Source organism: Cinclus cinclus, chromosome 4, assembly GCF_963662255.1.
Source record: "Cinclus cinclus chromosome 4, bCinCin1.1, whole genome shotgun sequence".
NCBI classification, from domain to species: domain Eukaryota; kingdom Metazoa; phylum Chordata; class Aves; order Passeriformes; family Cinclidae; genus Cinclus; species Cinclus cinclus.
This window is the reverse complement of record NC_085049.1, coordinates 20,864,998-21,009,176: the sequence shown is the minus strand read 5'-3', so window position 1 is coordinate 21,009,176 and position 144,179 is coordinate 20,864,998. Positions and strand designations below refer to the sequence as shown.

The 144,179-nt window shown below is 41.9% G+C and overlaps 1 protein-coding gene across 2 annotated transcripts; it reads left to right on the top strand.

The window, feature by feature from the left end:
* Positions 1 to 27,501: 27,501 nt before the first annotated feature.
* WNT7B (Wnt family member 7B) lies at positions 27,502 to 118,969 on the top strand. Of its 2 annotated transcripts, none has more exons than XM_062491781.1 (4): positions 27,502 to 27,572; positions 78,686 to 78,912; positions 105,755 to 106,026; positions 118,028 to 118,969. In XM_062491781.1, exons 1-4 carry the CDS (start codon positions 27,502 to 27,504, stop codon positions 118,505 to 118,507), a joined length of 1,050 nt encoding a protein of 349 aa, XP_062347765.1. In that variant the 3' UTR covers positions 118,508 to 118,969. The 2 variants fall into 2 exon arrangements, with proteins under 2 accessions (XP_062347765.1, XP_062347764.1); XM_062491780.1 differs by lacking the exon at positions 27,502 to 27,572 and adding an exon at positions 33,273 to 34,513.
* Positions 118,970 to 144,179: the final 25,210 nt, after the last annotated feature.

The window sequence follows — 144,179 nt, the reverse complement described above, 5'->3', positions numbered from 1 at the left end:
CTCTGTGTTTCCCCAGTGTTTTGATGTGAAGCTGTTTTTAGAGCTGCTTGCAAGTCTCTGAATCAGCAGCACAAGAGAATGAACTGTTTCAGTGATTAAAGGCAGACACCACTAAACACTTCCAGGACATAATTACAGAGCATTTTCACTCCCTCTGCTGCTATTGGCTTAAAGGAGTTTGAGTTTCTGCTGATAGTTATCCTCTAACAGCTGGGGCCACTTTTGACCCAAACACATGGACCTGATCTATGTGGTACCGCTGTGGTCCTCAGAGATATCTGGTTAAATATTCTTCAAGATCAGGCCCAAAGCATGAAGGAAAGGTTACTCAACTGTTGTGAAATGTACATGTACCATTGTAGAACATTTTTCTGTTTTCTCTACTTTTATCATTACTCTGTTGGTAGTATTTCTATTTATTTCCCCCTTCTGAAAAGACCACAGTTTAAAGCCTCTCCCCCAAAGATATATTTCCTTCCAAAGGTTTTATAGCTTGACATTTTTTGGCTTTTATTTCCCCTGCAGTGCACCTTTAAACATTTAAATATTTTTAGTCTGTGTGCATCTTACAAGGAGCCACAGGTATCTCCTGAGACAAGGAAGATGCAGAGACAACAAAAGTCTCCCTTCTCACCACAATGTATATGCACCCTCACCCTTCTTTTATTTTTTCCCTTTGTTAGTCATCATTTACTTCGTAATATGGATTTAAAATATCAGTCTGTCTTTCTTCAGATGAGGGCACATCTTATCACCAGTAAGTGTAAGCCTGAGCCACTGCACAAGATGCTATAACAGCACCAGCTATAAAGACAGTTCCACCCCTGAAAAGCTTACTATAAGACATCACAGTTGGACACAACACACCCAGAAAAAGAAAGAAAATGGAGATTTTTAATGGTACTTGGCAAAAAATCAGGTACATTTTCACTTGGACAATACACCCCTCTTAGGAGATCACTGGTAAGACCAGTGTGAATATATGAATGCTGCTCCATTGTACTTACCCAGCCAAGCTAAGGCTGGGGGAAAACAAACAACTATTCCATGGAAATTGTATTCCTGAGTGAGAAGACATGGTGTTCAGCAGGACATCACAGCAGTTTAGGATTCAGATTTGAACCCTGGAGCCCCCGTAGATCTGGAGAAGGCAGCCTCCCTGACCTTCCCAAAGGGTAGTATTTAGAGGGCTTTTTCTACAACTGTTCTCTCACTTAATCCTTTTTAAAGCCACTGCCAAGGAGGGAAGAAGTTCTAAAGACAAGAACTTAACAGTTCACCAGGATCCCACAGGTGTGGATTTGGCTCATCTGGAGAAGATTGTTTCCTCCTTCAGTCTCCCTCTTCCCTCTTCCTACACCTGCCTTGCCACATAGTCCCTCCATACTCTTGGAAAATTTAGATTTGAGCTTAGCTGTAACCAAACTCTACACTCACTGTAAGGCTCAGCTAAAGACCTCATGAGGAAATGCTGCTGCTGAGAAACATTTGGGCTTTGTTTTATGCAACCAATGAGTTAAAATTATTGTCAGAAATACCATAATGTATAAAAGCTGCAAACACCCAACTGTAGTGTCAGACTTCCAAGCTGTACAAATGTATTTGTCTCTCTTATTTGTAAAAGTTATTTGAACAGAAATGGCACATTGTAACAGCCTAACAAGAAGCAGTGTTTCTGATGACGTTTGAGACTTCTTTGCTCCACTGTATGGAAATATTTAAGACTTTAAAGATTTGTATTGCAAAATAGAATTTTAAATGGCTTAGTCCTATTCCCAGTAAAGTCAAAGAGGGGATTACTCTCTGCTTCAATGAAAGTGGCATAAGGGCCAAGATGCATTTTAACATGATTATTTTTTTCCTTTTTGTTCCAAGAGACAAGAAGTCTCTCCAAAGCACCTCCCTACTCCTTAACAAAGAAAGAAAACAGAAAGGAAAAAAAAAAAAAAGGAAAAATAATCAAGCAAGTCATCAAGCATCCATCACTGCCATAGCCAGACATGAACATCCATCGAGACCTGTGAATGTCAGGACTTCTACCACACACAGTATGTTGGGCACAGAGAAACACTGCGTATTTCCAAGTTTAGGATTGGAAAGTTTCTGTTGCCTTTTAAAATATTTTCTCACAATATCCAGCACACCGTCCCACTTGCTCATCTTATTCACGCACTTCAAAGCTAAAACTCAACATGGACAAGTAACTAATAAAGTCTGATCCTTTAAAAGAATTAGAGTTTGAGTAAAGTCAGAAACCTTGGATTAATTTTCCTTTTTTATGGCTGATAGATGCTCAATTAAATTATATAAATGAACAAACAGGCCCGTAATTTTTTAAACCCTTATTTTAATTTAAATAGCACAAGGACAAATGTTTATCTTCAACTGAGTTTTCCCACCAGCCTCCAGAATTACAATGCTTTTATTTGTTGGTTTTTATGTTTTATGCCCAGATTTTTTAAAATAATTTTTTGCATTTCTGTTGATACTTAGATGTGAATAGCAAAATCATATCTAGCTTCTCGATAAATATTTACAGGAAACATGGAAATTACATATCCCTAGAGTTTCTTCTTTCTTCTCCTTTTTTATTATTTCTCTTCCTTTTTAGTAATTTATTTAGAATTATAAGCTCTGTCGGAGACCTTATACCATGCATTTGTGGGACAGGACACCCTTCACTAGTCCAGGTTGCTCCAAGTCCTGTCCCACCTGGCTTTGAACACTTCCAGGGATGGGGCAGCCACAGCTTCTCTGGGCAAACTGTGCCAGGGCCTCACCTCACTGTTTCCCCTCTGGTGCCATGCTTTAGGTGTTCTGCTTGAGGAGCCTTAAGTGACCTCTTTAAGCTTAAACACAGCCAGACAAGTTTCACCCCATAAGTTTGTGAGAGACAACACGGTAACGTCATGCAAACGTGACCAGTGACTTAATTAGAATCAAATTAGCAGAGACAGAGCAAAGCTGTACATCTCCAGAGAGTCCCAGAGGACTGCTGCTGCGAGAGCTGGGAAAGGGTACTACAAGGACGCGGGAAAAAAAAAATCTTACAAACCCAAACCAGAACAAACTAACACGCATTTTATAGGGGGGGAAAAAAGAGCTAGAATCCAGTTGTATATTTTAAAAGGGAAAGGTTAGAAAAACATTCAGGGAGGGCGCCCTAAGAGTTAATTTCCAGCAGCACTTGAGGCAGCAAGGCCTGGGAAGACTCCTGGCGCCCTCTGCTGTGAGGCGGCAGCAGCAGTGGAAATTTCCTCTGGAAAACAGCTTTGTCCTAAAGTTCAGGCAGATAAAATGACTCTCTAGCGTCCCGATGGGAAGGGGGTTAATTTGACTCCCCAAGCGAAGCCCGCCTTGGGGTGCAGCTTAGTTTTGGGGTGGAAAGGAGGAAGGTTGCTTTGTATTTTTATTCTTATTATTTTTTCTTTTCCTTTTTTTTTCTTTTCCTTTTTTTTTTTTCCCTCCGGAGTCTCTAGCTGGACCGGCTGCAACATGAAGAAAGGAGTCTTGAAAGCCGGTGAATGAAAAGCTCGCAGGATCCTCGGAATAATGGTTGCAACATGACAAACATTTTTTAAAAACAACAAAACCTCCCAAATTATGCACGCCTGTTTCCCTCCCATCTGGAGTTTCCAAGGGAGGGATAGCCTAAACGAGAACGAAGGAGAAATGTCTTCTTCCAACATGGCTTAAATACTAAAAGGGAAAAGCCTTCGAACAAAAGAGAAAAACAAGCAAACAAACAACAAAACAGAAAAGGCATTCTTGACTTCAAGCACCTCTCCCTTAAAATTTAAGGATGCTCCCTAAACCCAAATCGACACCCCTCATCTAACTGGCAAAGAGTGAGGAGCGCTCTCTGCTAGCTACGAATTCACATTTTTAAACATATATTTTTGCGTTTTTACAATCATTAACAGCGATAATAGCTATTTGTGAGGAACAAATGCATAAAAGCCCACAAATGCAAAGGGGCCGACAGAGCAAACCGGTAAAGCAAACATCAGGGCTCTTCCTTTAGGTACCTGCTGACGAAATGTACTCCAGTTTTAACCCCTGAAATTAAAAGGGGGGTGGGGCGCGGTGTTTATGCTGATTGGAAACAAATACGCAGAGCTTTCCAGCTCATGTGTACCAGCAGTTTTTCCTTCACTCCTATTATCTTCCAGCAAATGTATCACCCAGCCCCTCCCAGGAGACGTGATTTTTGGCAGGATCCGCTTTTTGACGTGGGGTGGTCCCGCAGTCCGGCCGCGGTGGGATCTCGGCTGCAGGTCCGGCCCCGCGGGGTGTCCAGGTGGGAGATGGTCCCGCCTCGGGGATGGTAACGGGGATTTCAGCTGCCCTTGGACTGCGGCTCTTTCTCTCGGCATCCTCTCCATTTGGGCGCTGGGCTTCCCCCTAAGCTAAGGACAAATTTACCTTAAAAGCAAAACATAGGTTTGTTTTATTATTTTTTTTTTCTTAATTACTTTTTGTAAAAAATATTTTTGTTCGTTTGTTTTTGTGTGTTTATTTGGTGGGGATTTTTTCTTGTAAAAAGGAGGCTTTTTATGCAAGTGCTTTCACCTCCTGATCTGACAACGCTTGACAAAGTTTGGGGAACTTAGCGGCAAGACCCTGACGGCCACTCTTTGCGTAACAACCAAAACACACTTCCTTGGGATAAAAAAAGCTAAATTAAACACAATTTATTTAGTAAAACCAGCAGATTTCTGTTGTCGATGCCGGCGAGGTTCGGCACCTTTCTTGCATTGTAGGCATACACGCGTGTTGCTTTTCCACCCCAAGCTCCCCATCGAAGTGCTGTGAAAGAGAAAAGATACTAATAATTTTTTTTAATTAAAGGACCCGTTTTACAGACAGCGATACGTCAAAGCAAACTGTAGCTGAATTCTTGTAGGAAGGGTCGTGCGCGGGCGGATTTGTCCTATTAATAGGACACAGGAAGAGCCGGGAGAGCAAACGCCTGCCCTGAACACAGCGTGGGATGTTATTTGAGGTAATAGATTGAGAACATACACGAAATCTGTACTTTGTGGACGTTCAAACGCGTCGTTATTTCGCGTTAAATAACATTTTAGAAGACGCTACCCCGGCTTTTCTGCTGGAAGGATGCGGGTTTATTTAGAAGCACTTAAAATGGAGAGGAAAAAAAATTGTATCCAGACGACAGCTCCCTGTAGGAAGATAATCAACATTATAGACAGTAAACGTTCTACTATTAAGGGCTACTTTGCCGCAATTGGTTTTAAATCATAAACATATAAATACAGGAAATAATTCTGAGACCACATCGGAGTTTACTTGGAAATTACAGGAAAGTAACAGAGCATTCCCGAAACTGTCAGTACCTTTCAGGGAAGCCTGTTGATGACGAAGGACTAATAGTTGGTGGCCAAAAAAAAAAGTTTCTAAAGATCCCTTTCACTTAATTGTTACTTTTGTAGTTAAAATACCGGCTGACACTGTATTAAAGATGTCAGAAACACGATTACAGAAGTACAGAACATTTAAAACATGACCCTACCAGTTGAAGAATTAAGCATTTTAGGTAAAAAGACTGTGATAGCTATTGATTTTCAATAATTAGGAATTGATGAGCATTTTAAAGAATTCTTTTTACAACAGAGACTCACAAAACAAGATTTCAGTATTTTTGCTTGTATCGGCCTTCCTCTTCACAAGCAGTAAAAAATGTAGAGTTCAGGAGGTGCTGGATTTTTTAGCTGGTTGTATTTTATTTGATTATTTTATTTTATTTTTAGCTTTTATTGTTGTTTGTTTGGGTTTTTTTATTTTTCAGTATCCACGTTGTATCCATGCTTATTACATTAGTCCATTACTAAGACTTTCCAGAAAGAAAAAACAAACAAACAAAAACCAAACAAAAAAAAACACCAAAAAACACACAAACCCCCCACAAAACTGTGGAGGCAATGAGTAGGGCCTTGCTGTACATTTTTAAATAACGGAAAAACAAAATTTCTATTGACTTCGGGTGGAAGGGAACGAGGCCCTATGAGAATCACTACAGGAGCCAGGTGTATTTTTCTTTCTCTCCGCAGCCTTGAGGGACGAGGGGGACAATGCCGCACACCCGCCCCGGCGGCTGCACCATCCCGAGGCAGGGCTGCTCCGGCCCAAGTGTCACGGAGACGTTCCGGATCCCTCCCCACCGTCCAGGATCCCTTCCTTTGCAGAAGGAGGCACACGAGGATTTACAACACTGGGATATTTCAAAAGAAAATTAAACTGTTGTCTCCTGTCTCCTGGAGTAAGTCAGAGTGGAACAAAAGAAATATTAAGGTGTCGCACAAGTGGCAGGCGGCAGCTGCCCTGCTCCCCTGCTCGAGCGGCACCCATGACCGGTGCGGCAGCGGGAGCCAGAAACAGGGGCTTTGCAAATACTCCCTTCCAAAGCGCAGCGAAAAGGGATTGCACTGAATTATCAAGTACCCCGCAATATTCTGCTTCTATTCACGCTTCAAATAAAGTACGTTTCTAATAATCCATTAACTGCTTTAACGACCAGTGTTACTTATTCACCAGTGCTCCGTGGAAGTTATTATTCATTTGAAAATTCTTTGCGATTTCCAGTTGTTCTCCACATAACATGCATTACTCGAAAAATGCAAGAGGAAAACGCAGAGTTAATCCCTCATTTTGCAAGACGGACAGGCCACCGGGGCTCCTAGTTTCATTTTTAATACAAAGAAAAAATTATTTTCCTCCTTGCTAAGCACTCACTATTCCCGTGGATCTCCCTGGCAGGTTCTGGGTGCTGAAGCCTTAGGAGAAAACGGGCTACCTTTTGAGAAAGGCCTAACTATGGACTTAAGCAGCCTCACTTGAAAAGCCCACATTAACAAGCAATAAACCCTACGACTTCGTTTCAATCTCAAATTCACTGTACCACGCTCAAAGGACGACATAAACTACGTGAGCACTACGGAAACAGTGTGCGAAAGTTACAGCCAAATCGGGAATTAAAAAAAAAAAAAAAAAAAAAAAAAAGGGCTCTCGTAACCGAAAAATGCTTCTAGGAGATGTGACAGCCGCACTCTGGAGCAGGATCTGCAGACTCGTGCGTTCCCTGAGAAAGCACAGCCAGCACGCTCCGACCGCCGTCCCACGGACACCGCAGCGTTACACGGGCTGTAAACGCCGCTGCCCCGGCACCCACCCGCAGGGGATGCAGCACAAGGACGACCGCCTGAGAACCAAAACCGCCGGGGGAGAGAGCCGAGGGTGCCCCCGACTCCCACCGGTTGTTTTTATCCGCGTCCGGCCTTTCCAACCCATCAAATATTCGCTGCGAGGCGGGGCGATAGAAGAGAACCCTCAGAAGGCAGCCGGGGTCGCAGGAACATACAGAGCCCACCACGGGGAGCGAGGACCCCGCGGCACCCACAGGGACCCGGCCAGGGCTGTGGCGTCGGGCCCGCACGCTGCCCTCCCTGACCGTAAAATTAGCAACAGAAAGAGGTCATCACCTAAACCCAAAATATTGCGGAGATCTCAGTAAAGCAGAGAAATGAGATTAAAAAGCAAAAACACACTTCCAAATACCAGTTAAGGACAGGTGGGCAGCAGCACAGCACTGCTGGCTCCCGGAGACTGAGCTGATGCTCAGATTACCTTCCGCGATGCTCCAGCCACGGAGGGAAGGAACCTTCTTTTTTGTTGGTGGTTTCGTAGTTTGCTTAGTTTGTTTTTTGTTTATTTGATTGTTTCTCCCCACTGCAATGACTCTTCTTTTTTTTTTTTCCCCTGCAGAAAGCAACAACCCCGTCCCTGTGCACTAGGCCTTGCAGAATCTCCCAAAACAGTTTAATAAAAGGTAAACCCGGGACTGAGCTTTTCTGACTGGCATTTAGTTTTTATACATATAAAATATATTAAGTACATATTATATATTTATATGCACATATACAAATATATATCTAACCTCCCCCCCCCCCCCCCCCCCCGGCCTTTTTCAATATATCGGGAAAAAAATCAGACTCGAGGTAACGCGAAGTCAGTAACATGAGCAGCTTTTCTCCGGCTCTGTCTGACAGGCTTTGTCTCTATGTCTGCGTCAGACAGCGCTCAGTCTAAACCAACCGAATTAACCAGGACGATGCCCGGGTGATCCCAAACAGCGTGACAAACCGCAGTGCTAAATATGATCGTGCCAGTCTGAGCAGACACCTCGGGATTGTTTCACAGTGGTACATCCCCGGTTATCCCTCTGCTCCTGACTGCCGGCCGCGGTGCTGGCTGCGGGAGTTAAAATCCACCCTCGTATCCGGGCAAAGTTTAAATCCAGGATTCACTTTCCTCTTCACGAACAGTTAAAAATATTTAGATGTAGTAATAAACTCTCGTGTTAAAATCGTGACATGGTGGCAACTTTTTTTTTTAGTTATTTTAAAATAATAATATTTTAAAATAAGAAAATGTAGTGTTCGGGAGTAGTGATAAACTCACTACTTACACGGGTTACACGGGTGCAATAAAAGTATTTTTCAAGCAGTCGTTATGGGTTTCTTAAAAGGCTTTAGTATGATTTTAGCAACCTTGTCTTTGGAATACCCTTCGGGGGCTCCAAATGTTACGTGCTCAGTTACTCGGGAGGGAAGGGACAGACCGGGACGTAGCGGATGCCAGCATTTTGGGGAATTTTTGTTATATGCAAGGACAGGAGCCCCGGGGGCAGCAGGCGGTCCCTGCACTCCGCCCCACGCAGACAGCCTCGCCATTTTACAGCCACCGCTCCTGCGCGTTAAACGGGACAGCGGAGGACGGGGCGGGATTACATCCAAGGAGCGGCACAAAGCGCTAATCCGGGGCTGTGTAGGAGCCAAGGAACCCCCAGAGGGACATGTGAGACGGCAGAGCGCTGCGCCCACCGCGCCCCTTCAGCGCTGCTTCCAGAGAGCCCAAGATTTAAAAAAAACTGGTGATAACAAGGGAGGACAGCCGCGACCTCTTCCAGTTTGTTTCCAGGCACGGCCCTTCAAGCGAACACGCCTGTGTCCCCCGGCGAAGGGGCGGCCGAAACGGAGATGTCTGCACCGCCGGGTCCTGCCCCTCACGGCGGAGAAAGCTCTGCGCCTCGTCAGCCGTGGTCCCGATGCCCAGCACCCGACCGGCGGCCTCCCGGCCGTGCCAGCCCGCTCGGCCCATAGGGAAGGCTGCCTGCGGGGGAAGCCCAGAGAAAATGGAGGCAGGCGGGCTCGCAGCGCTGAGTGGCTGCATGGCGGCCGAGGGGCGGTGCGAGCTTTGTGCTGAGACGGGAGCGAGTGAGCTTCCCCCCGCCCGTCTGGGCTTTAGCGGGACAGGGCGGCGACACACGTCCCGACCCTTCCCGGGCTGCGGACGCGGCTCGGCCCCTCACGGCGGCCCTGGGGCCGTTCCAGAACGTTCCCTGCGCGCGGGCTCTGCCTGCCCGGCATGGCGGGCGGAGGGCGCCCCCTGCTGCCCTCACGCTGCGGTCACGGCCCTCAGGGACGCCGGCACTGTTAAACGCGTAAAATTTTAGTAATTGTGTGCGGAAACGTCATCTTTCAACGCTGGCTTGGCATCCTGCTGTATGTAACCCCCCCGCCCCACACCTGCTGAGTGTATAATTTGTGTCAGGATTACATCGAATCTTTAATTTGGCAGTGTAAATCACAAGTGCAGAGTTGGCAAGTTGAAATGGATGTTAGCTCAGCTGATCAGCGCAATACAGTTTCTTTTCCCGTGTTTCCCCCCCCCCCCCCCCCTTTAATAGTACGTGCCCATTTTATTAACGCTTCATGGTGTTTTATGGTTCCTCTAAATGGCCCTGGATATCAGATCGCAAATACTGAAAATGTAAATCCGGTTTGTCTAATCTGGAGTTTAAAATATTCTTGTGATGTCAGAAAGTGATGGCTTGTAAAATATTTTCATTTAATTAGGAAGTGCTAAGAGGGTTTCTGCAAGGAAAAAAAAAGGCAAGGAAGCTCAATTTGAATTATTTATGTGCTATGAACTATCATGATTGCTGTTGCAGCTTTTCAAGTACAAAAATGCAGGATTTGCTTGCCTTTCATTTTTAGAAACTAATTCTTTAATTATTCAGGCATGCAACTTACTGTGAACAGGGATTAATTATGCAGGTAATCAAGGTTTTATTCTACGTTTACTTTTAAAAAGTAAAGATGGGCTGTTACCATGTACAGTGATGCTGACATTGGGCTTGGGCACTGAAATACTCTTTAAAGGTATGATAATAGTTTGGTATTTCATGTAAAACAGGTAGGGATGAATTTGTGCCTTGCATAAGATGAGCAACACAATGCATGGCATAAATCTTGCTGTCCTGTGAGAGAGAATGTTCTCCTTCCTCAGGACCAAGTGCTCATCATCTCCTTTCTTCTCACAGAATCACAGAATATTCCAAGTTGGAAGGGACCCACAAGGATCACCGAGTCCAGCTCCTGGCCCTGCACAGATGCCCCAACAATCCCACCCTGTGCATCCCTGGGAACGTTGTCCAAACACTCCTGGAGTTCTGGCAGCTCTGGGGCTGTGACCATTCCCTGGGGAGCCTGGGCAGTGCCTGACACCCTCTGGGGGAAGAATCTTTATCCTGATATCCAGCCTGACCTTCCTGTGACACAGCTGCAGCCGTTCCCTTGGGGCCTGTCCCTGGTCCCAGAGAGCAGAGATTGGAGCTGTCCCTCCATTGCTCCTTGGGAAGAAGCTGCAGACTGTGGTGAGGTCTGACCTCAGTTTTCTCCAGCTAAAAATCAAGAACTCTTCCCCTCAGTGGTGTGTCCAAAAAAACATTTTGCAGAATGTGCCTTGAAGTGGGAAGGCCAGAGGTGTTTCAGATTGGAAAGAAGCGGTAGTAAGAGGAAAGGGGAAGATCCTTAATTCCACCATTTTGTCAAGATGACTGGCCTCTCTCAGGGGTGAGATATGGCGCTCTCAGGGGTCTGTCTCCTCCAGGAAGGTGCTGCATCCCTTACACAGCATCATGGCAGTTTAGTTCACCTGTGCTCAGAATCTGTCTTGGCATTGGCTATCTCAGTTTGGCTGCCAAAGCACACAAATCCAAGTGGCAGACTGTAAGATGGAGAAGCTCAACTTGTGTGCATAAATACTGCTCTGAATAATTTAAATAAATGATACTGTCAAAAATACCACAGAAGTACATCATCAGTGAGCACTGGTTGCATTTCTAAATGTTTTTGCAGCTGTAATCACACTTAGATGCTTCAATTAGCAATCCCTTATTTAAGGCTGATGGATATACTCATATACTTTCCAAATATACAAGTGGCATTGTATCTTCAGTATAACTGATTTCAGTGGGATTATAATCTGTTATGAAAAACCTTCTCCTGGCCCTTCAGACTCGTGTATTCCATTGTGAAGCTGAGCATAAGTCACTGAAGATAGTGAGGCTTACAGCAGGGAGCAGTGGAAGGGGGCCAGTGCCTGTTTCAAGGGTCTCTTACAAGTTGTCAATCACTTCAGTGCTTCTGGCTTTAAGGCATGTCAAGCTAGAAACCCAAGATTTGTGGATTAGCCTGCTTTGGATGCTGCTTAATTATGAGTCCCTTTCGATCAGTTATAGAAATAAAGCCTTACCCTACACAAGGCTTTTTTGGTGTTGGAGAAAGAGGGATGTTATATACCTCTGTCAAAAGAGCTGGATCTGTAGAAGTAAGGAGTAATATTATCTTACTCGTTGTCCAAGGAGAATTATCTCATTTGTTGTCCAAGGAGAAGAAAATAAGAGTTTTGTTAAAATGTCAGAGGAATATTTTTAAATGTTAGGACAAGAGTTAAAGGTCTGTGGAATGGGGCAGCCTGAGTCTTTTGGAGGCCTCATGACTGGTTTCATCTTCCTCCCTCCCCAGAGCTCCCATTCCATTGCAATTGTTCGAGGCACCTTCTGGGCAGCAGAGAGGAGTCCACACCATTAAAAAGGCTATTTTATTTCAGACTGACAGAAATGTGCTACAGTGTCTACTTCATGCACACACAACAACTAACAAAACCTTTTAGCTTCTTACTGCCAAAGTAGTTTCCTCAAGCATCTTCTAATAGCCACTCCTTAAAGCAGGAGAAAAAACCCCTCAAACACTATTCTCCACCAGCTACTCTGCTGGCAGATTAGCCAAAAGGAGAAATGGACCTCTTGCTTTCATTGAAGTTTTACTTTTTTGACTCACTGATGAGAGTGGTAGTTTAGAAACAGCAGTGTAGTGGCTCTGACAATGTCAGAAGGAAAAGATGGGGTAGGGGATGCTGATACAGCAGGGGAAAAGTCTGTGTGCTTGATGACCAGTTACATTCAGTTAGATGAATATCACAGTGCAATTAATTACATGGAGATTGATACAGAAGATGTTTATAGCAAATATAAATTTATTCCTTACAAATAGTGAATAGCCTTCTCAAAGAATGGAAATAGTAATGCTCATAGTTATCAGCATTGGCATTAGCACTGGCATAGTGGGATTTAGCCATCTTGAAGGCAGACATCCTGTTATGAACAAAACATAGATGTTCAAGCTCCTTCTTTGTTCTGAAGATAAACTCTCCAGTCTAAGAAAAAACTGCTTGGAAAAGGAACATGATTAAGATAAATCATGACTACAGAATGTGCACACTTGTATATTCTGATAATGTACTTATGGAAGAAAAACGGTGGGCAGAGAGAAAGAGACAAACTCACAAAATAATCTCATTCACCCCCTTTGTTCACATGATGAAACGTGAACATGGAGAAAAAGCCCATGCACACAAAGGACACAACCATCAGCACTTAGTAATGGGGTTATGAAGCTCAATTTACTTCCTTGTAACAGTAAGGTGTTGTATAATGTCCCCGCTTTCAGGGCAGTTTACAGGTGATTTACAGAATGTTCACCCTCGGGACATGCCAGCCATGGGGTTGGATGCTTCACTGTACTGACATGGATGTAGGCATCATGGTGCAAGCCCTCTGTAGGTACCATAGTGTTGGTAGGACTGCTGGAGAAACTTCCTGCCTAGGGACAGGAGTGGGTGGGGGGGATCAGACATCTCCTCCTTGCCCTTAGTTCAGTTTCTCAAAGCATTGTTTCTTCTGCCCCAGGAGTGGAAGCTGCTTCCAGCTTTGGGTGATGGAAGAAGAAAGGGCAAGGAGTTGATTCTCAAATGTATAGAGTGAACAACAACAGATGGAAAGGTAGGAGACTAATTAATTTTCCCTTTCCTTTCTGGATATCTCTCTGGATTTAATTATACTGGGATTTTATAGCTGTCAACTGATGGATGTGCAATCTACCAGTGCCTGCTGGCTAATCCACTTTGGGGCTATATTAGATTGGTTGAAAATGACTGGATTAGAATAATATTCTGCTGTAAGATATAACAATAATGGGAGAATGAGGAAGTTTATGGAAAAAGTATGTTTGGTGTCAATAGAAGAAACTGAGTGTCAATTTCTAAGAGGTAGATCTGAGTTTCGCTAACATTAGTGCAGCAACAGAGAGAGTTGGGCTTTGTTCATATTACATAAAACAACAAAAAAGACAGAAAAATGAGAAAAAGAAATAGGATATATGGTCTTGCGGTTTGATAGGAAACCAAAGACAGGATACTAATTGCATCTTGCAAACCCAGTTGCAGTACAAGTGTTAAAAACAATAACAATTGGAAGAAGAGAAATGGAAAGTTGTAGACCTGTCAAAAGAAGTACAAGTGAGCTCCTTTAAATGAGTCCTTCAGGTTTACATAGGTGAAGATATCTCTTAAGTAATGAGAATTCTTACTGTGTGTGAAGTTTTTATTTAATGATTCATGCTCAAACAACCCACCACCAAAACCCACAATGCTGCATAAACCTGAGTGTGTTTTGACACCGTGTTTCCAGTTCCTTGCTCTTACTTGTTAATAAAAGTTTACTCTTAAAGCACTGATTTGGAATTGATTGTTTTTATATATATATGGTTTTTTACTTTTTTGTGCTTGGTGCAAAAAACACACAGTGAGTCTTTTGGCAGAAGTGTGAAAATTGTTTCTGTACCAATGCTATGCTTTTATCATCCTGAATTGTTTCCTTCAAGATATGTCTACATGCCAGTATAAATATTATCTCGTTTGAATTAAATATGATGCATTTTCTCTAAGTGATTGGCAAATAAAAGTATTTTTTCATGCAAGCTGTTTGCAATCTGAGGAATAGAATAGAATAGAATATAGAATAGAATAGAATAGAATAGAATAGAATAGAATAGAATAGAATAGAATAGAATAGAATAGAATAGAATAGAATAGTTTTCAGTTGGAAAGGAGCCACAACAATCATCTGTTCTAACTACCTGGCCACTTCAGGGTTGGCCAGAAGTTAAAACATGTTATCATTGTCCAAATGCATCTTAAGGTCTGACTTTGATCACTGATCACCTCTTTAGGAAGGGTTTCCCAGTGTCTCTGGAAACTTCAGTGCTTTTAGAAACGATAGGTAAAATAATTTTTTTAGTATCTTAAGGGAGTAGAAGTAGCCACAGAAATCAGTCTCGTTGTTCTTCCAAAATCTCCCTGAACAAACCAAGAGTGATTCAGGGAGTATCAGAAGATCTCATAGAAATACATATGGTGTCTTTAACAAGGTAACCCTGATCTCCTGTCTGGTTTCTCCCCCTGGGAGGAAGTAGTAACTTTCCCCTGTTTCATCCATATTACTAATTAAACAGATAACTTATGGAGGACCTCTTAGGTGAGAATATCAACAGCTAAATTGCCCGTAATGAGCAACAACTGATGCAGTCACTAGCATTCACAGATGCTTTCTGTCGAAATGCCTTCATTACAAATTGTGCTAAAGTGACCAATACCTTGCCCTTTATGTAGAAAAGTGTTAATAATTTTCTCAGTAATAACATCAAAACATCGATGTTGCTTTTTACAAGCCATGAATACAGAGGTCTAGGTCACAAACCTAGGGTTTGGCATTTCCCATTTGGCAAAACTATCTCAAATTCATGTCAAATTCAGCATCCTCAGGCTTCCTGAAGTCATGACAAACCACAGAAACAATGACAAGCTGAAGTAATCTGTGACAAAGAATCAAAAGGCAGAAGGCACCCACTTGCCTGTTGTTTGATTTCTATGGTGGTATTATTTTACTGCACTATCAACAGTATGACTTGATAGACTAACAGTATAATACACTTATTATAATTATTATAATATTATAATACACTGAGCTGGAGCTGAAATGTATTGGTCTGTCAGCATCTAAAAGGAAGACCATCAGAAAAGCCAGTCTGAAGGAGAGGTAGCATTCTAATTTCAAAAAGGGAGCTCTAGCCACTGAAATTGTAAAAGAAACAGCATCTTGTGGATTCTAGAAATACTACATGCTCTGTCAGATTACACTCTTGAAACCAGATTTCATTTTTGTTTTTCAAAATATAGTTGCTAATTTGCAACAAATTCTTAGAAATAGCAAAGAAATGCTGCATTTTTAATACAGTGATTAATTTTATCAAAGTGCTTGATTTTGTTTGGTTCCAGGATCTTTCTTTCTTTTATTCCTATTTAAGTTAACTCCTGTTTCCTTCAGTCCTCTTCTCTTCCCTCTATTTGCTGATTCTCTTCTGCACACCATTTTTCTCTTATATCACTGTTCTTCAATTTCTACCTTCCATTTTCTGTTCTCTTACAGACTCTGTTTTTTGGTCAATATATAAGTAGAAATTATAGTCACCCTTAAAGCCCTCTAAATATTTATTGTCCTAAATCAGATTCTTCCAAAACATGTGCTACATATCGAAAACAGATTGCTCTGTGTTATGACAGAAAGAAAAGTAAGATTTTTTTTTAACAGGGCAAACTTTACAAGAGCTGACACAGTACAGCTCTAAAAAAGACAGACAAGTTTTGATTTTCATATTACAAATGAAAAGTTCTCATACAGCAATATGGTAATTGGGAGGAAACTTCTAGGAAATTGCTTTTCTTTCTTCTTAATTGCAAAAAGTGAGGGAACATCTACAGCTGTCAGCCAAAAGAGGGGTTTTCCTCCCTACGTTTATGCCTCATGATTGTGGAAGATGCTGTCCATGGGCCATTGTCTTCAGAATCAACCCAAGTTATGACTTTTTAAAAGAAGAAAAAATGTAGTGAAAAGATATGATTAAAAAAATGTTTAGCCAAGAGACTGTGTTTCATCAAGGCAATAAATAGGTTCTCTCTTTATGGCTCAGGGAGGCTCAGTAGACAATTTGTAACAATCAGCTGGAGTTTGAAGGGTCCTAAATAGCAAAGGGCAAAAGACTTTATTAGCTCTGGCATGCACAAGAAGAAGCCCAGAATGATTCTGTGAATAAAGCTTTTGATCACTTTAGAGGGAATAATTAACTCAGTATGAAATAATTTATTCAATATAAATTTCCCCTGCATCCAGAGACCCCATGGACACAATGTGAAGTGGTAAGGATCATTCCCAAGAGTGATACTGGGTGTTGGAGCTTTGCTCTGGATTTGAAAGGATGTTGGGGACTACACTGAGTAATCAGAAATTCTATGTTCAATTATGTGAAGATTACAAAACTAGGCTCCAATTTGCTAACCCTTCTAGGTACTTGTAGCAAAAAGTCATTGTCTGCACTCAAAGAATGAAATAATTTAATTAATACCCTGGGGTGAAACATGTTCATCCTACAGGAAGCATTTGTACTTCCTCAAAGATTTTTCAGTTCTTCACTTTTCTGAAAGCACAGGTAGGGGTGTGAAGGTACAAGCACAGTGGCACTTATTCATAGTTCCCCCCCTTCTTTTAAAAAAGCAGAAAGATAAATTGATTCTAAAAACCACAGAGAACTAAAGGCTTGCTATGGCAAAGCCATGGCTGAAGACACTAAATAAGTGGTCTCTGCTCTGTGTTTTTGTTCTGCTCTCGGGGTGGTAGGTAGGGCAAGAGCCAGAACCTGCCAGCCCAGTGTCTTACAGGATTGGTTTGGGGTGTTTCCTTAAATGACTGTCCCATTCTGGCACCTTTCAGGGAGGTACTGAGCTGGGGGAGAGGCTGACACTACGGTGGCCACACGATTTCAGACAAACATAGGATTGTAGAATAGTTTGGAATGCAAGGGACCTTTAAAGGCAACAGATACCAAGCCCCAGAGCAGGAGTGCAGGTCTCGTGCCAGAAAGGCTTAATGGGGAATCTTCTGCCCTTTTGAGCCCTTGCTCAGAAAGCTTGTGCTTGGTTTGGAAATAAATTTTTAGATTATTTTTATAATGCACGTAAGGCATGTTAGGGCTGCATCCAGACAATCTGTGGAGAGCTTTCAGCTCCAAAGGAGGTGATGAAAGAGTAGAGGCTGTCAACACCATGTAAGATTTAAACCCTGTTCTCTGCAGATATCTTGTACTGAGTTTAAGCAGACACTGGAGTCGAGCAAAGAGTTAAATCTGTTAAGTGAAGTATGCACTTTTAAGCATCTCATAAATTGCTTGTAATGGCACAAAATACCGCAGGGTGCATGTGAGCACCCCCACATGAGACTGAATTGCAGCCAGATAAAATATCCTGCAGCTTTTGCTGATAATCCTGATGAAAGAGAGGCTTATTGTAATAGAAAGAAAATGTGGGAAAGATCTGTAGATAAGTGTCCATTCTAAGTCAGTGACATGGGGGCGGACATGATGCAAATGACATTATTTGATAAATCATTGAAAGCTGTTAAGGGAAGAGTGGCAAACCTTTTTAGATAATTTCAAAAGTCTGGCTATTACATATATATATCCGGTTCTACTTTGTCATAGAGCTGCAGCATGACAACACAGCTATCCTGATACTCAGAGGCAATGCTTAAAATATCTGTGTAAAAGAAGCAAATGTTCTGGAAAACAGATGGAGGATGAATGAAGAGTAAACTTCATTGGACACATCCTTATAAAAACTACACACTGGGGATCATCTTTACCTGAACACCTCTTTAATGGGGCATTTATTTTAGATTGAAGACCCTAAAAATATTTCTAACTCCTAAGAAGTAGCCTAATGAATGGACATTTATTTCAGTACTTACTTTACTGTAGCTGTAAATAAATTGCAGACTCTCCTAGGTAGGAGCAGTAGATGGTTTTAAATGATGGCTGGTAGCAAGCTAAACAAACCAATGCTCGGGTTTAAGTTGGCAACATTAATATCATCAATCCTGTGCTTTCAAAAATAATGTCTTGACTCTTCCTCCCCCGCTTCCATTATTAGATTTACTTTAAAAATCAGGATAATTTTAAATATTGCAATTCTAGATATGCTTGTTTTTCTTAGAAGGCCGTAGTTTCTGTGAGCAGGGGGAAAAAAATCACATTTAGGAGTTTTTCTTGGCATTTCACATGTATGGAACAAAATAATCCAGAGGTTCTTGTTTGTCATTTAAAAACGTCAAGAATTGGAAGGCATGTGATTAGCTTTTGAAATCTAGAAATAATGTACTGTCAAATGTATATAAGTACAGATCATCAGAGTAATTTTTAAAAACAACCATGCACAAAATTGAGAGATGATATTTTTATTCCAAACAGGAGGGCTCATATTCACACAGATTTATCTCAAAATAGTAAGCAGTGTACAATAAAACAGATTAATAATTTCAATATGAATAAAGCCTGTAAAGTCATGTATTTTTATGAAGAGATGGTTATCAAGTCTGTTAATGACTTATTCTTAGGAGAAAAATGAATGTTTAAAGGCTCAATTACAAGATAACGAATATGACCTAAACATAGGTCTGCTATTACAGTTTCTTACTGGTTGCTGAAATAAGTTGGTTATTTTCTTGATATGAGAGGGGAAAAAACATACTCTTAAATCTGTACTATTTGCCTTTTAGAATGTTTCCCTGACAGGAGACTGCACCAGGTAGCAGGACACAAATAGGCACTTTGACTCTAGACCTGAGATTTCTGGCAAGTGTAGTCTAGAAATCAGAAAGAAAGAATAAAAAAAAAGGTTTTTTTTCCCTTTTCTAGATGGTTATTTGTAGTTTGTGAAATGACAAGGTTTCTGGTTTTGCAGTTAATGAAGCTACAATTTTGTATTTGCAGTTACTGAAAATGCAAGATTTTTGTGTGTTTGCACACAAAATGCAGTGATGCTGTTCTGGTCTGGGGGCACTCCCAGAGGCATGTATTTTTTCTGATGACAGAAATGCATTTAAGCATTTATCTGTGAGATTATGAGCAATACCTTCAAAAGCAGTAAGATGAATTGCTAAAGGAGATTAATATGATTAAGCTGTACCACCCGTGATGTATTTACAAATTAAGAAAGGGGAAAACTCATCCATGTTGTGGTCAAGCCAGTGGGAAGAGAGTAATGTTCACACTGCTCAAATTAGAAACAAGTAAATTTTCCCTCAGTACGTGGCAGTGGAGCCAGAACATGGACGGATGGAGATGAGGCAGGGTAAGTGGAAACCTCATGATGCCTTAGAGCTCCAAATGTTGATGTCTGGCTCGACTGGAAGAGAGAAACATTGTCACATTCTATTTGCCAATCAATGCTTTCCCCCCCTGAATTTCTCTTGCTTATTCTTACTAAGGCACCCTGTCTTCTTACAATGAAAAGTACATCTCTGGAGGGTTACCTGAGGAAGGAATCCAAAGGACCCTGCAACTCTAGACTCACAATCTCTCTGCATACAATAGGGATAAAACAAATATCTAGTAAGGTGATAGCTGCAGTGGTGAAAAACCTACAGCAGGGCCTGGTAGGCTTTTTTCTTTGGCAATTAAAGGGTAGGAAGGTTTCTGTCATAATTCTGCTAAGAATCAATCTTCCCTTGGTAGAAGCATTGATAGAAGAATGTCATGCCCCCTATCTACAAGCTCATCCCCAAATTTGGCACTGTGGCCACTTTGGCCTTGCACTGGGATGCTGCCCTAGTGACAAACACTCTATGGGTCTCACTGTATCTGAACCAAGGGGAATATTTTGCTCACCTCAATGAGATTTCAAGGTTTCTCCCTGTGATGCAAACTGTAATTCCTAGTTGTGTTTGAAATCTACAGTGGTGCAATTTCACTGGGACAGAACATCAGGCCGAACACAGAACAGGTAGAGCTTTAGTCTTCTCAGGCTGAGTATCAATGCTTATTGCTTTGCAACTCAGAAACTAAAAAGCATTTTGCACGAGATGGAATAAGGTTACAATAGAGAAGAACAGTTAGGAAGAAAAAACTGCTTAACAATGTGCAGCTTCCTTTGTAATATTTACAAAAATTGCAGTGCTCAATAGGCAGGCATAACAAAATTAGTGTATCACATAAAATTGTTCAGTCCCTTAGCTTTTGAGAGATTATTTTAATGGTTTAAGTGTAATCTTAACCCACCATGGTACTCATCTTTCAAAACCATAGTTAACTAAAAATGTGTTTGCCCATCTAGACCTATCTGAGAATGAAAAAAGAAAATAGGAATGAGTATGTAAATCACAGCAAAAATTACTTCTGACTCCTGATTTTTCCTTTTGTTGCATCATATGTAGCTGTAGGGCCTAAAGACTTGATGATTATAGATTAAATTACTAGTCTAAAATTATTTAAAATTTATTCCAATATAAATCTTGCTAAACTCTGTTGATCATGATAGCTTGAGACTCGTCTCCCGTGTTTCTTCCGACAAAACTCAATATTTAATTTGCACTCATTTGGTATAAGGCTTCTTTAGTAGGGCTACCTTAGGCAACTCATGGACTTGGGTTCAGATGATGTCTCAGTGTATTATCTGAAGCATGGATAAAAGCTGTTCATGAAACTTCAGAATCTACAGCCTCAAACATTAAGTCTCTGAATTGTTGCACTGATTAGAAATGTGCAAAGGCTCCTTTCTTTAGACATTTGCTTCATGGGGAAGGGGGAGAATGCTTGTCTCTGCAAGATAGGATCAAAGGGCTTGCTTAATGAAATACAATCTAGAAAAAACTGCTCTGAGTGTTCCTCTAAAATCCTGGATGCAAACTCCATCTACTCTGGTCAAACTAGATGCTTTCTGAAACAATTTCAGGAGTCGGGAAGCATCTCACCATGCTTTATGAAGGTGAAAGGAATTTTCACAGCACAGTGGTTGAAAAGCAGAGTAACAGAATCATAGGCCTTATGTCTAAAAGGAACCTGGATGTTTGTAGGCTGTGGTAGTATCCTGTACTACTAAATTTCTCTGGATGATTTTTAACCTAATCTTAAATCTTGGCAATATTTGCCATTAAACTAATTTTGTCTAAATGCTGCTCAAGTCCATTTATCATGACAAAATTCCTTGCCTTGCTGTCTTTGCAACATGTTTTTGTACATTTGAAGACTATTACACTCTCCCTGCTCAGTTTGTGTTTCTGTAAAATAACATAACCCTTCTTCATGGGTCATGTATTCTATTGTTGTAGTGGATCATCTTCCTGTTGTTCACCTCTGGGTCATCTCTAGCTGATCTGTGTGTACTTACTGAAGTTCACTGCCCAGAAGACAATTTTGTATGTGAGTCTGAACTTCCTGCTGCTGCAGAATAACAGAATGTTACATTCATTCCCAAACAACATGCCTGTTTATTCATAGTATTTCTCTTTTTTTGCAACCATATGATATTGCTGACTCACATTTCTTTTTAACTGCGCAACTTTCTTCTGCAGAGAATTTTTCAAATTAATGCAGTCAATAAAGTAAGAAGTTAGTTCATGAAGAACAGAAAAAAGAATCTAAAATCATATTAAGTCCTGTGCAACAAAACTGTAAAGCTTCAGTTATCAAGGGAGGAATTTGTGAGAAAGTCTGTAAATTCCACTTCATGCTGCTATAAAGATATGTGTACTGTACCTCTGCTTGAACAGTGACTCTCAGCTTGGATGAGACAAGTAAACATAAATTTTCAAACCAGCATTTAGGTGTAAGTATGAAACATCTGTAGCAACTGAGCACGGTTAACTGTGTTACTTAATCTAATTGGGTGTCTGCTGAAGTGATGGAGGCTTAACAGGCTTGGGAGTTACAGGAAGACTGATAGTTTGAGAAAGTAGAACATATTCCAGGTAATGAGATGTAAAAGAGAGGAAGGAAAAAGAGGGAGAGAAACAGGGAAGGAACCGAGATGAAAGCCAAAGATGAAAAGGTGATCAAAGATGTGGCCAAATGCTTCTTTTGCATTGTGCCAAGTGAGAGAAGAACTAAGAGAGCAGTGGGCAGGTCAGTTACTATGTAAGAACAGATTCAAACCTTGAATATGGGGCAGGCTTTATTGCCATTAAGTCGTGCTGTGCAAAACACCATTCCAGATGCACATGCCAAAAATATAATGTCTTACCAGATGAGTTTGGTACCCTTCTGCTGAATCAAAGCTCAAGGACCAGACGATTGAGAACAACTGGATGATTAAGAACACATCTCAGCATCAGAGGGTCAGTGAAGGACATCCAGAATATGAAAAAACTTTGGCATCAGAGAGTGGGTTTGGTGGTCTCTCAGAAGGAAGGAACATCTTAGACCTAGGAAGCAGGTGAGTAAATGAAATAGTGTGATTTAAGGAAAGCCTCCATGTACAAATGCATGGTAACACATGTACAAAATGTTAAAGACTAGTATTATATGCATATACTTAACGTACATTTGTTAAGAATGTGTCTAAGTTGTGTGTAAGATCCTGATCAGATGCAAGATACCTATGTTTGTATGCTTACTTTAATTTTTCTTTTATTTCTTTTCCTCTCTTTCTTTTTTAACCCCATATGCTCTGGGTGTTTCCCCTAAGGAATATTCTTGTGCAAGTGTTTTTGTAGTGGTATATGGGGCCTTCATCTACAGCTGCGTGGAGCAACAGTGCCAATCCCAGGCTGGTTGGGATAAATGCAGCTGGGTTTGCCTTGTGGTTAAGCCTTTGGTGCTTAAAACAAGCACACACAGAATCACAGAATATGCTGAGCTGGAAGGGGACCACGAGGCTCATTGAAGTCCAGCTCCTGGTCCAGTGGTTGAGCTGAGCAGTACAGATAGAAAAGAAAAGCACATAGAGTGGCCCATAACAGGGTAATTATCTCTGTTGTCTGCATTCCCTAGAAATGTTGCTGGATTTACTCTGATTTTGAGCACTATTCTTGAAAAAATGCTAGGAAAGATGATGTGAGCTGTGACAACAATTCCTTTCCCTTTTGGTCCTGCTTGCTCATACTTCCATTTACAGAGCTGTACAGGCTGCAAACTGTTTCGATACTGTGGGGATTGATGATCCTCCTGCTTGGGCAGAGTTCCCTATTCATGAAACCCTATAAGCCCCAGGTCAGACAAACAGCACTGTGTCTCTTGTGATGCATCCTGGAAAAAAAGGGACCCATGCCTGGGCCAGTGACTCTCATTCCCGTCCTCTTCATATTTTAAAGAGATGCATACCTAAGATGCCCCTGAGTACCTGCACCCATTCATTGTCTCCTGTTGACTAAGCTTTCAGATTCACAGACTGACCTCTGACTTCTGAAGGCCACTGGGACTCTCCTCCCTAGGTGAAGGAAAAGGCACTCCAGTTGGAGTGGGGATAAATGTATTTGTGATGGATTGGGAAACTGAAGCTCAATAGGGACTTGAAATATTTTACCACAGGAGCCACTTTATCAAAAGGCTATGAGGAGTGGGAGGGTTGTGGGGACCAGCGGCAGTGGGTGTAGATGACCTTTCCTTTGGCAGGTTTTGGAAGCATGAATGTTGAGCTTTGTCAGCAGAAGGTCAGTGGGTGGAGAAAGTGAATTACTGAATTTTTCATTTACTATATCTCCTGCTATGTCAGTTGTTTTGGATGAGTAATAAATAAGAATTGTATGCTAGAAGAGCATTCAGGAAATGGTTTCAACCCCCATCTACCAATGCTTTTGTATTTAGGAGTATTATCTTGTGTCCAGAAAGTCTTTTAGCATTATTAAGGTGGTATTTGTTTAAAGTAATTCAATGGGCTTTATATATTTGGCACATAATCAGGTGAATCTCTGAATACTAATGCAAGAAATAAACATTTTAATATTCTACAGAGAATTTTCTTAAATCACAGAATTATTAAACTTCATTAAATCTTATTCTCAGCCTGTTTTTAGGATAGTTAATCTTATATGTGAAGGTAAGAAGATATATAATTTTTCCCCGGTCCAGGATCTTCAAATCAATTAGCTGAAGATAACAGTGGAGTAAGGGTTAAAAATACAGGAATTTTTGCCTTCTAAACGATGCTACAATCTAGTCTAGTTTCTGTTGTTGAAACTTCTTGGGTTTGCAATGAAGAATACTCACTAGTTTGCAGAAGCAAGTGCAGTCACTGAGGAGACGGAGACAATGTGAGTTGTATTCCCACTTCCATGGGGTTTGTGAGAAAACAGGCACGAGGGGTCTGTAGAGGAGACCTGTAACAACAAATGGTTGTGATGCGGAGCACCTCGCTCCTCCTAATCTCCCTGGCCGGTGAATGCCGAGCTCCTGCGCACGGCCTGACAGGCGGGGGAGGCAGCCTGCCCTTCCACGCCGGTTCCGGACACAGGGAGGTGGCCGGCCCCATAGGTAGCCTCCTATAGCCAGCGGCCGCGGGGCTGTCAGCCTGCGCGTCCCGGCAGCGCCGGTGCTCCTAAGCGCATCCCAGCCCGACAGGACGGGGCCGCGCGCCGAGCTCCGCAGCAGCCCGCCCGGCGGCGACACAGAGCCGCGGGGTGGCGCTGTGACCCCGCGGGACCGGCGGGGACTGAGCCTCCTCCGCGGGGCCGGGACGCATCCCCGGGACAGCGCTGGGGACAGATCGCCCGGAATCATCCCCGGGACAGCGCTGGGGACAGATCGCCGGGGATCATGCCCGAGGCAGCGCTGGGGACAGATCGCCGGGGATCATGCCCGGGTCAGATCCCCGGGGCACATCCTCGGGGCAGTGATCCGGGGCACATCTCCGAGGTACATCCCCAGGGCACATCCCCGCGGCGCCCGCCCTCGGTATCGCCCGGCCCTGCCCTCCGCCTCGTCCCGCCCCGGCCGCAGGGAAGATCTTTGCGTATCCCTCTCCTCCCGCTACCGCATCCCCGCGACTCTAGTGACGGACACATGACACTTCGTTTCCAAGAAGTTTCAAAAACCGGGAAAAAGATTCGCAGGTGGCAGGTGGTGGTGGGGCTGCATATCGTGAATGACCTTTTGGTGTTGGTCGAAGAGTTTGGGAGGCAGTTGTGGGTAAAGTTAGGAGGCTGTTGGAGACGTGGTTCTGCAAAAGGGAAACAGAATCAAAGAGTCACAGAATATTCTGATCTGGAAAGGCCCCACAAGGATCCTCAAAGTCCAACTGGCAGACCTGCACAGGACAGCCCCAAGAATCGCACCATATGACTGGGATTCCTGTGGTTCTGTGAAACACGGCCTCATCTTACAAAAAATTGCCTAAAAATAATGGGGATGAAGAACAAAAGCCCCTTATGTTGGGTCAGGAAAAAAAAGTAATAAATTATATTTAGACACAAGGAAATGAGTGTGAAGGGAAGATTCGGCATTTTTAAGGACAAATTGTCTGTAGTTGAGTATTGATGACAGTGTAGCCGAGTGGACTGGAGGAGAGCTGGCCGCCTCTGAGAGCCAGAGTGATGATTATTAAAGAATAAAACTGAGGAATACGGGGGGAAAAGAGCCAAACCGATCCGCAGCAGAGGAATCGGAGCTGGCGGTGGAGTGGGAAGTGTCGGCCGCCTTCATCGCTACTGGGGGATGCGCTCTGAACCCCCCTTCCCCAGCATGACCCTTCTCTGTCCTGCTTCGCTTCTCCTTCCCGTCACAGGGTCCCCTTCCCGTCACTGGCTTGGAGTGTCTGCATGATGCCTGGAGAGGACCCTGTTCTGTGGGCTGGGTGGGTGATGGCAAGGTGCGGGCAGCCTTTTACTGTGGGAGTCTAAAGATGACCGACGATTTCACACTGCACCTCTTCAACCACGGCAGCCTGGCTGGCTTTAAAAAATCCTTTGTTTTCTCCGTCAGGATAGATACTTTACGATGAAGTTCTGTGTTCAGCGTCTTTTGCTTGTCACTGCCTGCTTTCCTTTCAGCCTTTCCTGATGTGTGTTTAGCCGATTCTCTCTGAGAGATGCCTAAAGCCATCTGTGCTGACTGTTGCTACACGTATATGAATGTATGTGTAGGAGAGGGCAGAGGTGCACGAGTTTTTCCGTATCTGTGTAACTCCCTACAGCCCACAGACTTGTATCGGAGTGCTATTTAAGCGTGCATATGCATGCAGATCTGTGCCTCTGGACAGGCACACATTGTGTGGTAGGCTGGAATAGATAATTCCACAAATGCAGGAATAAACGGAGCAGCTCAGAAATCAGTGAGAAAGAAAAACAGAAAAAAAAAACCAGAAAGAAAGAAAAGAAAAAATAATAAAAAACAAACAAACAAACAAACAAAAACAGAAGAAAAAGGAAGCCTTGCTTCACTGTTAGTGTCTGAATACAAAGTGAGGTTTTGTCCCACCAATTAATCTCTCTAGGATCAACAAACTGAATATCCTAAGGTAGTATTAAAAGCCAAGTGTATCTGTTTCTCAAAGAAGGAGACGTATTTTCTTACTACGGAAAATGATGCCAAATTTGGTCTCAGGCATTTGTGTCCAGCACGGTCATACGGCCGAAGAAGTAGTCTGGACACACGTTGCCTTTTAAGATACGGAGCTGCCAGCAAATGGGGATTAACGCCTGCCTCTGTTTAGAAAGAAAGAAAAGGGGGGGGGGAGGGGAGGAAAAGAACAGAAAAGAAAATAGAAAAGTGTAACAGTGTAACAGTTTCTTTTGCGAAGTCCGTACATTGCAAATTCAGCCGCGTTACCATACTAGAGGAAATGAAAAAATGTTTCGGTTTGGGAGGACGAGTCCTTTATTTCCCTTATTGGATACGTTTCATGTGTTTTCCCCAACACTCCGGGTTAAAGACATGCCTTTTGAAACACAAACACACGCACAGCTCGCACACGCACACACAGATAAGATATGTATTAGATCCTGACACATGCGGGGTGGAGGGAAGAGAGAGAGAGAGAGAGAGAGAGAGAGAGAGAGAGAGAGAGAGAGAGAGAAAGAGAAAGAGAGATCCTCCTACCTGGAGCCATAGATTGCAAGATACGTAGTGTTACCTGGGGAAGTCAGAACAAGTAAAAACAGATTGAACTTCAGGGCTCTATGAGGCAGTTGATCAAGATCAGTGCTTGCTCATTCTCTCCCTCAGACTATCTGTCTTGGGGTTTTGTTTTACTGTTTTGAGCAGCCCTTTCCGTTTTTTTCTGGTCCCCTTTAGCTTTAATATCGGAGCCGGTTTCGGTCACCATGGCTCTGGGAAGAGCTGCCTGTCTGCGCGGAGTTGACTTTTTACAGCTCGGCCGGCTTTGCTTCTGGGTAGCTTCAGCAATGCTCTTGACTGGGATTTAATCGACACGATCACTTCGGCTTTTTGTGCAATTTTTATGGCTCAGTCCATTTTCTAGATCATGCACAGAAACTTTCGGAAGTGGATTTTCTACGTGTTTCTATGCTTTGGAGTCATCTATGTCAAATTAGGGTAAGTCCTTCTGCACGACAAATATCCTTGGCTTTTGGGTCACGTTAGTGCGGAATTGGGAACAAAATACTGCGGAGGAAAAAAAAAAAGAAAAAAAAAAGGTAAATAAAATATGTGATTATTTCTGTCTCCGTCCCGGAGTGTCCAAGCGCCGGCAGCCCCCCGAAGCACGGCCGTGGGTCTCCCCCGGTCCCGGGCCATGCCCGGCGGCGGGGCGGTCAGCCCGCCCCGAGCCTGCAGGGAGCCGGTCGTGGGTGATGACGGATTCTTTTATTTTGTACTGCTTAAGCGAACTTAAATATTATCTCTGGCTTACAGTACCCTCAGAGGAAAAAAAAAAAGAAAACAAAAAAAGAAAACAAAAAAAGAAAAGGCAGCCTGACAGAGTTAACACAGGCGCTGCTGCTGGGACAATAGAGCAGAGCTGAGGTATTAGGCGAAAGGGGCGGGAGGAGGGGAATCCCTACTCTGAACCTGCGCTCAGGGATTTGGTTTATGCAGGCCTAGACACAATTTGCGTTTCTATCCATCACACGGACGTGTTGAAATTAACTTGACAACTGGTCCGGCTACCTCTGCTCTGGTGCTCCCGGGAAGCCAAGCGGGCTCCAGCGAAGGGACCGGCCCGCGGCCCTGGAGGGTGCGGCGGGGGGTCACGGGGAGCCCGCTGTTTGCTCCTCGGTGTTTGATCACCGCAATCGAGAGCACGCGGTTATTTTGGTTGCCAAGTTTCGCCCTCTTTCCCTCTGCCTCTCCCCCCAGTGCCTGTATGCCCTTATTAATATTGCTCGTCGCAGTAGGCTGACTTGAGTTGAATTTCCACATTCCTGAGCCCCAGCCGAGTCCTTACCTGTCGAGCTACAAACTCTTTAAAGATCCTGTCTTTGCATAGCTGCGGGATTTTTTTTTTATGATCAAGAATACATAAGGTGAGTTGCAATCCAAAAATGCTCACTTCCCACATTGAAATCAATACGTGGAAGAGGACGGGGAAGTCAAAGGGCAGCTCTCAAAGGCAGGAGAACAGGCACAGCTCCCCAAAGCGACGGGCAGGCTGGAGCCCGGCCGGGGCAGCGGAGAGGGAGAGCGACGAGGATCGAGGAGCGCCTGGGCTCGTCCCGGCCCTGCCCGCCGGGCTCCGCCGCCGCGGGCGCTGCTCTGCGCACGGTGCCCCGAACAGCCCCGTCCCCGCTGCCAGCAGCCCGGGCAGCGGCGGGAGGAGGCGGCGAGGGAGGGAGGGAATCCGCAAGTGGGAGCGCACCAGAGCCAAGGAATAAGGTTAAACAGCGAGGGGAAGGAATTAAACTGGGCTCCTCGGGAATGAGAAAGGGAGCGGCGGGCTCTGTATGCCACATCAGGAGCTCCCGCAGCTGCGGGCGGCAAAGGCAGAGCTGTCCCATTCACAGGGTGCCGGCGAGACCCGCGGGCTGCTTCCCGGAGGGTTCCCAGAGGATTGCTCGGCGGGCACCAGCTGGATCGCATCCCTTTGTGTTTGCTTATTTAGGTATTTCTGGCACGGCTCTCGGCCCGCCCCTGAAGCCGCAGGTGCCGCCGCGGTAGCCGGCGGAGCTCGGCACTGCCCCGTAGGCGACCCGCGGGGGATGCGCAGATGAGGAAGGGGTACGAAAGACACCCTCGGCGCTGCCCTCTGCCCTGTCCCGGTGGGGAGCCCGTGTCCGTCCCTGCCCTGGCTGAGCCACGTGCCCGGGGATAGCTCCAAATCCTGCCTGCTGGAGACAGGTCCTTTCAGGGCTCTAACTTCTGTGGGGCCGAGAACCTGCGCCGCCCTTTGTCGTAGCCGGAGTCGGCAGCGATGGGCTCTGTCCCCCTCTAGGCTTGGATCACCAGGAGTTTAGATGCGTAGTGAATTTGTTGAGGCTGTGTATCCATAAATGAAGCGATGGCAGGGTACCCTATCGACTTCAATGTTGTGAGGACTTTGTACAGCACGCCCCTCACAGAGAGGTAGGCGAGCTCAAAGAAAACGCCTTGCAAAATAAGGGCAATGGTACAGATATTGCTTTCGCTGCGGTGGAAAGGGACAGAGGATTTGGGCGCATGTTGCAGTCTGGAAGGCAGATCTCCCTTCGAAATTGATTTTGGCTATTTTAGAAAGGAATTCATAGCAAAAAATCACAAGAATGCTGTTGGACTGAGCCTGGAAGTGAAACTGAGCAGACATCAGGAACAGTAAAAGCCTTTGCGGAAACCCTATCAGATCCATCACCATGCCTGCAAGGCGATGAGGATACTTCACTTTCTCTGAACAATAGGAGAGAAATTTGCTCTGAGATCCAGGGCTACTTCTAGGCTAGGCATGTGGGATGCAATTATTTCCTCTTTCATCAGCCACTGGAACTACCATTTTGTTGAAACCATATCCTTTGGGTGTAATGATGCCTTTTCTGGTGAGCTCTTTGCTTTGAAAAGGGGGAGGTGAAGGTGGATAAAATGTCTTCCAGGGCATTCGGGTGATTTTCAGCGGGAAGGAGAGAGCCGTCGTGTCAGCCACGGCAAGGAGGGGAGTCTTGGCAGGTGTTTTTGTGGGGTTTTTTGTTTGTTTGTTTTGTTTTTTTTCCTTGCTGCTGAGCACGTCTTCGTGTCTTAATACAACGGGCTAAAAGCTGCACTTTCGGTGGCAAACATGACACCGAAGGGAGAGAAAATAACGCAATACATAAGCTGTTGGACGGGCGGGGGTGTTGCATGGGGTGTCATGGCAGTGTCCCATAAAGAAACCACTATCTCCTACATTTAGGAGAAGGGAGCAGGGTCCCACTCAGGCAGTCCTTCCTCTCGGGGATCTTCCATTGTTCCCGTTTCTATTTCCGGTCTCCCAGTTTGCTGGAGAAACACGGGTGGGTTGAAGCATACCTTAATATTTCTATCGATGACGTTTCCAGGCACTGAATCATAAAGCACCTGCAGCCCTGCTGACAGGTTCACATCAAATATTGACCTCAGGAAGGACTGAAACAGAAATATTTCCTGCCGAGATCACAGAGCATTCGGATACTGTTTAATTAATAAATAAGTCAGAAATTACAGTTCACAGCAGTACTACAGATGCAAATCACAGCGGAAGCTCTGCGTATGAGTGATGTGTCTTTCAGAAAGATGAAGTCGCGGGCAATATCCAGAGCAGAGATTTGGGGGCAAACCCTACCCTTTTCCTCTTTATTCTGGAGGAAAAGAAGGGTGACAGCCGGGCAGCTCCAAAGGGAGCGGGAAGACCCCCTTTTCCCTCGGGGAGAAGGTCACTATGATGTTAGAGGGATGGGGGCGGCGGGAGCTGGCGCTGCCCACGGGAGCAACGAAAGATGTCAGCCCCTTTGGGGGGCAGCAGGGACGCTTCTTTCGTGCCCATTCGAGCTGAGAGCGCAAAGGGCTACGGACGTCGGGGACTCCGGCCCATTCTGGGAAGGCCGGAGCACTCCCCGCCCTCTCGGGATTCCCAGGGATGCTGTGACGGGGAACGTGAGAGCCGGTGTCACTCGCCTCCCCTGCGGCAAAGTTCGCCTTGGCTTTGCGGCGTTTGCGGTAAAGGCCAACGAAATCCTTCCCCCCTCGCCGTCCCCGGGGCTGTCCGGCCGCGGGGAGCCCGCCCGGGTCGGTCCTGTCCCTCCGGTCCTCGGCAGGCAGCGGCCGGAGCTCAGCCTCGAGGGAGGGCAGCACGTGGAGCGCCGGGAGCTGCGGCGAGGCCCCGAGAGGAGACCGGCGCGATTCCCGCCGGGAGAGCCGGGAGGTGCGGCCGCGGCCCGGGGCTGCCTGGCGCCGTCCTGCCAGCGGGACCGTACGCTCCCCGGCCTCTCCACGGGCACTTGCCGTTGTGCTGCCGCAATCGCCTTCCCTGCTCTCCCATCGCCCGGACATCTCTCATTCCGAGACTCACTGTTGCCTTCTTTTCCCCGGCACCTGACTTGCAGCTCGTGAGATACAAGAAATGCACGGTTCCGCCCAGAAAAGACCCGGTGTGCTGCCCGCCTGGCTCACCTTCCCGGCTTCCGACGTGCCCTAATGGCCGACGTGCGAACTCTCCCCAGACTTGGGGTAAAAAAGGAACGGCGGCTGGGAATAGATAGATATTAGGGAAAAAAAAAATAAAGGCCAATAGTTTATTAGTGCCTGCCCGACTATAGTGTCGGCAACTATTTAAGTGTAATTCTGCCTCATTTTGTCCAAAATACAGCTGTTTGTGGAAAAAGGAGAGACAGATGCTGAAGTGTGCGTATTAGAAGTTACCGACAATGCCTCTCTTCCACTGTGACATTTTATTGAAGGTAATGTTTTCATCTTCAGTGAACAAAAATTAGTGTGGTTCTCTCTGCCCTGGCTGACATACGTATAGAAACCATTTGGATGGAATTCACAAGGTTATACTCATCATTGTCGTAATAATCGTCATCCTCCTCATCGTCATCATTCATCATCAATAATTTTTCGACGTAATAACCGGCCCGTGGTTTTAAAATAAAAATTAACTTCCCGAAAAGAAGCTGCCCGGTCTTTATACGACTTGTCTTCCCCTACACAACAAATCTGTGGATAAAGTCAGTTTCGACCAGAAAATTGCAGGAATTGGTAAACCGTCTTCATTTCAGGTGGAGTGGGTCAAACTTTGCCAGCACAAGTCCGAAGTTTTCCAGTGCCAGCTTTTACTTTGCATTTTTACAGTTTACTCTGCCCCTCCTTCTTCCCCCCCCCCCCCCCCCCCCCCCCCACGCCCCAGGCACATCTTTAAAAACAGACGCACATTTAAAATACCTATCCGAAGCGGAACAAATGCTAGAAATAAAACATTCAAAGTGTCTACTCGTTCTCCTGGTTTCACGTTCAGCAGAATTGCCCAAACAACATGTCTAGTAGGGGAAAGGGCACTGCAGGAGATATAAATCTCTAACTCTTTCGCTATATATAGACTTTCATGCACGCTTACAGAAGTATAAATACGTCGACTTTAGAATCTTAAATAATTATCAATAAGACGGTGCTGGGATGCAAATAATCGTTGAAAGGCTTAAGCTTCCGTCTCTTGTTAATCGAGATCAGCGTTTCTCGAAGGGACATTGACTGCCCTAACATCTGTGCTGAACTTGCAGATTAAAGTGGTTAAAGCAACCAAGCCCCGAGAAGATTTTTATCGCATATTGAGTGGTATACAACGCTTTTGCACCAGCTCTGCAATTCCCGTCCGATCTGAAGGAATATTTCGTTGTGTCGCTGAGACAGCTGCACCCATGTTCTGGGACTGGTTAACTGGAGGAGGTGTTACCAAGGTGTTTGGTAGAGCTCTTAGCCAAGACATCTTCTTCAGTCATTAGGCAATAAGCCTGAGACAAACATTTACAGACCGAGGGCACTTCGAAGCCTGGTTCTTGCTCATTTCAGCTGCATTTCGGTTTAAGTGTCTTCGGTGGCCGTTTCTTTTTCGGGGTTCGTTTTCAACCCCCAGCCTCGGTGTCCGCAGGGCACGTACTTCACCATCGCTCTCAGCACTTCCGAAATAAAGGACAGACGCCCAACAAAGCAGAGGAAGAGGGACTGTCTCCTGCTCGCCGGAGGGCTGCTCGGGTTGAAGGGCTCCCTCCCGCCGGAGCGGGAAGGGTAGAGCATCTCTTTGCCGCGAGGCGCGGCGGTGTCAAGGGACAGGAGTAGCTCGGCTCAGGGGGAAGGCGGGGGAGAGGCAGCTAACCTGCCGGGAAACGTCTCTTTGGAATTGCATCTTCTCGGAAAAGAGAGAAGGAGAGGGAAGAACAGAGAAGAAAGCTCTTCCTACGGAGGTGGCGAGAGGTGTGGAGAGCCGGGAGCCACCGGCAGCGGCTCCCCGCTCGCTCCCTACAGTGGCTGTTCCACACTAGTTCTTTCCCTTCCCTGCTCTCACGCGAAACCCAGTCTCGCCAGGAAGCTACGAGTGTGCATGTCTTTATTTCTCACTCAGTAAGGCTATGACTACATATATGTTCCTTTTTTTTCTTGACGTTGCTCCTGAAATCGAAGCCTAGTTTTTAATATCGGGGGCACAACAACAGCCAAACCCCCGTCGAGGCTGGAGGGAGGGCGGAACCCCTCGGTGGAACCGGGACAGCTGGCCACAATAAAGCAGTTTACCGAGAATGGAGCTGGGAGCTGCCAGCTCGTCCAGTCTCTCCCAGGGCGAGCTAAGGAGACGCAGACGTAGGGAGCTCTCAGCCCGCCGAGCACTGGGGGGGAGAGTTAAAAATGCCCCACTGAGCGCGAAAGGAGCACTTGTACGAGAGGAGAGGTGTACGGCGAGGGCTCAGCCAGGGAGCACGGATTCATTGCACCCCGAGCTAAATCAGTGTCTTTCCGTTGTCATTCTCTCCCAAAAAAAAAAAAAAAAAAAAAAAAAAAAAAAAAAAAAAAAAAAAGGAGAGAAAAAAAGTAGGCGGATTGCAGTGACTGACTGCCCAATGGCAGCCCCGGGTCTCAGGAGAGTTACAGAGAGAGAGGGAGAGAGAGAGAGAGAGAGAGAGGCACTTTCTGCCATCCAAATCCCTTAAACCATCCTCATTCCAACACGAGAACCCACTGTAACAACTTCCAACCACTGAGACATGACAGGCAGGAGTCCAGAGGCAGCAGCAGCAGCAGCAGCGAGAGCAGCAGCAGCAGCAGCACACACTCTGCACAGGGAGCAGCATTAGCACCAGGGGAATACTACACACAACAATACAAACAAACAAACAAACAGACAAAGCCCCCCCAAGCCCAAGGGACTGGATTCCAACTCAGACTCAAGCCACAGCAGACACCAAAAAGGGTGGGGAATTACGACCAGGGGGGGCCAGAAAGGAATAACCAAGGAAGCGAACTCAAGAGTGTAAACGGGATTCAGCCATGATCCTTTTTTCATCTCGCAGTGTGTTACTCTCAGTGTATTACCCTCAGATTTTCCTCATCCTTACCAGTGGGAGTTACCTGTAAGTGATCCAGATTTTTTTTTTTTTCCAAATACTGTTTGCAATACCCCCGCTAGCAGCTACCTAGGGGCAATGCGCAGAGCGAGCAGAGGGAGCCGGGAGAAGCCAGCACGGGCGGCAGCTCCGTGCGGTGCGTGGTGGTGAGGATGGTGGTGGCGGTGGCGGTGGCGGCGGAGGAGATGCTGTGCTGGTGGCGGTGCTGGCGCTGCTGGTCGGACCCCGCCGGGGGAAGGGACGCACCGCCAGGTAACTCCCGGGGCTGCCCCGCCGGCGAGGCCGGGGCCCGGCGTGCCCGCAGCGGGGGCGGCGCACCTGGGAGGGCGGCGGGGCAACGGGACGCGGAGCGGCCGGCGTCTCCCCTGGGGACTCCGACCCCGACTCCTCCTCCTGCCAAACCGGAGATGGGCATCGCTTCTCGCCCGTCGGGGGAAGGCTGTGTTTGTGCGGAGATCCCGGGGAGCCGGCGGCGAGAGCCCAGCCCGGGCCGCCCGCCGAGCCCCCGCCGCCGAGGCGCTCGCCGGCCGGCTGCTTTCGCTCCGGAGGGATCTCCCGTCCCGCAGTTAGAGCTGGCTCCAGGACCTTTCCTTGTGAGGAAGGGGGTGGAGGTAGGGGTGGGGGAAATGAGAGTCGGTGGGTGGGACTGCGAGGAATTTCGGTCTCTTTTTTTAATATCTATATCTGTATCTATCGTTGCGGTGGATAAGAAGCGGCTGGGCTAGTCCGTGAGGGCTGCGGAGTGTCCGCCGTCGTTCTCCTGCAGGTCCCACGGCAGGTCTCTGTGCCCGCCGGCCGCCGCGTTAGGGTGGCGGGGGTGGTGGGCAGGGGTCCCCGCGCCTGCCGGAGAGGAGCCGAGCCCGTCCAGGACTGCAGCCGGAGTCCGGAGGGGCTGCCGGGGCACTGTCAAAGGCTTCTGTTCTCCTGCACTCCGGAGAGATTTGACCGCGCCGCGGGGCAGCCGTGCAGAGAGGAGGGCACTGGGGCGGCAGGTACCCGGTGGAGGGAGCCGCTTTAAAATCGGGGAGACCTCTCTCTCCCTTGAGCATCCCCCCAGCCCCAGGGCAAGAGTCTCCGTGCCGGAACGCGGGGTTCGGGCCCAGGGGAGCCCTGGGGTGGTTCGGAGCCTGTCCAGGCTGTCCGGGATGCGGCAGAGGGCTTCACCCCTGTCGGTGATGGGGAACCCCGCTTTGGCACCCCCGGCCCCGCATTTATCTCGGCTGCCGGGGCCGGACGGTTTTCCCTACTCTCCCACCCCCAAGCCGGCCTCAGTTCTTTGTGCCCGGACGGGTGCGAATATGAGGTCCTATCCCTGAACTGTATGTGGATTTATAAATATTTGTGTTTTTTTTCTCTGTATGCGCTCACAGGATCACATGCACATAAACAAGCACGTGTGCGTGTGTTCCTCTGTGTGTGTGTCCGTCTATTTTCTGTGGGCTATGGAAAAAGCATGTCCCACTGCTATGGGAGAAAAGTGGGAATAAACACACCCATAAAAAGAAACTAAAAGCCTATTTCTACATTCTTAATTCTTAATGAAATACACATGTCTTGGCCACCGATTTTTTAGAAGCGCTTAGTTTTATGGAATCATGTTAGATTAATTCAGCCAGAGCTGCTGTTTCTTGTTCACAGGAGGGATATGTCTGCTGCATAGGTGACCGATAGCTTGTAAAAAAGCTTGCCGTGCTATCTTTGGTTGGTTGGGGTTTTTTGGTAGGTTTTTTTTTTTTTTTTTGTACAGGAGGAAGGAGTTGTAATAAATAAATAAATACACCCTTTTAATATAAGCGTAGCCATATTTTTCTCAAAACCGTAGGAAATTACTATCCTACAAAGTTTTCCTTCTATAAATAGTTCAAATCTTAAAACAAAAGTTTGCAACCGCACACCAGATGCTGGGATGCTGGCGGTTTCCCTTGCTGTGTGACATAATTACAAGGTCCGAAAGCAAAAGCTATAGAAGTATAATAATAATACTAAGGCGACTGCTGAGGGGAAATACATGGGAAGCAATGCCTGCTTTATTTAAAACCAACTGCTTGGGGATCTTTCGAGCGCTGCCTCGCGACAATGAAAAGTTGTGGTGGATAAATAATGCTCTCTCGCCTTTCCCTGGGCCGTCCCCATTTCATCCCCTCCGCGGCAGGTCACTCGGAGCTGGACCCGCGGAGCCGGAGCCGAGGTTGCTATTGCAGCCCAGCAGAGCAGAAGCGAAAGGGATCAGGAGGTGAAACCCAACAAAGCAGAGCCCCAAAGCGACGCGCACCTCCCTCCATCCATCACTCCGGAGGGACGGAGCCGGCTGCTTTCCCGGGGAGAAAGCAGCGCGCACGGGGCCGCCGGGGACAGGCTGCCCCGAAGCCGACCCCCGCGCTTCTCCTCCGTGCCATCCCCGGCCCCAGCCCCCGGCCACACTTGCTCCATCTCCGCTGTATCCCTCCCATCCCTCCCAGAGAGCGGGAGAGCCGGGCGGGCTGCGGTGCTTCGCCTCACTGTCCGTAGGAAGTGAAAAGAAAGAGGAGCTATTTCAGTGCTTAATGGAGAGTAGCCTACTGAATTTGTGGTGTTTGTCTGGTGGGTAAATATACTTCTCTGGCTTACTGATGGTAGCTTTTGAAGATTAAAACATAGTAGAGCCTGTTGGAGCATTATCTGCTCGTGTCTGTTTCTGCTACCCCCACTCTCCAGAGGTGAGGATGCTTCCCAAGCTGCTATTTAGTGACCTCTCAGGGACTGCAAGTAACGTTAATTTTCCCCGAGATCTCTAACATCTTTTGACTATGAGAACGGCTCCTTGGCTTCTTCATTCTGCATTGCTGCTCCTTCAGGGATAGAGGGGGCGAGTTTCAGCGGGCAAGCAAATGGAGTGTGGGGTGTCCGTACTCAGTCTCTCTCGGTGGGGGAATGCAGGCCGGGGGAGATGGGATGCTTCCCTGTTATTCTGCGAGAAAACCTGTCAAGCAAAAATCCCGTCGTGATGAAATGGGGTTTTCAGAATGGGAAAAGCAATGGTGAAAAAATAGGCACCCCATCTCAGCATTTTTTTGTGCAATAGCTCAGAAGAAAGTTATAGTCAACTACATCCAAAATTAATTTTAAAATGGACTCCTTTATAAAATTGATTTCTATATTGTAACTGTGCTATCTGATAAAGTGTGCTTGCCTGGTAACCTTTGGCCTGCTGAGGCACTGTGAAGGTTTTTACAACCAGAAGAAATTAGTGTCTGACTCTGAAAAAGAAAAGTGACTTTGGCTCCAATAGCTGATGCATTTTAATGCTGGACATATTTTTGGTAATCCAATTATTTAAAATATAAAGCTGCCATTAAATAATATCACTGTAATTAGCATAAATGTCTAAACACCTCCGGGGATTATGCAGAACCCTGGCACTGTTTCTGGCAGTGCATGTGGGAGTGTGCATGTGTCTGTATACATACCCATCTTTAGCTGCTTCTAAAGAAGATGGTGCTTGTTGGTTTTCCATTTGTGCACCCCTTTCATTGTTCATCTTATTTAGGGCTGGATGCATTCACCAGCAACATGAGAGTTGGTTCTGAAGAAGTTTATTTGGGGGATTATCTGCTGGCACATAGATACAATTACTTCAGTTATTTGCTTTAAAGTGATTTGGAATAACTCTTAGAAGTATGTGTGTGTATGTAGTAATAGCATCCAAGTCTTCAAAGCAGATATATTTTCTAACACCATAACACAGAAAATGATTTATATTGGTGAGTAGATATCATTCCTTGGTTAGGAAATGTAGAGAAGAAAAATCCTCTGCATGTTTTGCATTGGGTCTGCTGGTGCTTCCACATCCTTACAATTCTGTATTCTTAACAGCAGGGCTTCTCAACACTTGGAAGCAGATTAGAAGGAATACAGATTGTTCATATGCGTACAGGAAAGTGGTCATGCCTAATCTCTAACAGATTAGGACTGCTGTAGAGAGTCCCTGGAGTTTGCCTCCTAGTCTGTCAGTTCTTGAGGGAGCTGCAGAGGCAGAGAACAACCCAGCTGCTCTATGAGGCAGAGCCTTAAAGGGGATAGTGGGCACAGGTTCACTAGCAATGCCAACCAGCCTGACTAATGCTCCTGCTTTAGCTGGTGCAATCAGAGTTACACAGGCTGGCCCACTCTTCCCATCCTGGTTAGATCAGGGCAGGATCAACCTCTGTGGTTAAACTGGCTGTTACAGAAATGGGATTGTTTCTGGTTCAGTCACTGAGCTGGAGTGTAAATCCATCATTTCCCTGCTTTTGCACCTTGTTCATTTTATAACTGAGACTTTAGGGCATGCTTGCTCTCTCAGCCTCTAGTTATGCAGTGTACAAGTGCCCAAGGAGAGCTCTGTTGAGATCCTAAGATTCTTCTTTTACGTAGTAGTGTAATAATGATTCTCTATAAGAGGATTTGTAATTTGTTCTTTCCACTTTACCATCCCTCAAAGATGTGTTTGCTTATAGACAGAACAGTTGAATCTTCAAAGAGTATCAAGTATTTTCAGGCTCATCTAAAGCTAATGCTTTTTCTTAGCAGAAAAGAGAAAGATAAAGATTATTTTTATGCTGGACTGCCATAAGCTTGGCTTACCTCTCTGTCACGGGGTATTTCCATCTATTGAAGCAGCTACAACAAGATGGGAGAATGATTGTGATATGACTTCTTGGTAGCTCTAGAAAGCAAAGTCCAGCATTGCACTGTGAGACCCAGAATAAAATTCCCTGTCTAAAATCAGAGAACTCTGGTAAATCTGTGACTGGCCACTCCTCTCCCTGCCAATATCTAGATCAAGCATTCGAGTCCTAAATAGCCTTGAATCCAAATGCATTTGGATGAAGGTAACTGTCTCAATCCTTTATTATAGGATTATAATATGATAATATTATAATTATAAGGAAGGGTGGCAGCCTCCAGAATGTATGCAGGATGACAGCACAGAATTATTACATATATTGTATAACTAACACAAAATAAAAATGGGTATAAAGCAATATGAAATATTCAGATGATTAGGTAAGGATGAATGCAGATTTCTTTGCATATTAAACACCCATCAAGGCTAATCCCTAAGAAAAGAGGTTTTTAAAGAAGGTATTAAAGAGCTAAACAAAATGACCTGCAATCAGTCAGACTGACAAGCACCTTTTCTGCAATGGGAAAAACACCATGTGTACCTGAAATGTGGCATGCTGAGGGTAGAATGGTGTCATAGGCTTTGTCAGTGCAAGGGACTGTGTAATTGGGGCTGAAAGGCAGTCAGAGAGCCTCCTGACCCCAAAATACAGTTTAACCCTCTAGTCCTCCCAAGTTACGCCAAGCAATGAAAACCTAGGACCAGCTGTAGATCAAAGGAGTTCTACAGATGTGCTGACACTATGAGTTACAGAACTGGTTAATGTTGCAAGCTCAATTTCTTCAGCCCACAACTTTTGCACATTGTTTTACCCTCCGTGGACTCTCACCAGTGCCTTTCATGGCTGTTGGCAAAGCATGTCTACCTGTTAATTACCTGACAGATGAATTTTTGCAATGCAGGTTCACCTGTCTGTTTGGTTCTTCTCATCATTTTTGCTCTTCCCCCCTTGATGCTCCACTGCCCTTTTGTAGAGCATCTCTCCAACCCGCCCTAGGTATGTAACTTGCACAGTGTTACAGTAAAACTCTTCATGGTAGGGTTCTATGAAAACCAGACAGGCCTCTCTCTGTGAGAACCATGACTGAAATGCAAAATCTCCATGACTTTTTTGCTCTGGAATTGTGTCATGAACATGTGAATACCCCGTCAATGAACTGAAGAAACTTGTCACCAAGAGCTTCAGGTTTGCAAGCCTAGAATTATGTAGGAGGATAAGAAAGTCCAGGAGTGTAGGCACAGGAGTACTCTGGAAGAAAAGCCAAGGAAAGCATGTTTCTAGAGAATGTCTTTCAGTCTTCTAAGGATTGTTAGAACCCTCTCCTCTTTTGCTGTCCCTTCAATCTTTCCCCAAATGTAGAAAGATACATTTTCTCTCCATTGTGGAGAGCTGCATAGGACTTGCTGTTAACTTCTTGCCAAGAACAATTTCTATGCATTTGCATTTGCTAAGTAGCATTGCAAATTCTGCACTAGCAAGAATGGAAAGAAATTCCAGATACAGAGACTTAAATCAGTAGATCTTTCTGTCTGTATGCATTTCTATGACTTTTCCCTTCCATTACTGCCAAAATGCTTTTAGGACAAATGTTTAGATAACATGCTGAGCTGTTTTTTTATATGTTTTCCTCTTGGGCTGTCTTTCTAAAAGTCAGTTATCTGGATGGAGCTGAAAATTCACTGCCTTGTTCAGTCCTAATAGAGCATGGGCAGTTTTTCTGAAGTTAAGACAGTTAAGGCCAAATAGTTGTTCTCATCATAAAAACACCTTTCTTCCACTAAGATCTGATAGTAAGATGATTATCACCTACTAATTATTTTTTAGCAAATAATACCTTCTCTAGAAAATCTCAAGGCAGAGTAAATCAGAGAATTAGTGTATCTTTCTTCTCTGGAAATAATTTTAATAGCATACACAGTTTCTACCCGTATTGCTGTTACGGTTTTGAACATTTATTTTTGTTTCAGCCTTTCAGATTTTTCTTTAAAAAATGATAAGCTTCGTGTTTGTGCAAAAATTCTACTTAATCATCATGGTGACAGTCTTTGTTCCAGCTCTATGTCCAATGTCAGATTTTACCCTGAGCCCATAATAAGGAGAAAAAAGACATCCAGTGGTATAGGAAGTGTGCGAGTGAGGACAGAAGTGAGGGTCAGGTGTTTGATAGGTGGCAGAAGAATTTTCTCCGTGTAGTGGCACCAAGTCCACTGGTCCCTGTCTGTCCAAAATGTTTTATCTGATTGAGAGCTACACTGTTACTAAGCAGTGGCACCACTTTCAAAGCTGATGTAATTCTGTGGACTTTACTAGCAGATTTGTGATGCAAAAAGTAATGCTGGTGAGTTGTGTCTCCACCAGCACATACTTGGAATGCACAACAAAGGCATTCAAAACAATTTCCTTCTGGGTGGCAATCACTGTGTAGCATTTTGGAAACGCTTACATTTTGTCTTTTAAGCACAAAGGGCCTAAGGCTTCTCTCCTCTGAGGCCATATCCACAGCTCAGCAAACTAAAAAAACAGGAGTAAGTCTGCTGCAGCCAATGGAGTGACTCCAGTGCAATCAAGAAGAGTACCAATCAGAAATTCATCACCAGCCTTGTTCTTACAGTATCTGTTTGAATGCAGCCTTGACATAGGCTGCTATTTTATGCAATTTATAGGGAATCTGGCCATAGTTCACAAGAACATACAGTGAAGACAATATTAATTGGAGGCAATGCCAGACAAACCGCAAAATCAGTTCCATGGGCCACTGAAAGAATCATGGCCCTTGGAATCAGCAAGACCAGACATAAATCCAAAACCTTATTTAATTTTTTGAGGGGAGAAACATATCAAAAGCCTTGCAGCATTTGCTGTTGTGTGTGAGGTACTGCAGAGCAGCCCAAAGCTGGAAGCAAGCATAAGCCAGGAAGATATAAACCACTGCCTGCATGCAAGCAGGGCCTGGGAAATGTTTTGAGTTGTGTCTAATTTAAAATTTTGAAGTGCTGCAATACTGGGATGGGATATCATATGCACCTTCCTAGTCTGGTTAAAGTGAGACATAATTATCAAATATGTCTACTATTTAATAATAATTTCTTTCATTCATGGATTTTAAGTGAATTAATCCTATCAGTATTCAAGTAAATTGGGTAAGGATCATTTCCCTTACTCTTGGGGTGGAATGCAGCAGTTGCTGTGCAGCACCCAACAGAGCTGTATGGACATGCAGGAGCAGCACCAGTCCTGACATTCCTGGCAGTAAGGAAGGAAAGCATCTTAAAAAGCCCAAGCACATCTCTAATTGATCTGGACCATGGCCAGGGCCAGTCCCTCTAAAGATTGCACTTTTCCATGGTGGGTTTCACTCTGTGATGAGGATGGGAACGATCTGAGATTGGGTCGATATCTGAGATGCTGAATAGCAGTATTGTGACTTCTACCTGCCTCAGTTTCCCACAGCTTTAATAGGGCAATAACAGCCCTGGCAAGGCTTGAAGGCAGGGGAGGCGCAGGAGAGCAAGAGCTGCCACAGCACTTTGGAAAGAGAAAGTGCAGTGTCATTATTTTCAGTGACTCTCTTTCTGCCCATAAGCAATTGTGTCTCATCTGAAACATGGCATCACCATCGCCCTGTTCGTCACCGTGCCCAGCATGGCCCTGTGGAGAGGTCAGGGGAAAGGGCTGCTCCCAAAATCATGAACATCATTTCTGACAGTACCTTCTCCTTGTGTGGGAGCCAGACAGCCACTGTGGGCAGTGTGGAACAAGTCTTGGCCTTGGAGAGCTCTTGGCCTCAGGGTACGAGGTGGCCACTGGCGTGCTGGGCAGCAGGCAAGACATAGTTAAGGGAGAGCTGAGGGGAATGGCCACATCTCTCATGACTTCTTTGGCTGCTTGCCAGGGAGCCATGTGACTCCTTGGTCAAAAGAGTCCTCTCAACCATGAGACACTATTTTTCCCCCTCTGGATGTACCTTTTATTTTCTGATGTTAAAAGAAAACAAAACGTACCCACAAAACTTTCCGCATTAAAGTTATATTGTAGTCCGATGACTCAGGGTGAGAAATTCAAGGGGAGTGAAAAGGAAGGGAAACATTCCTGAATCAGGTCTGTTGTACTGAGCCTTAAAGAAGAGGATGATTTTGCTGGATGGAGAACAGCTATGCTGCAGCACAGTGAGCAAGAAGCAAAGGATGTGATTTAAATCCCTTCCCTGCTGCTATGGACTACTGCTAAATTTCTCAGGGTAGCTTCAAACCCAGTCGACATTGACGCTATTGAGAGAGCTGAGTGTGGAAGCGCAAATAAATATGGCCTCATCTGATTTTACAGTATATTCCTTTTTCTCCACTCCCATGGCCTAAAGGGTACATCAACTAGCTGTACAGATTTTGATTAGCTTTTTTTTTCATTGGCACTGCCCACAATAATTAGATTGGCACATCCCTAGTAGACTCCCTGGAGTCTTTTGTTCCTCTGCTTACTCTGTCTCTGGGGAGCTCTGCCCAGGGTAGATGCTTCTGAGGGGAGGGATGGGGTCAGGTTATTGTTGTTAATGTCACTCTGGTTATGTTGTAAAAGATGTATCAAAGAGGAAGTTCTTTGCACTGTGACCTAAAGGTCATCAGACTCTGGATTAGGCTAATCTCTAAAAAATTGTTCCCCAGACAGATCCTTTCGACCGAGAGTAACTTACCTCTAGGCACAGATCTTTGTCATGTGTTTCATGATCTCCATTGTTCCAGAGGAGCTCCACAGCTGAGGCAGAGGTTTGTTCTGTCTTCTCTTGCTGGGCCACAATCCACTAATAGTTGTGTTGAGTTTAGGCTTCACACCTTGAACTAAGGATGAAAGAGAACAGGGGAGATGAGAAGGACTTTAATGCAGAGGTGATGTGAGGCATAGCCTCACCCAGACACATGTTGTTGACTTTGAAGTCAGTATGCTGTATTCATGGTCAGAGCACTTTGGAAGTCATAAATTCTGCATCTCATTGTGACTTTGTCCTCTGTTTGGAGAAAAGGGCAAAGCATTTTGAAAACTGCCAGCCAAGAAGTTTTGCAGGCTTGCCCATCTCTTTCGGAAGCTTGTAGGCTGCACTAAGTGATGGAGAGTGGCAAATTCAGGGATGTTAATTAAACAGTAACACAAAATGCAAACTGTGCCAAGGGTGTGGAGGTACAGGATAGGATTCAGAAACAGCAGCTTGCTCCTTCCTCTGTAACCCCCAAATGCAGACATGCTTCTGAGCAGAGCCAAGGTATCCTCTTGGTGTAAATAGTCACTTTTAAGGAATGCACTTAAAACAAACACGTGTGCCTGGCCCTGTATGCTCCTCTCCTCTCCCCACCCCAGTTATGCACTGTGCCAAAGCCAGTTCCTCAGCAACAAGAATTGGCAGGTGGCACCTGATGAGATAATTGTGCCTCTGGGACATTAGGAGTCATGAGGTGCAGCCAGGTGCTCCTGATCCATCCACGGGTGTGATTTTCTGTTGTAACCACACCCTCAAGTGTTGTTTTACTGAAATTAGGAAATTTGTTCAGTTTGGGTCAAGTACTTCTATTAGGGTGTTCTTCACACCTAACATATATTGGTATGGGAGAAATGCGTGGAGGTCCAGGGCCAGGAGATGCACTAGGCTGAGGGGTGTTCCTCCAGCTAACAGGGTAGAGATCCTACTTCTCACCATCTTGATCACAATTTATTTCCAAATCTAGACCTTCCCTTCATGAAGACCCACTAATCTGAGCATTGATTCAGGAGGAAATATTGAAATGGCTCCCTTGGACAAGATGGTCCTTTTGTGCGTAACAGATGAAGAACCTTTTAAGAGTTTGCCACTTTTGCTTCCTGGGATTTCCATTTTGCAAGATCTTTTGAATCTCAAATATGTGAGGGCCACACAGCAGCACAAATCAAATGACAGTTCCTTTTTGTATTTTGAAGATGCCTTGCTGTCCCAGGCTGGCTTGCCTTGCTGTCTTACCCCTGGTGAAGAAGCTAGAGATTGAATCAGTCACACCTTCTAATTAATAACTTGGTGTAGCAAAGTGCAACATAAATGAAGTGCCCTGGCTATCAGGGAGGTGAATAGAAAAGTGAGGCCTCCAGTGAATTGCAGAGTTTGTTCTCTGTGTCTTTCCTTGGGCAGAACTGTCATTGCTTGCCATGTTTGCTGCAGTGCTGTAGGAGGCAAGAAATGAGACAGTTGAGAAGTGGCTTGAAGTGCTGCCAAGTCTTGCTTCAACTTTGGGGAAGTCTTTCCTGACAGTGCACAGGAAAGTTCTTCCAGCATTGTCTGCTTGACCTACAAGCGGGGGAGGATGGCTCTGTGCCTTCATGCAGGGAAGCACATGCAAGGCTTGGGCTATTTGCCCTTCTTACAGCCACCTAGGTACTGCCTAAAGTTGAAGTTTAAACTTTGTTCCATCCAAACATCACCTGAATAACATCAAGATTTAGCTCACAGTATTTTGTTAGAAGAGTGCTGTTTTTTGCAAAGAGAGGCTGGTGCATTTTACCTCTCCAAAACTGAAAACCTCTTTCAGCACTAACCGAAGTCCTTCTTATCTTTGTTATGGCCAGATAGGATTTTTTTAGGTGTATCAGATCTTTTTCTACATGACAGTTGCCATTGTATACCTAATTAGAAAACAGCTTTAGCTTTCTGACAATAGTTGGCACAGATTATGTGCACTCTAAGACATCTTGTGAGATGATTAAAGTGTTGACTGAAAACACAGCAGAGCAAAAGGAATGTTTCTCAAAGTAGAGCCACTTTACAGGTAGGTTGTGTGCGTTTGGTCAAATGCAGCCCAGGCATAACTACCTTGACTTGGATGAATTCCCCAGAAATTGGCACCTTATTTTTTGAGAAAAAAATCCTGAAATTCTTTCAGTTTCTGGCTTATTTTTAAATTAAACAGATGTATATGAATAAACTGCTTGTGAAGGGTGCCTGAATCACAGCCCTGAACAATGAATTCCTCTTCTTACCCACAAAACCAGCACAGCACAAGCAGAGGGTGTGTGAGCTTCTCCACTCCACCCCATCCTCATGTCTCATCCATGACCTAGAGGGGCAACCTCTAGCTAGGCATAAGCGGGTGGCTCAGTCTCTGTACTTATTTAATCCTTGGCCAACCTGCCAAGGCTGCCAAAGAGGGTGCCAATTGTGGTGGTGGTTTCTGTGATGTGGATAGTCATCCACTGGGAACTGGATTAAGACCATCAACTCATTTCAAATACTCTAGGCCACAAAGCTTCTGCCAACCAGTAACAATTTTTTTGGTCACTACTGACTTGGGTCATGTTTGGATCAGCGATGAAAGGCTCCATATCCCAATACCAAGCCCCTGAGCCATACAGTTTCCCGAAATAATTTTTTTAAAGAAGGAAAATGGTATTTTTGTCCTAGATTCTACTTTGATCTGCTGATTTTTAATGTCCTTATTGGCACTTTAAGAGACATAATTTTCATTACTTGCTGTAGAGGGCTCAGATGGTGGGAAGAAGTTTGGAAGATGGCAGGTGGCAGACCCATGTGGTGTGACCCAAAATAAGCTCTCTGAGACAGTGGTTACATACCCTGGCACCCCAGTTTACATTATATTTTGACCTGAAATTGATTTTACACCTTGAAATTTATCTCAGGAGAAAAACTGCTGTTAAAATTGAAGATCAGATCCTCTATTGCTCTTGTTCTTTCAGAGATACCTAGTTCTGCATCAGATCTGGTAGCATTTCCAGCAGCAGCTTACGTTGTCAGTGGCTCCTGTTGAGCACACCACAAATCTCTGTGCATGCCCACTAACACCCCGAGTTGTTGGGAGGTGATTTGTTTCTCAGAGATAGAGACTAAATCTTTTTGTTCGAATCACATGTCCCAGCAGAGCACGGAGTTTCAGCTTAACCCCCAAACCATAAGTTCTCTTCAGCACACTTGAGAGTGGAGTTAGGACCAGCTGAAGTGGTTTTGTTGGCAATGAATGATATTGCTTCCTGGGGCTGTAGCTCTCACTCAGAAGAGATATAGCCCCAGAGAACACTGAAGGTGAGCAGCACATTTTCAGCATGCCAAATGAAAGATTCTGGCCTTTCTCAGGTGATATATAACCATGCAGTGTTGCCACCATCTCTCCCTTGAGCTGATGCAATTCCTAAAGGGTAACTGGTTTTGTTTTTCTGGGGGTAATTTACATTGAATCTAGCATGAAGGCACTACTTTGATTGCTTTAGTTCCTTGAAACAGTGAGTCACCTGTCTCTTTCTTCCCTATTACACATGGACGTGATGTGTGCTGGGATAACAAAGGAGTGACTGTTAAGATAGTAGAGAATTCTGAACAAATCCATTGCAGCTATGGATTCAGAAGCAATAAATAGAAGAAAAAATGATGGTATTTATTGATGGTAATGTGAGGCTGTGGTAGAACCTGCTTTCTCATACACAGGTGAAGTGTCAGAGGCATCTTACTACTGGTTTGTTAGTCTTGGACCGTAAAACATACATTCTGGTTTTCCTTTTATTTTGTTAAACAGAAAGGGAAAAGATTTTATTTTATGTATCCATCTGCTGTGAAAAGATATCCCTGTTAAGAGAAATAGAGGAAGATAGAATAGGGTAGAAATTGTGCTTAAAATATTATATGTAGCCATATAGATATGCATAGAAATAACATTTTTTTTATTTTAAATAAGTGTGTCTCTTCTCTTTTAGAAGTTTCTCTGCTCATTCAGAGCCCTTTATATGTAATTTTTCTTTCCAGAGTAGAAGCTTTGCTTTCAGTAACAGCTGAGGCTTAAGTTCATGGAGAGCTGGAAGTATGCAGGCTTTGGAGAGTTTGTAGTTACATCATGTATTTAAACAGATCATGTCACACACATAGAAAACACAGGATATACGCAGTGCCCAGCACCCTCCTATGTTCCCTGAGTATAAAGGGATTCCAAGACATACTTAACTCTTTCCTGAACCAAGCTCTAAATTTGAGTGGCATCTCCCATTTTTGCTTTTTCCCTTCCAAACCCATGAAAAGTGAACTGAAAATATACCTTGTCAGAGAAGTCTCCGTTTGGAACACATGAGTTTATGTAATTAAGTCAGATTTTCCTGTCAGCATGTTGGCTGTGTGTGGATACCAAGCTTACCATCCATAGGAGTCTTGAGATGAGGGATGGTGAGCAGTGATGGTGGCATGGGAGGGACAGCCAGGGAAGGGCCTACATGTTACCCAGGGAGAAGGGAATGGAGAGAAGGATGGGGTGGAAAAACCCATCTGGAAGGAGACTAACAAGTGAAAGGAAGAAAGTAAGAAGTCCAGGAAACCTGGAAAAGATGGATCTGGAGAATGAAACAGGCTTTAGGATAGCTGGCAGAGAGGGGGCCAGTTCTTGGGAGGTTCAGCATTTAGCCAAATCATTGCTCAACCTGTTCTGTTGCTCCAAACCATGACCCTATCAGCTGGTCTGAAATTTAATCATCTGACAGCAACTTTTTTGCCCCTCAGCATGAGGATCACGTCTTGGAGAGGTGAATATCCTGGAACCAGAATGAAAGTAGGGCATTAGGAAGTATGATCAGGAGGTGTGAGCAGGGTTGCTCAGAAAACCAAGCTCAGCCCAGAGACACCTGCTGTACTCCTGTGGCTTGTTTGTCCCCAGACAGGATGCGACTGACCATTGCTGGCCAGGGAGAGAGACAGCATAGGACAGAGTGCAGGTCACAGCTGGCTAGTTTCAGTTAGCAGAGCATGATCCCCTTTTGAGGGGAGTACAGGAGAGGGAATGTAAAAGAGATAATAGACAAAGCACAGTTTACATCTATAAGAGAATTTGGTCTTGGAAGAAGATTTTCTGCATGGCTACTCCACATAAACTGTGCTCAGCTCTACAGGTGCAGGATTTTGGGGTCTCTGATGAGGCTCTTGAATTGTCCTAAGGACAGTTTTGCATTTTAACATTCAAGAAACATAAGGCCTTACATCAATGCACTTTTAAACTTAGAGATTCAGAAATACTCTAATACTGATGGTAGAAAGAGGTGTGGAATAGGGGCTGTCTTTACAGGTTAGAATTTGTGGGCATGGGGTAAAAATACTGTTTGGTCTGAGAGTCCACAGCTGCAGTGTGTACTGGGAATACATAATATTGCAAATCTTTGGTGTGACACTGGTGTGTGAGGCTGAACTCACACAGTCACTGCTGAGGGGATGCTCAGCTTTGCCTTCCTCTAGAGTATGAATTCATTTCAAAAGCCAGCTTTCAGGGAGTACAGCATTGTTTGTGTGCAGCCAAACCATAAGGGATTTTTTTCCCAAATTAAATTCAGCTCTTTCCTTGCCATGTTTAGAACTATTTTCAATATTTCAGCTGACTGGGATCCAGTTTTAAATATATATATATAGGAGTCTTTGCTTGGCACAGAATAGAGACATTGGTTTTTATAGCATCCATGCACTACAAGGGTCTAGTTTATTACTTTGTAAAGTGTTTTTGGGATATATCTTTTTTATATAAAACTAAGTTCAGTACAATTCATATTTCACATCTCTCTTCTCTGTTGTTTTCTTCATGGATGCAAATATATATATAAAATGTTTATAAGGTATAGAAAGACTGCAGAGAAGGTCTGACTGAGTGGTTTTGGGATATTCTTTCTAGCTTTTCTTAGAGTCCTCTTTTCAAAGTTACACACCATTTATTTGAAATTGGTTCCTCATCCATACATGTACGGTTTTGGTGTGTGCCCAAGCCTGATCCTCAGAGTTTCTCTCAGCAGTTTTCACCAAGGACATATATGTATAGACCTGAGACCAGGCAAATGTTAGCATAAGCTGGCTGCTGTATCTCACCCTTTCTGGTAACTCCAATTAAAGTCCTTGAGATGAAGATTGGTATCTGAAGTAAGCTATCTAATCAAGGCTTATCTCAGTATAGCTATGCCATTTCAGTCTTGCCATACAGTTGGAGAGCTGTATTTTCTTCCCCTCCCCCTTCCCTCTACTATTCTTTCAAAAATAAAATTATCAAGGAAGGAGATGACTGATAGAGAAACACATGAAACTCAAAGGAGGCTCAGAAACCACCTATGATTCCCATTGGTGTATTCTTCTATTTGGAATAAACCTCAAGTCACTCACTTTCCCGAAGATGTGAACCCCAAAATACACTTCCTGGGGACCAGGAAACACCTGGGAAATACCTGGAGAGAGACTTGCTCCCATGTTTAGCAACACATGCAGGCACACATGTGCAGTTGTCCAGACAGAAAAGTAAATGCTGGCTCCAGTGCTTCCAAGTTGAGAACACATATCTGGGCAGGCATAGGTTATTATAACTCTGGACAGCAAACCACAAAGGCATTCAAAGAATCACCACCACAACATTTTACAGAATATTATTACAACTGTCACTAGGAGTTCTCTCAGAAATCTGGAAATTGCAAAGGACAAAAATTTAACCACTGAAAAACAGGGAATTCTCAAAAATTGTCTGGCAGTATGCTGGCATGTTTGACCAGACAGAAAAGTGTCTGTTTTTTGCTGCTAATGATCTTGGAGAGTAAAGAGGGAAAGTGATGTCAGACTGATACATGGGTACCCCTGAATAATACTCATGTGCCCTCTTCCTTTAAGATCCTAATGCATTCTCATTAGTGTTTTCTTGTCTGCCTGCTTTCCTCCTCTATATTACACCACCTCTGAAGCTGGACTAACTCCAAGGTCTAACTTTAATACAGTTCAAAATCTCACATCTCATTAGAGCTGAGACTTTGCAAATAGATTTGAGTTTTAAGAAGGAGAAAGCAAATGGAGCTGTTCTCACGCAACCTGCCACAAGATTGTATTTAAATTATATCTGGTTGGGCATGACCTCTTGTCTGTTAAAAGCCTTATTTTGTGTGTTTGTATATTCTGATATGATGCATGGCATTTTGTGTTGCTTCCAATTTTAATTTTACAATATGAATCCTTTCCTCTTGTTTCCTTAATGCAAGAGGCTATCAGAAGAGAAGTAGGGGTTGGGACACAAGGATCTGAAAGGTGACACCTTTTAAATGTGGGAAGTTTCCATAGGAAAGGGTTTTGGTAGTTTGAGTGCTTGGGATATCTTTTAGACAGGAATTGGAGCAGGGCTGTATGCAAAGGTTCAGTGCTTGGATTCCTTCCTTAAGTCCCACATCAGCAATGGCTCTGAGGAATCTTCTCCACGCTGCATCCTTTCTAGATGCTACTTCAACTCAAAGTGATCCATGAGCACATTGCCTAAAAGCTTTTGGTTCCATTACTAGTAGTGCAATGATTAAGCACACTAATTACCATTTCTGCCAGATTCCAGGAAAAGATTTGTGGCATGAAATAGCCAGCTCATGTTTCTCTTGGAGTTAAGGTTTTAGGCTTCTTGCAGATGGAGGGGAGCAGTCAACTGCAGTAGCTTGTGTGTTGAAGGGTTAATAAACTCATTTTGGAAGCGCCAGTGATCAGAATGGGGCTGCAGCTCCAGCAGAGAGTGAGGACACGTTCATGTAGCTGGCCCTGGTTCTGTCTGTGGGAGAGCCTGCCAGTGTGTGTGCAAAGTGCTGCTGGAGATGTGTAGCTCCTGGGAGCAAAGCCTTGCTGCATCTGTCATCGTGTGTTCCAGGGCTGGCTTTCTTGGAGCCCCACACATGGCACAAGGAGACCCTGTGGGTGCTCCTGTTTGGAGCTGGAATGGGACTGCCACACTCACAGTAATTCTGTACCTGCCTTCTAATTCTTCTGTGATGCTTTGTACAGAAAAAGGTTTATTCTGGAAATACCTGAGAGTTATGAAACATTTTTACTGCTGGTCATGCTCACCTCCCTCCAAAGCCAGGTGTCTCTAATACTGACAGTTCAGGTTGTCTGTAGCACAGTACTGGCACTGTGGAGATGTGAAAGTGTCCAGCTGTGCAAAATCCTTTTGGCTGGCACTGCTCTGATGACTTGTCTTTTAGTGAAGATCTGGAAATTGAAGTTCAGCTTAAGTTTGACAAGGCAAGAGGACATCGGCTTTAGCTGTGCCAGGGGAGGTTCCAGTTGGAAACTGGGAAGAATTTCTTCATGGAAAGGTTTGTAGACATTGGCTGCCTAGGGGAGGTAGTGGAGTCCCCATCCCTGGAGGTGTCCAAGGAACACCTTGGTTGATAGGGTAGGAATTGGTCACAGGCTGGACTTGATCTTGGAAGTCTTTTACGACCTTAATGGTTCTATGATCATATCCTCCCACTTTATCCCATCCAGCTCTAGGTGGGATGGCATAAACAACCATTTTGTTGTCTAGTGTAGTTATCTGCAACCAGGAGAAAACGCAATTGTATTTTTGTAAGTGTAGAAAGCCTCAAACTATAGACCAAAGGGTGAATGAGAATATGTCAGACCAGGGGAGCTTTTTAGGCAACCTGAGGCCATAAGCTATGTAAAATTGTGTATTGCCACAGAGTCATATGATCCTGTAAGGCCTAGAAGTGGACAGAAGACAATTCCTTGCTCCTCAGGGGTGCAGCATGCCCTTTTCCAGCCAAAATTACTTAGGAGGTATTACCTTTGAAGCCTGTTGGTCATCCAAGGCTGGCTATTGTGTCTGACGTAGGAAATACTGATTCTTGGGGGAAATGTTTTTATGTATGTGCGGGTGGTTTTATAACTGCTGCTTAGGTTTGGGGCTTCAGAAGTGGCTCCAGGGAGCCTGGATTAATGGGTACAAGAGGTGCAGGGTAAGTACCGTAGGAGGATTTCCACAGCTTAGCAGATGATATCACCACAATGTAAGTGATATCAGTGTCTTGCTGAACAAAGCAATCTGCTGTACTGGGTTCCCGTCTAGGGTAATTTCTGGCATTTTGTGGCTGAATTTCACCAAAATGCTCAAGTCTGGGAGTATCCCCCTGGCTCTGTTTTGAATTCAGTGGGACCATATAAGTGTTTAAAACTTTCCACACACAATTTAGAGTGTGTCAAAAGCCCATGCCTGGTGTGCTCCACAGGGCCATCACCAAGACGCTGAGTACCATCAGCAGCCACCAGTGACGTCCATGCTTCAGTCACAGCCTGCTCCCCTGGGTGGGTGCTTGCTTCATCAGACTCTTTTCAGTTACATTTTTTTCCTGACCAGAGATGTTTTGTTTGTCCCTTTCCCCTTTGCTTACAGTTTGTGTTTCTCTTTTTAAGAGCTGCCTTTAGCACAGGAGCTCAGACCTCCAGGGAATCTGCCTGCAATCAGCAAAATTGGAAGTGGCAAATCTGCATATGGAATGTGCTGAATGTGTAATGTCATGTACTGTCCAAAGGAGATACGAGCTCTTCAGGAAATCAGACTGGAAATATGGCTTTCAACTCTCTGGAAAATTTGGCTGCTGGACTGACTTCCTTTTAATTATCTGCCTCTGAAGCCATTCCTAGCACAGCTAAAAGCTTAGTGAAGGTAGTCACCTTCTCTGAAGGCCTGAAGAACATTAATTCCCTTGCGTGTCCATGCTATTGCCAGTACACTCAGCCGAAGATGCACACATTCCCTGGCTACAGCTATAGCCTGGATCCCATCCCAGTGCCTCTTTCCACAGAGGTGCCCCCAGGGCTGCCTCACCACCCAATCCATACTCCAAGATGTGGTGTGACCCTTTATTCCTGGTCTTCTCCATCTCTGCCCTAGGGGTGGTCACACCAGCATTGTCCTTTCCCATTTATTGCTGTTGTAACATTTGGTATTTATTTATTTTAAGATGGGCTCTAAAGCTGCCCAAATTTCTATCTTCTAGACTCAGTCATTAGCACCCACGGGGTCCTCATCCACTGCCCATCCCCTGGTGTAGCAGGGAAGGAAAGGGGAAAACATGCACTGGCAGGGTCCTGCATAAGTCAGGAGCACTAAGGCAACAATCACGAGCACAGATACTAATCCTGGCTTCCTAATATACTAATTTCCAGTGAGAACAGTAATTTCTTTGAAGTCCCCAGAGGCTTGTAGACTTAAATGGACTTTGGCTCAGGTTGCCTTTTTTTGGTACAATAATTTGCTTTAATGATGTGAGTCAAATTACTTCAGTTCCCTTCCGGTTTGAGATGCAGCTGATTGAAGGGGAGAGTGTGGAGTTGCAGTAGGAGGGAGGAAGAAGGAATAGTCTCCTTTGAAAGCAGATAAATGTTACCGCTTCTTCTAATTACATAAAAATGAAAACCTAAGCCATAAATTGGAGTGCAAGTTGGAGATTACTTGACACTGATTCAAATGCAGAATGCTGGATGGAGCAGATAGAGAGGAGCTTAGCATTGGAAAAGGCACTTATCTTCAGTTGTGAAACCCCTGTGTGTATGAGAAGTCATCCCCAGCCTGGCAAAGGAAGATTAGTGCACACCCGTCAGGATTAAAAGGCATGGACACAAGAGACTGTAACACCAGACCCACATGGCCCCTGATATATGGGAAACTGGCACCTCAATCTGGCCATAGGTCAGGCCCCTTTATCATGAAACATTTGAATCCCACCTGTCTGTCATGTACTGATGAACATGTAAAGGAATCCTTTTGCTATGAGAACTGAATTTCCAGTCCAATTAACCCAGCAGAAAGACTCCTGGTGTTTTCAATGAGCTTTAGATCAAGCCCAGGAGTGGCTGATAGCACACACTGCACATTCCTGCATGGCCTAGAAGGACAGCAGATATTGCTGCTGATGTTTGGCAGCTCCTGTTAAAGCCAAAGCACACCAGAATGGCTCCTCAGAGACGACTTGCTACGGAGTGACAGAAAATTGGCCTCGGTGTAAAAATCCAGGGTTGCGGAATGCATTATCTGTGTGTCAGATTTTTACTTTGAAAAATTCAGTATGCAGAAACCACAATTGCTCTATGATAAGAGAGAGGTAAACAAAGAGAAGAACAAAAGGAGCTGTGAAAGGCAGTGGTGTGTTGCAATCTATTTGAATGTTTATCTGCAGCAACATGCAGAGGTGGTTCATACAGCCAAATTTAGGCATTGAGGAAGATTCTCAAGTTAGGAGTCCAGTCTCCCTGGGTGCCTCCTGTAGTTAATGGAGAGACAGGCAGGTCCATGGGGTAATTCAATGACCTCTGTTCTGGATCATCCTGGGAGATGTCTGACTCTTTTCTTGATGGTAGAGGGAACCTGATGCATCTGGTTGCTTCCTTCAGTGACATCTGCTGGCACTGTGAATGGACAGAAAACAGGACCCAGAGAACAAATCTACCAAAACTCAGGATGTTCTATGACTCTGTGAAAAATCCATTTTTAATTCCCATTAAAATTAATTAGACCTAGCCTGGTTGCCTCAATGATGAGCTGGAAGAGAATTAGGAGCAAATGAGATGTTAAAGCAGCAGAGGACCAAACTGTGCTCTGTGGCAGTGATCTACCACATACAAGGAACCCAAGCAGTGTTGGGGGAAATACAGCAATGGCAGTCTTTGTGCTGCATGGATTTGTGGGTTGCTAAATTGGAGCTGTAACAGCAGCTTGTAAATCGAAATAGATTTGAGGTGCTGCACCAGCGGCATCTTTCTTTAGGCTGCTGGACTGAGGAGTGTGGCAACATGGACAGATGGCTATAATTCTTTGAAAGTGGGATAGTGTATCATTCTGAGTTGGAAGGAATGGACAAGGACTGTTGAGTCCAGCCTTTGGCGCCCAACAATCCCACCCTGTGCATCCCTGGGAGCATTGTTCATACACTCCTGGAGCTCTGGCAGCCTCGGGGCGGTGACCATTCCCTGGGGAGCCTGGGCAGTGTCCGACAGCCTCTGGGGGAAGAACCTTTCCCTCATATCCAGTCTAAACCTCCCCTGACACAGCTTCCACTTACACCAACCCAGTCCTGTTCCTGAGGCAAAACAGCTTCTCCAGCTTTGTTTCGGTTTATCAATATACAAATGAGAAGGAAGCAGAGCAAAGGTGTTTTCTCAAACAGGGTAGGGGTTCAGCAGCTCTTTGAGCAGAGGAAACATAATCTCTAAAGCTGCCAGTGTGTGCTTGGGACTTCCAGGCAGTGAGGGTGAGTCACAGGGTGGGACAGAGAGAGAGAAAGAGAAGGGAGCTCAGATCTTCGAAGGTAGAGAGTGTGGGTGGAAGGCAATTACCATGAAAGAGCAAAGGGCTGCTGTGTGAGTCAATCGAACCCTATAGATGCTAATAGTTATCATAAATACCGAAGAGGTTTTAGCAACCACAATTTTCAGAAAGTAATAAAGGAAAACTGTTTCCTGTGGTTAGAAGGACCAGACAAGACGATGGGAATGGAGGAAGAGGAGATATCAGAACTGTGAACGCAAGGAAAGGAGCATTGTGGAGGATGACATAATGGAATACGGATTAGCAGCAATTATGTGGCATGGGCAACAAGACTGGATGATTAGCTTTTCCAGAAAGATGTTGCGCTGTTTTTCCCAGTAATCTCTTATTAAATGGGTGCTAGAATGCATGAACAATACAAGAAAACCCCTTCTTATTCCAGTGGCTTTTCTTTCCATAACTCAGTAAGTTTTGCCCAGAAAACATTGAAGGACACTATTTTTTTTTTCTAGCGCTGCTTCATTTCAGTGTTATGTGTCTTGCTTGCTTTGGTTTTCAGGGACTACCTCACTAAATGTGAGGCAGTCTGCAGAAATAGTTTTTAACTCTTGAAATTTCTTTTTGGGAGTTCAGTCAGTGCAGAGATCACTGTTTACTGCTTTTACTTGCAACATTGTCCCTTACAAAGGCCTGCACTGTGGGGTGCAATAGACTATCAGTGATTCATTTATCTTCTTTCTTTAGAAAATGCACTGAGAGGTGAATAAGCGTTATAACAATCTTTTCACTCAGCTTTTAGATGTCAATAACAAAACAGACATTGTGAAATATAAAAGATAGAAGTGCATCTTTGAAGCTAAGTGGTTGTAGGCTTTCTTCTAGGGTCTGTGTCTGGGCATGGGCTGTGCAGGGGGAGCAGAAGGGTCCTCTGAGTCAAATATTTGAGTGTTGCTCTATGAAATTTTTTTTGTTTTTAAGTGAATAGTAGCTATTCCCTGTATTGGGTTGCTTGATTCAGGTTCCCAGAATGTGACTTGCTGAAATGGGGAATGATCCCAGCTGCAGAAGAAATCAGAAGGATCAGACAAATAAAATGTTTTGAAGGCTGACGTCCTAAGATTTGTCAAATTCAACTCCTTGGACCAGTGAATTCTCCAGAACTAAATCTTGCTGAATTTCTGAGGTGGGAGGAATCATGTCTCCTGTCCTCAAAGGGGTATGATGAGATAATTTTTCTGTCATTCTCTCACACGTTGTATTGATCATCACTATACAAAAGGCAAGGTCAAGCTCAGAATCTTTCAATAAAATAGAGTTTTAAATGCTTACAAAGCCTGGGTATGCACAGTGAACAAGGAGGAAGCAAGACAATACAGTTCCCCATCAAGAGAGTGCATCCACCCTATGCACCAAGTGGATGAGAGGGTCCTGTGGAAAAAAAAAGTTGTGTTGCTGTAGAACTGCAGGCCGCATTCCTGTGCATGCACAGGAGACAGGTGAATTCAAGTTTCGCTGTCAGTCCTTGTCCTGGCATTTTCTGACTTGCAAGTGCTTGACCTCATGACCTGAAAATGTTAGTGTAGAGTTGCTTTCTATCGCCTAATATTATGTATGCTTAGAGAGATTTGAATTGAAAGACTGGCAGAATGAACTAGGACATAAAACCCTGATGTAAACTTTTTTTTTTTTTTCATTTTAAGGAATAGTTTTTTTCATACTTTATTTTCTGAGATTTTATCTGTGATGTACTGTAATATATTGGCTCACTCACTTTTAAATTACCAAGTTAATTGAAACCTGTTAAATCCTAGAGTTTAACAGTTTGGCATTTTAGGGCCATTGCTCAAATTCATCCATCATATTTCTCTAATGACTTTGGTATTTGGCTTATTGCACCCCTTTCATTTTGGAAGGCTAATCCTGCTAGTCCTACTTGCAGTGAAGAGATACCTTGACATGGCATATTACACTGGACTCCTTTGTATCAACAATTCAGTACACAAAGAGACATATCTAGATGCTTTTGCAGGGAACAAAAAAAAATATATAAAGAAAAAAAAGAAAAAAAAAACTACTTTGCGTATTGCCAAAGAAATACAAGCATTCACAGGGCAAAGGAAAACTTTGCTACATGGGTGATGGAAAACCGCTAAGTGATAATTTCAGTAAGTTTGCTAAAGGTTGGACCCTGCTTACAAGCTCTTGATTAAATCCATCCTAGCTCCTAAACTCTTGATCTAATTAAAACAAAGTGTATTTTTAGATAAAGACGTTAGAACACTCTGTAATTTCTATGGCTGATTGTGCTCCGCAAGAGCAGGGGAGGAAGGCGAATGGCTGGGTGTGTATGAGCATAGGTACGTGTGTACGTGTGTGCCAGTATCTGAAACAAGGTGGAGCTGAGTCTTAGTTGAAAGAAGAAAATCAGCCTCAGCAATTTTTGGATTTGCTTTGAATTTTTTAAAAGAAGGAAAGCCTTGTAAAAGGTACAGCCTGCAAAAGCAGCTTGGCTGTGTTTCCTGGGGTAAATGAAAAAAAAGGTAGTAGATAGTGGAAGCAGGATATTGAGGCATGTATCTGGATAGAAGAGTGGTTGACCAAAGTCCATTGAACAGAGATCTCCCAGTTTCACAATGAGCAGCCCAAATTCTCTCTAGAGCAGTATTAGCTGGGGGACATCACCACACCACAGCTGCTGGGTGGCTGAGGAGAAAATAGATGTTGTGGCTTCACAGCAGCTCTCCCATGGGGCCCACCAGGCCACTTCTGTAACCAGTAGCAATTAACACCCTTATTTCCAGTGGTAGCTCCATGGCCATGATGCAGGCCTGGAAAGGTGAGAGTTTGAACTCTGAGAGGCCCCTGGGCTGTGGCTGAACTTGTAGAGTAAGCACTGTAGTATCTTTTGAACACACAAAGAGAGCAGGTAGTTGAGCAGAACCTAAGATAGGGAAAGAGATGGGTTAAACCTGCTCTCTAACTAACTTGGGGAAAAGCAGTGAGATTGGTTAGTGAAGAAAGAGAAAGCATCTGTATCTAAAGATGCCACTGTCAGAATCATAGGGCAGAACTGAATTTCATATTGCAGATGTTTCAGTTTTCTTTTTGGCTGTCATTTCTTTTCTGTGACAAATATGTGTGTCTGAATCAATGACTGGAGGCAGATAACAGAAAAAATTTTATTTTTATGTTTGAATTGGAATTACTAGAGCAATCTGCTGTGGGAAGTAATGGGCTGTTCGTCTTGGAAAGTGCTAATGAAAAATCAAAATCCATTCCAGCATGTGCTTTAAAGCTGTTTTTCTCAGATGAGTAATTTGTGACCTCTTCAGGCATCAAAAGAGGATTTGGGTGATCCTACAAACTGTTACATGGCATTGTGCAGCCCCTTGGTTCCTGAGAGAGAGGCAGTGCAGATATGGGTGTCCTGTAGTTGCACCAGCCAAGGCACATGGTTTCAGTGTGCTGTAGGAGCTCAGCTCCTTCAGACCTGTGGAATGTGCAGCAGGCAAAGACAGTGGAGCAGAGAAGAGGTGTGTTATTGCCAAGTGCAGAGTCAGCACTTAAAAAGTCACAAAACTTGAACTGGATTTATAATTGGTACATCTATGTTAAGAATCCAAGATTTAATATATTCAGGATGTCCTTCTCATTCTTGGTGGGAGATAGTTGATCCACAAACTAGCATTAGTATCCTAGGCATGTAACTAACATGCTAGTTAGTGTGTGTCTGTTTAACGTGGCTGAATTTGAAAATTGTCCTTAAGATGGTACTCCTGAGCAACCTGAAGGAGATTTTTAAGATCTGCTGTGCCTACACTCATGTACTTTCTCTGGGGCTGGAAAGCACTGACATGTTTGGCAAGAGTGAGGGGGATGGTTTGTTTTAGAATTACTACTTTGGCAACAACACTAGCTCAGCTAGGAAAAATCTGTGGGCAGCTGGAGAGGCAAGACCAGATTCCAACCCAACATCTTTCTTCTGTACAAATGAATAATAGCAGCTACAGCAAAAAATTATAATTTAAAGGAGTTTGAAAAGGATAGTTTGGATGGCAGAGGGAAGCACTAAAACTTATGGTACTCTGATTTTTAATGCCTCTCCTTTTTGCTGTCAGCCTGCTTGTTCCCGGTGGTACCTATGTGAGAGTCAGTTGATATATATCTTCCAATTAATTTTCAAATAAATTAATGCCTAGCACTCAGTCTGTAGCATGGAAAAGATGGCAAGTATGGGCAAGTCAGTGTCCTGGCTCTCACTCTGTCTAGGAAGGTAGGACTGCAAAGAAGCAGAGAAGCAGCACAAGACAAGGAGGTGGCTCACTCAAACCAACACAGCAAATCAGAGCCAAGAGTAGGACCAGATGTGGTTATTTGATCCAGTACTGGAGCCACTGGAGAAGTGGTTCTCCACTTCTCATCTGTGGATCTTCTGGAAGAATAGGTGAATAGTGAAAACAAGTTTAGGCTGCTCTTCAGGACCAGGAGACTCAATATCCTACACCTACTGGATGCATCCTTCCCACAACCTGCCTTAGCTTGTAAACATGAGAAGTGAGCTGATGTTCTAGGTGTGAACAGAGCAGTGCAAGATGTGAGTCAGGTTGCCTGATTTTCTATGAGTCTGTGACTCCAGAGGACAATCTCAGATTTTCATTTCAAATCCTAACCTATGGGATGAACTGGCCTATCATTCCCATGATTCGACATTATAGTCCTAAGGTCTTTCATTTAGAAAGACAACAGGAATGTAAATGTTGTTAAACATTGCCCTCAGTCTGTGTCATGGAGACTTCCCATGGCATTTGGAAGCTGTAAGCTTCTGAATGTGGGAGATATTGGTGCAGACAACTAAAACCAGCAAAATGGAATCTCCTGCCCAGCAACTGCTTGGGTTTGATCCTGTAAAGATGTACATCTGCTGGAAACTATAACTAACAATTTTCTACAAGCTCCTGTGTGGGTTTTCAATCCCTTCCTTTTATATTGTGCTATAATGCTTGGAATTGTCTCCAAAAAGGAATGGGTGATTCTTTAAGTTTCAGTAATCACCAAGGAGCTGAGCAAGAGGTTGGTTGACAAAGATGTTGCATGTGGAAGATGTCACTTAAGTTAAGATGGTAGGGAGCCAATTAAGATAATTTTCATTAGCTTTTTCATAAAAATTCATTAAAACTTTTGCAAACCAGAGGATGTTTTGGATTAACTGCCACATTCAAATTCAAAACAAACAGCTTTTTGCATAGTTCTGTGCTCAGCATTCACATCTTAGAGTCACACTTCTCATCTATTTCTATTGCTGGAAATTTTAGTCTGATTTTTTAAAGACTCTAGGCTTTCCTGTATTTCACACCAGGTAGGTTTGTAAATTATTTCATTTGCCTTTACAGTATCTCACCATGCTCATGTTTGGATGTTTTGGATCCCACCATCAGCTGATGCCAGTTAAGAAGAAATGATGGAAACTAACACATTGTAGCAAGGATAATAGTAGAGTTTCTGCAGCACCACTTAATTCCTTGATAAAGTTGATGTACAAAAGCTGCTGGAGTCCGGCTTTGATTCCTGGCTTCAGCAACTCACAAGATCTTCTCAGGAACCTATTTCTTCATGTTTTCTTTTTAGTCAGAATCAGGTTACAATTTGGCAGCTTTCTACACAACTTTCCTTATAACTATATCCAGGCCAGGACAGCTGTAAGCTTGCAAGTCAACAGCTTGCAATCAAACCCAAGGATCTCAGCCACTAGAAACACAGTCTGTCAATAAGACAAAAATAAAAGCTACCCACCAGTTTACTATGCTTCAGTGTCAGGGATATTTAATTCTGCCCCTTCTAGCTTGAAGTAATAGCAGTTTGAAAGTTATTAGCTTACTTCTGTGTGAATTCACCAAATTTAGTGAAGCGTGGGGAATATGGGTGGAATTTTGGTCTTTTATGCAGAATTTTAAACTCATGAATATGCAAAGAATTGGTGGCCAGTGAGATAAGTTATTATAGCCAAATATATTACAACTTTTTATTTTTACGTTTTTGATTCAGATCAAACCAGTAGTTTGGAATGATGTGAGTTTGGGTAGCCTTGGAATAATTTCCAGAACCCAGAACACCACAGCTGTTATTTGTTATTGCCTCATTGATGGTCTCTATGTAGAATTCAAGGATTTACTGGTTGTAGAACAGGAACTCTCACTTCCTCAGAGAAGATTTTTCCAGTTCAGCGGTGAATATGGCAGTCATTGCATGTGGGTAGGGAAATAAGGGAAGGAGAATATCAGTTTCTAGAAACTTACCGAAAGAAATGTGCCAGAATTTTTCTTCTCTCTTTTCATTCTTGCATAAAAAAGAATACACTTGCTATATCTTGTAAAAGCTGAGCAAGAACCTTTTTATAACTGGAAAAAAACCCATCAGGCAAACACTGAATTATCACTTTTTTTAAAATGTTGGCTATGCAGAGTTTTATTTTTCTCTGCAAGCCCTGTATTTGTCACACTGAGTCATCTGAGGTCAAGCAGCTCAATCCTCTCTGCCATAGCGCCCATCTTTTCTGGGATCAGTCTTGGCATGCTGGCATTGTACAGCTGTTGGCATTCCCAGGCCCAGCTTGGCTTGGATGCCCCTGGCACTGCAGTCAGTGGTGCCTGGCATGGACCAGCAGCTGCTTCAGACCACACCGCGTCACCTTCTCCCTTCTTGTGCAGAGCTTCTCCTGGTGTTGTCACAGGTGGGGCCACATCATGGACATAGTGACACTGACAGTGGGGAGCAGAAGGTTCACTCTGTGAGACTTCTTTCTCCCAGTACTTCCAGTTTTCTCTGGTCTGTCCTGTTTTATTCCTGGAATTCATTACCATTTCAGCCTTGCTGCAGACTTCAGTCAGTAAAAGTGACTTTAGTTGGCTGCAGTGTGTTAGGACCTTATACCGCAAGGTATTTGATCTCTCTTTTGGGTTTACATTTTTCTTCTGAGTGATTTTTTTGGCATGGGAAACACTTTTATTCATGATTAACTTTTCTTTGTGTTAGAGTTTCGTGCAGTGATGTTGTTTGGACATACATGATGATACACTGCTGAATATTTGGCAGAACTGAGAATAATCTCTTCACCTAGAACTGGCTGTCAATGTTTGTTTTTCACTGAAAGACAAACAAATTGAAATAGCACAGTGGTGGTTTTGAGCTAAATAACCAGACTGGATGGGGAACTTATCATGACAGTTATGATTCAAAAATAGTCCACAGTACAAAAATCATTATAAGGTCAAGTTTCCCATTTGAAATCTCTAGATCTGTGAATCACATTTTCATCTATTAGTAAAACAAGGAGGATCATCTCTTCTGTGCAGTGTGGATTCATTCATTACCATTTCTAGAAACTCCTGAACAAGCCTATTTCATAAGTCTGGCTCTTTTGAAACCCAAAATTCTTTTTTGGTAGCTTATGGCCAAAATCTATCCTGGCATCACTTAACTTCTCCAGCCAGAGAGAACTCTAAGAATCAGATAAAATGTTACATCTTTTCTTTTTGAGTTAAACCCACATTCACCTATACTTTGTATGCATTTCATACAGATAAGTCATAAATATACAACATTTATGTCCCCAAATGAGTCCCAAAACAGTTGCACGCCTCTGACATGTGCTCAAATTTTATATTTATGGGATTGTCCTCTTGAGCCACAGAGTTAAATATTGTGTCTGAACTTTTAGGCTGAATCATTTGAATCTGAACTGGAAAACATCAACCCTTTACTTAAGCTGTTTTAGTTAAGTAGTCAGCAGGTTTAGTACCCCCCACCCCCCCCCCAAAAAAAAAAACAACACAACAAAAAACTAGGATGGTTTTTGCAGAGAAAAAAAATGCAGAAAAACTGTTTAAGCAGAAAGAACAGAAAAATACAACATCTAGTTAATACTTATAGGGATTCTACACAGGAAAGTTTAATTATCTGATTTTCCATCAGTTATTTGATTCCAAAAATGCCAGAGGATTTTTAACACCACAAGAGATCAAGCCCTCTGTTTCATCTGTGGGAGGCAACAACAAACTGTAGGGCATGTGTCATTGTCTATCACAATCTACATTGTGAATTAGGCATTTGGTATCTCCAGAGGAACTGAATTTTGGGTTAGCATGAAATCTCATTGTTTTGTTCTACAACAAAGACACTGATTTTTGTTAGCTTTTGGGAGTTGCTTTGTGATGTTTGGATTGTATTATCAGGATCATGCACCATATGTGTTAGTTATCAGATCCTTCACAAAGTTATAGTTTTCCCAACACCAAACAAAAAGCCCCAAAGGGGCGATTTTCTTACTCTGATCTTTCTGTAAGACAGAAGGAATGCTGTGGATTTTTTTTCCTTTCTGGTGACACAAAATTTTGAAACATAACAAATAAGATGCTTAGGAGAGTTCTAAAGCATACTTTAAGACATGGCGTTAAGGTATTATTTATAATTCTTTTTTTCCTGAAAGCATGCAAAACATTCTCTTAGTTAAAGTAACTGAACAAATACATACGTTGTATGTGCATTAGTGCAACTAGCTTTTCCTTTAAAACAAAGATTTTTAGCATTCTGTATTTTTTAGAACACACCAGAAGACAGAATAAGAGCACTCAGCTTGGAAAACACTGGCCAGCCCAGGAAGCGCCTTGAGAAGATGGATTTTGAACAGCATGAACTGTGATTTTTTTTCCCTGTCTGTGGGGTGGGCTTCCCCACACAGAAAGGCAGTTTGTGTCTCATGGTCAAATTTTCAAAATAAGCGAGAATTCTATTGACCCTCCAAATGGGTGGCCAACTCATCACAAAGAATTGTCTGTCAACTGAGTAGATTTGTGAGAGGGGTGAGTGGTCCTACTTACGGACTGAACCCATGACCTCCTAATCCTATCTCATGTGTAGTGCCTGCCAGACTGTTCAATGGTCATTAGACCTGGGTGAACAATTTGGACAAAAAAAAATTGAGCCATTCTGGGGATTAAAGATCCAAAGAAACCAAAACCCAGCTCTCTAAGTTACTCTGGTCTTTCAGCTTCCACTCAGTTTTATTTTATAGTAATGTCTTTCCCATGCTGCATTTTTTTACTGCCATGGCAGTAAACTTTCATCCTGGATCATATAGGCTATGCTAGGAAAACTTGAGGATATGGCACAAATGTTTTATGTGTGAGATAGAGAAATTGGAGTTTAATAATTCATGTCAATGGCATAATGCAATGGTAATCCAATAAAATCAGGCACTTTGATTTTTACTAGGGATGAAATGCTCAGAAGTTGGATGAAAAAAATATAAACATTGGCTTAATTTTAGAAGTGTTACTGGATAGAAACTTTTATATCATACTCTATAGCGAATCCATGAATTACAGAAAATTCAGAAGCATTGAATGATTTGAACTGTAAATCTTAACTCCTAGGGTCCCTTGACTGTACAGACTGGCCTAGAAATCAAATAAACTGTGACAGTATTTAAGCTGGCAACTGAAAGACACTTTTTCACCAATACATGTAGTTCCTTAAAAGAAAAACTTCTCTAGCTTTGTTTGGAGACACAAGAGAATGACTTAGTAAGGCTGGAAGTGATGCCACCTCATCCTCTTAGTTCACAGATCTCCAGTTGGAGCAATTCTCATTCTCCTGAGCAGTTGCTCTGATTCTCAGAAGTACAATGAAATCAAAACACATCAAGCCTTCTTTAGCTACTGTTTATTGGGAAAACTGGTTCCTATGTCGTAATTCCATTCAATTCTGCACCAAAACCTGGGGTAGATTTATTCAGGCTGTGTATCAGTCAGAGGCACTATATGCAATATTTTTAAGACTCTTAAAATGGGTGCTTTTAAACCACAACCTTTGTGTATTTTAGGTACTTAGTGAAGATGTTTTTACTAGACCTGTCTCAGACAGTAAAACCTCTAATGTAAATATTAAGTTCAATCTAAGCAAATTGTTTTTCTACACTTTTAACCATACTTCCCCTCCATCTGTCCCATGTTCTTGAAGTCAGATGCTGCAAGTCAAAGGAGTGCTCATAACTGGACACTAATTTCTGAGCTGTTACTGTTCTACGAATGAGGGGGTGAGACACAAGGAGTCAAAATACTTTTGGGTCTGTTTTCATAGCTGCAATGCAGTCCATGCAGGAACTGAAGAAGTCAGAAGCAATGGTAATTCACTGAAGAATGAGGACTAAAGAGCCGCTTTAGGTCTCAGGTCTATTTTACTAAGTGGAGCTGAAGACATGGAATGGAAAAATCAGTTATCTTGTTTTTGTATCCCTGAGAGGAGAAGAGAGGAATGTAATTCCAGTCATGATGTGTAGTTTATCTTCTTGTGCAGAAGAGCTTGGACCAGTGGAAGAGAACATTGAAAAGGGGGATAGAAATGATCAGAGATCTCATGCATGACAGGAAAATTTGAATAAGGGCTGTTTTGCTTTGCAGAAGATTTATAAACAGCGTAAAGGATAGTGCAAGGTCTCTGGGGACAAAATATTCTGTTCTCATTGGGTATTAGAGATTTAATTGCAGAAATTTCATAGAATCATAGAATAGAAACATTGGAATATTCTGAGTTGGAAGGGACCCACAGGGATCATCATGTCCAACTCCTGTCCCTGCACAGAAGAACCTCAAGAACCTTACCCTGTGTCTGAGAGTTCAAATGCTCTTTGAGTTCTGTCAGCCTTGGAGCCATGACCATTCCCTAGGGAGCCTGTTCAGTGCCCAACCACCCTTTTAGGGAAAATTAAGGTTGGATGATTTATAAGTGGTATGAACTGCCTGTCAGGAATGGGAAAGGTGTAGCTGATCCTGCTCAGCAAAGGTGGATGGACTGCTGTCTCCTCAAAGTCACTTACTGTCCAGTTTGCTCCCTTCTCTGGATCCTGTGCCATCCCAGCACCACTTGGACAGATGTGCTCACTTCTTTGCTTTCTCACCAAGCTCTCTTGGGGCAATGTAGCTCAGTCTCCAGCATTCATGGCCTCGTACTCTCTCAACAGGAACCTTTCCACGTGAGCGCACACAGCTGCACACACAGCTGCCAGTCTGACATGCCTTGGCATGTGCTTTCAGATCCCTTGGTGCAGGAGTTCTTCTGCAGTGCCTAAAGACATGCGTGCTTTTGGCCTAACACCATGTACAAAGGCATATCACATCACTGGGGGAACTGAGGGGGCAGGCTGCAGACTCCACATCATAGAGAATGTCCATGACTGTCCTTGCCTATGACCACAACCCTTTGAAAACAAACCCACCTTCTTAGTATGCCATAGTGCTTAAAAGATATTTAAGTCCTAGAGTTTTATGAAACTTATTTATGATAATTTCTCAGCTTCCTAATAGTCTGTGATACTGCTGTTAGCTTAAGGTTTTCTTCTATGGAACAGATGAATGTAATTCAGACAGAAAACCAGCACTTCTCTTTCTGTTTTACCTAAGTGTAAAAAGTTAAAAAGATCAGTGGCAAAAGAATGGTAGCATCAGCAAGAAAAATAAGAGTAATTATTTGTTAGTGGTGAAAGGAGATTTCTGTGAGAGTGGGGGACTGACTGAAGGTGAAGACTAGACTGTGACTCAGATGTAGCTGTTAAGCCTGGCTTAATCTGCTCTGCATGCTCACTGGCTGACACTGTGTGTGCCACCTGCTGCCTATAGTGCCTATAGATTGCATACAACTCACTTGGGTAGAGCTGTTTTAGCACCATCTCTGCAAGCTCAGCTAAAAATCTCAAACAATCCTTATCACTTATTTCTTTAAATCTCTTTATTCTTTGGATTGCATGGCCATAAAGGGATTTTTTCAAATTATTAGATTCAGAAAGAGAACCGGAGGAAAAAGAAATTCAAGATGCCCATAGTCCGCAGGATCTTCAGTTTGAAGGCAAAGAAGCAGTTAAATTGGGGTCAATATGCCACCTAACAAAAAGGCAGGTAAATGCCTGTGTGTGTATGATTGACAGTGTGTGCAGGATCTTTTGAGAGAGGATTTTAGAAGAAGAAGTGTTCCATCCAGCTGCTTTCACAAGCTTAGAGTGATTTGCAAAACACCAAGGACACACCCAGCACGGGCCACTGGGATAATAACACAGATGCACGATTTTTATGGCTGCATACCAAATTTAGAAACTCCCTCTAGAAAAACAACTCAAAATGACTTTTGCTAATCCTTCTGAACACCTGGAATAGACTCAACAAGCCAGGGAACTAGAAAAGTTACTGTGTGATTTACCAGGACTCTTACATCACTCTGAATTAAAATTTTGAAATAAGTAGCTGAAAGAAACCTTAGACATTCATAGACACCCTGTTTGGTGTCACATTATTTTGTGCCAGTGTTGACAGTTCAGATTATAAAACAGAGAGTTTTTGTTCACAGAAAGCCCACATGCTGCATACAATAATGTTTTAAATGCTTGGAAATCTGCATAGGGAATATGCTTTTTTATTTCGCAGTTTCTGAGGGGTTCCCCACTTTTTTTCCACACTTGAGACTTTATCAGGCTGCAGCTATTTTATAGTAATACCCAACTTTTAAGTACAGATTTGAAAGTCTGACCAGATGGGTGATCAAACCCTATTTCCATGTCTAACCAACATGTATAATATCAAGTAGACAAACTGTCTCATAACTTCAGTAGGATAATTCATGTAAGGAGCTAACCATAAAGTATCTATCTGATGCATCAGAATTTCTCTTAGTGTGATCACCAATAGCTAGTGGGAGTTCTGCTGTGTGCAGGGAATGCAGGCTTGCTCCATGGAAGTGCCAAGCAGTTTTGCTTACAGCTGATGTGGTGGTACAAGAAAGGCTGCAAATAATTTTCTCATCAGGGAACAGACTCAGAAAATGAGACATGAAATTAGTTAACACATTAAAAGACTATTTAAAAAAAATATTTCCAAGTGCCATTTGCTATTTGCTTAAAAATATGTTGCATTTTTAAAAATTTTTATTTTCAATAACTATTAATTAGAAGTATGTAAAACCTAGCAAAAGTAGCATTTCTGCACTCTGCATTTCTTAGGCAACTTCCTTAGTGTAACACCTCTACCTTCTTAATTTATTTTGGGATCTGGTGTTTAGCATGAAGTCTTTCTACTGCGACATATTCTGGTACATTTACTTAGACTGACTTGCAGCTAAACAACAAATTTTCCATGGAATTAAATAGAGCTACATGACCAAGAAAACACCAAGTGTGTCAGCCATTCATCTAGCACCTTGAAATCTGTGATAGATCTCTTGTATTTATTAAGGTGGTCCTAAAAGCATTTTCCTTCCTAAATCAAGGCTTTGCAAGAGCTTAGCTGAGCTATACAGGCTGAAAGGGACTTTCAGGGCACTTTTGTCTGAAGTTGCAGCCAGCCCAGGGAGGTCATTTAATGTTGCCTGTCCAGCCCTAGCACAACCTCCTGGTTGCCAAACCTGTCCTTGGAGCAGAACGTGCACCTAGGCAATCAGCCTGTGGCAATCTGAGAGACCTGCTCCAGTGGAAGTTGAGGCCCTGGCACAGGTTGTCCAGAGGAGCTGTGGCTGCCCCATCCCTGGAAGTGTCCAAGGCTAGGTTGGATGGGGCTCTGAGCAACCTGGGATAGTGGAAGGTGTCCCTGCCCATGACAGGGGGTGGGACAGGATGGGCTTTAAGGTCCTTTCCAACCCAAACCATTCCATGATTCTGAGGAGCAGAGCAGCGCCTGTTTCTTTCTGAGGTGATGTGGAAGGCACATCCTCCCTCCTGTCCTTGGTGCTGGAGATGGAGAGTAGTTGTACACTGAACCCATGTCTCAGACAGAGGTGCGTCGGCACCACCCCCCAGCCTCATGCAGACACACCACCCATATCTGCTGGGATATTCCAGCTCTCCTGTGAAGGAATAAACTCTGAAATGAAGTACTAAAGAAATTTTTAAAACCCCCCAGTTTTCTCCATTCTTACCTGTTCATGCCAAACCTGGAGAAGTCCACAGTTTCAGCTTCTGAGACTTTGTGTTTCTTTTCCAGTTTTTCCCACATCTTGAGAACAATGCAAGTGTATTCACTATGAATGAGTGTCCCCCAACTACTGTAGTTTGACATAAATGTGAAAGTGGGTAAGTGAGGAGGAAAAACATGAGGGCTCAAGGCTTCACAACCAAACTGGGACTATATCAAGGCACCAGTGATCTCCCTGGTCCCACCTGGGTGGTGCCAAGGATGCACCCAGTCCTCACACCTCACACTCACTTCCTTGCCTGCTGCACACCAGGGCAGGAGGATCTGCCCTACTGATGGTCTGTCATCCCAAAGCTTCAACAGTTGTATAAAAACATCAAAATAACTAGTTCTGTTCCTTGTCCCCCCTGACAATGGTCTTGCCTGAAGTGAGGTATTTAGAGCAGATGAGAACACACACTGCTGCTGGTCTGAGCAATGGTCCGATTCCAGATGTAGGAGCCAGTAAATAAACCTGGCAGCAGCAAGCCTATGGGTTTTTTGCTTTAATTTTGTTTTTGCATGTTACTTAATTCCATATCCTGATTTTTATGGCTTTAGGAAAGATTTACCACTATGAAAATGGTGGTGAGGGAAGGAATAAAAGAAATAAATCGTGGCTTATCATAGTGGGGTATTCAGTGGATAAAAATTCAGTGTCACTGACAAAGAGTATTTTTTTTCTCCTCTACTGCTAATTCAAGACCAGTAAGTCTTGTTTTGTAGTCATATATTTGTGCAAAAATAGCAGCCTTCAGTGGTCATTTTGTCTGAAGTGCACATTATGGGAAGTGTCAATGTGGCCTCTCCACCTTAATAATAAAAGAATGTCTGAGACAACATTGCATGGCTTTTCAGGTGTACGTCAGAGCTGCATACAGACTTTGATGCTCATGAATAACAGACACTGCAATGGAGTATCAACATTTTAACACAAAAGACTAAATTCTCCAACATAATGGCTCACCAGTAGATTTTCAGAATTTTTTTCATTGGTTGCTCAGATTCTGACCAACAAAAATGAGTTCCTACCTGAACCATGACAGCAGTAAAGCCAGCTGACTTTATTTAGAGAGGGGTCTTCCTTTCCTGTAGGCCCATTGTTACATGCTTTCCTCTTTCAGTTTTTGTATCATATTCATGAAAGCCCTGTGCATGCAAAGCTAAGAATTTAAGATTTTTCATAAATGTTTAATGAAAAACATCATGAAGCATATATTTTAAGGTAGATTCCAGTAACAGTTCACCTTAAAGATTGTAAAGCCACAATGCATACCTGGCATTTTAGAATGAGCTAATCAGCAGACAGCTGCTTCTGTGCAGGATGCCTGTGGTAGGACTGTGACAGGCTTTCATCAGATCTCACAAATTAAGCAGGGTATGATCTTGATAAATCTTGGACTTTGCCTGAAAAATACCTGTTTCTTTCTTCCTCTTATCTGTTCCCTAAACAGAACAGACTGCTAAACTTTTGTCAGAGCCAAAATATCCACTTCACTTAAGTTTAATTAAGACTTGGAATTGATAAAAGTTGGAAAATGCTCATATCTATATAGATCTGCCGTATGTGAATGGAGAACCATTATTCGTTCTTATTGACTGTATGAAAAAGATGACAAAACCATGGATTTCACATATAGAGTGTGAAATTTTAATTTTTTCTATTATACTGAACTGTTTCTGCATAGACACAGAAAATCAGGGAGTTATCTCTTCCAGCCACTTTGGTATCAAAGTTGCATTCCATGCCAGGAGAACTGCAATATCCCACTCGGGGTATTCTGCCAGGTAACTTGGCTTTCCACAGTGGTGGGTTGCTGCTCAGCAAACAGCTCTGTGCCTCCCTGTCTTGATACCACTGTGGCTCTTTCTAGTGGTAAAGGGAACCAGAAATGGGGTGGAAGGCAAACTATAGTGCTAGACATCAACACTAGGTGTGAGTGCTTCAGGGGCATCTTGGCATTGAGGAATGGACTCAGTTGTTACTGAAGGTGGAAGCTGCTTGGTACTCTGCAAGGTAAGGCATGTTCATGTTTGCAGAACTGGACTGGTGAGTCCTGCTAATGGCTTTTACAGAGACAAAAAGCCCCCAAAAAACCTGTGCAAAAAAGAAAAAGTATTTCAGTTTGATTTCTAAGTCTCATAAAGTTCTGTTTGTAAAAGGAATAAAATAATTTTGTATCAAATTTATATAAATTTTAAATCTATAGTTTTTCATTAGGCCTATTTGGATAAGTTCAATTACACCATGTATGTCACCACCTTCATCACTGACAAGACCAAAGCAGGAGTATTTCATCCTTCAATGAATTTCCCAGGAGAATGCTAGTATTACTTCCTTCCTGCAGCTTTCCAACACTGGCCTATCAGTTTTCTCTGGTTCTGCAAACCAAACAATTCTTGAAACACAAATTCCTTTGGAATAGTTATTTGCCATGCTTCAGCTATTTTAACACTCGATTTTATTTTTATAAATTTTTGTATCCCAGGATGTGTTTTCCAGTATATAACAAGATGTCCTAGAATAAAGTGATTTGAGACAAGAAAGAAAATCCTCATTATGCAGTAGTTTGCTGTGAAAATTCTGGAGGGCAGTAAATGTCCAATGAAAATGGAAATGTAAATTTGCTAGTATGGCCTTTACAATGGGACACATGAGGCCTGTGAGGCATTTCTGTTCTCCATGAGCCTTTGTTTGGTGTAAAAAAGTTGAATACAGGTAAACTACAGATGTAACAGTCTTTAAGATATCTTGCTGTTACATATCGTGTATTGCCTCACTGGAAGATTATTAAAAATTATTGCAGTGGACCAGTCATACAACAAATAAGATATGTGTCAAAATCAGATTTCTCTTGCTCAGCGAATGGTAGGGATTTGCAGGAGGGTGTTGTTGGTTGCTGGTGCCAGTCTGTGAATGGCATCCCAGGCAATATCTCCTCTCCTTCTGCTGAAGCCTAATGATTCAATCCTGGCTTCATAGCAACCATCCCAGCTGGCAGGTAGGGGAGGGTGTGATCCAAGGCCTTGCTGGCCATGCCCCCACTCCTCTCTCAAGCAGGCATTTAGCCCGAGGCATGCTCTGCCCTTGTGTGAGTCATCCTTCAGCTCACCTATCCCACCACTTCCTTCCTGACCATGCCTGCAAGCACACCGCATAGGATATCAGGCACTTTTTTGGGTGAGGTCCTCTGCTTCTCATTTGGTGGGAATGAACAGGTTGCCGTGTGCAGCCCCAAGGTGCAGAGCCCCAGCAGAGGGGAGCCACCACAGGCTGTACCATGCAGCCTTATTGGACTTCTGCTTCAATAACACGTGTGCCGAACAACGATTTCCCAAAGCCAGGGTGGAAAACAAAACTGAAAGCCTAAACATATGCAGATGGCATTCAGAGCCCAGGACACTCTTGCCAATTTCTGCAACTGATACGCACTCAAAATATTTACTTAGGAATTCTTAATTAAGTCAACCATTTGGTAGTGGTGTACTGTTTCAGATGTGTCGCAGTGTCACCACAAAATACCTCGGTGGTTTTTGCTAACAAAGAACCCACTATGTAGATTTTTTGTCAGAGATGTGGGACAAGTTTTCAGTACAGTATGCCAAAAAGCTGCACAACTCCCCTGCTGTTAATGGGGTTCGTGTGGCTAAGTCCCTTCATTCCTGCTGGGAACAGACCCCCTGCCCAACAGCAGTTTCAGGTGAATATTAAGAAGCAGAGCTGGGGTGGGATCACAGTGACCCAATGGTTGCCTATCCAAGGGCTTGCAGTAAGGCTGGCTTGGTGGGAAGTGCACACTATGCTGTTGTGTAGCCAGGAATGCAAGTGAGGGAGCAGAAGAGGTTCTTGAAGCCAGTCCTGGGCTCCAATAAAATGTAATTTGCTGAGGGAGCGCAGATTTGCAGAGAATTTATAAAGCAATTTTTAGTTTTTTTTTTTAGCCAAAAAGTTAAAATCTACTTGATTAAGTGCTTTATCTGTATGAAACATGTTGCTGGTTTAATCCCTTATTTTACATCTTTTGACATATATTTGTCAGAATGGTACATTAAGCTCCTTGGAGAAATCTCTGTACATATCTGTGCCTGTGCAGGAGCTTGGGGACAACTCCAAAGACTGGTTAGTTACTGTTCTTAATCTATAAGTAGACAGTTTTGTTTCATAATTTTATCAAAATTCAGATTCTTTTAACAAGAATAAAATTTAGGGGTTTTTTTTCTTCTTGTGTGCTTGTACAGCTGTCCATTACTAGGATTTAATCTATATATTTTCCACTTGTGCAAAGACTCTGTAAATGTGCAGTTCATATGATGACCTTCTTATATGTAAAATTAAGCAGAAGCTGCAAGGACATGATAACATTTGAAATCAATGAAATAACTCAAGCTCAAGTTAAATGAATGATTGCTTTTGCAAATATAAAATGGTGATTCAAGTAACCAGGAATGAAGAGTACATTTCTCTTCCAACAAGCAGTTCTTAAAACTCAAGTGGCCTTAGTGTTTAACTTCTGAGGTATTTTACTTTTATATCTTCCTTAGAATATCTAATATTTTTCATTTCACTTCATAAAGAAGGAAGCTGGAGTTGCTTGGGTCCTACAGAGGAGATACAACTATAACAGGAAATACATTTGGAGGGAGAAGTTTCTCTTTTTGTGACAGGATTCATCTGTCTTTGCATAAGTAAGCAAGCATTATTTCAGAAAATAAGCTGAAACTTGTCTCCCACTGGCATGAATTTCTGCTTGCTGTGACACAGTCCTAGTTATTTTTTCAAAGGATAAAAACCCTGATGTTTCAGAATTCTTATGCAGAAACCAAGCCTCCCAAAATCTTGTTCATCAGGTTTAATTTGATGGAAGTTTGAACAGCAAGGTCCAATCCAAGCCCAGATCTGAGGGGTTTTTTTTTTGTTTGTTTGAGTGTGTTTTGGTTGGTTTGTTTGTTGTTGTTGGTTTTTCTGAGTTTTTCCTGTGGGTTTTTTTTTGGTTGTTGTTTTTTGGGATTTGTTTTTTTTTTTTTTTTTTTTTTAATTTGGGCATAACCCTTTATAGATATTGCTCAATTTCAGTGCTGCTGTTTCGCTTGGATTAATGGCATAAGCATGAAGAAATGTGAAAGCTCTCCATATGCCAGCCACTAACGCCAATTCCTTAGGAAATGTGCCATTATTCCACTAACTCTGTTTATCTGGATAAGCCATGTGGATGATGTCTAACTGGATAGTCCAGGTGATGACCCAGCAGAACACCAAGCCGTGTGGAGACTGTCCCATGACTGGGACCTGACAATTGCAGGATGGCTGCAATTACTGTAAACTGCATCAGAAATCTTAAGAAAATGCCACATTCAGGAGTTTCTGGTGATAAGAATCAAGGCAATTTTCACCACAAAGAAAGATTAGATGAAAAAAGATGACAAATGTGGTATGGAGGATCTGCCTCTTGCCAGCTATAGAGTGAAACTATCTTCATCTTTGAAAAAAAAATAATGTAGCCTTCAACCTGCCAAGGGGCAGGAGCACAGCACAACCCTCCTGAATGTGTGATGGATGCATAAACTGAGAACCACAAGAAATAGAGGAGAGGAAGCATGAAATGCTGTTGGGTGCATTTCTTTAATAAAAACAAAATTTTCCAAAACCTCAGTTTCATGATTCAGCACTTCTTTTGGCACTGTAACAATTTAAAAGTAGGCTAAACAAGTCTGAGGGAATATGCTGGTAAGTCCAGGCCAGAGAGGGGAAAGTTTCTGGAAGTAATAACAGAAAAACTAAGACCCCTTCCACCCCCAATAATTGCAGTTTAATTGCTATAATACTCTTCACAAGCACACAATAATTACGACACCCTCCCAATACCTTCTGAAGCAGATATGATCATGCTTCTTTTCTGGATGATAAACCGACCCACTGTATTAAAATACTTTGACCAAGGCCTTTGCTCCAAAAACGATGGGAGACCAAAGAATATACTCTTTAACCTAATTATGAGACAGCAGTGACGTGTATGAAGGAAGCAACTTAACTGAAAATTATACGTTTAGATGCTGTGGCCAATTCTTGCTTTCCTTTGTGTTGAAAGTTGTAAGGTTTTGCTGCTCAACTAGAGAATAGTTAGTGGAAACTGTGGAAGACCACCAGTTTTAACAAAAATTATGTCAGGAAGTTATTACATGGTTTTTATAGTTTTTTAATTTTTAAAAAATTGTTTATATAACATACAAACAACTTTTAGATGTAATTTTTGCTAGTAAGTTGGTGGCATAGCCTCAGAAACTTGATGACCATCAAGCAGCTACAAGATCAGAACTGTGTGTCTTGTGCATATGCCAAATATCAAATAGAACTTTTAATTCCTTGTGCATGTCTCTTTCTTAGGAGTCAACCTCAGATTTCCCCAGGGTTAGATTTTCCTGGAAGGGTCAGTGTTTGAAGAAGCAGTGGAAATGGGTTACCAGGTGGGAAGGTCTTGTGGGATGCTTGGGCACATGGTCTGTCCCAGGGAACTGGGCAAAGCCAGATGGAGGGGATGGGGTAAGAATGGGGCACAGCATTTTAGAATCTTCAAAGAGTGTATGTTTCTGAATTTGATGCATCATCTATTAAGGAAAAATGCTTTCCTTTGTGTTTCACTGCAATATTTTCAGAATGTCCATCCTACTTTTTGTGGAAAGTGGATGAAGTCAGAGAGAGAAAAGCTCCATGACCTTCCAAAAAATATAACACTTTTACTTTCAATATTGAAAAGTGTTGGATTTAAAAAAAAAAAAAATTAAGTAATGGTACTTTCCTCCATGATTTTTCATTAACTTTTGAAGCCATAGCATAAAGGTCATAAGCCACTGTGAAGAGAATCTTATCCCTATATGAAACATAATGCTTTTTAAAGATTATCGCATCGCCTCAAAAGTTTTAATTTAAAGACATCACTGTTTATTTTTTTTTTAAATTTTAAAGTGGAGAAATACTTTTTGCCAGACAAAAACAACCCTTAGTTCAAAACCTGCGTGAATCTCAGGGACTCTCTCGTTCCAGTTGATGCTCCAACTTCGTTGCTCAGCACCCAGAGGAACACAAATTAAAGCTGCAGGTCTGAGCACTCCTGCTCCAACACTGAGAGGGTCAGATTGAAACTACCTTTTGTTCTTACTTCTCTTTAATAGGCAGAACAACAGGGCATGCACGCTCTGTGATACCTTATCTCTATATATCCATAACCCCCCTCTGCCACCATAAATAAAAACCCACAAGTGGTGAATTTTTCATGGATTGTTAACTTCAGAAAAGATGCAAAAAATACCCATTAAAGGTAGAGTGGATCATCATGGAACCTCCATTCCACAGGAATAGCAGTATTTAATTTTGTCCAGTGAAGAGTCCTCAATTTCACCCTCCTTGCTCTGTCTTTATTGTATCGTATTGAAATGGCAAAATTAACCACTCTGATATCATTGAAATGTGACACTTATGTAATTTTGCAGTTACCTCGTGATGAAGTTGGCAAATTCTTATATAATTCTTTGATTTTGTTTAGTAAACATTTTCCCAAGGAAGCATTTCCAGAATTTTTTAACACTGAGATGAAAGGCTTAGGCTGTTGTTCAAGGTGGGAAGTAGGATCTCGGGGCAGTCAGTCTGCTTGTCCAGAGCCATCTGGAGCATCTCTACACAGGCCTGGCAGGTACTCAGTAGATGTGATCAGAGGAATCACTGAAAGTATACTCATGTTGTCCTATTCTTTTCATAATATTGCCATTTAAAATGTAGGCTGTAAAGATGTTGAAAAATGAGCCTATGAAGATGTTGGAAAGTGAGCTGAAAAATGAAAAATAAATGTGCTCAAGTGAAAACTTATGACAAGTGCAAGTTATATGCAAACTTCCTTATGAATTCTGAAAATATATTTGGAGAACAAGAACTGCAAATATTTCTAGTCTAGATGGCATATATTAAGGATAACTCCTATGTGCTCCATGATGTTTGCCAGATCTAAAAGCACAGTTATGCTGGTGAACTTCATTAATCATTCAATACCCTGAGCATAATAGTGGGCAAGAGTGTTGGTAGTGTCAAGTCATTTTCTAAATTGTGCTTAACAGTTTCAAATGAGAGGTAGATGTACTGGCTGCAGTAACTGAAACACTAAGTCTGAACTTGCATTCAAAGTAGACATGAGTTTCAGAGATTTGTGGATGGTCACTTTTCATTATTTTTTTGATTTTGAGTAAGTCTTTCTTTCCACATCTCACAAGCTGATGTCTCTGTGTAGGACTGGAAACAAAAGTGCCAAAATTCACTTTCTTTGCTTTTCCTGGCACAAATCAGATCAGGAATTACTGCAAAATTTCCAGGCTGCTATACCAGACCAGAGGCATGGTGCCAAGTCAACATAATTACAGGAACTCAACCTCCAACCCTTCCCCTTTTGCACAGCGCCTTGCCAACCACATAGCAGCACCTGCTCACCTCAGTTTGGTTATAACGTGTCTTTCTGCTTTTTTCTTCAGAGCTTTGTCATCCGTGGTGGCTTTAGGAGCTAATATAATCTGCAACAAAATCCCAGGCCTGGCCCCTCGGCAGCGAGCGATCTGCCAGAGCCGCCCTGATGCCATCATTGTGATCGGGGAAGGGGCACAAATGGGAATCAATGAATGCCAGTACCAGTTTCGGTACGGGAGGTGGAACTGCTCTGCGCTGGGAGAGAAAACAGTCTTTGGACAAGAGCTTCGAGTAGGTAAGGGTGTCTCTACTACGGTGCTGTAGGGATCTGTTTGGGATGGTTTTCTTTTACCTTTCTTGCTAAGGTCCTGAAAAGGTTTATAACCCTCAAGAGTTCAACAGCAATGCTTCCAGAACAACTGCGTGTTTCCACTCACTGAAAAGTAACTGGCACAAGACATTAAATCTCTAGTGATCTGTAGATGAAGTCACTCATGTCTGTGCAACTTCAGACCCAGCAATGGCCTCAGTGCCTGCACAGCCATCCAAAGTCATAACCCATGAAAAGAGTGTTTCCAGCTGTTGTCTTGTTAAAGGTTGTCATGATAACTGTGGTGAATATTTTGGCCAATCAAAAGTGAACCGAAAGCAGCTCAGAAAAATCCTTCTACAGACATCCCAGAACATTAAGTAATGGGACAGTCCCAAATAATTGATGGAAGTACCGTGCATACAACAGTGGCCTTCCAATATGTGGCAATGATACATTTTGGTGTTGCTATCATGCTGCAAAGAAAATACTGCTAGTGATTTGAGGCAGGAAACCTATTCAAAGAAAATAATATATGGCCTTGACCTGACAAGCTGTTAGCTGGGAGAAGTTAAATCAATACCTTTTCATTTGCCCTATGTCTGATATTATTTCACAGGGGAGATTATGTAAATTTTTTTCCAGCTCTGAGGTTACTGTTTTTCTCATCACCCAGCTGGGTATCCTTAGCTTATTCCTGACCTTTTCTCTCTCCCGCAAGGGCTGCCTACTCTCCTGTCTGCTGCTCTGGGTTGGGATAACATGTTGTACTGTGTAGCTTTCTCAAGGGCATTCAAAGGGATACCATCTAGCTTGTCAGTGGGGTTGTGGCCTATTCTTCTTTGTGTCCCATTTTTCTTTGGGTGTTACCTCTTGGATTCAGTGGATCGGGTGAACCTTGTACTTCCAACACATCTGAGTGTGATCAGACATAAGATCTTATTAAAACTGTATGAAAAAAAGGCATAACATTTAATTACATCTGTGCAAAGAGGTGTTAACTCATATTGTGCTTCGGTTGTTAGTGGTGGTGAAGGCTTCAGGTTTTTTTTTCTGACACCCTTGTGAAATGAATGCCAAAAACTGAGGTCAACAAGGGAAACAAATACTTTTTGAAAGAACATCCAAATCTGAGACTCTGGCTGAGGTTGGGGCGCTTTAAGGACACAGTGGTTCAGCTGTAAAGTGTTGTAAGGGACTAAATCCATTGGCATTGGTCAGGTGACTGACATTTGCAGAGTGTTTGTCATATTCTGTGAGCTTTACGTTAAATTCTCAAGGCATCATATTCAGGAATTAACCTAGCTTTTTACTTCTACCTTCAAATTTAAATGAACCAGAAAAAAGTCTAGTCACTTGTCTTGACTGTTGGAAGCATGGTCTGGCCCTCCCTGGTTGGTATTATGTTTGTTTGCTTTCAGTTGATAACCAGAATTATGTTGCTGACAGAAAATACATATCTGCCAAGAATTCCGTGCTTCTTCATGCTCTGTTTTCATCTGCCAAAGCTTGCAGGCATGCTCTGCCCTTAGATAAGTGAGTAGTCTTACCTTCTGTGAGATCCCTTTTGTCCTGTGAAGGGCCACTCAGGAGGGTTGTACCAGAGTTAGTTTCATCACAAAGCTTTCCAGTGAAAAGGCTTTCACCACTTCTGCTCTCCTCTTCAAGGTGAGAATCTTGTGCTGCCTCACTATCTTCACCACTGTGCTTGTGGGTAACAATCCTCTTCACCAGAGACTCCTTTCATGCTCCAAAACTTTGCAAGTGAGTGCTGTTCTAATGTCTAAAGAGGACAAGTGGCAGTTGTGCTTTCATTCTCAAATGTTTCTATGCAAAGTAAGAGCTACAAGGAACATAAATTGTCATTAGGATGGACCAGCTATCAGGCTTGTCAGACTATGCAAAATCGGAAAAAAACAGGGTTTTCTTGAGCCACTGTTCAAGCCATTTTTGCCAAAATATTAACCAGATTCTTGACCTCTTCGCTGAACCTGGGTGGTTTCTTGCAAGGCTGAAATGACTGATGTGGAATTTGGTGGGCTCTTTTACGGGTTAACCCAAACACAGATCAAACTTGGCTGTTGCAGCTGAGCTCTGCTTTGACATTTGTTGGGTGTGAAACCACACAGACTCTAACAGTTGCAGGAGGTTTACATGACCCCTTCCAGCTGAGCCAGATGACTTCCATGCAGGTCTATAAAGGATCCCATGGCCCATGAGTCTTTATTTTTTTTATTACTGGAGGAGCACCCAGAGATGATGGGGTCAGAACCTAGGAAAAGGCCAGGATTAAGGAAATAGTGTTATTACACTAGCAAGGAGAAAAAAAGGTAAAAAATTGACAAAGATTTAAAAACCCAACTACTTACAAATACAGGATACTTCTAAGCATAAATATTCATATGCGTAACAAAACACACCCCTGTCTGACACGGAAACATTATACCAGCCATTTGGTTCTGCCTGAACACACTGAATAAAGGACAAGAGCTAAAAAAAAAAAAAAGACAGGCTTGTTTTTCACTTCACCCCAAAGGAGAGCTTTGCCCTAGAACCCCTTGGGGAAATGAACACTGAAGGTGAGTTATCCACATCTCAGGGTGGGGAGGGAAAGTAAGCAGTGATAACTTGTTGATCATTCTCTTGCTTCATGGGGAGGAGAAGACCTGCTTTTTATCCATTGACAGACTCTACCACTACTAACAAGTACAGATTTATGATTATTCTAACTTGTATTTTGATGCAACACTGCCCCTTGAAAATTCAAAGCAAACACTCAGACTCACCCAGACTCACTCTCCAACAGATGTGCATCTGTTGCTACCAATCACCTCTCATGTGCCTTTATGTTCTAACTATGCATGTCTTCCACCCACCATCAAGCCAGAAGACATGACACTAGGACATTTGTCCCCCTTTGTGATTTCTGGGGATACTACAGTACCAGGAGAAGTCCTCAGTTTATTAGCTAAGCTCTAAGATGGATCAGTAAGGAGTTATTTATTCAAAGAGGTACTTCAGTGAATGAGGGCTGCATAATACAGTATATGGAATCTGTATTAAAAACAAATGAAATAGTCCAGAGGATGAAATAACAATTGTAGAAATGATAGGACATTTGTGGTGGTGTGAAAGATTTATAGCAGCCAGAGATAAAAGTGACAGAGAAATGTAAATTACTAGCATGAACAAGGGCTGTAGCATGGGATGAATTAGCCAAGCATTGTGTGTGCATAGCTTATTTTGATATATTTATAGCTGGGAACTCTTCCATAGTCATGCCATCCCCAAAGAAGGTCAGTCCTGCACTAACTTCACTCATGCTGTCCTTGTACATACTTGTATTTGTCACCTTCCTGCACTTATCCCTAGTTTTCACGCCAGCTTTTCACACAATCTTCTGTATCCTCTACTCATTCTTTTGCTTTAAAATTCTTTAAAGATTGCCCCTTAAACAAATGGGCTCAAAAACTAAAAATTAAAAATTTTAAAACGAATTAAAAATAATTATATATCAAATGTTATTACTGGTAATCACTGTTGAAAGATAATTGCCCTTTCTTACATTTTGAAAGCAAGGACCCTAATCTGGATGAGTAAAGCCTCTTGTCTTATCAGGTGATTGACCTAGCTCCAGCACTAGGTCTCTATTCCCCCAAATGATGGGGAGAGCAATTTGTCACTTACACACCTCTAAAAGCTGCAAATTATTAATAGCATTGAAAGCAAAGAAGTCCACCCCAAAAAAGTAAGCAGTGAAGGCTCTGTAGTATGAAGTCTGAATCAATAACCGAAATGAAACCTACAGTTGTTCTTTGACAGTGGGTTATTCTGGCTAATTATCTGTGCATTGACCTTTTTCACTGGAATCCTTTAAACTGAAGTGCTTAGGAACAGGCAGCTCTTAGCAGTGCTAAATCAAGGGCAAAACTGAGCTGTTTTGGTGTTTTGAAAAATATATCTATTGAGATATCCAAAGTGATCTGTACCTGTCTACTTTCTCAGACTCATGATGTGGAAAATGATCACGATTTAGCAATATTTGGTGCAGTGATTTGGCAAATCATTGAACTGGACACCTGAAGGGAAATATTAACAAGTAGGCCAAACCCAAGGGAGTTCTGAAGTTAGGCTTTTTTTTTACATGTCTTGCCCTTTGTTTTGATCTGTAGTTTTCTGATGCATTGAAAGGATGCATCTGATGGGAAGTTACAGCTCTGCTTTTGAAGGGGAGGTTTAGGAGAGGAACATCTTAAGAAGTTTCCTGTCTCCTCCCATTCGCTCAACTTTTGATCCACACCCCAGGCAGAAAGGGGGAGGGATAGGAGAAAAACCCTACAGTTTTAGAGACAAATGAAATCTGTACATGGATTTTATTAACTCCCAGGTGAAGAAGACTTTTGGCAAACACAATCAGAACGTAAACTTCAATGTCACAGCTCTCTACAAGCATGTACTTGTACATATGCACACATAAACGGGAGAGAGGGTGGATAATTCCAAACGGAAGACTGGGAACACTTCTGAAGGAGAGATACTCATAATTACAGTGGTTCTTGCTGTTTGTACTGGAAACAGGTAACATTGTCAGTCCACTCAATCCCATGTTTCAACTGCAGATCTGAAAACAACATGGGAATTGGACATGAAAGGTCTAAGTGATGGTGTCACGGGGAAATGGTTGGCATCTTATCATACATGCTGAGGGGTGTCAGCCAGTAAATTATTCTTGGTTCAGGCCATATATAGGCTTAATTAAATTTGGATTCCACATATGAATCCAGTAATTTTTATTCTGGGCTATGATGATGGTTTAACCGAGATACCAAATGTTCATAAAAACTTCCTACCAAAAATGGGAGGAGTAGAGAGGCTCATTATTCTCCAAAAATGGATATTTGGGTTCAAGCAGATGGATTAATCTAGCACAGTAGTGTCTAGTGTGGTATGAGTTGGCCAGCTTGGAAAGCTTGGCTTTCAGTGTGAGCAGAAAACTTCCAATACATGAAGACAGGCGGCATTCTTAGGAATGCTTTACAACCATAGTTGTGCTTTAATGCTATCAGCAAGTCAATAAAGGGAACCATAAATGAATCCAGACAGTTTGCTAAAGTAAGTACATTTCTAGCACATTTTTGCCTTTGTTTTCTCCTGCCATTTCTTTCTCTGCCACTTTATGTTCTCATTTTCAGTTTTTCAAAATCACTTTATGTTGTTTGTTATATGTTTGTTAAGGCTTAGTAATATTCATATATCAGGTTGACTGTGTATTTATTATTCTAACATCTGTGTATTTATTATGGGAAAATCTATCTTTACGAACTTGCACTATATCCAATAAAAACAATATGGGGGAAAAAAGGAATTGTACAGCTGGAAACAATTTGAAGGGGGAAAATGACTTGGAATTAGATTATTTTAAATATGATACAGAGCAGGGTACACACTTCACTGACAGAAAGGCAGTAATTATCTTTGTCATAGCAGTAGGTGCTATGATTGGTTTAGGCATTTGTCAGCTATGGGGAACCTCAATTGCACAGTGGCTTTTGGACCTGATGTGGAAAAATTTCGGGTTTTTTTTGTTGTCATATAGCATGGGCCCAGACAACAATGTCCTTTGGGCATTCAAGCAACTGAGCAGAAATAAATTTGTTTTCAGTAGTTTGAACAGGATTTCTCTGTTGGTGCTAGGATATAGTAAAATGCCTTCCAGAATGAGGGGTGGCTTCTCAGGGCAGGGATTTCTCTGTTGGTGCTAGGATATAGTAAAATGCCTTCCAGAATGAGGGGTGGCTTCTCAGGGCAGGGCATCATCTTTCAGCTCCTAGTACAGTGGGCTGTCTTGGATTCCAGGAGAGAGGTGCACAGGATGCATTCAATCAGCTGCAATCTGTACTAAGGATGTGTGCAGCTCCAGAAGATGATGTAGGACTAATACAAACTGTGTCTTTATTGCTCATGTAGCCAACTTGGAGTGACTGGTGATGTCCATTTCCCAAGATGCCATGTGGAGTCATTGCATTTGCATGTTTGATTTAGTTAAAATATGAATACCACGGCAAATTTAATGATCTGTGGCTTAAGCAAGCATAACTCTTAATAGAAGCACAGTGCTACATAACAAGATGTATATTTCTTGGTTATTTGGAGAGGGAGCATTTTCTCATTATTAGCATGAATGAAAGAAAAATAAATAACAAGACATACATGGTGAACCTCTACCCCTGGCAGCTAGGTAAATGGCTGGCAGGTAGAGGCAGGCAGTAAAGAGGTAGAACCCCAAAATCTGTGGACTTCCTCTGCATGCTTATTTTGCAGGGAAGATTTACCACCCTGCAAACAGTCATTGCAAAGTCTTCTCTTAAAATGTCTCAAACAGCACCTTTATTTTCACAACTAGCATGTTGTTTCTGAAAGGAGAAACTGAAATATCTTTAACCTTGAGAACGTCCAATCTATTTGTTCTCACTTATTAGCCATATATTAGTGCAGAAGGATTCTGGTGTGTCAGTGGCTATCCCACCAATTGCCTTACAGAGGTAGAAAGGCCATGCTGGAGCAAAGCTGAGCTGTTCCCCCCAAAGTCCTGCATGCTGGTCTGACTACAGGCAGTGAGAAAAGTCCTCTAAGGCAGGCTGCCTTAGCAGAACAGTTTCCTCAGTGCACTTCATCTCAGCTGAAACCTAAACACTGGGGAAAAGGTGTGATAATGAAGCAATTACAAGGCAAAGTATGTGAGAGGGCGTTTCAGTTTGCATTATCATCTTTGGGGCAAATTGAGGAGTTGATTCAAACGGTTCACACTTTCTTACTGTAGGAGGGTGGATAAGCTTTTTGCTATCACAAGTAACAAAGTAAGACAGTAACCCAAACCAGAATAAGAAAATAAACCATCCCAGCTGGCGGTAACCGCGGTTGTGAAGGAGCAGTAAAAAAATAATCGAGCCACTAAGGTGCTAAGAATTTGTATTTTTTTAACTGAGAAGTCAGGCTATTGTGGGAGTGGTAGGTTCAGAATCTTAGTGTCTGACAATTGAATGTTTTGAGAAAAAGAAAAATATATTTTTATTGTAAGAAAGTACTGTTGTTCTAAAGAAATGTCCTATTTTGACAGGATGGAGGATTCCCATCTTGATGAATCAATTCAAACATTTGTGGGTGATAATTTCTCTGTGTTTTAAAAATTTCCTAGATGTCAGAACCTCAAAATTATTCAGAGAGACCTTAGAAATATTTTCAAAATGCATTCACAGATCATAGAGGAAAAGACAAACATAAATGGACAGTATCATTTGTAAATTATGAGTTGACCAAAATAAATTTTGTTTTATTTTACTAGAGAAACTGTCAGTTTGGTACATTAATTTTACAGTCTTTATTTCTTTGTCTCCCTACGAAAGAAATAAAAGCATATATAGTCTGCAGCATATAAAAATTTCCAGCCATGAAGAGAGAGATTTTTATATATCCCAATTTATCTTCTCCACTTCCTTGTCTTTTCGTAAGGTTTTGCAGTTTAGTTCAAGTATAGATCAGTTGTGTTTTCTCTTCCCTCAAGGGTCATGTGTGTGAAGAATAGTATAAATTCTCTCAAATTAAAATGTTCTCGTTGCCATTTAAATATTTACCTATTTGGCAGCAAAGTTTCTTTAAAAGGCAGATATCCTTATTCCAAACACAGGACTAATATAATACAAGTACTTGGTGAACTGTGTGTGGCTTGCAGCTGGATGAGGAATGGTGGTTATGGAACTGAAAGAACTCTGGAATTTCCATTTTAAGGAAAGGGCTTCTGTTTCACTCCATTTCATATAAAAGTGAAGATTTTCTTGGAACAGGTGCTTTTCTGTAAACGTTTTCAAATTTAAATACACTGACATACTTGACTGTGGGCAATTCCATTTTTGTTGTCAGAACTCTTAATTTTAAATTTGTTCCATGCACTGATGTAAATTAATGCCAGGAGCTGTAACATGGGAGATGTGTGTTTCTGGATCTCCTGAACTCTGCTCTCACATGCTTCCATGGGTATTCTGGGATGTAAGAGAATTGCATGGCTTGGTAGGAAACATCATATAGCAGAACACACTGTCTTCCTGTGACCCTAAACCTCAGATCTCCTGAAAAACCCATGGACTGACATGGGGATGGGCTTTAATACTTCATTCAAACTATGGTTTAAAACTAAATGGACCTTTCTTATTGTGTGGAATGCTCCATTCTTTTATGGTAAAGAAGCATATTTTGGAGGGGAGGGGTGGGTACTCATAAGTTTTGGCATTTGATCATCCTACTTGTGTACTTAGGTGCAGTGGGAAGGGAACAGGAACATATGATGGGCCCTTGGGTCTGTGATGATAATTTCCTGCTCAGCATTGCACAGAACAAAAGCCCTCCTTTTACTCCTTTAGCTTTGTCTGTAGCTATTGAGGGTAACATTTCCCATATTATTTTTCTAGTTTCCCTTGGGATGAGTCAGTCAGAGGTCCTGTGGAAATGATAGTATGCAAATTCTAGCCTATGGTTTAGTTGAATACTGTACCAAAATTTGGACACAGGGCTAACTTTGCATAGCAGCTTTAAGCTTGGTATTTCCTTACTTCCAAGTGCATCCAAAGAAGATTAATGTTCATTTAGTGTCATTTTTTTCACATCACTTTTTAATAAAATTGCTGAGTACAAATGTTCCATAGCACGTTGACTCATTCATTACTTCAGCATCCCAGTCCTATTGGTCAATGACTTAAAACATAATGCATGCTTAAACCAGGAAGATAAATGACATTAAAAGTCAAATAAAGTGGGGCTGGGCTTGATCCAAAAGAACAGGGGCCAAGTTCTTGTCCTGTTGCTGACAGTAGAAATTTTGCCATTGGTTTCACCAGAACCACTAAAAAGTCTCCTGGCTTTTGGTTATGAGCAGAAGTTGAAAGCGAAGCTGAATTTCATAGAGGGACTCAGCTAAAACCCAGTTAGTTAAATGGCAATCAACCATACAACGTTTGACTTTTTAAGTACAGAACAACTTTGCAAACAGGCAGGTGCTGCCAAACCTTGCCACTGCAGGGGAAGTTCTTTATGGAGGGTGACAGGGAGTGCAGGACAGCACCTGCTGGTATGTGATCCCGTAATAACTTGGGGTTCTAATCATCTTAGAGATTCCCTGAGCTTTACTACTGTGGTTAAGTATGTTGTCAAAATCTCTTCCCTAGAATTAGAGATGATAGGTTTGGTCATCTAGTCCAACCTCTACATCAAGCAGGACAAGCTAAACATAACATTAGACTTCAGAGTTACATGTGTAGCAGCATCCCTCCCTTTCCTCCTCTCTTCTTAGGGATAGGTTCTGTTTGGTAAACGATCTGTTTCTAAATTGAAAAGCTTGAAATACAGAGAGAGGCATGTACGAGCATTACAGAAAACACAGCATTTGTTATCTGCACATTTTGGTTTGCAAACAAATATTTTAGCATTCAGGATTAGATCACTGATCCATGCAGTTTGCCATCATGCCTCCAGTCACGAGCAATTTCTTATCCTAAAAAAGTGGCTGGTGCATTGCAAAATATTACATCTGACAAATACCTCATTTTCTAATTGACAAAATTTCCTTCGTGTGTATCATGCCTGACCTTTTAGCATTGGATTAAATTGTGCATGACTGCAGTTTATTTCTTACTGACGTTCATACTGGGAAGTATAATATTATTGTTACTGATAGAAGAGGAAAATTTAAAAAAATAAATAAAGCAAGCAAGCAAGAGGACTCTATAATCTATTATTTGGAGGCTTGAAAAACTGAATCTAGCACTGTAGTTCTAAGGTAGTCATTCTCTGAGGCTTCAAACTGGCCACTGACTCCAGCCATGCTTTTTTTACCCAACACGTGCTTAACTTTAAACCCTTCATTGAAAGTGCTATTAAAGAGGCTTTGAAAGTGTTTCATTTTAAAGGCAGAACCAAGAGGTTTACAGAATACAGAAGACATAGTGAAGGCCAGCATGCAAGATCAAGCTGACAATGGGTCCTTCTGCCCATCCCAGATCCACTTGGAGTGGACCTAGGAGAGTACTGTTAACCACAAGTATAATTTGTTGCTATCTATAATTCTCTTTCCACTGCAGATGTTCAAACTCTGATTCTGGGATTGTGTGAGAAGGATGATTCGCAAGACCTAGCAGGTGTCAGGGCTTGAGCTGCTCAGGTGTCTTTTTGGCTTGCTCTCACCCCAGACAGCTCACTGGTGCGCTGGGAGAAGGCTCTGTGTCTCTAGACAGAAGGTCAGCAGACAACCACAGCACTGTGGTAGACTTCACAGCTTTATTCAGGTTGCTAAAATGAAAAAGGTTACTCACGTTTATGACTTATTTTTTTACTTGTTCACTCATTTCTTCACCAAAATGTGGAAACCTTTTCTGTCTGGTTCAGCCTCCAGACATCTTGTTCAGAAGAGACCTCCACTGTAAGTCCCATCAGACATGGTCAATGCAACCTAGTACTTCCTGAGGGGAATGGCACAAGAGGTAAAAGTGGTTTCTCTTTGCTGCTGAATTAAACCGTTTCAGACAACGAAGGCAGAAAAATAAGGAGCCCCTTCCTCACTTCTTTCCTTTGGCCCAATTTCATATCACACAACTCCAGGCATTTGCTTGAGATGTCTGAGACAGAAATCTAGTCAGGCTGTATTCCTTGTATCATCAAAGAGCAGGGAGAAATGCTTCCAGAGGGGGATTTGGATCTTAATTTGACTACACAATGGTCCCTGTTGCTATCCCAGGAGCTTAGACTCTCTTAACACCTAATTTCTTTTTGTGTTTGAAATATTTCCATCTCTATGTGTGCAATTTCTCAGGGGAGCATTTTCTCCTGTCATAGTCATACCTGCTTGTCCCACACAGCAGACATGGAAACTTGATCCCTATTTAAAGTCCTACTGATTCTTAATACTCAATCACCAGTAGTACCTGCAAAATTGTCTTAACTAAGGACTTTTAGACAGATAGTGGCAAAACCCAAAAATAAATGCTTCAACCACAAGCGTAGCTCCACCGCGACTCTTTGGAAATTTAAGGAGTGGGAGTCCGAAATTACCACCAGATGGTGCACCTATTTAGCAAGTGACAGAGACATGTTCCACAAAAAATGGAAGCCACAGCCTCCAGCAACCCACTAAGTAGCTTCCCCTGCTCTTTATTCTCAGTTGTGATAGAAATTGAATGTGTTTGAAACATGGACCTGCTGGTCATGCTATCCTGTTACATTTAATATGGAGTATGTTTTCAATCTTTGTGATGGAAGCCTTTCAACTCTCTGCCTAGGGATGTAAGGAAGTGGGAAAGAGTGAAGCAGGCCTATAAATGCAAGTGAAGGGAGAGAGAAACAAAAGGGATGGGCCAAAGGCAGGAAAAATTGGTAATGGTGAAGGGCAATGACAGGACCCAAAATCAGGAGTGGTCAGCACAGAGCACGGTGTATTGCTGTTTTAAGTTGAGGCAGTTCTGAATATCGATGGTGGGTACCTGCCAGTGCATTTCTGAAGGACAATCTTGATGTCTATAGTTTGGAAACTTGCTAATGCCAATATCTCAAGCAGAATCAGACAGGGTATTTCATTAAGTGCATAGCAAAGGTGGTGAACTTTCCTAAACAGTCAGGTGGGTTTTGTTCTCAGACTGCTTCTCATTCCTAAGCATTTGGGTCCTCCATACTCAGAGAAGGATTAGCACAAATTGACAAGCATATGTTTTCTGCCATATTTGTCACAATGACAAAGGATCGTGTGGTTCTTTCAACTAGATTTTCTGGACACCAATACACTATCATGTGTAGCACATGGGCAGGTATCTATTTCTATTCTACTCCTTGCTTTCAGGAAAATTCTAAACTAATAACTAGATTCCTGGCAATCCTATTTCATGAACATCACAAAACTTATGCAGAAGAAAATATTGTGTCTCATTCCTTTGCTTGGGTGGGTCTTTTGCCACTTTCTATTGTTATGGTGTGTTTAAAATTATTACACAAATAAAATTTAGTATATTACTAAGAATGATTAATTAGAAATATTGTTCTTTTAGTTACAACTTCACCAGTGAAAATGAACAGAAAATTTCCTGAGTGAAAATATTTGAGTATTCTTTATCTTGAGAAGTATTCGTGCAGAATGGATAAAATATTTTTTATTCTCTTTGTGTAAGCTGAGAGGAAGGCATCACATTGAGAAGCTCAATGCCATTCCCTTCCCATCCTTTTTCACATGCCTGTGTCTCCTAGTTCAATGTAAAAACAATCATTTTACAGTGAAAACATGGACCAAGAGATAATGGACTTGTTCTCTGCTCCCAGATGTGCCTTTACTTGTGACCTTCTGCAAGTCACTTCATACCTCGCTCTCTGGAGACTAAAGATGACTAATTTCAGTGAGGAATTGAAGTGACTGGGGACTAACCTCCACTTTAACAATAGGGATGTATCCTCACACAAAACTGGTTGCTGTTAAAGTCTTCTTAATCAAAGAGGAAAGAAAAGGAAAATAAATAAATACCATGGAGGAATTTGGTTTTCTAAACAGTGAGTCCAGGCCTGAAAAAAAAATAAAAGTTAAAAGTCTCAGTAGAAGTGGTCTAGTAGGATTATTATCTTAGTTTCCAGAAGAAGGAAGTTTGAAAACCTTAGGTAATTGTCCACTCAAATTTCACAAAAACAAAATACTAAACTGATGTTCAGTACTTACACGTAACATAAAAGAGACAGAATAAAGCCCACAGGGAGGGTAAATTATGGTTACTTATTGTATGTGTGCTGTGATTCTTTGAGCAAATCTTCCTGTCCTGTTCCCTCTTTTTCTAGCTACTGGTACACTGTGACATCCTGACACCAGAGATGGGGCAGTAACACTTCTTCCCTCTTTCCCTCTCTCCTTGCTGTCTCTCATTTTCTTTCACTTCAGCAGTTTAGTAATGCTGAAACCTAGTTCCCTTCCCTTTTGTTTGCTTTTCCCTTGTCCGCTGATCAACCATGTTGATTATTACACTGTAGTATTAACTACAGTACAAACAGAATCTCTGAGCAGGAGATTTAGCTGGGTTTTCCGTGCCCTCTTATGCAACCAAAGGTTCTGCAGCACCCCCTTCTTGTTTGTGTTCAGGAATTAGTGAAAATACCCCACATACTGCTGCCATAATGCGGCATAAGCTTCACTCAGAGAAGGCAAGACACTGTTTTTGTGAGAGCCTGGATTACTGTGCTAGAAGGGATGGGCATGGAAAGTTTGAAAGGTGGCAGCCTACCCTCAGAGCTGAGTGGCAGGAAGATTGCTGATGGGATTTTACACATCGTCAAAGCATTTCCATGAACACTGTCTTCATCTTGAAGTTGGATTCAAAGTGTCTGCATGGAATATCTCATACAGCAGCATGTGCATGCTGTCAGTTTGTGTTAAACAGAAGAACATGACATCATGTGATAGACAAAAACACTACTTGGTACCATATAGCCTGATCCAAAACTTTTCACGTGAAACATTTGTTTTGTTTTGGTTTTAAGACATTTGCCTTTCTAACTGGCCTGTTTTAATTAGAGCTCAACCTGAACCACAAACGATAGATTTGAACTTTCCCAGAGTTCAGCGGTGTTCAGATCTGGCTTTTGGTTTGGCCCATCACAAAGACAGGGGTCAGCTCCAAAGTTCAGATGTGGAAATGAGCTGCTGGAAAGTGGGGGGCTGGAAAGATTATTTAGTGAGTCCCATATCTCGCTTTAATGGGGGATTTGTAGTAGAGACACTTGCTAGTGGCTTTTGGAAGCAGTTTTACGTAAGCAGCATCTTGAATACTGATATTAATACCAATCTGTCTATTGAAATACTCATGTACAGGAGAAAGGGCCTTGTTCCTCCTTTCCTGCTCATAAAGCCTGGATCGTGGTGTGAAGCTGGATTACCTTAAAAACCTAGAATTTTTTTCTTCTTGTCTTTCTTTAAAACTCATCATTCCTTTCTAGGGTATAGTGCTTTAAAAAAATTGATCATGGGCTAGACATTTGGTCTTTTAATTCATACAAAATTTAGGTCTTTTCAGTAGATAACTTGCAGGGTTTTTATGGCATCTGCCATTTGTCAATCTCTTGCAGGTTTGGACCACCATTTTAGGGTGAGTTCTCTCAGTCCATGGCAAGACACAAGCTTAACACTACACAAATAATTGACAGCAACCACTTGCCTACTAGATCAGATAACCTGACCCAGTGGGGTTAGCTGAACAGGCTCAGATTAAACACTGATTCAGTATCTGTCATGAGTCCTGACAATATTCAGATAGCCCTTTTTTGTTTATGTGAATCTTGTCACTTCCCAACTCTTGTCAGGATCAGAAACTCCAGCGCTGGAAAAAAAAAAAAAAAATCGACTTTGCTCTTGTGATGCTTCCAAACTCATTTTGCAAACCAGAGAGGTTTGGATCAGAATCTAAACTTTGTGTATTTATCCAAACTTCTCTGAGCTCTTTACTCTTTTAAATCTCTTACATATGTGTGATTGGTGCTGTGTCTTATTCCCTGGGGTTACAAATATGACTACCAGGCAAGGACCCTTTAAACACTAAGAAGAGTGGACATCATTACTTGACCCTGTCTCTCCTTCCAGCAAGATGTACAGGCAAGTCAGATGTATCAGAAAGGTGAATATAGCTACACAAGCATTGTGAAAGATCATTTGGAAAATATTTAAGCAAATTCAAAAGCAAGTCTCAACCCAGCCCTTCCACAAGAACTTTCTCATTTGCTCTCCACAACCTCTGAGCTTGGGGAGAGGACTGCAGTGACTTGCAGGGTTACTGCCCAGCCTGTCTGCTGCAGCCCAGGAGGTGTGACCTCTGAGCAGAATTAGCAGAGCACAGACACATGCTGGGTGTCTGCCAGCCCATCCCCTCTGCTGCGGCCACTAGGGAAGGGCTGGGTGGGGTGGGCTAAAGCCAGTGAGGCACATCTGCTGCCATGGGCGATACCCAGAGAGTGACAACATCCTCAACAGCCACACAGCACTTGCTGTTGCCTCCCCTTCCAAACTCTGCCTTGCCAAGAATGCTCCAAACCCATGAAAGCCCCCATACCTACAGGATGGGTCACCTGTGACAGTGCAAGTGACTTGCTTGTGGAATTTAAGTTAGTCCCCTAAGGTATCCTGTCAGGCAGAAGAAACCATGCCAGGAATTTATGTGAGCTACAGATTTGTAGGACAACCTTCATACAGAATTATCCTCCAGGAGACAATCTAATAGCAATTCCTAGGAAATGCAGCAGGAATCCCTCTGCTGTGTTCCTGTGCAGATCTTTTACAGAGGAATACAACATTCTGGTATACTATTTGATGCAAATTATTTTTCCTTTTTTTTTTTTTCAAATGTAAGTATTTTTTCCTATGTTTATGCACTTTTAAAGAAGGCCACCTTGAAGACCAGAGTCATCAGACAAGAAAGCATAACAATCTCTGCCTGGAAAATGCTGTCCTTGGCACTCAGGAGCTGTTTCTCCATGACCAGCAGCCTGAAATGCTTTTCAGAGCTCCCAGTCTGGCTGTCACCATTTCTCAGTTTGGGCAGTATCTCCTCCATATTCACTGCTTGTACCACAAAATGTTGTGTAGAGCTAGGTATGTCTAGAGGTCATTAATGCATAGTTATTTGACAGAATATGCTCATCTTGTGTTGCTGTTGCAGTGAGAACTAAAAGGTCAGTGGTTATTCCATTTCATGGTATTCGTCTGGATTTATATTGGAAGTCTGAAAGACAATTTAAATGTGTATATATATTTATTAGACCCTTCCTATGTCACATAGATGCCTAGTGTATGTGATTCAATTCAATAACTGTTACTGCTACTCTTCATAAATCTTACTTTAGAAATGGTATGGCTAAGTATAATTAGTTATTTATATAAATTCATCCTAATTCTGTACTTGGTAGAACCAAATTAAATGATACTGAAAAAAACAAACAAACAAACCAGCTCTAGAAAAATACACTGGAAGAAGTTATGTTCAGAAGAATGTCTTTTTTCTAATCAGTGAAATCAACAAAGTCATCTCCTGGATTTTCATGCAAAGAAATCTTTCTTCCCTAGTCAGAATATTTTAAGGGTGGGCTCTCCTTTTCTAAAACCACCATGTCCCCCCAGCAATTAGACTAAGATAATTGCTGCCAGCATAGTTGGAAAGACTCACTGTGCAGGGAAATCTGGCTTAACTCTGATGGGATAAGTTTAGACTCTCCCTTTCTTTGCATTTTCTACTGCCAGTTTCGGGTCTTCCCCATGCATCTTGATACCTTCTGGGAGACTTGATTTTTTGGTTTCTAATTCTCTCAGTGCTTGGTGAGGCTGGATTTTTGTGCCAGCCTCATGGAAAATGCTATGTGGAAGAACATCTAAAAGACAGGCTTTTAGAACCACCACCCTGTTGCAGATTTAGCTCTAGGTGATTAGCTCTTTCCCTATAGATGTAAATTATTTTGTATCCCATACACATTAGGACCTAGTATGAAAGCAGTATCTCATACTTGCTAAATGTCCTGGGCTACGCTTGCTTTGTATGTTTCCAAAAGGAGGTTTCTAGGTATGCATGTATGTATGTATGTATGTATGCATGTATGCATGTATCTATCTATCTATCTATCTATCTATCTATCTATCTATCTATCTATGTATCTCAAACATATGTGGGCTAGCATAAAAAGTGAGTACAAGAAAAAGATTTCTGCTGACAAACAGAAGATCCAGCTTGAAGCTGCCCATATCTCATTAGTAGTCAATAAATTTTGTTATTTCCAAATGGGGATGTGAAATCATTCTGAAACAGAACAAATAGAACTTCAGCAATTCTTCTGGGATGACACATTAGTTATTTTTCAGTCAGTTATTTTTTCCTAAGTTAAAAGTAAAGGAGGGGTATGGATCCATGCTAAGCAGGAATGGCATGCAAGGATGTGTGTGAGTGTGAATGTAAGGAGTGGACTCTGGCAGCCATGTCCTTCTCTGGCAGGCACTGGAATGCTGAGCATGGCTGTGTCAGATCCCCCTGTGTCTCTGGCAGTAGATGTCCAGTTCAATACCGTATTGAACAGTGGAAGAGCAGAGCAGAGGATTCCAAGTCCCAGAACTGCTGGTCCTCTCTGGGAGGGCTCCTGTTCCACCATGCAGCTCCATGGATATTCTCCCTGGCTTGAATTTGTATTTCAGTTGTCGCTTGAGAAGCTTGCAACTGAATTACTCTGTTATCTTCCCACAAAAAGAGTCCAACAAAATGACAGCTTGTCATCTTGTGGGTCCTTCTGTCCTTTGGATACATACCTTAACCTCCTCATGCCCTTGTGAAAGAGGGGTAATTATATCTCTGTTCTCTTGCCCTCTCCAGCTGAATGATGTGTCTCCTTAAGGCAAGGACTGCCTCTTGCAGAAACAGGTTTGTGTCTAGCACCATTTTCATATCACTCAGATATTTGTAATTCAATAGTTTGGGCAAAATGGCACTGGCCCTTTCATAGGCTTTGCACAGAACATCCAGATGATATTTGTGATTTAACTAAACCACCTCAGGAAGCAAGATAAGAAATTTCATCTGCAGAAAATACAGAAACCCAGCCACAGACACTCTGGCATGCCCAGGTACAGGAGCTTGGTGCTTACAACAACCCTTGTAATTCAGTGGACCCTTTAGAAGGTGTTATTTTACATGTTCCTACAGAAAAGGTCAGGTATGCAGAGTGATTTACAAAACAATATGGACATGACCACTGCCCCAGGGTATTTGTTATCTGGGTTAGAAATGACATAAGATAGAGGAAAAGATGACTTCATGCAAATGGCAGTGCAGATTTATTTTTGTAGAGGTGCTCTTCAACATAGTACGATTATGTCAAACCACTGAGAGGATTTAAGTTAATTAAAATACTGACCCAGCAAAAAGTCCCCTAAGAAGGTCTGGTTCTGCATTGTAGTGAATTTTTAATATTTGTGAGTATAATAGAAGAAATGACAGAGTATTTGTGAAATGAGGTCCACAGCAAAGTCAAATACAGTCATAAATCACAGAATAAGTAAGATTAGTAAGATCCTAGATCCTGGAGTGCCTCCATTCTGAAATGATTCACTCATGGAAGGCTCAAGCCTCTAATGTCTATGCACATCTCAGTGGTTATGGTAGCCACCTGCACTGCTCTTGTATCTCAATTAACAGAGCATGAAGCTGACTTGAAAGCAAATGTATTTTAAAAATGTAGTTGTTAGTACTGTCCTCTGTTTTCTTCTCAGGTTCAGAGTGGAGGTTTCTTTTCTGCTTGTTTTTCCCTTCTGCTTTTTGTTATGTGGCAAGCATCTTTTCTATTTCTTAAATCTGAGTGGACAATGTTTCCCTTGATGAGCACCACACAGGTACCTCAGAAACCTTTAACAGGCCATATTATAGTGCAGGAATGCTATCAAGAGAAACCTAAAAAGGAAATAAAAATATCTGCCCTCATGGTTATAGATTCCCTTTCCTTTTTCCTTAATATTGGACTTCTTTTTCTCTGTGAAATGCCCTTTAAAAGAGAGACTGTAATGTATTGTCAAATCCTACATAAGAACTGCTGTTAACAGGTTGAGGCAGTTGAATTAGTAGAATGGAATGGAATGGAATGGAATGGAATGGAATGGAATGGAATGGAATAGAATAGAATAGAATAGAATAGAATAGAATAGAATAGAATAGAATAGAATAGAATAGATAACACATCTTGTTCCTCACAGACCCATTTAATTTAAGGACATTGGAATACTTTAGAACTCAGTTTCTCTGGGATGCCTTCAGGATTCCATGCTTTCTAGCAAGGAGTGCAAAGAACTTTTTAAAATCTCAGTACACTGCAAGATGCCTCCAGCTGAGCTTTCACATACTATGACGTATCAAACCTCTTGTCACAGTTGAAAAGAAAAGGCACCAAACATTCAGCAGGGAATCATCGAATGCCACAGTGGGACATCAGCAGGTCCAGAAGAGAACACAAGCAGGAGACGATCTCTCCGCTCCAGCTCTTGCTTCCCACATGCTACTTTGATAGTATTAGCAGCAGCATTGTGAAAACACAGCCTTCTGTGACACACACACAGTCTTCTTTCAAAGGCACAGAGCATCTGGGAACTACCCCCTCATGCTCCTCAAGCCATGCTCTCGTGAACTCTTTAAATGTGTGCTTAGCACCATGTTCTGATTTAACTTTGACAAAAACAAGTGGTGGTGATTTGGGACCAAAATTCAATTTCACCATTTCTGTAAGAATGGAGTACAGTTTGCTTCTTAGGGCTGAGCTGGTAAGAAATATTTGTTATGGCAAATATAGTTTTACAGTTGAGAGTCCAAAAATTTCGTATTTCTCTGGGCACTACTAAACACCCTTTCAAAGATTACGGCAAACTCACTAACCTCATAGAAACTGTCCCAGAAAACTTCACCAAGGGACATGTTGCCAAAAGACAGTCAAAAACACAATAGAATTATGCTCACTGGTACAGAAATGCTGACTATTGTTTAAGATTGCCAGGACTTAACTGAATAAATTAGGGGGTAAATTAAGCAAAAAAATCCCTGCAAATCCTTGGAAGACTTGTTACAGAGATCACTGTGGAAAGCAACGCCAAGCCTTTAGAAAATAACCATGACATTCAAAAAATGTTTGAAAAAATGTGAAAAGGAGAGGCAGAGTAAGTATCTCTTTTTAATAGACATGCTTTCAAAAGCATATAAAGAGTGACAGCAAGAAGCTGCAATAAGGCTAGTGTGAAATATTTCTGTCTCATTTAGAGCCCATTCTAAAAGATTTGACAAACCCACATGAGCAACAGAAAACAGTCCAGTTGATAGAGCAATTCTAATGATGGCCAAGATCCTGGCACCTCCAGACATAAAAGTTTAGTAGGAGCCTGGAGATAAAAAATGCCAAATAAGAGAAGAATCTGTAAATAAACCATTATGCCATATCACTACATGTGCTCAGCTTTTAGATCTGCATTTTTCTCTGTCCTGGCCATGCGTAATTGAAAATAGGTACCACAGACAGCCTAGGAAGAAGCTGCTGTTATCACCCCTGCTCTGGCTATAGTTCAACTAAACAGACCTATATGGATGAAAAAAACTTAAGTAAGACTGTTTTAATTAGCCTGTAGTAGAAAGTAAAGGGTTTAAGGAGGAAAAGTGAAATGAATGAAAAGTGTAAAGCGAACATTATTGAACATGACCAGCAGGCTCCATCAGACTTGACCATAAAGTTCTGCCAGTAAAAGATATTCAGCCAGTATCAAGTTCATTGTTCAGGAGCACTTCTGAGAACAGGTGCTACAAAGGCATCTCACAATCATGCATGGGAATATGTATATATATTTTTTTTTTTTTTGACAGAAGGCTACACAGAAATCTATGAGTTGGTAGTACTTTGCCAGTGAGTAGGAGATGTAGGACAAAGACTGATTCACTATTCACTGGAGTGGACCCCTGAGGAGAGTGCAAATCAAGGATAATATTAAGAAGGCCAAGCACTTCTTGTCTCAGACTTCACTAAACAGGTGAATGGTGAGCAGATGGTTATCAACTAGTACTATCAGCAGAGGAGAGTCCTGTGAGCACTAGCGAGCAGTATTTGTCCGTGTTGATTGCTTTCCAGTTAGCTGTCCCTCATCTCAGAACATTTAATGGAGTCAGTGTATAGCTGGCTGTCCTTACAGCCACAAGTGCTGGAAAATTGTGGAGAACTCTAATTAAGAAGAATTGAAAAGACAAATGTATTGCCTTTGTCTAAAAAAAGAAAAAAAAAAAAAAGAAAGTAAAAGAAAGGAATTGTAGGACCAATCAGCTTAACTTCAGTAAATGAAAAAAATATGGGAAAAACCCCCATTTGTAAGCTCATAACTAAGAACAAGGACATGAGTAAGAGTCAACCAGGATCTGTCAAGAACAAATCACATTAAACCAATCTAATTTCCTTCTTTGGCCACCCAGGGCCTCAGAGGCAGAGCAGAAGCAGTTTATACCATATATCTTGGACTTAAAGGGAGCTTTTGACATTGCTTTATATGACATTCTCCTAAGAAAAATAAGAACATGCCTCCTGGGTACAGGCCATCTAGAAACCGTACTTGGAGGGTAGTTATCAAAATGGAAAGGTGTGCTGACTAGGTTTCTAATGATGTGTCCTGGAGCTGGTACAAGTCAGCATTATACTCTTGACTTGACCAAGAGAATAAGCTGTAATCATTGCATTTGTGAATGATATTATGTTGGGAAGGACTACAAGGAAGCTTGTAGTCAAAAAGCTTAGGGTCAAAATTGAACATGATTATGGATAAGTGATCCAGAAATGAAGAAAAGAGTTAAAGCATAGAAAGAGGAGGCAAATCAGAAAGGCAAATATCTATATGTGGGAATGATCATCTGCACAAATGCAAGATGGGAAACATCTGGTGTGAGAGTAGCTGCACAGAAGACAGCTGCAAATTGAGTAAGAGTCAGAAGTGTCCTGCTGCTGTGAAATAAGGAATGCTGGCAGGAATAAACAGGACCGCAGTATACAAGGCATATGAAGAGCTCCTTCTGCTCTGGCCCCAAGGAGGCAAGACCTCAGCTAGAGGGAGCACCCTATCACATCTCCAGCACTGCAACACCAACCAGCCAGTTCGGAGAGCAGGGGCAAAGAGAGGGCTCCTGGGGGTGCTGGGCAAGAAATGACGATACAACATGTCTGGGAAGTCTTTACATGTTTCAAGGCTGCTGCTAGAAGGAGGGATTAACCTGCTATTGGCAGCTCTAGAGAAAGAAGCAGTGGGTTTGCACTCAGAAAAATTTTCAGGTTAATATTAGTGAAATGCATACCAGTAGTGGTCCTGAAGTACTGGACTAGACCCTGGAACCTCCTCTACTGAAGATCTTTAAGGACAGAAAGAAAAAAAGCTTTTGTGAGGAACATCTGTCGTATTAGCCTGTGTCAGGGGTGACAGAGTATAGACCTTCCTGAGTTTCCTGCTCTTCTGCCTTATTACTTCTGCCTGTACAAAGTGTTTTCAGTGGCCTTTAGTTCTGACATGCAGCACTGGATACAGAAAGTAAGAGGGACAAAGAAATTAAATTAAATTAAATTAGTCCCTACTTTTATAAACCAAGAAGCTCGAAGTTAATTACACTGAAAATGCAAATAAAGGATCTGCTCCAGAGAGTGAGAAAGCTCCCCCTGACTTGTATTGCCCTTGGATCAAACCCAAAAATAAGAGCTTGCATTATTTTCCTTGATAATTCTTAATATCTGTGTTGAATAAAATACAAAATTACAAAAACATTAAACTTGTCTGTAAAACTGTTCATCCAACACTACACAGGGTGCTGTTGTCTGAGTTTTAGTTTACTCATCTAGTCTAGATGTATGTATTGTCTTTTGCCATAAAAAATGACTTAATCTGTCATCAGCTTGCTGGACTTGTTGAAAAAGGTAAGTCTGTCAAAAAAGTTTTAGTTCTGCTGTGGTTCATTTCTTTTTCCCATTGACCTATGTTGTATTGTGTCATATAATCAATCTGGTGTCTTGTGTAAGTGCATGAAGCATTTGTGTTGTTTAACAATATTGTGTAGTACTTTTTTCTATCACTGGTGCTGCAAGATCTAGGAAATTACTGGCCAAACACTGTATGTCCTGCAGTTTAAAATTTCAAGTTAAATTGCAGCTCTAATAGCTGACATCCAGTAGCAGCCTTATTCATCTAGCTGCTGACATGAGTAATTTCAGGATGACATGTGCAACAGCCGAATTCTCATCTAGTTACTCTGACAAATAGATGTCTTGCAAATAGCTATGGAACAGTTGAATCTTTAACCCTGTGCTCACAGCTGAATAATTGAATATGTATTTAGCCTATGTGATTCTCAGCTGCTTGTGGCTCCAGGCTGAAAATGCTCTGCTGAATCCATGCACATTTGAGTCTGGTAAACTACAGCAATTGTAGAGCTTGTAAGAATTTCCACATCAAACCATACTAAGTTTAGTGCTCAGTTAGAAGTCTAAAACTCAGTCAGAAATTATGTCTAAATGAGGTGTAAAATATAGGCTGCTCCATGACTCCAACAACAGATAAAGGCTCCTCTCTGCCCATCTGCTGGAAGACATGCACTAAGGAATCAGTGGTCCAATATCTGTGTGCCTGAGCAGCAGCTGCTGCCTGCATTGCTGGCTATTAGAGCACTTTTAAAGTACAGCCCTCTGTTAGAATGCAAATGAACTCAAGAAAATGGCAGTATCTCAGGCTGGCAAACCACAGACTCCTCTGATGGCCTGGCAGATTACTGCAAGTGGTCTTGAGCACCATCTCCAAAGAAAGAGGGCTTAATTTTAATTAATACTGGCAGTCATCTCCTTTTGGAGTTATTAGATCAGACAATTATCAGATCAGATGGTTATTAGTCCATGTTACTCATGAAAACAACCCTTCTATGTTTTGGGTATAAAGTCAGAACTGTCATCTTTGATACCAAGGCAGGCATTTCTAACAGAGAAATGAGTGAATCCAAGGGTTGCAATAAAAGCCAAAGCAGTGTCTTTTTCACCAAAATAAAAATCTCAACAGAATTATTCTAGTCTATGTGACAGAAAACTTTGTAAGTCAGAGGATAATTTTTCTTCTGAGACTGAAAAACTAAGTGTATACAGTGCCAGATAACTAGATAATCAGGATATTCACTGGAAACAGAAAAATCTAGGCCCAAATTTGGGTCAATTCCCAAATCTGCTGCTACTTATGTCTTCATTTCATGAACATTTCTGGGAAGAATTGTCTCCTTTTTGTTGCAGACCAAGAATATTTTTGAAATCTCAGAAAATCCTGTAAAATGAGATTATTGCTCTTCATTAAGGTATCACAGCAATCATTATTTAAATATTTTTAGCTGCCTAACAAAGACTTGCTTAGAACTGATTCCAAGTGATGACATACTAATGAAAAGCTTTGTGTACAGCAGACATTATTTGAGCACAAGGTTTCCCCTCCTTCCCCCATCAGCAGTTTCTGATAGACTCCACTGATCCTGGGAACTTAGGAAACTGTTGAGAAGCACAACTAAAGTTTAAGAACATCCTCTAGTTAATAAAATATTAATCCCCAAAACCTTAATTCTTAGCAGGACAGCTTAACTTGCTATTTTCTGAGACTTTCTAATTTTAGAGCGGGAGAGTAATCTCAAAACAGGAGAGTAATCTCTTAAGAGAGTCAGAGTGGTTTCCATTTGATATTATCCCATGACTGGAGAAAATTCCATCACCTCTATAGCTCTCAAATGGATAAAGGAAAGATATTTTCCTTTATTGTTGATGGTAGTCAGGGGTAGAATGGGAATGAGGGAGAGAGAAAGGAAGATAAAGACATTATTTTCTTTCATTTTATAAAATTGATCAAGGGAAGCAATGTGTGAAAATTTACAAAGGAGTCACAGAAACAGCAGCCATAAAAAAAAAATCTTACCATGTACTCTGGAGACATGGGGAATATATTAAAAATTATATCATTAAATATATTAAAATATAAGCAACTGTTACTAAATCTTTGAGTAAATCTACTGAACTGTAAGTCACAACTGCTATGTTCCCTGGCAGGAGTAATAAGTTTCTTCTTGTTAACAAGCCTTTCTATGTGTACTTCATGTAGACCAAAATTCCCTGGGTCTGATTTTACATTGTTGTTTACCCTCATCCTGAAGAAAAGCAAACTGTATCTACATATGTAGCTTCTATTACATCTAATACTTCCAATATTTCAATTTATTGATTAGAAATAGAATTTTTTAAAAAGAAGAGGAATGAAATCCTGCAAGTCAACAGAATACATTTTAAAACAAGAGTCCCAGATTTGATTCAGCTGGCAAGCAAAGAGGACAGGAGTGAATATCAACATGTGAAGGTCACACTATGAACTAGAACAGTGGTTCCATAACTGTTTTGGATTGCTATCAACCCTCAGAATTTCTTATGGACCACCGGGCATTGTTATCATCAAACTTTTAATTGAAAACACTATTTAAAATAGTGTTTAATAGAGCTCTGTGGATTAGCTGTGAACCCTTTACCGTGGCCTCCTGGACCACCAGTGTTCTGCAGACCACGGTTTGGGAAGCACTGAACCAGACTGCACACATCGTACACCCCAACAAAACACTGCTGTGTCTGAAAGCAGAGGCAGTCCTGCAACTGCACATCCACTCAAATAATGCATATGTCAGTTCAACCTTCTCAGTAGCTGAAGAACACAGAACCCTTTTGTTTTGCCTCTACCCAAAGTTTCTTTTTTATTGCTTTGGAGAAACAAGCAAATGGTGCCAAACATCAGTTTCTGATTGTTCCTTGTAGGATCTTCCTCATACCTGGCAATGATGTAATCTTTCAGGAACCTATCTATTAAAATGAGAAATATAAATCCCCCCATACATAAACACCTCCATGGAGTTATCATTCCAGAATAGTTATGAGATGTATGAATCCAAAAATTAAAAAAATTAAAACTAGTTTCTAAACCTTTTTTTTTCCTCCTCTGGAAAATTTGTTCTTTTTTTCCCCTTCCGAAATCCACTAATGATGCTAGAACTCTGTGTGTGGTCATTAAAGCATTACAGCAACTTTCTGCTAATTCTTTAGTTATTCTTTGGCTGCAGCACTACAGGATTGTCTGTTTATTACCAGAGAAACACACAGAGGGAAGCACTGAGAAGGGAACTTGTGGGGAAAGCACTGAGAAGGGAACTTGTGGGGTACTGTTATAAATAAGAGCAACAAAACACCACGATCCAGCCCTATGTGAAGTCAGTGGCAGACTGTGGTCTCACGGGAGTGGAGTTATGGGCTGTATCTCCCCTCCCATCATTCTGCCTCCTTGCACCTCCCAGGCACCTCAGCCACTCAGTATAGAAAGGGGCTTTATTCACCTCTGCTCATATTATCTACAGCTATTACATGGAACTGGGAATGGGGAACCTTCACAAGTAGCAACATCACAGAAAGAAAACAAAAAGAACTCATTTTTTAAAACAACTTTTTAAAAAATAATGTACTGCCATGGCAGTTTCTCACCTACTTTGGAGAGAAAATAGTGGTGTCACAGCACTTCTATACCCTCTGTATGCTCAATAGCCATGGTAATGCAGAGGTTTGAATCAGAGTGGGAGTGGAAAAGGGTCACTTCAGCAAAACTAACGCACAGGAGAAGTCTGCAAGGGAAAGGGCTAACCTCTACCTTGAGACCTACCCAGTTCTTGTCTCTATAGGTCTCTTGCAGTACTTGACACTCAGCATCACTAGTGGATGCTTCCGGAGCATTTATAAAGTTGCATTAATAATCAGCCCCATTTGTGTCCTGGGGTTTTGTTGTTGTTGTCAGAGCAGTTCTCTTTTTCCATGCAGTGCCAATGCTTAGAGGTAGCTATTAACTCACTTTTTATTCATCTAATAAAGTTCAGCTTGCAAACCGGACTAGACAGTGTAAAAACAAATCTTGTGGCCTCATCTCAGCACGGTCCAGATTCATTGCCACGTTCCCCTCTGGTGCAGGGGTTTACATGGGACTATCCCATAGCTGCATACCTGGGGTAATATGCCCGAGCTGAGCCAAGCATTTTAAATACGTGTGGAATTCTGTAAGATGAGAAATCCACACTGAGGAGTAATGCCCTCCTCACATTGCTGCCTGACCCCCTTGCTGTAGATAATGTGTGTATTTTCTTTAGTGAGTACGTGCTGCCTTTCTGCCAACCCATCAGCTTTTGGCTTCTCTCCACAGGAAGCAGGGAAGCCGCGTTCACCTATGCCATTACTGCTGCCGGGGTTGCACACGCTGTCACGGCCGCCTGCAGCCAGGGCAACCTCAGCAATTGTGGCTGTGACCGAGAGAAACAGGGCTACTACAACCAGGAGGAGGGCTGGAAGTGGGGAGGCTGCTCTGCGGATATCAGATACGGCATTGAGTTCTCCCGGAGGTTTGTTGATGCCCGAGAAATCAAAAAGAATGCACGGAGGCTGATGAACTTGCACAACAATGAGGCTGGAAGAAAGGTATTGCAGAAAGGACAAGGGATGGGGAAGTGTGTGCTGGAGGACGGGGGGAGGCTGGCTTGGTGGCAGGAGGCATTCCCTGAGAATTTACCCCTCTCTCTGATGTCATCCCGCACCCGCATCAATCCACATCGGATGGCATCTATTGTCCAAATTTTCTTCTGTTCCTTTTTGTTCAGAGCCGGCCGTGTATTATAGGCACTCCTGTAAAAAATTCTGCTTCCTAAGCCTTCTTTCCAGCCCACTCTGATAACAGGAAGGACCTTGCTGGATCTGTTTGGCATAGTGATAAATCACTGCTTTTCATCCAATTTGCAAAAAATCTAGCAAGGGATGTCAGGGTTTGTGATGGGACGGAACTGAGCTGTCTGCATTGCTCAACTTCCACAGCATTTCCAGATATTTATTCCAGCAAAACCCAAATCACTTAATTTGACCCCATCTCTAATGAAATACACGTAGTAGTACACAATGCACTTCTTAGCAGATGCATAACTGTCTCTTTGTAACTAAAAATCTACAAAGATCTGCATAAGAAGAAACATTTTCATGTCTACAACCATGACTGAATTGCTTGTCAGGGAAACAGTAAACATCATGGAGCTACGCTGATTTATATTCACCAACAATCCTCATAGCTCTCAAAGCTTGTCCTTTAAAAAGTGTAACAAATCGTTCTGCATCACATATACCTGCCTCAGGAGAGATTATAACCTTCAAATTATTTTCCCCCAGGAAAAGCCCTCCACTCCAGTATTGCAGAAAAATCCAATATACCAATTCTTCAATCCAATAAAATCCTCCTGCAGTCCCCAAAGTAAGACTGAATTTTCCTCCTCTAAAACCATCTGTGCCTTCAGTCCTGCACTGAGCACTGGGCAGAGAACAGTAGAATTGGTGGTGACAGAAACAGTGCAATTATCTTTGTGCCTGGATCTTGCTTATTAGCAGAGTTGCACCAGCCATGCACTGAAACTGGAGGTTCTCTTATGAGCAAGAGTTCACTGGGATGAAAATACTACACAGATTCAGGGTGGAGAGAGAGACATAATCTCAAGTGTAGAGACAAGATTGGTACTTCAGTGACAGTTCACACTGAGGTCTCCAGATGTGCAGGGGGAACCTGGCTGAAGAGACAAACAGAAAAACAGCCTTGAGGGGCAGTCTATTTTCCTAAAAATTTCTGCCATGTGTATAAAAGAACTTCATTTAGCAGTTGACCATCACATTGGAAGATCAGCTCCAGGTGTGATCACTTCACTTAGGCTGGGAATTTCAGCTCAGCATCATGAATTGTGTTCGGAGGCAAAAGAAGATGGAGGTCAACCCTTAAACTTGCCAGTGAGAGTTTATTACTGCTAGATGCATTATCATCCCTACTTAAACTGGCATCCTCTGTGGTGTGTGCTGTGCCACCCCTGTGGAGGTCCTGATGCAGGTCCTGCTTGGAACATGTCACAGTCTAGATGTGAAAGAGAGACAAAAGATACTGAGATGGAGACAGTGAAGTCCCAAGGACACAAAGAACTCATTATGTGAACCAGGCACTGATCATGGGTCCCTCAATTCTAAATACAGCCCTGAACCACTAGACCACATTGCTGATTCTTATTAAGCACATTATATTTTACTTTTCATCAGAATTTCATAGGCAGAGGGACATAAGTAAACCAAAGAGGTGCATGTTTTTACAGATACTTATGGTAGCAGCATTCATGCAAATAAATCTTGTTTAACAATTCTAATTCTTTTTCCTAAATATTCTTGTAAAAGACAAATTATAATACTTTCTTATTTTAAGAAAGGAATAAAAAGGCTTGAAATACTGGCGATATATTTTCCCATTTTAAAAAATATAAGTAGTATTTTGTAATTTATTAACTTTTTTGGTCCTGGCATTTTTCAGGGCTTATTTATACCCATAGCTATTCATTAATTCATTGTATTGCTTTCAAAAGCTGAGAATGACTGAAAGGATTTGGTGTAGTTTTTTGTTTTTTTAAGTATAATCCATCAAATCCAAAGGGATGTGCTAATACAAAAGATGGTTTTGGGGGTCATGTCTAGAAATAATGTTGGTGTTATGATATACATCCCCATTAACTGAATATTCAGACTTGTACAGTAAATAATATTTAGTGATTTTGGTTCTTCTGGGAAAATTTGCTATTTGTATAAATTAGACATTTTGAATTCAAGACTGACTGAAATTCAAGGTTAGAGAAAAACTCTGGTACCTAGGATATCCTTTCTCTGTTTCTGGGTTGGACCCTTACAAAAACAGTTGCAGAGTTTTCTGCAATATCAGTGTGAAATCAAAAGTTCCTTCTGAGAATCCAGGCAAATCTGACCTACATTCACCTGAAATCTAGCAGTTTTGGGGGTCCTTGGTAAACCTGGACTGGACCGTGAGCCTGACACAAAATCTGAAACCAGGAGATTTGCTCAGGCATGGGTGGACATGGTCCTTATTCACACAAGTCAGAAATCACAGAATCACAGAAGTAATCACAGAATGGGGAAGGTTGGATGGGTCCAACCCCTCTGCTCAAGCAGGATCCCCTAGACCATGTTACTCAGGATTGTGTCCAGATGGTTTCTGAGTGTGTCAAGAGAAGGAGACCCCACAGCCTCTCTGGACAATCTGTTCAGTGCCCAGGGAAGAAGTTCTGCCTCCTGTCCAGGTGGAACCCCCTGGGCTCAGTCCCTGCCCGTGGCTCTGGTGCCATTGCTGGGCCCCCCGGAGCAGAGCCTGGGCCCTGCTCGGAGCCCTCCCTGCACACAGGGACACCCAGGGATGAGGGTCCCTCTCAGCTGGGGCTCCTCTCCAGGCTGGACAGCCCCAGCTGCTGCAGCGCCCTTGCTCCACACAGGATACTGAACTCCATGATCTTGTGGCCACTACAGCCATGGTTGTCCCAAACACTCCCTTCCCCAACAAGACATTCCTTGTTTGTTAGAGTAAGGTCCAGCAGCACACCTTCCCTCACCGGCTCCTCTGTTTGCCTGGGTACAACACTGAGCCTCCATCTTTCTCCTTTTCCTTTCCAAAACTCTTACAACACAGCTTGTTTTGGGAAATGCTTGTACTGCTCTGAGAAAGTCTTGTCGATTCTATCCTGCTGATCTGTATGTGGCTTGTCTTAAAATTTGGAAACACTTCAGAGCCAAACTTCTGGTTCATGACTGCTGTTATAAAGAACCAAAATATGGATATTTTATCCACGTTATGAATAGGAATAAAAGGTAAGAAGGAAAACACAGGCAACTCAGTTTATTTTTTAATTCCTTCATTGCTTTGGAAATTCTCAAATATTTTCAAATAAGGCATTTTCAGCCTTAGAGTGGTAACAGACAGTAAAGAGAGTAAAGGAAGTGTATGCTTTTGTAGCTTCCTACAGGAATTTCACAGTGCTTTCACCATTTCAAAGCCCCTGCATTCACACCTGTAATGGTAAGGCCTGCAGTTCATTTTCATGATACTAAATTGAGTTAGCTGAGAAGAATGACTTTTAGCCAACAAATGTGCTACCTTTCTTTTAGCCTTGTTTTTGAATCTCAGAGCCTTTTAAGGCAGAAACATGAGGAAGAAAAGGACATGAAGAGCTCCCAACCTCACATTCGATTGTTTCAAATCTCTCTGAAGTCAGTTGTAGGCCCATGATGACCTCACTGGACATCTCCCAGGTGGCCAGAGGTTCATTGCTAGGAACATTAGTCAAGACTCTGGCCACTAGTTTTGCCCCCTGAACAATTATTTCAATGTTCTCTTATACCACCACAAGGACTTTCTCACGTGCTCTCAGAAATCTTGCCCATTCTCAATCTCTCCCAGCACTTGTCCCACACATGCCTGGGTGTCAGAGGGGTTTATAAGTACAGCAGTATGGCTCTAATGTTTTGCTTTCACTGGGATGCTCTCAAAAGCTGGCCTACTGGTATTTCACTGTTGCTAAAAACAGAGCCCAGAGGAATTTTTTTTTTTGGAACAAGCAGCATGCTGTAAAAATAATTGTACAAACTTTGCAAACAGATGAGGGGAAAAACAGTCTTGAGGGGTCTTTTTCTTCAGTCTAGGGCTGAGATGTCCAATACAGCCCTCTAATAAATTATCTCCTTGGGAAAAAAAAGAACCCCAAAACATTTAGGCTTCTCAGGGAATTTCTGATGACTGTGGGCTGAATGAATCCCCTAATTGCCCCAGACTGTATCCTGTATGGCTCTGCACTGAATTTCTAAGAATTGTTCCAGTTAATGGCAGTTTTGCAAAGTTTCTGATAAATTTGCAGTAAACAGCACCAGGGACAAAATCATAATCTTGCCATTGGTGTAATTTGGAGTAAAAAAGTGCTCAGGGAATCCTGGTGACACAAGACTCTCCTGGTGGAAGATTTATGCTTGGAGGCAAAGCGGGGTGAAAGAGCAGAGGAACAAACTTCCCCATCAGTTTCTAAACATCCGCTATGATTTGGGATGGAAAGTACAAGTGTGGTAAATGAAAAGAAAACCCCAGAGGAGGACTAGTATAAGTCTAACACAAATGTTACTGAAAGAACGTTTTGTTGTAAATCTGAAAGGTTACAGAGAGATCTGTGGGCAGAACTTTGACAGAGTAATGAAAAATTAAATACCAACAAACCAAGTCAGCTTTGATGCTGTTTTATGAGACAGCTTTCTGCCATGTATTTTTAGAAATAAGTGTCTTTATTCCGGGATAAATGAACTTAGAGTAACATCTGGGAACACACATCATTAAGCTTAACTTTTTGCTGAAAGCTTCAAAACAATGACCGTCTCTCACGGGAAATCTCATTTATAAAAATGGAGGTTTCTGTTTGTTTTTATGGGGTGAGTTAAAGGAGCAAACTGACAAATTGGTAGCAGATTGCAGCTTTTACCAACAAGTAGAAATGTTTCCAACAGTTTATCAATCAATTAGGCTCTTACAATAGACAGTGACTGTGGTTATGTGGAGAAAAAAACTGGCCCTTCCAGAAACACACCCATCACACTGGCTGCCAGCAACTCAGCCTGACACCATCCCAATATTTACTCCTTTGTAACATCAATGGGTTTTTCCTGTTTTGTTTTTTTTTTGGGTTTTTTTTGTTGTTGTTGTTGTTTGGTGGTTTTTTTTTTTTAGGTTTTTTTGGTTTTTTTGGAATGCCTGTAAGATGACAACAGCTTATTTTACATATGAAACAATAACAGTGTGAAGAAAAAGCAAATAATTCAGGCTTTCTTCAGAAGAGATTTTTCAATTACTTGGGACAACATTTCCACCTAAGCTGTGGCTTTTTCACAGTTTCTGGAGCAATAGGCCTGTGGTACTGGGAAGGGTTTTCTTTGCTCACTTGCTTGAACAGCTAATGAGGTGATTTGTTGATTACTATTCATTATGCATATACACATATAAAGATATAAAAGTGATATTACATGATATGACATGATATGCTATGATATTACATTACAATATAGTATAGCATAGTGTATTTACATACACAGACATAAATACATGCAGTGTTTGCATATGTCATTACGGATGTTTATACTTATTTACGTGCATTGTCTGTGCATTATGTGAGACAGTGTTAGCTCCCTTCACATCACAGGAAGCATTATAATTAATCAGCTCATTCCTGCAAGATGCACAGTGCCTGATATGCTGCAGACTGCCCACACTGTCAACTGAAAGGATGTAAAGATAAGAAACAATGCCCAGAAAAAGACTCTGAATGAAATGTTCTGAAGTCACAGTGAAAGCTGAATCCCAGTTCCAAACGTGAAAGCCAACTAATTTTATGCTCTTATAAGCCTAAAATATTCTTTGAAATGTGACTGTTTCCTAAGTCATTTCAGGGATGCAAAGAATGTTACTTTCCAGGTTTTGCAGCCTCGAGTCCATCATTTGCTGAAAGTTTCTTTCTCTAAAGGTGACAAATTATTTCACTACACATCCCTTGTGAGACCACTCATGAAAGAAAAGCTTTTGCTAGTTGTGCTTCATGCCATACTTTCCATCTTCCCACTTAAAATGATTTGAAGACAGTTACATAAATTCAATTTAAAAAAATTTGGTGTTACAGTTTGGGTGGGTTAGACGAATAGCTAAGGACTTATCCATATGTCTTGAATATGCAAGCTTTGGCTCAAAATCTCATGAGGATAGATCTCCTGCTTCCAGTTGGGCTGGATTTGTTAGCTTATTTTTTCTTCCAGAAACACACCCTTAACACAGACTGCCAGCAGCTACATCTGGTACTACCCTACTTTTTGAACAATTTGCTTTAAAATTAGGGGGGGGGAATAGCCAAATATTTTAGGACTTGCTAAATGGTTTTATTCAAGAAATGTGCATGCCCATCCATACCATGTAATGCATGCAAGGCATGTATATCAAACATCTAGTGAAATATCACTGAACGACCTCAAACCTGACACATCTGTTCTGCCTGACAGAATAAAACTACCAGTGAAATATTTTTAACTATTTCAGGTGATATTTTACCTTTAAGGTTTTCAACAAATTGCATAGAAAAGAGAGTGGAACACTGCAAGCACACTTGCTTTGGGGGTGACTGGGAGGACGCTTCTGAAGGAAATTGTTTTGCAACATTTCACTATAAAAATAATATTCAGAATGTTTTAACCAATTGCAGCAGTTTATTTCTCAGACAGCTATTTTCTCTCCTAGAAAGTAGAGAAGAAACACTGATGGATTAGGCTGTTGCTCACCCTCATAACAGCAGGGACATCCATCTAATGGACAGCAGGTCCCAAAATGCCAGGTTAACTTTCCTGCTAGCCAAGAGGAGAACTTGTGTAGACTGCAGTGGGCTTTCCTCAGCTTTTTCAGCACATTAAGTGGGGACCCTATGGAAGAGGGTGCCTTACCTAGGGAGGCAAGTGGAGGGCAGGAGGAGGTGAATTGATAACCTCCTGGCACCCCTGCTCAGCTCTGGTCAGTGGCAGGGAAAAACCAGCTCATGCTTTGTCTGGACACTGATCTGCTGCGAAGCAGAGGCTCCCTGCTCCCATTAAACTAAACAATAAGAAAAACATGGGCATGACAAGAGGAATAAACACAGTAACTCAGTTCCTCATCCCACATCCCACAGAATATAAATACCGTTGTGATGCTTGATGAAGCAGATTCACAGAGGAGCAGAAGGAAAACCATGCAGCTGAAGCACCCATATTGGTCTCCTGCTGGCACCATGCTCCCTTTTCACAGGGCTGGGAATAACCCAAGGAGGCATGCCATGAACTGCTCAGTTTTGGGCTCTGTGATCTGCTATTAACAAAGAATAATTTCAGGACATTTGTATTAGAAGAGTAGCGTTAAACCCTACTAATCTTAATTACACCCCTGCTTATCCAAGATAAAAAATCAAACCCAAACAAACTGAGCTTGGATTCCCAGATGTGTCCAGAAGATCAGCATTTTGTCAGCAGTGGTGGGCCCCAGGCTGCACTGAGACTTGGGTTAGTCAGTGCCCACACATCATCAGCAAGCCATCACCTCTTGTGGCTGCAGCTGCATGAGCATCAAAGAGGTGGTGACATCTTGTGACCAGAATCCATCTCTTTTGGTAGTTATTACCCAAAACAAAAGTTGATCACTTGCATATTTGATAAGGCAAAACTTTTCAAATATTTTCTTTCTTTTTGATATTTCAGTAAAAAATTTATATGGATTTTGTTACATTAAACACTTGGTTCGACAATGTGCATTTCCATTAAGGAAAACAAAAACCAGCAGGGGTAAGCCAAAACACACACACACACACGCACGCATGCACACACACACACACACAGAATGTAACTATTGTTTTTACATACTTTATCCAAATAGGATTTTTACTATGTACAGAAACTGTATCTGATGTTATGCAGTTGGGTCTAGATATGGAACTTGAAAAAATGAATTTAATTTCATGCATATCCTTTGGTTTTATTTTGGTCTTCACAACTCTTTTTCTACTTTACTGGCAGCAGACAGCCCTCAAATTGCATTTTAAATGCATGATTTATATAGGTATAAAAAGATGTGGGATTAAGAAATCTTTAATGTTATATTTCACAATTCATTTAATGAAGTAGCAGTAGTTAGAAAATTTTACTTGGCAAGATCATTCTGGGGTGGGTGTAGGCCTATATGTGGAAAAAGGACCTGAGGAATGTTCTTGTGATTAATTTGAGGCACCACAGCCCAACGATGGGAAATTGCTCTGGAAGGTAGATCTTGCTGTAAACCATTCAAGATTAGATACCAGGCACTGACATATGACAAATGAAACTGCTGAGAGAGTGGCTCATATGAGCTAATGATTTTCAATCTTTAATTAAGCACCTAGCTTGGCACAGTGTCTTAGATTTGAGTAAATAAGTACATTTAAGGTTCAGGGTCACAGCTTCAATGGGAATTTTGCTGAGGAAAACTGAGCAAGAGAGACTTTTAGGAAGCAAAATGTTAGCTGCTCTTCATTCAGAGCATTGAGGAAGCAAAGTCAGATCTGGCCATGGCACCTCCCAGGCAGGTGGGAAGCTGCTCAAGATACCACAAAGAGACATTCCTCTGGAGGGTCAGAGCATGCTGGCCTGTCAGCAAGGAAGGGCACTCTGCAGCATCTGAGTGGAAAGAGGGGAAAAAATGTTGCTTAGAATCTGCTTAGTTTGGGCCTTGGATTCCCTGACCTCCAAGCTTTTGGGCACAATTTTATACCCACAGCTGACTGTGGGCACACAAATTATAGCATTCAGGAATTTAACTACCTGATGATTGGGTCTCTGCTCAGTGTTGTAACCCCAAGCATTCCACATTCATGAGAGAAGCCTCCAAAAAAATTAAAAAAACCTGCAAGATTGGCTTCAGGAGCATGAATTAATACTTTTTGAAACTTCTGCTTTTTTGAGCCTGCATGGCTTGCATTTGCAAGTCCTCCCACCAACAAAACCAGTGGGAACCTTTGAAAAAACACAGCAGTGTAAGCAGGTTTCTGTTCACCAAAATAAATCACAAAACTGGACCTTCAGAAAGACAATTGCAAAAAGAAAAAAAAAAGTAAGACTTAGGATGAAGTTATACTAAACAGGCTGCCAGGCAGTGTCTATAAATAATATACATGTAATGTATGCAATAATGTATATAAACATCAGCATCTCAACAAAATACACACACAGGCAAACAATTGTTATACAGGCAGACAGGCCTCCATATATAGAGATTTCCAAAGATGTCACCCAGGACACAGAAATAGGTGATGTCTGTCTTTCAGGAGCAATGACACTTCCTAGTGTATCAGGGAAGCACATCCTTGGGACAGTACCCACAGTGCTAAGCCCACAGAAGAATCAGGAGCCTCATGAACTTCACCTCCTCCCACTCTCTTAGCAAGTTACTGACTTGGTCTTTCCCACCAAAATGCAAACTCCAGAAACACATGTGGAGCATGACAAAATGTGTCTTGTCTTCACCAAGATTTACCACTCAGGAGGAGTACAACTCAGGGGTGACAGATCCCCTTGGCAATGCTTTCCTGGAAATTCCTAGATCCTAGTGCTCTTTTGTGGAGGTGAAAAGTTGCCTCCACCCACCTCTGGTTGTGGATTTTGCTACAGTTCTTGCAGCTGCAACTGCATGTTGAGAAAGCTGTAGAAATGGGTTAGTTTCAACAAAACCAGACATTTTTCAGCAACATCAAACACAACTTCTAAGCATGTTTATATATATCTACAAGTATATCTAAATATTAATAGATTATTTGAACCCAGATTTGTGGAAGAGGATTGAAATCTTATTTGGGGGTCTTTGTAAAAAGACCTTCTCCATAGGCTGGAATTGGAAACAGAGGAGACCCTGGAGACTCCTAAAAGACCCCAGAGTATGTTGCAGTGCATCCATCTCCTCACTGCCACTGAAATGCTGCTGCTGCAGTAGAAGATGGCAAGTTTTCTATCAGTATGGACAACAGGAAGGTGATACGGTGCATTCCAGTGTCCACAAAAAACACAGATCACCATAGCCTTGCTGATTTTCTTTTAGAGCAGTTGCAGCTATAGGAATTTCTTTCCCAGCTCAGTGAACTTTGCAGGGAAACACCTTTTCTGCCTCTGGTAGGATAACTTGACCTTGACCCTGGTAAAGCCTGTGTTTCCAGAAGGTCTAAGGTATGAGCAGACTGAGGTCAGACCTCAACAGGGTTGCAGCTCTTCCTGAGGGGCATTTGAGGGGAAGCTCCAATCTCTGCACTCTGTGACCAGGGACAGGATCTGGGAATGGCTGCAGCTGCGTCAGGGAGGATCAGACTGGATATCACGGAAAGGTTCTTCCCCCAGAGGGTGTCAGGCACTTCCCAGGCTCCCCAGGGAATGGTTACAGCCCCGAGGTTGCCAGAGCTCCAGAAGTGTTTGGACAACGCTCCCAGGGATGCACAGGGCGGGATTTTGGAGTTGTCCTCAGCTGGACTTGAAGGGTCCTTTCCAACTCTGGATATTTTATGAATCTTGCATAGGTTGATCAGCTATCTTATACTTGCTCCTCTATGTTAGTAAGGGAGAATCAAATCCAAATATTCTCTTTAATATTGAAACCCCAGAAATTTGGGAAAAAACAAACCATACAATTTAAGTGAAACTCAAACAACTCAGGAGGGTGCCCTCTATTTGCAGGGATAACCAGATCTGTACAGCTTTTATTTTAAGGCCAGTTTCTCAAGCAGTAAGCATTTTTTACTCCCTCCTACTTCATTATGCCATTGTACTCAGATTTCGGCCCTTTTATCCTTTGCCCATTTCAGTCATGTTCTGGGATCTGCAGCGAAACCACCACAGGAGATGGTCTGCAGCATCAGTAATACTTTCAGACAAGCTCGGTAGCTCATATTTCTTTGTTAGCATCCCATTGCGAAGGGGAAAGATCAGCTCGCTTTGTTCTTAGGCCTTGATTTTCATAAGCTAATGATGACTGTGGGTGTAATTATGGTCAGGCTTAAGTGGTAGAGCAAGGGCAGAAAAACAGAGAGGCGCTTCCGTGGGGCTGGCTTCCCTCTGCTGCGCACACGGAGCGGGAGGACATCGCTGGCTTCCCCCTGGGCACAGCCTGGCCAGGGAATGAGGGATGTGCCAGTCGTGGCACGGCCTGGCTACAGCAGAAACGGCAGGATGACAGTGGAGAATGAGCCTGAGCATCGACAAGTTTGTGTCTCTTCTGACGCTGAATTAAACCACTCTGGCACAACCTCCTCCACAACAGCAATACATTTCTCTTCCGCTCACTGTTGAGCAGGACCCTTTGGTGGATTATTTTCCCCTCTAATATTTTGTTATCATTGCCCTGGTGGAAAAAATGTATTTGTGGCTGATTATTTGCTTAATGGTTGGACTAAATACTTCAATGAATGCTGCTTTTAAAGGGGATGGGACATTCTGTGGGTGGAATAGTCCATAAGTTTATCACTGGCAGTATAGGTATTGATATATAGGCAAAATCTTTAATTATGTACTGAATAAAGAATCATAAAATGGTTTGGATTGGAAGTAACCTTAGAGATCATCTAGTTCCAGCTCCCTGCATGTAGGCTTATTCAGTCATGCAGTATACACTCTTCTTTTTAGCCATTCTTTGGTTATTACTTAAAGCACTTAAGTATTTTGAATCTCATGCCATTTAACCCCCAAACCCATTTTTTTTCTCTTTTCAAAACAAAAACTATTTGAAAAATTTGAAGTCCCTTGTGGCTCTAAAGTAATATCTTCTAAAACGTAAGTAAATATTCTCCAATATTTGGAAAAGCAATGGAAATATTTTCCCAAAAAATGACATAACACTGTATTTCCAACCAGGTGCCACTTGAAACAAAATGTGTTATGAGCATTCTGCTGTGAGGTGAGGAGATTTATAGGCAAGCATTCGAAAAATTTCAACCAGCAGTAATGAAAATTCATCTGGCTTGCAATATTGTTTTCCTGCAGTAAAATATGCAAATGTCTGTACACATAGGTTCTCGAAGAGAGAATGAAATTGGAGTGCAAGTGTCATGGAGTTTCAGGTTCCTGCACAACTAAGACCTGCTGGACCACGCTTCCTAAATTCAGAGAGATTGGATATATTTTGAAAGAGAAATACAATGCCGCAGTGCAAGTGGAGGTGGTACGAGCCAGTAGATTGAGACAGCCAACCTTCCTGAAGATTAAGCAGATTAAGAGCTACCAGAAACCCATGGAAACAGATTTAGTGTATATTGAAAAGTCACCCAACTACTGTGAGGAAGACGCTTCCACAGGGAGCGTCGGAACCCAGGGACGACTCTGCAACCGCACCTCTCCCAACGCAGACGGGTGTGACATGATGTGCTGTGGAAGAGGGTACAACACACACCAGTACACCAAGGTGTGGCAATGCAACTGCAAATTCCACTGGTGCTGCTTTGTGAAGTGCAACACGTGTAGTGAGCGGACAGAGGTGTTCACCTGCAAATAACGGCATCGTGTGCAAACAGAGCGAACTTCCACAAGTGAGGAAAGTGGAGTACAACAAACAACAACAGCATCATTTTGCACATTTTATCCTCTTGGGGAAAAGAACCCCAGCCAACACCACAACAACCACTCCCTCTCCACTACTACTTATATTTCTAAGGATGGTGCATTTTGGCTGGCTGGCTGTTGTAACTGCTTTGGAAAGAAGGGCAACAGGATTAAGGTGATGTTGACAACCACATGAAACTTTCTCTCTGTTTCTCTCTTTTTTTTATTTTCTTTTTTTTTTAAACTACAATCTGGGTATTGTAGAGTTATCTTAGTGTTTTAAATTATACTTATCAGAGAAGATCATTGCATTGCAGCTCCCATGGCATTTAAAAGAAAAAGACACTCTCTTCTATTTTACATCAACAAAATGGTCTAGCCATGTGCAAATGAGGACTTTTTTAAACGAAATGAAATCTTCACTGACTAGAACACATCATTCTCACTGCAAAAAACAGAATTTCTATGAAAGCAGGTAGAGAGAAAACAACTGGTAGGGAGCAAAATCTGTGGCAGAAACACTCCACTATCAGTTTGGAAAAAGACCCCAACAAACATTCACAAAATTACATCAGCTGCCAGTGACACTGGAACTCTTTGAATGAACATTAAAAATAATTATTTATGTTTTTAATAGTATCAAAAAATTCTAAGCACTAACGGGTAGCTATGTCTTAATTCTGTACTAAATGTAAACTTATTGGAACTCTGACTTTATGACTTTTGTATTTGGTTCTCCCTAAGTTCTTCAATGCTACTGACCTGTTATCACTCCACTATCAGAGAGTTCAATTACTGTAGGCCTTAAGCAATTGCCAGAACTGAGTGAAAACATCACATGAAACTTTGGTTACCAATGTTTGATATCAACTTCTCCCACTTGCCTCCTGAATAAAAATGACTTTTATAGACTCAGGCCTGAGGTGTGGAGCACCTGCTCACAGCTCCTCATAGGGAGTTTTAGGATACAAAGATGTGCTTCAACAAATATCAAAGGTTTTGCTTTGACATTGAATGCACTGGCAGGATCTTCCAGGCATTGTGTTTTCCACTTAGTGGTTGAAAGTTAATATTTCCAAGACTTCTAAAAAACTTATGCTTAGTATGCACTCTGAAGTCAATAAGTCTGACAGCTGAACTCTAGGTTACTGCAACCTCTGGGCTGTCATGGCTTCACAAGCATAAGAAAGACAAAATTTGGGTTAGTCTGTGTCATCATTATTTTAAGGTTGACAATAACCTACCCTGGTAAGCACATGAATGTTAAAAGAAAGAAGCTCACTTCCTAATAGCACTCAATCCTAATTTCTACACCTTTTCCCTATGAGAGATTTTAAAACCAGCCTCAGATATTAACTGCTGTAAAATCTAGTGTTTTAACCCCAAGAGCCCAGATATGCCCACTTAGAGCACAGCCCATTTAACCATGCAATTGTCTGCTTGTCTCAAGGGTCCCTGCCTGATTTTCTGAAAACTTGGATTAAAAATTACATCACATCTGCATATCTGTATTTTTAGCTTTTGTTCAATTTCCTTACTTATATTGAGGGGCTGCAGAGCCATGAGCCCTCCCCACCTGACACAGAAGCACTTGTCCATCCACATGGTGGTCTTGGGGCAAGCAGCTGGTGGACCTAGAGCTCCACCAGCTCCAGTGCTGGATATGTGAATGAGCCAGAATCACCTCTGTAGTTTGTGGACCTGTATTATCAAAGGTAACTAATTATTTGGGGACTTTCATTTGAACACTCGTGAGGACCTGCCTTTCTGATCCCAAGCACTTGCCCTCTGAAAATCAGACCCCTTTGATGACTCCCTCACAGAGCAATGCAAAATTGCTTATTTTTTTCAATGTTGCTGTTGATTTCTAAATACCAGCCTTGGCATGGATGAGTGCAACTTCACAGAAGTCAACAGGGGCTCCCAAAATACTAGATTCACTGCATGTAATTTAAAGTCCCTTGGATTCATGGGTATTGTTGTTGAATAATAGTGATAATACTGTACTTTCACTACATTCTTGACAGGAAGCAAATAAAGCTCCTAAACACAGTAATGCACAGTCTAATGGTACTAGATACTGTAAATATATTAGAATAGTATTTGTTAAGTACAGTTGAGGAATCCAATTAAGTTATATTATTGTATATCATTTAAATGTCTATAGAGTATTTTAAATTATTGCGAACTACACTGCATTAAAAAAAAGAAATAAAGGAAAAAAGGTTATATATTGTAACACCAACCACTCCGAAAAGTGGACCAAAGTGACATTTTGTCTCTTCCACACCCCTATTTGAAATAGCTCTGTCTGCTACTGTAAGACCACTGTAACAGTCCCATGACTGGCCAAGCAGTCTAGAATGTAATGTTTCAGAGCATCCTACAAAAGCTTTGCTCGTGTGGAGGTGTGGCATTCAAAAAGGTGCTGTATGGCACAAAGCAGGGGCTGGCAGTGGGAATGCTTGGACTTTGAAACACGTCCCGTTGGAAAAGCAGTTTTGGTCAGAAAATACTATTACCACTAATATACTGAAACACTCCCCAAAATCATGACTTTTAACAAAGGTGTCTGTGAACAGAAGTGGGTTACACACGACCTTTATTTTAAAAAATGTAATTTGATGTCAAAGACCTGTGACAATAGAGGAACACAACCAGCAACATGTGGTTTAACCATACCTTGGTCATGACTCAAAACTCAAACTATTTCATGTTATTAAAGAACTTAAGAGCAAAGATGAATTTGTTTACTATGTTAATGTTTTATGGCAAGCAGAAAACAAAAGACGAAATGTGTTTCCATTAAAACTTAATTTTCCCCCCTTCCAGTTCCTTTTCCTTTTATTTGTTCTTTGTTTAAGAAAAAGAAAAAGCAACAAGGTCTTCTGAAAAGACCATTTGTGTACAGGCTTCTCCACATGAGAAATGATAGGTGAATTCCAAGTCCTAAGCAGTTTTTGTGTTTCAGGAAAAATAGTAACGACTGTGTGTGGTATCAGTCTCAAGCCATCTACCTACACCAATGCTACAGAGAAATAAGCACCAACATTGCTACTACCAGAGACTTCAGCTGGCGACAAATGAAAAGATTAATGTTTTGGTAGAAAATAAATGTTTTCTGATAGAAATTTGTCATCCAACTCTAAACAGGTGCTTGACCATGAACCTCACATAACAGATTAGCAAACAGAGAGGAATACGAGCCCTAGAGGAGAGGATTGAAGGCTCTGACTTAGGCACCTGTACATGCTCCAGCTTATTCAAACCAGCTGTGGACACATATGAAAACCCTACCTGAATCTGAACCTGAAGAATTTTACAGCACTTACCTCAGCTAGAATAGTTACAACACCTTTGATATTGAGAAGAGCATCTTCCTATACAAAATCTAAGGAAACTGTACAACTTTTGCTGTATTTACCCCTCAGGGAAGATATCCAGATATAGATAGAGCTATAGTGAAATTCTACATGAACTGAGTCCAAAATAACTTCATTAAAATGAACTAAGTTGGCCTGGGTTTACAGCAGCATAAGTATGCACAGTATTTTACCCACAGATGCCAAAGAAAACACTGCACCTTCTTTCTAATTACATCATGGGAAACTTGTTAATAGAGCTGAAGGAAGTTTTTATAGCACATGGTAATATTACATTTGTTTCTACGATGACATCTGGAAACTAGATGAAACTCATCAAAAACTTTGCAAATCTTTTAACAAATCTAAAACATGTTGTGAGCAGGTCACCTAAAGTTTTAAACATATTTCCATGGATTTCTTTCTTAGTTGAAGATTAAAACCCCTAAGTGATACTGAAGGTGACAAATCAAGATCTTCCCTTATAGCAGTTTTCCCATGCAAATAACTCAATGTGGCTTTCACTTTTGAAGGCAAAATTGGCATTCAGCAGAAAATGCATTCTATGAAGCTAATTTGCATTCATAGCAATTTTCATAACTGGACAGAATGACTGCACGTTTCCTTTCCAGCCCTTCAGAGCTTTTGTTGCAATGACAGTTCCCACAGCGAAGGCGATACAGTAAAATGGTACAGTAAAGAACCAACATTCTTCTCTCTGAGCGATGGCCACAACAAGATGTGGGATATACACAACAAAAACTATGCCTAAGGAAAAAAAAACATCAAAGTTGGAAAGGCAGGGAAAGTTGTAAGCAATTTCAGTTTGTGTTACTGATATTGTAAGAAACCTCCTGTGTGCTAAACAAACCGCATTGTAGGCTGAACTTCACCCACAAACTCATTTCCCCTCAAATCCAAGTCCCTCTCTGCATGTCTACACATTCATACTTGAACAAGCCTATCCAATGGTTGGCAAGTACTTCTTTTTTCGTGTTTTATCTGCTAGTAGGAAATGGTAGGGGATCATTTTCTGGCAGGGAACATATATTTCCAAATTTAAAATTTGCATGTCATTTTTAAAATGAAGATTTCAGGCTCTCCCTCCCTACACATTCCTGAAGAACAGATATGTTTGCTTTAAAAGATTTGTTCAGTGAAGAATGGGAGTTCACATAATACATAGTAATTGTTTGCAATGTGTTCCATAGAGCACAAAGACAGAGGGATTAGTACTACTGTAAACTCAAAATTGTTAGCCGTGCTCTTTTTACTAAAAGCAATATACTAATTATTAGCTATTTGGAGACCCCAGTGTGAGTCTGTTTTGATCATCCTTTTGAGAAGCTAGTGCTATGAAAGACCAAAAAATTGCAATATTAAAATTTGCTTTGATTCTAGGTCCTCTTGATGCAAACAGATCCTCGGATCAAAAAAAAAAAAAAAAAAACCAGCTTAATGAGATTTAAACTTGCATAGGTAATAAAAAAGATTAATATATTTGTTTCATAGGTGATCCCAAACAACTGGCAACCACACCAGACATGGGAGATGTTTGCATTGAAATCCAGCTGTATGATTAGTCTCTGCCTTCATTTGCCCAGCAATTTAGGGGAAACCCTGCATTTTAGATCCCATACAACTAAAAGGAATTCCCAAGGAGATTACAAGATTTTGATTTTTGTGTTTAATTCCTGTGGCTGAGAATGAAAAGGAGCATTGCCTCAATCTTTGGGTAAAGGGAAACCCAAAGGCATTTTGAAGGCTATTCACACCACTCAAAAGACTAAAAGACAGGCTAAGGGAAGTGACAGCCTCTCTGGAGTCCCCCTACAATAGGGAGAGCAATCTTGCTCTGGGGGGCCTTAGGTCAGCTCTAACAGACCTTCTCCCTCTCATCTTGAGAAAAACTCTAGGAAGACAACACTGGATAATTTATCTGCTGAAATTAAACACTAAAAATTCTATCATGGGAATTAATTTCCATTTCCCCTCTACCATTTGCCTTAGTGGCTCTTGGGCAGAAATTCTATTTTCCTTAGGTTTTTTTTAAGTGCAAGGTTTATTATTTTATATGTTGTGGAATAGATACACTACTGCATCAGTGAAATTTGCTTTGCTTTTTCTTTTTACTGCCACCCTCTCCTCTCTTCCAACCAATCTCCAACTCCTCATTTAATGCATGGACTATTTCCCTGCAGAAATTATTTCAAAGAGAATTGTTAAAGCCAGACTACTATCCAGTAACTTGAATGAAGTAGTTTCCTACAAAGCATCTTATTTATGATTTTGAATTCCTCTAAACATATAAGGTGTCCAGAGAACTCTTATTCAAGGTGTGAGCATTTAATAGTTCCATGATACCAGCTGTGGACAATCCTAATAGTTGTTCACCAGAGTGGATTCCGGCCGCACTGGAAGGCTGTCACAGCAACTGCATCCCAATTACCTCCAAGGATTTCACCCTGCCATTGCACCCAGCTGAGTTCAGCTTGCAGGTTAGGCTTGTTCAAAGGACAGTGAAATTTAGCAATATTGTATTTTCAGTAGTGCTAGACATAACACAGAATTCTCCCTAGTGCTAAACATGATCTCAGCACTTTGATGAGGTAAGTATCACATTCTTTTCAGACATAGAAATAGGCACATAACAGGAGGTTTAGGCTGGATGTCAGGGAAAGGTTCCACCCCCTGCTTGGGCACTGCCCAGGCTCCCCAGGGAATGGTCACAGCCCCGAGGCTGCCAGAGCTCCAGGAGTGTTTGGACAACGCTCCCAGGGATGCACAGGGTGGGATTGAGGGGTATCTGTGCAGGGCCAGGAGCTGGACACAATGATCCTTGTGGGTTCTCTCTAGCTCAGGATGATTCTATGATTCTGTGATACTCAGAGGAATTAGCATACCCAGAGAGAGGGAGAAAAGATAGTCTTCAAATTCCATCTTATATTCCAAATAAAAAGCCTAAAATACATGCACATTATCAATGTATTTCTACGTACAGATACATGAAAATGCATAAAAATACATATGTGTGTGCATATCTGAAAAATACTCGCTGCAGATATTCATAACAATATCTATAAGCTCCTTCCTCAATTTTCCGTTTTCAAGGGGAGTGGATTTTGTGGCCTCCTACTGAAATACAGGGACACTAATTTTCTACATTGTCTTCCATATGTCTCTGTCACCAGCACCCAATAACTTCTGATAAGACCTCCTTCTTTTCTTTGTAGGTTTTTTTTTATTAGTAGGTCTCAATGGAAAGCAGAAGGGGAATTGGATATAGATGATGTTTACAAGCCTTTTCTAACCAAAACTGTTCTATAATTCTATGATTTTGCTGTTGCTAAAAGGGGATATGTGTGAAACCTCTCTCCCTCCACCTAGTCAGGAACAGAAGACAGACTAACTTAGTTCTAAATCCCTTGCCAAAGGCCCCATGAAAGGCCAAGAGCAAGGGCTGAATTCAGATGTCCTGGTTTTCAGTGCTGTTACCAGCCCTACCTGCCATGGTTGCTGCAGCGCACAGGAGCGACAGTTGTGATGAATATATGTTTATTGGCAAGCACCTCACAACCCTTCCTCCTTATCTCTCTCTTTAAAAGATAAGCTACTTAATATTTGCCCCTGGCTGATACCAACAAATGTGTCATGATATGCACTTGATCTGCACCCGTGTTAACCTTCTGAGCAGATGCAGGCACTTTCAGTCAGAAAACCATCACTGGTATGCTCTGTTAGTACATTTACAGTAATGAGTCAGATAAATGCTTTCTGTTTTTAAAAGGCCAGAAGCAATGCAGCAAGACAGGTTTGTCCACCCACTGCATTTTGTTCCAGCAGTTCTGGCACTGAGCTACATCTGGGATCAAATAGTCTTAGGAAGCCAACATGCCAAGCTTGAAGAGTAGGGTAATGTAAATATATAATGGCGTGGGAAAAAGTCTTTTGTTTGCTAATATTAGGTGATATAGAATATCTGTTGTTGAGGAAAAGGAACCAGAGAGTTGTTGGATTGTGTTCAACAGTGCCCAGTTGTCTTTTTTTAGTGGCTAAATTGCTTTACTCTCTGTGTGTGTGCACACATGCAAAGGGACTCAGAAAAGACTTACCGAGTCAATGCATTAATAAATTTTACTTTTCATGAAAGAAATAAAAGAAGGAGGAGTTAGGAGGAATCTAAACAACAAGTACCTGGAGATAGGTGAGAAAATATGTGCTTTGGAAATTTCAGCTGACTACCTAATCCAAACCACTCCTGGAGGACGGAGAAGGAATGAGGAAGTCAGTTTGCGGTTACAGCTTCTCTGGCTGTGATATCCAGTACATAATTATTACAGGGCTACAGTTCATCTAGCTTTTGACAAATGAACTACCAGGAGTTTTCTCTGCATGTTTTCTATTCAAGTGTGTTTAGTCATAAATACTTTGTTCTAATGGCATTTTCTTAGTCAAACAGAGCCACTCCTAAGCATTAATGTTCCTGGTATAAGCCTCTGTTCTTTTATTCAAGTTGAAGGTCTTTTTACAGAAGTTGAATATCCTGGGCTTTTTTCAGCCACACTAATTTTGGCTAATTACACCCCTAGCATGCTACATCTCCAAACCCTTTGCAAGAGTTCATATAGTCTCTGCTGAAAAGTTTCCATGAAATAGAAATTATCCCTGAGATACCCAATAGAGTCATAAAGTTAATTTAGCAAAGGAAAAAAATGTAGCAAATGGACACAGCCATCAGGTCAGAACACCAAATTGCTTTGTTCCAAGCTTTATTCATGACCTTATTCAAATTCAACTTCTCTAGTCTTCAGGATCATAAGCCAGAAACTCCTGGATTTGTAATGCTCCCATTAACTTATCCAGAGGTATCCCTGTTTTAGAGGTATCTGTAGATACTAACTTTCAGTCCCAAAGACCTGGAAGAGGAAGCAATGAGCCATTAACAATCGCTGGTGATGCCACTTCATGCTTTGGCTGTATTTGTAAACTTAATATTAAAATGAAAAGGTAAACGTGAAAAATGTTGATTTTTAATCAGTGCACATTTTTCAAATCATATTACTTATTAAAGCGAGAGATAGAACTCTTTTTGATTCTTTGCAATTTTACAAGCAGATAATAAGAGTTCATACACCCTTTTGGGGATGTTTTCCTGAAGTGCAAGTTAAGATTTAGTGAGCTGAATGCCCTCTGCTAGTATTTGAACCATTTTTGTAGTTTTTGTTTCTGTATTAGGAAGTCATATATACATAAAACACATTTAGTGAAAGTACCAGCACTGTCAGTTTTTGTTTTAGGTAATTCCTGAGACTCTCTCCCCATCCTTAACTACTCACCAGCAAAGAGAATAAATAAACAAAAACATTTTTTTTTAAAACCCCGCTAAATGAATGGTATCCCAAAGACCTGCCTTTGCTTTCCTCTAAAAACAGTACCCTCAGTTTTCTGTTTAAAGCCTTCTGCATTCAAGAACTGCCCCTTTTCCCTAGGTGGGTTCGCTTGAGCTTCTTTTTCCACTTCAGCTTTTTATTTGGCTACACTCCCTCACTACCTGGTACCTGTTCAAATGTCTCTACTCAAGCTGAGACAGATCCAAAAGGCACTTGCAGAGGGTGTTGGCCACTGTCCTGAAAGCCTTTCTGCTGGCACTTCAAAGCAGCGAAGTGTTTGCCTGCTCCCTATCACAAAGTGTCTCCAGCTGAAAGGAGGGAGCTGAGCTTCCCCTTCCACTCTGGATGACTGCAAGGTAAGACACATCAGCTTAGGGAGCAATAAATCAAATCAGGCTCAGGCTCCTGACCTGAAACCTGTCCAAGATGAAGGTTTCCACCAAATTCGGCTCTGACTTTACACCAAGCAAAGACAGAGTAGAGAATGCTATGAACTAAACAAGGATGTTTTCTACCTCTGGTGAGCCTCTCAAACTTTGCAAAAAAAAGTTACTTTGTGACAAAAGACAGGTCAATCAAGATCAAAATAGAGTTGTGATGCATCTCTCAAATTCAATATAAAAACAGAAGACTAGGGAGTGAGGACATTTTTTAAGGCAGGCTTCCTCAGTGTCCTAATTTTTGCATTATTTTAATTTTATATTTTAATATATTTAATCTAAAAGCTTGAAAAAAGGAGGAACAAGATACAGAAAGATTTCCAAATACCAAAATGAAATTAGTTGGCTGGCCCAACCAGACTCTATCTTAAATCAAGGCAACTAAAAATTTTTGTGCTTCCTTGGAAAGACAACAATTTTCAGGATTCTTTTGTGTGTGTGTGTATTTGTGATGGGGAAATAATTGTATTCCTAGTTAAGAAGCATGTTAGCTTTTTGAACATTTCTGTTCCAATGCAGCTGATAAGCCCTTATTTCCTCCTACTTTTTAAAAAACCCTGACTGGATGACAGTGTGGAGTTTCATATTTCAGTTCCAAAAGAAGACAGTACTGTATTTACTGTATTTTTCCTCTGTCTAAGGTTTCTCAGATATATTCTGTTACTGTTATTCTTCCAAATTCAGACATGCAAATCAGAAAATACTGGAGTATACCACCATCCTCATCTTAGAGAAATATATGAAGCCAAAAGCTGTTAAGAATACTTTTTAAAGATATTAAGATATAGAGAAAAAAAGCCCAAAATACAGAAAACAAAATTTAAATAGCCAAAGCCTACCATTAAAACAAAGCCAGGCTATCATATTTTGTCATAATTTTAAAATAAATACAGCTGATTGAACAGGAGCTTACTGGCCTGACCTGAGATGTCATTTGTGAAATATTGCCCAGTGACTGGATAGTTTCCCCTTTCCTTCATTCGGCAAGCCCTGGTAAAACTCAGTCCTGAGGTCACTTATAGCAGAGGACGTGTTGGAGAGATCAAAGCAAATATGGAGATCAAGGAGCACACAGTAGGTGCAGCAAGGCACAGACTTAGCAGGGGTTTATAACCTCACCACGGCTATTTGTGGAACACAGGAATACTCATACCAAAGCCATACCACAGGCACTCTATGGCTGGAACTATTTTCAGTAATTTTCCATATTTCCAAATGGAAGATGTTTGGCTTCTGTGTACTTCTTGGTTAATGACTACTTCTGCATCCTCTGGGGGAGAAGAGGGCAGAAGGCAAGACTTTGAGAGCTACAGGCAAAGTGCTGGGAAGCTTGGTGTGGTTGTTTCTGCTTCTCATAGCACCAGCTCAGGAGAGCACTTGGAGGTCAGTGATGGAGAAGTTATTTACGACAGGGAGGGAGAGGATGCAGTCAGTGTCCCAGCAGAGGCTCCCAAGGGACACTGCAGCCCTGTCATAACTCTAACAACCCTTGACTGAATTATTTAGCCTTATTATTTGGCTCGTATTTGTTCTCTTGATGCTTTCCCCAAAGCCAAGTGTCTTTCTTTTCCAGACCAGCAACCAAACAGTAAAATAAACATGCTGCCTGTGGCTACACAGCTTCAGCACAGTTTGAGGAGTCACTCTGAGTGTGGATGAGGCAAACAAACAACTCTTGCCCAGATGACAAAGCAAATATTCCATTCGTGCCATTTTGGCCGTGGCTTCTGTCAGGAAATCAAAGGCACAGGGGATCCCATCTGCTCAGGGGAATGGCTGGGTTTGCTGCCCTTGGGAGCTGCCCTGGCACCAGCAAAGAGCCTTGGTGTGGAAGCAGGAACCAGAGGTGTACTCTCAGCCTGCAGCACACCTCGATGCTTTGCCTGCAGCTCGCACTGAGGAGACTGAGTTCGCATACTCAGGGCATGAATAAAGGCGAAATTTCCCAAACTATTTTAATGTAAATAGAGGGGCGTCCACAGCCAACCAGCACGCCAGTTCAACTGGGACGACTGCCAAGGAACACATTTAATGCAATGTATTTCATTTACTCCTTAACAATGGGTAAATGGCACTCTCTTGCTGTTTCAGGGGTGTACCCACTGCTGTCTACGTGTCTGCCCACAGGTGTTGTGCCCCATGAACACTCAGGCTCTGTTAACATAAATCTGTTCGCTGGCCTTTGCTTCCCTCTTCCAGCCTGGTGGCTGAAGCCTATGGCAAGTCCCAAGCCAAACAAGTGCAAACACTGCTTGCAGAGGAGCAGGCAGCAATGAGAGCTCGCTGAGGTAGGTGCAGAGCTCCAGTTGTGCTGGCCCATAGCCAAGGAGCTGCACGAGGGAGCTCTGCTTTCCCAGCCATGCAGAAGGAGGGAGGAGGAATTCCCTTGTGCCTCCCAGTGTGCTGATACTGACAGAGCTGCGGCTTCATCCTTGTGTTTCCAGCTGCCAGTGGACATTCACATGCCCCTTCTTAAAATTTGCCTTCTCTGCAACCGCTCTTGCAACCCCGTTAAACATTTCTAGTAGCCCCATTTTTCTCCAACCACTATCTGTGACTAGCAAATAATTTATTTATTATATTATTTGAACAAATACCATCAGCTCTATGTTGGTTTTGTGAAAAAAGTAATGAAAATTCATGGCTAAATCTAAAACAGAGAAAATATTTTGCTGTTATGTAACAAAAGGTGGAAAAAAGAAAATAAAATTTAAAATATCAAACTAAGATTTTTTTTCTCTTTACAAGCTTAAAAATAGGGCACGCACAGAAGCATTTTGCTGAATCATAACCTAAATGTTTTTTACCTTCTGGGACAAAACCCCCAGTACAGTAATGATGATGGGTAGAAGAACAATCTGCTAATTCTGCAAGTTTTTCTTTCCAGGATTTTATTCCATTATTGAGTGTATACATTATGAAAGGAAATAGATTCAGCTCATGCAGTTTTTCCTTTGGACATAGACATGGGAAAAAATAATAATCACATGAGCACATGCAGTGCTCACAAAACTTTCAGCTTTCTGTTTGCTCTTCTACTGCTGTGAAACAACTATAAGTGCATCCCATATATTAGCATACAAATAGTGTATATAATTCAGTGTAAACTGAATTGTTTATAAACATCAAACATTATTTATGGCACTCACACACGTTACCATGGAAACAAAGTAATTGCTGTACCATTAGGACCCAATTTCTCTGTGCAGCGAGAGAGAATGGCAATTTATCTCCATCTGGGTGGTTTCACATAGATCTCTGCTCCAAAGCATCTTTTGGATGTGGAACTAGTTTTGATTAAAGAAGAAAAGATTAGATCAATATAAGAGTGAGATGAATTGAAACAGAAGTGCACATGTGAAAACACTGCAATTATTGCACAGGAGTGATGTGAACTATTCAGTGATGGGAATTCAAAGGCAAACTGAGGAATTTCAAGCCCAGACAAAGGTCACTGTAGGCCAGTGTTTCCCATCCCACCATTGCCAATGGTCAGTGGCTGCTGCCATCTGTTTGCTGCTCAGCAGCCTCAATGAAGCAGCAGTATTGATTGCAAATCCAAAAGGTAGAAAATTAGCAAGAAAAGACATTCTTGTTTGTAATCCTTCTAGTAAGGTCAAGGGTTGAATGGACCAGAGAAATGTTTTTACTCTTTAGTAAGAGAATGGAGTATGTGCAGTGTCAATATTTAAAGGTAAACAGAGCTTTATCAGACAACTATAGGGACAGAGTTTGTAAAGGACAGATATGTCTGAACATAGAGGGAGACATCAACTGGGATTTTCGTTAACATGAGTAAGAATATAAGGCATTAAGAGCACAGCTGTCCTTCTTGCACTTCAAATGGAGGCTTTAATGCAAAAAATCTGGTTTTGGACTTAATAGCGTTAATTGCAAGATTATCACACCTTGGCAATAACAGCTTCCAACTTGGTCTTTGCTGCCCAACAAGAGCCCCTTAAGAGAGTTAAGAAAAAACAGGTGGCAATTCATCACAGCATCATACCAGACTGCATCAAACCATGGCTTGAACTGATCATGGATGTTTTACATAAGAAAATATAGTAAAATTCTCAGCTGAAATTTGTTCCCTTTAACCAAGACTTATGAAGATGAGCAGATAGGACACTTGTACTTTTGAGGAAAGGTTCACATTGAGGCTAATTTTGCAATATCTCTGCAGGCATAACTCTTAGAAATGGTAAGTCAGAATCACAAGGTTACTCCAAAAAGACTGCAAGTCTCATTGCTCCATGAATTGAGCTTATTCCCCCAGATAGATCTCCTATGAAGTGTCCTGCATTTTGTCTCATCAAAAAGTGCTTGTATATTCAGAATGGAAGATTCCTTTGTGTAATCTGTGCTAGTAACAGTAAAACCAGAATGGCTTCTATATTTCTGTCAGAGATTTTTCTCTAATGGGGAAAAAAAAGTCTTCTTCCTCCTTGCAGATCTAAATGCTGCAAAGTACTTCAGGAGGCTTTAGGATAAAAACCGGCTGGAGTAAACACAGGGTATAATTATCATCATCGGCCTTCTCTGTGAATCCATACATTTTATATTCCATTTAAAACAGAAGAAAACCCTCGATGGGATGTCTTCCAGTGAACCAATTTAGCTAATGAGAGTGAATATCAATGACTGCTTCTAATCAGAATGGTATTAGCATAAATTTTACTTAATGAGGACATACTTGCCTGGTGCAAGGAGCAAAATGCTATTGAGATAGATTGTAAAATGCAATGGATGGGTAAGCCTCATCTGGAAAAAAACCCAGCAGATCAAGTAAACAGAACTGTATATGTGGTTCCTGCTAAACTAGATTTTTTTTTTTTTTTTGCAACCCAGGATTTTAACCCCACTTGAGGCTTTTCAAGCTTCTCCATTATAATAGAATGCTATCAAGTCTTTAAATGTGATGAATTAAACACCCTGGGGAACAGCTTGACAAGAGATTCCATTGAACTCTTTTAACCTCATGTGGGTAGGTAGATCACTGAGGGAACTTGCTTTTTCCAATTTAAAGCATGCAATACATGTATTCTGCTGCACAACAAAAGTGTTTTTCCCCTTTGTGCATTGTGTGAGGCTCTTTGGTGAAAAATCCTTACTACTCCTCTCAGCTTCAAAAGCAGCAATGGTACATTGCCCTCTGTCTGCCTGTGAGCTATCTTGGGTGCAAAATTTCCTTTGGCCACTATTGTCTTGAAGGAGTTAAGTCCCAGCAGCATCCTAGAGCTGTTCAGCACGCTGCATTTCTTCCTCTTTACACAGAATCCCTATTAGACAGTCTGAGGAGGCTCCATGAACAATATGAAAGATTTTTGTCTACAGTAACACAAAGGGGTTAGAGTTCAATACTCTTACAAAATATTTATTCTTATGAAATGCTATTTGTAGTGTCATTCTTGTATATACCTGCTTTGAAATCCCTAACCTTAGATTCTTCTATGTAAAGGAATATAGGGCACAAGTGTTCTTACCTTTGATATACTATAGGATCTAACAATATTTAACTGGTGAAGTCATTTTTGTTTCCAAACCTGTGTCTCAAATATGCTTGGGAACGTGGAAACTCACAATGCCCTTATTCATGACATCAAAATCAGTTCCATGGTAACACATTGTGATGACAAAATACACAGATTGCAAGGTCACAAGTCACACTTAAGAACAGGCAGGGGAGAAATTGTTAGTTTAATGAATAACATTAGCCAGTTCCAATAGGAATAAAAATAAAGAAAAATATAAAGTGCCTAAAGTAAACACCCTTAAATGCACTTCAGAACCATTTCATCTTAAGTAGTTCTTCAAAGGCAGAAGGCTTCCACAGCATTCACCTCTGCAGTACGAGAAGCCAATGTTAAGAAGAAAAGAGGTGCTGTACATTAATGATGGCTCTATCAGTGCTTTTACATGCACAGAGAGAATCAGCAACTGCAGGGAAGAAATGTTGGAAGAAAAAGAGTCATGTTAATTCCAGGCTAAATCCCCGAAAGCAACTAATGATTCCTGTGCTCAGCAAGGACTGGATTTTTGCACCCAGTGAGAAGCCACTTCTGAAACTTGCATTTACTTGTCCTTGTTCTACAGACAAGTATTTGGAATATTTAAGCCACAGAACTCGACAATGACAACTGCAGTATGACACCTTCTTCTGAATTCGAAGTGATTCTTTCACTGCTTGTTTTCTGAACACTGCATCACAGGAAAGCAATCCAAGTTTGTGTGGTTTTAACGTCCAAAGTCCACCTCTGACATTGAAGTCCTTTTGCTGCAAGGACCCCACTCTCTGTATGTATGAGAAATTCCTGTAACCAGCTCATCGCCTAAAGGCAGCAAAAGAGAGAAAGGAAAAACACAAAAGAGGAAATGACCAGCCCAGTAGCCAAACAAATGGAGGGACCTCTAAGTCCTTGACACAGCCATCAGATTTGCTTGTGATTTCCCAGGCAATGAAAGGAAAAATTTGGAGTTCTTCAAGCAAATGAACCAGAAAAATCTGTGGTTAAGGAAATGTTCTTGCGTATGGCATGTCTTAGTCATTAGGTGGTTGGTCCATGAAGTCACTGCACAAAAAGTAACAAGAACACATTTGAATGGGTTTTCCCTCCTGACTCTTACATCTAAACCTTCTTTGAAATCACAGCTCAAATATGTCACATGCAATCTATTTGACGTGACTGTGTCATAAAATTGGCACTGTATGTTCTGTGCTTACCACAGTCTGAAAGGTCAACAGAGAGGATAGATTTCCTTTAGCCTCTTGTTCAAATAGCATCTTATTTTTATTAGAAAAGATGGTTTTGTTTTCTTTACCATATCATGGCAGACAGCCCTATCCCAATACATCCTTACATAAACAGCAACTGAAGAGCCAAAAAAACAAATTGCAACTTAAACTCTATAAAGACAACCATGACAGATTATCCTTCTTTCCATAGATCAGAGCAAAGGATTTGAAAGGTAGGAGCATTTCTAGATCAGAGAGCAGCTTTGATTTTATTTAAAATATGCAAAATCACTGGATTATTCAAAAACAATGAAGCATGCTTTGGTAAGGCATTAACATTTTAAACATATTCTTGTACTCTGGCAGTGAAGGGAATGGCAAAATTCCCTCTAGATTAGATAAAACAGCTTGACAGTTGCATACATACTTAACCACAGGTGGGGGGTTCTTCTTAATTTGGTGTCTATCATGTGATGCTTCATAAGCAAAGAATAGCAGGCCATGCTGCTTTATTCAATTGGGTTATGCTTTTACTCTTTCTTCCTGCATGTGAAAAGCATAACAGAGAGCTAGCAGAGCAGAAGTAAGATGTGTTTTGTTAGTTGTCTGAAGCCCTGGGGCCCGGAACCGGATAAGTCCTGATATTATACCCTGGATTGAGCAGAATAAATCCATTTTGTTTCCTCCAAACATTTAGCCATTAAAAAAATATGAGATAGAAAAACAGACTTTGCTGTCTGCATGCCTTCTTGTAAAGCTTGTATTGTGGAAATGTCAGAATCATTAGGTCATTGGCATATATTTTGCAAGCTAATGCTTCTACTTTAATTCTCACTGGGGACTGCATGTCTGCTTTTCAAATAAAACCCAGACTGAAGAAGGTGAAGAGAGCTTAAAATGATGCTGGTAATGCTCTATGATGGCTGATAACACGTCAGGATATGAATAATTAGGAAATATCAGCCAAGGCTGATACAACTACAGCTATTAAAGTACCAAACCCCACAAAAGTAATTGGTAAGTGTTCAAATTGTCTCATAAATATTTGTGGCTCCTTTTAAATGCACAGAGAAGCACATGTGTGAATAAAGTTTTAAAATAAATGCAGCACAAGAAATTAATTTAATATGTGAAATCATGCACATAATAGAAGCACAGCGGGTTTTACTTCAGGGGAGACAAGTCGATGAATTTGCTCCTGAATCACCCAAGACAGATGCAGAACAAGTGGTCACAGAAACACAAGCCTCATTCCAAAAAGAGCTGTTTGTCTCTCAAAACAATATTACTGATAAAATTTGGCATGAGTTGAAGAAAGAGGTTAATAATAGTAGACATAATAACACAAGTACAAACACTCTCAACTCACAACTGGATAAAAGTCTTCAACTGCAGCTGTTACTCTTCTGCCTGAGTGCTCACTGCCCAGACCAGCTTTTCAGCCCTTTGCAGACACACACTCACACTTCATTCTGTGACTGAGCACCAGAGCATCTCTGCTGGGGAGAAAGGACAGATTCCTCCACTTGAAGTCCTTCTATGCAGAAGCAGACACAGCTCCCCTGTGCACTCCTGCAGCCCTGCCAAAGACTCATGGCAGAGAACAGGACAGGTTTGGCACCTCCAGGTTTTCCATCTTGAGCTTGGGGCTCTACTGAACTCAAAATAGCTGCTCAAACCCCAGCCAAAACCACAGGGTGCTGCCTCAATTTTATAGCATGTCCAGTTTAAACTGTTCGAAACCACAAGTTTAGTGAGATTTTGATACCAGTTTATAAATCACTCCAGATTTATCTGAAAGAAGAATTCAGAATCAGCAGACAAGTCAGTGGACTTGAACAAAACTTCAAACAGCCTTTGTTCTGAATTTTCAAACAAATCCTCAAACTAAACAAGTCTCATTCTCTGTCTTGCATAGCCCAAAGTAGTTGCTGATTTATGTGTCCATTTGTGTGTTTCTGATGCATATTTCCTGCTTGCATGCTCCATAATAATCCTCCAGGATATATCCCAACTGACTTTCACAGGAACTTCATGTACTGTGGCATACTGACTTAGAGTTACTTTACTCCAAAACACAGGAAAATCAGCTGTGAGCACTGTAAAGTGCTATTTCACCTGGTGTTTTTCAGTGTTTTAGTTTAACTTATGATATTTTAATAACCCAAAACTTTACTGTAAACTGAAGAATGGAAAGACAAGACCCAAAAAGATGGTGATCATATGAGTAAGCATAATTCCATAGTCATTAGAACAGGTATATATTGTAAAACCTGAACCCTGCTCTGAGTTTTACTGATCCTCTCCTTCAACCTGCTCTCCTTTGTATTTATTTGACTTAAAGTCAGTCTGACTCTAGCAACCTATGCAAAACCCATTCTGTTTCTCTGTCATTCCTATGCGACTGCATGGCTTTTGCATTATCCTATATGAATAAAAGTTGAGTTTACAGGCTCCTGGCTTTTAGATGAGGCCTCCTCTTTTCTCCACTGCAAAAGTGCTTGAGATGAACAGTAAATAACTTGTTAGAAATGCTAAATTGAGTTTTACTCAATTCTTCTTATGATTAATTTTTGTCCTTCAGCAAAGCATATAGGGAAAAGATGAATTCCCAAAAGCTTGAATACTGAAATAAAATATTTTTCAGAATGTATGCCCAAAAACCATTAAAAATGTAATCTATGCACTGTGAATAATCCTGCTAAAACAGTGATGTCTGACAAAGAGCAGAATATCCTCTCAAGCATTAGCAGCTTCAGTGAATGATTGTAGACTTTTCAGAGAGGAAGACAGTTCATGGAAAAATCTGGAGAATTAACAGTTTCTTTGAAAAAATGTGGAAGGAAAGTTAGTTCAAAAAAAATTTCTGAAAAATGAGTACGTATTTTCAGAAATGGTTTAGGATATAGATTTGCTCAGATTATTAGCTCAGCAGTACATTTATTTAATCTTAGCTGCTACACAGAAAGAGTTTGCCAAGTACTGGCCTCAGGTATTTTCCTTTCCAGATCAAGCACAAGGGCAACTGGAACATGATTAAAAAGAAGCCCATGTTATTGCTCCTGTGAGCATGATGGCAAGGTTTTTTGTGGCTTAGGGCAAAAGAGGACACATGCTGCAAAAGTACTGCCCATCCAAAAGGCATGGAGCATTTAATTTCATCCTGGCCTTAGATGTTTACTGACTTTGTGGTGAGTCTTCTCTGCCTCGGTTTCTCACTCATTCCCTCTTTTCACAGTTAGCTTATTCTAGAAAAGACAATCTATGGCTTATAAGTAGCAATGCAAGATTCTCACTGGAGTGGTGACTGAGCATCATCTGGTCCCATAAGTTTGGAGGCAGTCTCTAGAACCTGAGGAGAAGATAAAGGGATGAGTGCAGGGCTCATGTCAATCACAGCACTGCTCCACTACATCTGTTACACAACTGAAAGAGGGTCAAGCAACATTTTCCTCTTCGTGAAGACAGTGAGTGGGGAGAAGGCAAAAGTGGCTATTATTACACAGAAATAGGTCAGAAACACTAAATTTATTGAGGAGAAGAGCAAACTAGTTGCCATTCTAAATTACAGAAATCACAATGCTGCAGTTTTAGGAAAAATCAAGCTATGGGGATAGAAATTTCCTAGGAGAGACAAAAAGATGGAAAGACCTCTGATGTATTTGGCAAAATTTTTTTGACTGTGACTGATTAAAGCTGCAATTGGATTTTGATTTAGCTCTGTGGATCACAGAACCAAAACTTCAGCCATGGCTTTAGCCAAATACCAAGACAAAAAGCAAGAGATTGTGCATGCCAATACTATGAGAAATAAAATAGAAGAAAATGTTGTGGAACTCTTTTCACATATAGCAACATGTTTTTATAGGTTAGACTTGGGTGCATAAGTTATTCTCACACCCGAGAGTGTGTACAGGATACTAGTCAGCTGAAGTTACCAAACTCATTTTGAAAAGGAAACATATTTATAGGGAAAGCATTGATAAAATCTTTCTTTGATGACACTAGGGTAAAATCAAATCATACCATGTGGATGTGAACTTCATGTGAAAGTATAACAAAATCTAGAAGAAATAACATTTATAATTGTTTTCTTTTAAAACATTTTCAGGAAAAGGAGTGTTTACTCAAGGGGTGAAAATGCCAGATATTAGGTTGTTAAGAAAGTGAATACAGTAGGAAGACAGAAGCCATTAAAAGCTCAAAAATATATTCTCAGATGTTTTTAATGGCATAGAAAAGCTATCAACAGAACACAAAATAAAGTTAACAGGATTCAAATTCCCTGCTATATGTGTGCCAACACATACTTAGAAGCATACTTAGATGAAAACTTAAGGAAGAAATTAGACTTCTTGCTCTAAATCCAGAAGAGAGTACTGATGCACTTTTAGAATTGGTCTTTTGTCTACCAGCTACAGAAGAGGAAGAAGAAACTTTTTACCCACGCCTTGAACTTAAAAGACAGAGGGAGAGGGACTTTTTACAAGAGCATGGAGTGACAGAAAAAGGGGCATGGCTTCACACTGAAAGAGAGTAGATTTGGATTGGATATCAGGAAGAAACTGTTCCCTGTGAGGGTGGTGAGGCCCTGGCACAGGTTGCCCAGAGAAGCTGTGGCTGCCCCATCCCTGGAAGTGTTCAAGGCCAGGTTGGATGGGGCTTGGAGCAACCTGGGAGGTGCCCTGTCCATGACAGGGGCTTGGATGAGAAGAACTTTAATGTCCTTTCCAACACAAACCATTCTGTGATTTTATGCTCTACCTACCTCCTAAGGGGCCAAGCCAATGCCTGTACAGATCTCCACATAACTACCAGGAAGAATGTTTCCTAATAAATGCATTTTCCCCCTCTTCCTCTCAAGTCACCCTAATTAGTTCAATGGGGTGGTGGAAAATTTCTTTAGAAATAAAATTATAGTCTGTTAATTATAGAAATTTTAACTTAGACCCTGTAAACACAGTGCTGGTGATGGTATTTTGCTGTGAGTATAAACAATAGAACGGTATCAGGGACAGGGAGTTGGTGCTGCGAGCTTGGAACATAACAGACAATAATGTAAAGGAAGGAGTGAATAATTAACTTCTATAGGAAAACCAGGACTGATCTAGGGGCCCTTCTAGGCCTTGGGGGATTAGAGATGGCTATCAGTATTTCTTTACTTACAGAGAAGGAAAGTACACATGAATGATAAATTTGGGTGGAAAAAAAAAATCTATCCAATTTGACTGCCGTAACTGTTGATCTAAATAACATTAATCTGCAAAGGATGTGTATGAAACACATTAATCATAATAATTAGCTTAGGAACAGCTTATGAAGAAGACACCCTTTCTTTGATTTTCTGGTGGTAATTGCTATACAGAATCATCACCTGAACCCACTATGTGAGGTTTTGGCACCTACAGAAATCATCAGGGTCTGTAGGTAATGCCACAGGACACCTAACAGAGGGTGAATGCCAGCAAATAAGAACAGGAAAATTAAAAGCTTCCAGAGCTTATGCATGCACAACCCTCCAGCTCCTCATTTGCCAAAGCAGGCTGTAAACCACTTATGCCAGTGGTGGAGGAAAGAGTTTCACAAACAGAAAAAGTTATTTCAATTGCAGATGGATGATTTACAGCCAGAATGTAAACCTTGAAAATACATTGTGTCAGCAGACATTGACTCACATCAGAGAAAACTCTGTCTGAGTTTTCAGTAAAAGAGAGGTAGTACAAACACTAGGCTGATGTTGTTCATGTAAATAGGTTCAAGAAAGTTTTCTCAGTCTCAGACAGGATGCAATAGGTCACTGCAAGAGACAGTAATGCAAAAATGAGACTTTACAAAAGGTAATGCCAGTGATTAAGGCTGGCTGACTTCTGAGTGTAAACCTACTCTTTTAACAACTTTGAAGGAGAAATTGATGTGGCAGACAGCACTTCACTCAGAGATTCTAGGCCATTGGTGTGTAATACTGCAATGTAGGAAATACAAAAGTGAGTACATCCAAGGTCTGCAAGGTCACTCCACCAGGAGCGGAGGAGACTGGTTTAAAATCATATGATACTTGATTCCAAATCAGTGCAGATTCAAGGGAGAATGAAGTCCTAACAATACAATAGCAAATGTCAAAAATAGGAATATTCAGAGACTAGAGGGGTGGGGGATAAACTGTAATTTAAAAAAAAAAGACCTATAGGCCACATTTGATGTATATAGGTGTGTGTACGTAGATGAATAACTATTCATAACTATTTTGGTTGGCAGGAGAAGCAGATGAAGACTCAAGATGTGCCAGAGGAAGTTTAGGTTGAATATCAGGAAGATTTTCTACACCAAAAGGCATGTTAATCATCAGAAGAGGCTGCCCCTGGGGGTGGTAGAGCCCCCACCCCTGGAGGTGGCCAAGAAATGCCTGGATGTGGCACACTCAGTGCTCTGGTCTGGGTGACAAGGTGGGGCTTGGGCACAGGTTGGACCCAAAGGTCCTGGTCTTTCCCAAACTTAAAAATTGTGTGATTATATGGTTATTCCTAATTTCCAGAAATATGATCATTAGGGTACTCAACCATGAAATTTGTGACCACACACACAAAATATCTGTTTGCATAGAAGCTACTTGCCTTGGAGAACCAAAGATGGTGTTAATGCATTTTTGTAAATTTGTATACATACATTGAAACAAACTGATACAGAAGACATACTGTGACAGTATATCACCACTGAAAGTCTTTTTATGCACACAATAGCACACTGAAGATATTTGACAGCAAATACAGTTATATGTTTACAAATCTCTTGTGTCCTGTAAAACAAGTTCATTATTTTCTCTGAGATTACTAAGAAAGTCCACATAAATAGTGCCCACCTTAAAGCTGCACAAAAGAGGGAAAGCAGACATCCTGAGACTCCAAGATCAGAATCAGAGCAGATTAGAAATAGAGAGGGCATTAGCCAACATCAGTCAGAGAACTGAACAAAACATTGAGGAGAGCTGCAACCAAAGGAGCACCAGCTCAGAGCCCAGTGGATGGCTATGAAGAATTTGCTGCTGTCCACCTCTTCATGGAGAAATTAAAGTCCTCAGTGAGGTCCAAGACCTTATTTTAGTTTACACCTACCAACGTTAGCAGTCTGACTTTGCTCTGGGAGCCATCTCCTTTTCTCCCAAACTCTTCTCTTGAGCTGTTGTTAGCTTACTTTGGAAACGCCAAGTGATTTTTTTGGCCACCAGCTAAAGACACAAGATGAGCCTCACAGAACTTAGAGTTCAGGTAGACAACCATAATGACAGTGGATGGGAAAAGGGAAGCAACAGAAGCTGAATGTCAAGAGGCAGGCAGAGAGAAAGGAAATCTAAATCTTTTCACTATAAGTTTTCATTTCCATCTCCACCAGCATCTTTTTCAAGGCAGTTTAAAGAAACGGGTCATCTTCTGGGCAAACTGAGTTCTGCAAAAGAGAGGACAAGAGTCAGGCAGTACTGTAGTGTATATAATAATTTGCTTCACAGGAATTTTCCCCAAGACTACGGGGTGCAGCCATTCTGCAAAGTCTGTTCCTGCTCAGCTGCATTACTCACCCAGAGTTGATCAATGTTAGCAGTTCAAGATCCCTGAAGTAACTTTCTAGACTTGCAAGATTTATTACAGCCGTTTTGTCTTGATCCCTCCCTAGATTTCTCCCCTATTTTGTGTATTTAGACCTCAATGGAGGAAAATAATTTAGAAATGCACTTAAAGAGGCGATTAATGCCTAAAGACATCAATAGCAGGTAAGCACATAATTACTTACGTCTAAAATAAAGATGAGATTTGTATACTTTAAGTGCATTCCTAGAAGGATTTCTTAAGGGAGATATTTTTCATCTTGTTCTGCTTGCCTGCAAAGTGCCTAGCACAAATATTTTGTAAAAAACAAAATACAAAACAAAACAAAACAAAACAAAAAAGTAGAAAGGTTTCCTTGCAATGATGTTTAAAAGAGAAACAAGATTTTGATTTGCTTGGAACATAGTGTGTTTTAACACACATCGATTTCTTCAAACATTTGAAGAATCTGTATGAGGGTATTTTCAAGCTGGTGCAATTTGTCTTTTGATTTTTCAAGAATAACATCTATGCCTGCACTTTTGATTCAGCCACATTAAATAAGGAAGTTTTCTTCCCTTTTTTGCAAGGCCTGTTTGATGCTGTCTCTTGATCCTGAATTAGTTGTTGACTCATATCAAATGCAAATCAAGTCCTTTTACACTATGAATCATCGCTGCTCTTGGTTAAGGGGTAAGAAGAGATGGGAAGGGAAACAGAGCATTTCTGGACAATACTGCTGATTGAGGGCTGGAATGACTCATACTTAGGAGGTCTGCTGCGTTTTCAAGTCAACAACTGAGGAGATTAAGAATCGGCTTCTAACAGGGCTTTTAAAAAGAGAAGAAAACAGGAACTGGGATAAGGTACAAAGTAATGCACACAGCCACATCCTGAAGCCCTCACTGATGCAAAATTCCCAATGATATTACCTTTATGGTATCCAAGCACTAAACTTAGAGTTCATGGTTTAAGACTGGCCCTCCGTTAGCTGGGAGTTCCAAAAGCACCCGAAGTCCAGTCAGTAGAGTTTTAAAGTAATTATCTCTTGGTCAGATTTTGTAACAAATAGAAATCCATAGTATGTAAACTTCCTCAAAAAACACAGTTTCCTCCTCATCTACACAGCATTGTTATGAAAACTGTTGGCATATCTCTGGTAATGATAGAAGGAAGAAGATATGGACGGCAACATTTCCATTTGCTGAAAATTAGGTGGGGAAGACAACTATCAAGGAAGTATCAAATAAATTTTTGTATCCCATCTAATTTTACTGCATATGAAAACTTAATATGGAATTAGAAAAATACCTGTCCATGAAGCAAAGCATCTCTTTGCTGGTGAGCAAGAGATAGAAATAGCATATTACAAAATCAGTAAAGTCAGAAGTGTACCCACTTTGCTATTTACCACTGACAGAAAACATTTTTTCACAGAGGTGAAGAATACATTTTTTTTCAGTTCAAAATTTCAAAGAGGTTTTTTGACTATTCCCTTTTAGATTGTCTGGGGGAGGAAGGTGTTTGATTTTTTAATCAAAGGATGTTCCATGAATTACTTTCCTACCTACCACATACATTATGGCACATGAACCCCTTTTGAACTTGTGTACACGAGGTTTGATTGCAGAACCGATACTGCCCTCTTTGGAGGACAATGAATCAACAGTCCTTGTGCATGAGTCTTAACCCCATAATAATTTTCTAATTATTTTTATATTCTTGTCATGGTGTTTAACGAAAAAACATGGCAAAAGGACTTTAAAAAAAAGTCAAGGTATTGCTCAAAACTTTAAAAACAGGAAGGAAGAAGAGATTTACCTATTCTTAGAGCATCAATGAAACAAATGCTTTTACTTTTAAGAGTCCAGACGACTTAGCTCATATTAGTTTTGGATTAAAAAGCAAACACAATTGGGATTACTTGGCAATTACACTGGGGTACTCAGCCAGTGATTCTGCACAGAGATATCCTACTGCTATCACTTTTACCCTAAGGAGAGCATTGTACTGAATGCCAATGATCCTACCTGTGCCTGCTATCAGCAGGCAGCCATCCATCAGCCCTCCTCCTCCTTCAAATTCCCTGGCCACAGTCTTGTCCCCCTCCTGCTCACCAGGCT

What these genes read in the sequence shown, in the direction of transcription:
- WNT7B (XM_062491780.1), top strand. Translation starts at nt 34,431, where the DNA reads ATGATCCTTTTTTCATCTCGCAGTGTGTTACTCTCAGTGTATTACCCT. An exon ending in CTTACCAGTGGGAGTTACCT is followed by an intron (nt 34,514 to 78,685) that starts GTAAGTGATCCA and finishes TTTTTTCTTCAG; the next exon opens with AGCTTTGTCATCCGTGGTGG. An exon ending in ACAATGAGGCTGGAAGAAAG is followed by an intron (nt 106,027 to 118,027) that starts GTATTGCAGAAA and finishes CTGTACACATAG; the next exon opens with GTTCTCGAAGAGAGAATGAA.